General features: G+C 43.8%; 1 protein-coding gene across 5 annotated transcripts; it reads left to right on the top strand.

Annotated features, from left to right (window-relative positions):
* Nucleotides 1-65,903: 65,903 nt before the first annotated feature.
* On the top strand, nt 65,904-136,480 carry TMCC3 (transmembrane and coiled-coil domain family 3). 5 transcript variants are annotated; one of them, XM_052640054.1, is made up of 4 exons: nt 65,904-66,092; nt 126,172-127,088; nt 129,602-129,737; nt 135,248-136,480. In XM_052640054.1, exons 1-4 carry the CDS (start codon nt 66,015-66,017, stop codon nt 135,548-135,550), a joined length of 1,434 nt encoding a protein of 477 aa, XP_052496014.1. In that variant the 5' UTR covers nt 65,904-66,014; the 3' UTR covers nt 135,551-136,480. The 5 variants fall into 5 exon arrangements, with proteins under 5 accessions (XP_052496014.1, XP_052496015.1, XP_052496017.1 ...); XM_052640055.1 differs by lacking the exon at nt 65,904-66,092 and adding an exon at nt 98,474-98,531; XM_052640057.1 differs by lacking the exon at nt 65,904-66,092 and adding an exon at nt 105,258-105,270.
* The last annotated feature ends 7,699 nt before the right edge of the window (nt 136,481-144,179 follow it).

Genomic DNA, 144,179 nt, shown 5'->3' with positions numbered 1-144,179 from the left:
GTTTCTTGGAAATAACAAAGTTATTTTCTCTCATGACCAAGTGCTCCTAGATTTTCTTTTCTCCTCATCTCTCAGAACCAATATCTCAGTGCAGGATTAACTTGAAAAGCATTAAAGATTTTCTTTGCTCTCCCTAATTCAGATCAGGATTGAATGGACCTTTCCCTTCCCCCGTACCACTTATTGAATCAGAAAAATGAGTTCCTTTGCAAAGCAATTTCATGCCTTGTTATCCCCCACATGTCTCTCAAATACAAAGTTAGATGGCATTGCCAGAAAGTCTCTATTCATTCCAGAGACTGAAAAGGGAATTTTTTAAAAGGGGCTCAGCAAACCTGTGACACTGCCCATTCGGTTTTCTCCTGCCTTGTGGAGCATCGTGATAGTATTTGCTTTCAAACCATGTCTCCTCCAAGGAAAACTGTGGCCTCAAACATTTGCATCATTATGTAAATAGAGGTTAATGAATCGACTGTACAGAATGTACTGTGACTGGTAATTTGGCTTTTTTATGAGAAAATAAAAAGCAGCTGAATTTTTCTTCTGTTTTTTTGGTTTTTTTTTTTTGGTACATCCTCATACTCTTCTGTTTTACAGATATGGCTTTTACGAGAAGGTTAGTCTAGAGAATTCTGCAGAATTCTCATCTTGCCCTTCATTTTCTTATTGCCAAACTGTTAAGTAAAGCCAGTCCCATCTGTAAGCTTGGAAAACAACTTTAAGATTTAATTATTAAATGGTAACGTTTCCTCTGTAAATGTTGTGGGTGCATGCTAAATTGTTTCAGTCATGTCCAACTCTTGGTGACCTTATGGACTGTAGCCCTCCAGGCTCCTCTGTCTGTGGGATTCTCCAGGCAAGAATACTGGAGGGGGTTGCCATGTCCTCTTCCAGGGGATCTTCCCCACCCAGGGGTTAGACCTGTGTCTTTTATGTCTCCTGCATTGGCAGGTGGGTTCTTTTCCACTAGCGCCACCTGGGAAGCCCTCTGTAAATACTGCCACTGCTGCTGCTAAGTCGCTTCAGTCGTGTCCGACTCTGTGCAACCCCATAGACGGCAGCCCACTAGGCTCCCCCATCCCTGGGATTCTCCAGGCAAGAACACTGGAGTGGGTTGCCATTTCCTTCTCCAATGCATGAAAGTGAAAAGTGAAAGTGAAGTTGCTTAGTCGTGTCCGACTCTTTGCGACCCCATGACTACAGCCCAGCAGGCTGCTCCGTCCATGGGATTTTCCAAGAGTACTGGAGTGGGGTGCCACTGCCTTCTCCCTGTAAATACTGATCCTCTATAAATATTGTGTTGTATACATTTGCTTTTGGAGATTAATATAATCTACCCACTGAGTTGGAATTAACTTAAAATGCTCAGGAAATGGGACATTGAGTCCCTCCCTTGGTTCTCTGTACCTACAACTGACTCACTAGTGACCAAACTGTACGTAGATGATACCCAAACAGATTGTACTTTGAAGGTGGCATAGAAGGGAGAGGATCATTTATTGCAGGAGTCTTCTGCATCCATGGGCAGTATGAATAGTTGGAGACACAAGCTGGAGTTTGGTCAACTGGCCAAATGACATGTTTCTTAACAACTCCTTATTGAATACTTGCTGTGTTCCAAGGCATGAGGGTAGGGTCTGGGAATATAGTGATAAATCCAATATATGGAGCCCTGACCTCATGGAGATAACTTAAATGAACTGTTTCACTTCTTCGGGCCTTACTTGAAAGAAGGTTAATTCTTAACCTCACAGGATTTCTACGCTGACACATTTGAAAGTGAAAGTCACTCAGTCCTGTCTGACTCTTTGCAACCCCATGGACTGTCCATGGAATTCTCCAGGCCGGAATACTGGAGTGGGTAGCCTTTCCCTTCTCCAGGAGATCTCCCCAGCCCAGGGATCAAACCCAGGTCTCCCACATTGCAGGTGGGTACTTTACCAGCTGAGCCACAAGGGAATCTCAAGAACACTGGAGTGGGTAGCCTATCCCTTTTCCAGGGGATCTTCCCGATCCAGGGAAAGAACCAGGGCCTCCTGCATTGCAGGCAGATTCTTAACTGAGCTATCAGGGAAGCTGACACGTTTAGAAAAGTATAAACTATTGAACAGTTGTACAGTTCTTTAGGTCAACATGTTTACACAGCCTCAGCAGTGCCCTTATCCTTGAACTTTCCTAGGTTGGCTGCTTTGCTTATTATTTACTTTCATCACGTTATCCTCAGATGACCTTCCCTTTGCCCATTGTCTTTTTGCAACAGTTGCTTCTTCCTCTCCAAAGATGATCCCATTTTCCTGATTCTTAATCAATGCCCACTTCTTATCTGTTTCATAAAAAAAGAAAAAAACTTCTTCAAAAGGAGGGGGCTCCTAACTCAGAAATTTCATAGGCATTTGATGGGAACCCAGAAAGAAGAAAAATGATTATTCATAAAAGGTGGAGAAAAAAAGTAATTTTCTGTATTTTATACACAATAAAACCAGATACTTAAAATAACACCCCAGAATACAGTTATCATGAGACATGTCTCTCATTTCCTAGAGTTAGAAATAGAGAACAGTGTTAGAGAGCTGGGCGAGTGGCCAGCCTTGTCGTTTGTGGATAGGAATGATGGGGGTCATGGTCTGAGCAAGGGAGAAGGCTGGGAGGGGCTTTCCCTGGAATATGCTGGAGCAGCTGCGACTTGGAAGCATGCAGGGAATGCTTCTAAGGATGCCTTTGCTGTACAAGTAGGAGGGGGATCTCAATGCTTGCATTGAAAGATCCCTGGCCTGTCACAAACTCTCCCAGGGTACAGATTTTTGACTCACTGCACTAATTTTATGTACCATCTGTTCATTGAGGGATCTGCCCCCAAATCCTAACATCCATTATAATGTGTGTTTCTCTATTTTTCTGCTCTGTGTCCCTGTCTCCGCATCTCTGCCTTACTCCCACCCAACTCCTTCACCCCACACATATGAGTTCATCACTAAGAATGGGAAAGCACAGCAACCCTTGAATCTGGGCTCCTGAAGAAATATTTCTGAGGGTCTTTTTCACACTTTGTAAATTGCACGGTTAGCAAATCTTCTTAGGGATGAAGGGATTCTTCTTTTCTCTACCCCCTGACAAAAATGAGGCTGTTTGGTGGGTAGTTAGCATCATAGAATAGCGCAGGGTGGGCAGATGGTTTCTGAAAAGGGCCATATAATAAATATTTAAAAATTTGGGGGATCATATGGTCTCTGTCACAACTATTCAGCTTAGCTGAGGTATCATAAAAGTGGCTACAGGCAAATATATAAACAAGTGAGCATTGCTATATTCTAGTGAACTTGATTTATGGACACTGAAATTTGAATTTCATGTAAGTTTTACATGTTAGGAAATATTCTTCTTTTGACTTTTAATTTTTTTAACATTTTATTTTATATTGGAGTATAGCCAATTAACAGTGTTGTGATAGTTTCAGGTGGACAGCAAAGGGACTCAGCCAAACATATACACGTATCCAGTCTCCCCCAGACTTCCCTCCCCTCCAGGCTGACACGTGACATTGAGCAGTTTCCTGTGCTATATAGTAGGTCCTTGTCGTTTATCCATTTTAAATATAGCAGTGTGCACATGTCCATCCCAAACTCCCTAACTATCTCCCCCCCCCCCATATTTTTATTTTTCTTAACCATTTGGAATATAAAAGCCATGCTTAGCTTGTAGGCTTTATAAAAACAGTCGGAGAGTAGAATCTGGCCCATGTTACCATCATAGTTTCCCAGCCCTTGGTATTATGGAAGAAACACAGAACTAGAGGGGAGAAGTACTATGTTCCAATTTCAGTTTTACTTTCTAACCTTGACATAGTCATTTGACTTCTAACCTGTTTCCTCATCTGCAAAATGAGTGTGGAAAGCGGGAGTGGGGAAGAGTAACTCTGGAGAGACCTGGTGAGTCCTGTCTGCCCGGTGATCAAGGTTCCTGTCCTTACACATAAGTCACGCTGATAGCATGTATCCTTGCTGTGGGATGGAAACAGCACTTCACCTCTGTGGTCATCCTCCAAGAAACTCATCACCCCAGTCAAGCATGAGAAAAACGCCAGACAAACCTAAACGGAGGGACATTCTACCAAATACCTGACCAGCATTCCTCAAAGCTGTCCAGGTCTTCAAGAACAAGTCTGAGCAACTGTCACAAACCACAGGAGAGTAAGGAGATGCGCTGGCTAAGAGTACTTTACACTGGGGATGGGGTCCCGACACAGAGAAAGGACACGGGGAAAATTAATGATGTCTGAATAAAGTGTGGAGTTTCCTATGTGACAGGTGCCCCGGGGTACCATAAGGTGCAAACATTGCAGGTATCTAGGTCAGGAGAATATGGGAACTCTGTATTTATTATCTTTGCAGCTTTGTTGTAAATCTAAAACTATTCTAAAATAAATGGTTCATTTATATTTTTTTAAAAACTAAGCAAGAACAGTCCCCAGGACATGGCAGTTGATTGGATTTGGAGGGTAAAGGAAGAAGAGAAGTAAAGATTATGTCATAGTGTTCAACCCGAGTACCTGGGAAGGTAGCCCTGCTATTGGACAGAAATAGTGAATACAATAGGCAGGTTAGGCTTAGAAGATTAAAAAGATGCTTGCTCCTTGGAAGAAAAGTTATGACCAACCTAGATAGCATATTAAAAAACAGAGACATTACTTTGCCAACAAAGGTCTGTTTAAGTCAAAGCTATGGTTTTTCCAGTGGTCATGTATGGATGTGAGAGTTGGACTATAAAGAAAGCTGAGCACTGAAGAATTGATGCTTTTGAACTGTGGTGTTGGAAGACTCTTGAGAGTCTCTTGGACTGCAAGGAGATCAAACCAGTCCATCCTAAAGGAAATCAGTCCTGAATATTCATTGGAAGGACTGATGCTGAAGCTGAAGCTCTAATCCTTTGGCCACCTGATGTGAAGAGCTGACTCATTGGAAAAGACCCTGATGCTGGGCAAGATTGAAGGTGGGTGGAGAAGGGGATTACAGGGGGTGAGATGGTTTGATGGCATCACTGACTCAATGGACATGAATTTGAGTAAACTCCAGGAGCTGGTGATAGACAGAGAGGCCGGGTGTGCTACAGTCCATGGGGTTGCAAAGAGTCGGACACGACTGAGCGACTGAACTGACTGACTGACTGAGGCTTGGAATAGGAAATAACAAACTTGGGGTACCAGGTTGCATCAGTAAATACAAGATACTATTTAATACTTAAACTGATAAAATACTTAGAGAGAGGGCTTTTGGATTTCAGATGTTTTGTTTGAATTTATCTCCAGCCAGTATTTGACAGTGAGGTCCTAACTTAAGAAAGATTAACTCTATTAAATAATAAAATAGGTATTGGACTTTATATAAATGCCTGGATTCCTGCTTGTAAGTATATCTATCTTTTGTGGGTGTGTGTTTCCTGTTGTCGTTAACGCAATGCTTGGAACTCGGAGTAGTTCTGAACATCTCTTTATTTGAAAAAGGAATGAAAGTTATGTTACCAAGTGGAACATGATCTAGATGACTCAGCAGCCAGAACCAGCCCTTTTTCTTTAGTGAGACGTGCTAATTGTGTTGACCCACATGTGGAGAGCGTGGAGAGCGTGTTCTGTTTACTTCAGACAAGAAGTAAGAGGTTTCGCTCTATGTATGTTTCACATCCAGAATCGCTTCAATAGTGCATTCAGTCCTCTGGAGGCCTGTGAGGTCTGCTCTGCATTAACAATGTATGTGGTAAAACCCACACCTGCATACATCCTGGTCAGACGGTTCACAACAACAGAAATTCAGATGATAATAAATGTATGAAAAACACTTCACAAAGAATCAAAGCTGTCATTAAACAGATGCCACTGAGATGGTAAGGACAGTAAAGAAATGGACAGTGCAGTGCTGGCCGAGCTGCGGGGAAGAGCTCTCTGGTTGGAGTGTAAATTGATAGGATTTGGGGGAGGAGAGTTTGAAAGCTATATTCCAAGCTTTAAAATGTGTATGTTCTTTGTCATAGTAGTTTCACTCCCAGGAGACTGTCCTAAGGAAATAAAGGGACAGGCATGTAAACTCTGATATAAAGAATGGTTGTGTTGTTGTTTAGTCTCTGTGACCTCATGGACTGTAGCCCACCAGGCTCCTCTGTCCATGGCATTTTCCAGGCAGTAGTACTGGAGTGGGGTGCCATGCCCTTCTCCAGGGGATCTTCCCAACCCAGGGCTGGAAGCCTGTGTTGGCAGGCGAATTCTCTACCACTGAGCTACCAGGGAAGCCCTAATGATTCTATTAGCACTGTTGAAAACAGTGAAATGTTGCACATGGTATCCAACGATAGGCCATGAGTTAACTGCAGCATTGCGATGTAGCTAAAGTAGAAATACTTGCATTATTGTTTTGAAAAAACATATTTCAAAAAGAATTCATAGCCCAGTTTATATAAAAGTGTATGTGTGCAAGTGTATTTCTAGAAAAACATATGCTAAATTTTTAATGCTTTTAAAATGTTGATGAAAATAAAAATGTTTTAAAATCTAAACCAAAATCTAGACTTTTAGTATTACATCTGAGTGGCATCCTTGTCTCATAAATTACTATTACTAGTAGAGCCTAAAACATGTTCCCATCACCACCTGTACTTCCTTTTCCAAAGTAATCTTGACTCTCTTAAAAGTTATAGCTCATCCTAAATTATTGAGTAAAGATTTTTATTCACAGTGTAAAGAATCTAGTGTTGTCTTAACCAATTTGTTTTACAGTAGTTTAAGATACCCTAGGGAATTCCCTGGTGTAAGATTCCACTCTTTCACTGCTGAGAGCCGGGGTTCAATCCCTGGTCAGGGAACTAACATCCCATAAGCCATGTGGTGCAGCCAAAAAAAAAAAAAAAAAAAAAACACCCCAAACAGAACTTATTAAAATGCACTGTAAATAAGGATATAGGGTGGAAAAAAAATGTTTTAAGTAAAATTTTGTCCTTCAACTTGATTTCATTAATTTACGTCATTTCTCCTTCCAGCTGTATTTAAAAGTATCTAGATTTCTTTGTAGAATGTGTGCTGAGCATAAAAATGTGTCTATACACATGAACAAACCAGCTGTATCATTGTACTACCTCCAAAGTAATGATGATTTATAGGTAACAGAATGTATATATCCAGAAACACTCACAGTCTCTGAACTAGAGGCCTTATCTTTAACAAGTGAATGAAATGATTCAAAGGCATCTTCCTAGTCAATAGAAAACTGGTGTGGTCATGTCGTTCAGATCAGGGCTTAGAGCTTGAGAGAAAGAGCTGACTATAACTAACAGAATTCTCAAGTAAATAAAGCTTCATGTAATCACACACAGCCTGATAGAAAGGCGAAAAGAGTAAAGGGGTGGGGAGAGGGAAAGGGTTTATAAGTCACCTGCTCTTTGCCCAGCATTGAGCTTAAGTGCTTACTGTGCACTATCTCATTTAGTAGGCTGCAGGCATGGATACAATGTTTAGGTGGTAGTTTGATCTGAATATTTCCAAGTAAGTCAGTCCTCTTCCTGATGTGGCTCTCACCAGCTGCATCCCGGGGGCAGCCATTCTGTAGATCTGTCAGTTATGCGATTAGTTGTTAGATCCCAGACTTTCCCTCCTCCCACCGCATCTCAGTACTCCATCTGCTGCCGCTGCTGCTGCTGCTAAGTCGCTTCAGTCGTGTCCGACTCTGTGCGACCCCATAGACGGCAGCCCACCAGGCTCCCCCGTCCCTGGGATTCTCCAGGCAAGAACACTGGAGTGGGTTACACTGATTAAACCATGCGCCACATCCAGGGTGTGGAGGGCTCAAAATTGTTTGAAAAGGTCCACCAGATGCCTCAGATTTCATAGCCAGAGTCATGGGTAGTATATTGTCTTCATTTCCCTGACATGTGTCTGTCTCTTTCCAAAAAGGATTTGATCTTCCAATAGGATGATGTGTGTCACAAGACATTTCACAAGAGGGAGAGCCTTAGGATCTCCACACAGAAGGGCAACATGTGAAAAAGCAAACAAGACAGTGAGAAAAGAGAGAACGTGAAAATCGCCCCCGTGTGGACAGAGGCAAAGGGAATGGGGGAGAAAGCCTGAGGACAGTTCATGAGAGTGGAGCTCCTGAAATGGCTTTTGTGATGAAAACAGGTGGTGTGTGTGATGGGCCAGCCTTGGCCGATTGTCTCCTAGTCTTTTCTAGGCATCAAGAAGCCTTCTTGTGTTCAGACTTCAAGACAAGTTTGCTTAGAAAACCTTGCATGCGTCAGTTGCTCGGTCATATCTGACTCTTTGTGACCCCGTGGACTGTAGCCCAGCAGGCTCCTCTGTCCATGGAATTCTCTAGGCAAGAATACTGGAGTGGGTAGCCATTCCCTCTCCAAGCAATCTTCCTGACTCAGGGATTGAACCCCAGTCTCTCGCATTGCAGGCAGATTCTTTACCTTCTGAGCCATGAGGGAAGCCCTACAGAACCTTGTGCCTGGTTAATTCCATACCTGTTACTGGCATGCTTGGCTACACCCTAAATGCCAGCCTCTCTTGTTGTTCAGCCCTCTTTGATTTTCTCATTCCCTTACCACTGTTCCCGAACCTCCCACAAAGTCCCAGACAGGGACCCTGGGCTAAGTCTGACCCTCTGCACACTCCACCTTTATGCCTGGCAAGAGCCAGGAGTCTCCCTGAGAAGGGAGATATGCTCTCCTGTTTGCCAAAGTCCCTACCACTCTCTGTTGCTCCCCAGGCCTGATGAATGTGTTCAGTTTGTGCAAATTCATAGAAATTTTAATTTTGTATGTTATTTGCATATGTTATATTTAAATTTTTTGATGTTTTCTGAAAAATTAAAAGCATTTTGGTTTCCCCCTGCAAACCTGATGCAATAGACATTATTTTGCAGATGAGGCTGTGAGGATGTGGAAGAATCAAGCAAATTGTTCATTATTGTATAGCTGGTATATGGGCTAGGAATCATCCCCAAATGGTCTGTGCTTCTGACTAATGTGATTTGTTTCCTCCCAAGAGAGGCATCTGGTACACCTTTTCAAACAATCCGGGACCCTCCACACAGATTTTCAGAGACACGTTTACACTGTTTCTTTGATGTGCTATGGTAGATTAAAGGTGCTGCAGTAGATAAATTCCTTGAAACTCCTGTTGAGATATGGGATTGAATTCTCCTCCTCCCCTTGAACTTGTGCTGGCTGTAATGATTTGCTTAATCAGTAGAGTGAAGCAGAAATGACACTGTGACATGCAAGGTGAACTATAAGAAGACGCGCAGCTTCTGCCTTGGCTTCTTTGAATACTGACTCTTAGGAGCCATGCTATAAGGAAGCCCAAGGCACCAAATCAAGAGGCCCCCGAGGAAAGGAAATAAGGATGCCGGTTAGTCAGTGCCAGCTTGCCAACCACGTGAGTGAGTCACGTGCAAGTGGATCCTCTAGCCTCCACTGAGTGACCCCAGTTAATGCCACGTGGAACAGAGATGAGATGTCCCCACTGAACACTGCCCGAACTGCAGAATTCATGAGCCGCATACATGACTGTTTCTGGTTTAAACCACTGCATTTTGGCATGGTATGACTGGAGCACCCACCGACTGTAACCAATGTAAACCAGAATCAAATGTAAAATCAATAAAGTATTGTTTTCTTTTTTAACTTTATTTGTTAATCAGAGGAAAATTACAATGTGTTGGTTTCTGCTGTACAACAACATGAATCGGTCATAATTGTATACACATATCCCCTCCCTCTGGAGTATCATTTTCTTTAGTACTAGTGCTATTACAGCAAGCCCTCTAGAAGAAGAAACTTACCTCTTAATTCAAACCATACCTGAAAATAATTCCAGACATTATTTTTGCACAGTTAAAATGTTCCCCCCCCCATCCTCACTCAAACAAATATCAAAGACCACCTACCTTAGTACAGATTTACTGACTCAACCAAAATCTGTAAGAATATATTTGTTGGTGGAATGTCAAGAAAGTGCCATCATAAAAATTACAGAAACTAAGTCAATGTAAAATCAGAGTTTAAGTGAATTTGTGGGTTGCTGGAAATTAGGCACAACTATTACACAGTCTAAAGTTGGTTACTCACGTTAGATAAAAGGGCAGGAGAATAAAATCTATTATTTTTGTTCAGGGCTGCCCACTCACTTAAGACATTTGTTTAGCAATTATTTTCCCAACCAGACAGCACAGTTACAATGGGTGTGTTCCACCAGACCTGGCCAGCGCAGTTGGGGAATGATTGATGATCAGGGTGTTGTGTTTACTTTAAAGGGAAATCAGAGGATTATCGCTGCCATTTCTCCTGAACCTTTTCCAATTTGCACTTCCTGTGCTTAGTATGGAAGATAAGCGAGGAGAGGAAGAAATGCCCTTGAATGCATGACGGATGATGAAATACCTATTAGAAAGTTGGTGGGTCTAGGAAAACTTACGATGGCCATGATATATAGTTGAATGAAAAAAAGCAGGCGGACAGAAGGTATTGTGTCAAGCAATCTGATATATAGATGGATGAATAAAAGATAGTGGGTTAGAAAGAGAGTTGTCTTTAGAAAGGCTGATAGGATCTATTCTGTTAGATGAGGGATGCTGCTCAACTCTACAACTCTGGTGAAAAAGCAGCCACAGACAACACATAAGCAAACGGATGTGGCTGTGTGCCAGTGAAAATTTATGTATGGAAATTGAAACCTGAGTGCATGTAATTTTCATATGCCACTAAATACTCTTCTTCTTTTGACTTTTTTCAACTTTGAAAAAAATGTGAAAACCACTTTTTGGCTCACAGGCTGTACATAAACAGGTGGCAGGCTGGTTTGACCCTTGGACCATAGTTTGCAGACCTCCCTGGTCCTTTGGGTGGGGGAGGAGTTGAAGGATGGGGGTGGGAGGTGGGGGTAGGTGGGAGAGGAAATGACTTGCTTTTCACTTTCTACTTTTAAACTTTTGTATCTGGGGAAGTTTTAAGGCCAAATCTGTATTATATGTCTTTTACAATTAAAAAATTAAAGCTATGTCCATGGTAGGGTCAAAGGAAAAACAAGTCTGTACAAGGCCTCTGTTAGGTTTCAGTAGAAAAAGGGCAAGCGACAGACCTTGGTGCTCAAGTTCATATCATTGAAAATCTCATTCATTCAGATTGATCCATACAGAATGTGGGTTGAAGGTCCCATTTGCTTACTCCAAAAGGAAGATTTATTTATTAACTTTCATTGTAAACAGTTTAAGACAAACGGTGTTAATAATGATAAATCATTTTTATCTGCTTCTTAAAGCAATTCCACTAGAATGTCTGTCTGAGAAGGCTGTGGGCCTAGATGAAGATACTGTATTTCTTTTTAAAGCGATGCTGTATTTCTTTTTAAATGCTGTGTTAGTCTAATTCAGACTGTCCTCTTTTCTCGTGTTACCCACCGTTTGTTGTGCTCTTCTGATACCTACCTTAGGCGTCAGGGTTGTTTGTGCTCTTTTTGTCCATCTTCAGTCTCTATATAAATTCCCAGGAGCCATGATACTGTCTCTTATAGATCACAACTTTTATTCATTCATTCATCGAACAGACATTTACTGAGCACTTCCTATGTCCCAGGACTTCCCTGGTGTCAGACAGTAAGGCATCTGCCTACAATGCAGGAGACCTGGGTTCCATCCCTGGGTTGGGAAGATCTCCTGGAGAAGGAAATGGCAACCCACTCCAGTATTCTTGCCTGGAAAATCCCATGGACGGAGGAACCTGGTAGGCTATAGTCTATGGGGTCACAAAGAGTCAGATACAACTGAGTGACTTCACTTTCTTTCTTTTTCTTTCCTATGACCCAAGCATTGTTCTAGGCCCTGGAGATAACTGGAGTGAACATAGCAAAGTTCCTATTCTATAGAGCTAATATTCGTTGTTGAATCTGATTTTGCCCTGTTCTTCTGAATTGATGTTTTCCTTCAGAAATAGCAGGTGAGGTTCATGTCACAAGTCAAATCTGATGACTGTTAATGGCTTCTTGGGATAGCATGTTAGGAGGATTTCTGGGGACCGGCTAGAAGGAGGACCCTCTTCCATTACTTATTTGGGGAGAAGAATGTGAGAGCAATGGGCCACCCCTGTGTTATCCTTTATGTAGTCTGTGAATTGTGGCAACGTGGGGTGGGAGTGGGGGGTGCAGAGGAGAGTGTGATGTGGTAATGGTGGAATAGATACAGATTCAGTGTCAACAGGATTCAAATCAATTTCTCTCCTTTCTTAAAAATTTTAATTAATTTTTGTTTAGAGGAGGATAACAGAAGATTCTTAAATGTTTTATTATTGGCCTTAAACAGATGTAGGATGTTTCCCTTGTGGCTCAGATGATAAAGAATCTGTCAGCAACGCAGGAGACCCAGGTTTGATCCTTCGATTAGGAAGGTCCCTTGGAGAAGGGAATGGCTGTCCACGCCAGTATTCTTGCCTGGAGAATTCCATGGACAGAGGAGCCTGGCAGGCTGTAGTCCATGGGTTCAGGCCGCCAGCCTCCTCTATCCATGGGTTCACAAAGAGTCAGACATGACTGAGTCACTAACACTTTCACTTCACTTTCAACAGATGTAGAAAGAAGGTATCTATAAAACGACAGAAAATTTTAAGATCCTAAGTAGATATTGTGTATGATTTTTGAAGCATGAAGGTAATAATACTTCTTTCTGCTGTGCTTATTTGCTCAGTCATATCTGACTCTTTGCAACCCCGTGGACTATAGCCCGCCAGGCTCCGCTGTCCATGGGGATTCTGCAGCAAGAATACTGGAGTGGGTTGCCATGCCCTCCTCCAGGGGATCTTCCCAACCCAGCGATCGAACCCTGCAGGCAGATTCTTTACCATCTGAGCCACCAGAGAAGCCCAAGAATACTGGAGTGGGTAGCCTATCCCTTCTCCAGGGGAACTTCCCAACCCAGGAATCGAACCGGGGTCTGTTGCGTTGCTGGCAGATTCTTTACCAGCTGAGCTACCTGGGAAGCCCTAATACTTCTTTAGGATTAATTAAATGTTGTATGAACAATGACATGACGCTGAGCAATTTTAAAGAATGTCATCACTTTTACAAAAGTGTTTTTTCCAACTTTATGCAGTTGTAAAATTGTAGCTTCACTATAGCTCCCTAAAGGAAACCTTTATCTTCAGATGAAGGTCTAACACTTCTGGTGCCATAGCTCTTCACAGAACACTTTGAGAAGGCATCAACCTATTCTTTTTGCACAAGTGAATTCAGTAGGTGTGAGATATTTGATTCATAATTAAAGACTCAAAAAAAATCAGGGTACTTGATTTAAAAAATAATAGTTTTTATTTTAGTTTTCAGTATGTGTGTCGTGTCTACATGTATGTACAGTTGACCCTTGATTTAAACTGCAGAAGTCCACTTATATGCATATTTTTTTCCAATAAATATACAGTTGGCCCCCCAGTATTCTCAAGTTTCACATCTGTGAATAAGGGGGCGCTGATGGCACTAAGCTGTTTTCTATAAGGGACGTGAGCATCCTTGGATTTTGGTATATACAGAGCTCCTGGAACCAATCCGAGGGATGAAAGTATTTCTATTTTAGTTGGCTAACAGGTTAGTTGTCTTTTGGACTCATTAAAGAATTCATTCTTACATAGAAAGCACAGTCAGCAGATCAGCGTGGTCTTTTCCATCCTCGAGAAGCAGCCCCAGATTAATCTCTCTTCTGCCTCTTCTTTGTGGTGTAGCTCACGAGGCCCAAGTTTACTGCTCTTTAAAATGAGGGAAATACCTACCTCGGAAGATTAAGAGTTGCTTGTTCGTCTTCATAACTATTGTCTCCCCAAAATCATTATTATTAATAGCTAACACTGACTCGATGGACGTGAGTCTGAGTGAACTCTGGGAGTTGGTGATGGACAGGGAGGCCTGGCATGCTGCGATTCATGGGGTCACAAAGAGTCGGACACGACTGAGAGACTGAACTGAACTGAATTGATTGAACATGTATTATGTCCTGTTGGGCACTTGACAGTATTATCTCGTGTAGTTCTCTCAATAACCCTACAAGGTGGGTCCTATTATTTTTCTCATTTTACAGATGAAAAACTGGGATGCCAAGAGGTTACAAGTCTGCTCAGAGCTACACAGCACATGATTTTAGTGTGTGTGAAAGTCCCTGCACCAGGCCTGCGCATCACAGGTGCTCACTGCATGTTGAGGGAGCCACCAGCTCTTTGTAGGCGGCTTGTTTATAGCTGGGTGGGTAAAGCCTAGTCACTCTTGTTCTTCCTCCAGGCCTCCTAAGGTTAGATATGTCCCTTAGGATATGTCTAATAGTGTCCTTCTTTTTCATTTACTGTGAAGGCTTTAGGTTGGGTCTTTGACAAGACTATAGTATTAGCTAGATTCCAAATAGGACATAGATGACACACATAAATCAGATAAGTTGAAGAGAATTAATAAAGAAACTCCTTATAAAGGCGGAGAGAAAATGCAGGGCATGTGCAGGGCTACTTCAGGCTGATAGCAGCCCTAGAGCTGAAGAGGAAGGGAGTGGTCACCAGAACCAAGGACGAGAGACCATGTGCAGGGGGCTGCCTGACCAGAGCTATGCCTTCTGGTCAAAAGATGAATCCAGCTTACAGGGAGCCGCAGAGAGAGACTGGTGTAATGACTCCCCCAGCCTCACTCTTCTTTTCCCCTTCCAGCCAATGTTCCCCCACGGCGAGCCTGCCTGCAGGTTCTTGCTGCAGCCTGTGTGGGCTGAGCTTCCAGGGAAGGTCCTTGAGGGGCAGCTGGAAGACCCTCAACGCCAGTCCCGCCCCTGGGCTGACTGGGACATGGGGAGCAGGATCGCAGGCTCAGTTTCTCACACTTCTTGGCATTTGTGTGGGTTCCAATGTTCTTGGCCCCAGCTGTGTAACAGATAGAGCCACCAGGTTGACAGTTACAAGTTACTTTTTATAAGTGTACACGTGGGAAAGTCTGTGGCCATGATTTAATTGGAGGACAAAGAATTGGACTGGTATATCCACAGAGCCTGTGAAGCCTGTTCACCATCTGAGCCAGAACTCTTCAAAGTCTCAGTTCATTTTTTCATAAGCTGGACATAGATACTTTTCTCAGAGATGTGTGAGGCTTCACCTAGTCAAAGTCAGTTCATTTTGTGAGATTTCTCATGGAGATAAGTTTTATTATGATGAGCATCAGATACATTAGTAATTGGACATAAATCTCTTTCATTTTGATTTGAGATAAAAGTGCCTTTGACTTTAGTTTGCTAATTATGTGGCTGATTATGGACTGTCGTGTCTTAGAGGTTCATTTGGGAGGATAACAGCTTGACTTGAAAGGTTATAGGGGTTTTTCTCTGACCTTTTTGTATGTTAGAAGGTCTCAGACATGTTGACCAGGATAATAATGATTGTAATAGTACAGACAGTTTCTACCACGAATCAACTACTTGAAACAACTGTCTAAACCCTCCTTTGTTATTGTACTCTATGTTCTAATGGTGAAAAATCCAGAATAAATTATTGTAATATAAATGGAATGTGTAAGACTCCGTCATGTCATATCTATCAAATATCTTCACGTTTAGACAGCATTCGGTAACGGTGTGGAATAACTGGAACTAATCTTATATTACTTGTGGGAATGTAAATTGGTTCAGTCAGTTTGTAGAATCAGCAGTTTTCACTAAAGTCATGCCTATACCTAGCCATTGAACAGCAGCCCCACTCCTAAATAAACTTATAAGAAAAATGACTGGATGTGTTCACTGGAAGGGAAGGGAAAAATAATTTTCTGGGTTCTGAGCTGAGACTCTCCATAATAAAAAGACAAATTAATGGGAGAAAAATGAATTTAATTACATACAGGAATCCCACAAGATATGAGAATCAAAGGCAGCCATGCAGTTAGGCTTGTTCCCTATCCTGAGATAAGGAAAGGGACAGGAATCTGGAGCTTCAGAGGAGAGGAACGCACACAGAACTGTAAGAAAGAAAGGCAAGCATTTGGTAAACAAATGTTTGTCCTGCATTGCAGATTAAGTCTAATGAAGTTGGTAATGACTCTGTTCTTAGGACAGCCTCCCTTTCTACTTTTAGGCAGTTAAGGGAGAAGTAAAAACCTTTTCCTGTTGCTGGATCTTGTTTGCCTTCAGCTCAAAATGACCCACGTGGCGAGGTGGCACATTTTCGGGTGGCCTGTTCTGCCCTCCTTTTACCACCAAAAAACATGAACAGTGGTGTTGATAGCAGCCTTATTTCTAATCGCTCCAAGCTAGTCACCCACATGGACATCAGCAGGGAAATGGATAGAATGAACTGTGGCACTTTCATGTAGTAAAATATTTCATAGCAATGAAAATTCTGAACTAATTTTCAAAAGAGTCCAATGACACATTGAAAAGCAGGACTGCATCTCAAAGGTGTTCTGCTGGGTGAAAGAGGCCAGGCATGAGAGGAGTACTTGTATGAAGTCGTGCTCGGTCGCTCAGTCACGTCCGACTCTGTGACCCCAGGGACTGTCGCTCAGTCACGTCCGACTCTGTGACCCCAGGGACTGTAGCCCGCCAGGCTCCTCTGTCCATGGGATTCTTCCCGGCAAGAACACTGGAGGGGGTTGCCAGTTCCTCCTCCAGGGGATCTTCCTGACCCAGGGATTGAACCTGAGGCCCCTGCACTGGTAGACAAATTCTTTACCACTGAGCCACTTGGGAAGCCCTGTATGAAGTTCAGAGACAGGTAAAGTTAACTGATGGTGATTGAAAAGAAGAAAATCTCTTGTGCCAGGTGGGGATGGGGAGGTATTCTTGGGAAGCTCATGCTCAAAAGAGCTAAACACGCCAATGGCTTTCTGGAAAGGGTTTTTAAAGACAGTGTGAGAGAGAGGCTCATGAGATGGATGATCAGATTGTGTTCAGTTCTCTAACCACAATAGTGGTTAATAGTGAGGTAACAGGGTGATGTTTGGGAAATATTGATCATCAACTTTTCTGATTTTAACCAATCTGGGGTCTGCATGCTGTTGGTCAGCATGCAGTTAATTTCTTCCACCTGGCCTGGGTTTTAGTATCTATAAAACAACTCAAAGATATGGCTCAAGATATTATCTATAGCCCTTGAGGAGGAACTAAAGATCCTTGATTTTGTTTTTTAGTTAAACTGTCATAATTTGGTCTTGTTTGACTTCCTTTGGTTTATTCTGATTCTGTAACTTTTCTGAGCCTAGGAGGCTAAAGGCTTTTTTTTTTTTTTTTTAAACAGGGAAAAGGCTAGGGACACGGGGAGGTACGATGAGAGGCCTTTCCCCAGGAAGATCCCACGGGGTCCTGCTTGGCTTTATGACCTAGTAAAATCCTATAGACATCATTAAGAACAGATGTACATGTTTATCCACAAGGATGTTTGTTTCAGTGCCCTTTGTAATATTGAGCATTTGGAAACAATCCAGTGTTTCCAGAGCATATTGATAAATATGCTTTGTAATAATGTGCAGCTATTTGAACAACAAGGTGAGGAAAAGGCCTATATTTATAGTCATGTGTGTTTCTACTAAGGAAACCAGACAGACACAGTAAAGACTACAGGAACTGTGTTAGTTGACTCAAAAAGTAGCTGTAGTGATGATGAAGACGTTTGCAATGTATACACTGAATCAGACTGATTGATAGATGAAAATATAATAGATATTGATCATATATTATTCACCTCCCTGGAAGAAACATACTATAAATTTTATGTTTATTCCTAAAATCTATTTATTCTCATATTCTTTGGTTTGGCCTTAAATTTACTTTCTATTCTTCTGACTTCGATTCAGCAAATGAAATCTTGTCTGTGGCCTGAAATAGCAGTTTTCCTTTTCAGCAATTGCTGGTTAAAAAAACCCTAAGCATGTAAGAGAGGGTGTTAATGTAAGTACAGAGACTGGGAGCTAAACGGTAAGGCCGTGTGGAAGAGAAAGCTGTTGAATAAAGTTGAAGGCTGAAAACATTCCCATAATAAAATCCTACTCTGTTTTTAGTAACCATGAAATGTCTTTTTAGAGTTGTCTCTAAGAAACCCACTGGGAAACACCCAGATTTTCTAAAATTTAGTATCTCCAATGGAAATAACATTACCTGTCAATTAATTGTCATGGTATAGCATTATACAAATTAGGAACTGTGGTGGCTTAGATGGTAAAGAATCTGCCTGCCATGTGGGAGAGGGGTTGGATTCCTGAGTCGGGAAGATCCCCTGGAAAAGGAAATGGCAACCCACTCCAGTATTCTTGCTGGGGAAATGCCATGGACAGAGGTGCCTGGTGGGCTACAGTCCATGGGGTCACAAAGAATTGGACATGACTGAGCGACTAACACAAGATTACATAAAGTTTTTTCTAGAAAGAGATACTCGGAAATTTATTTCTGTCTTTTCTTCTCCTGGCCAAAGGAAGAATTAAGTCAGTGACTTTGGTGGTTCCTTATTTTGAACAGTGCATATCAGAAATTGTGGACTATCATTTTTAAAAGCTTTCTTACTTCAGTTAGCCAAGGATCTTTGCAAGAGGGTAATTTTTTCATTGGGGAAAGGAAGAAGCACTTTATTGTCACGGTGGCTTTATATTTAGCCTTTTTAAAAACTTCTTGGCCTCAATTTCTGTATCTATCAAATGGAAATCACAGTGCTACAACATCTTACTGGTATTAGATGAATTAAATGGTGTCTGAAATGAGGCAAGTGCTAATAAATAGTAACTGTATATTTCTGTATACACATACATAACAGCACACAGATATAGCTCCGTGTCCAGGAGTCTTTATCTTAGTTTTTCATCTCCTGTCTACTACTATATTTGGCTCACAATAGGTCCCATAATTTTTGATTGAAGCCCCCCCCCCCCACTTTTTGGTTTGTCATATATAGCAGAAAAAAAAACTTTAATGACTCATTTTATTCTCCAGGCCACAGCAACCTGGGGTTTCAGTAGAATTATAAACATCTCCTAGGAAAACTTCACATGACAAGAGCTGATCTCACCCCTTCGAAAACTCCCCTTTTTATTCAAAAGGATTTTTGTGGTGCCCAGCCTTTCTGCCTCCTTCATTCATGCATCCCATAAATATTTACTGAACAGTAATTATAACTTGTGCACATAGTTAGATGCTGGAGACGTTGTGAACGAAACGAGAAGAGGCCTCTGCCCTCATTCATGAGATAGATTCTGCTGGGGCTGCCCCCAGGCTGTCACTTCTGCTGCTCCAGTGTTTACCAAGCAATTCCCACCTCCCTGACCCCCTCCTGGCGCCCCAGCTGTTGGGGAGAGCAGCCTCTTGCTTCAGTGGGCACAGCTGCTCTCTGAGCAGTGGGCTTTGAAGCCTTCCTCCTCCTCAACTTTGCTGGACTTCTGAACAGGTCAGTGGTTATGTAGTCCAGAGTACATCTGGAACCCTCTCTCCAGGAACTCTACTGAAAGGAACTTATTGTTGCAGTCTTGGCCCCAGGCTTGAAAAATACCCCACAAACAAATACCAGCTTATCTGAGGCTTGTCCACATGATTTACTAGCACCCTTTTGCCTTACAGAGATGGGAAAGGAATACCAGGGAAATGTGTCAGCTCCTACTGGCAGGCACACGAGGTATTTTCAGGGAAGGGTAAGGCATTCCCATCCAGAGTCTCTTCAGATTCTTGAAACTGCAAGGATTGTGCAAAGATGAAAAGCAAAAGTAAACACTAAAACTGTGAATGAAGAATGAACACAAAGAGGGGATATCCTTCTATGGAAATAAGCTTTCCTGCAGAGGAGAAAAACAAGAACCTGATGAAAACTCTGTCAGCCTGGACTAATAAGTGGAGCCCAGACACTGCACCGTGCCTCCCGCATCCCCATTTCTTTGCTAAAACACTTTGTTTTTATTTTTTAATTTTTATTTTTACTTTATTTTACTTTACAATACTGTATTGGTTTTGCCATACATCGACTTGAATCCACCACGGGTGTACATGCGTTCCCAAACATGAACCCCCCTCCCACCTCCCTCCCCATAACATCTCTCTGGGTCATCACCGTGCACCAGCCCCAAGCATGCTGTATCCTGCGTCAGACATAGACTGGCGATTCGATTCTTACATGATAGTATACATGTTACAATGCAATGTTTTTAAATGGAAATTAATGTTTGGTAGCTGAGGGACTGACGTCGTGGACGCCGGTTCCATTGTGGAGCGGAGACACAAACAACAAATGGGAAGATTATTCCGAGAGTGGGTTAAGCAGACGATGAGAGGGGGCAGTAAAGTGACGGAAAAAAACAAGCAAATTCTGTGAAGTCTGGCTCACCTGTAGAGGCAGCTTGAATTGAGAAGGTCGTCCCCTGAGTTCGGCATTTGTTCACGCCAAGCATTGCTTGTTCAGTATCCAGGCCTCTTACCCGGTGCTGGGCTCTGGGGACTCAGTAGGGGTTGGGGTGGGGGAGGAGCCAAAATCCATCAGCCCCTCCCACTCCCCCCAGCCCCCACCGGCTTGGAGCTCCCTCCCAGCGCTGGGAAGTGTGGGAGCCAGATTCACTGTGAGGTCTTTCCAGCTCCTGAGCTCGCTGTCCCCCTGTTGTGGTTTTATTTGTACTTGTGTGTGTGTTAAGTACTAATAGTCGCTTCAGTTGCTTGACTCTGCAACGCTATGGACTGTAGCCCGCCAGGCTCTTCTGTCCATGGGGTTCTCCCAGACAAGAATGCTGCTGCTAAGTCACTTCAGTCGTGTCCAACTCTGTGCGACCCCATAGACAGCAGCCCACCAGGCTCCCCCGTCCCTGTGATTCTCTAGGCAAGAACACCGGAGTGGGTTGCCATTTCCTTCTCCAATGCAAGAAAGTGAAAAGTGAAAGTGAAGTCATTCAGTCTTGTCCGACTCTTGGCAACCCCATGGACTGCAGCCCACCAGGCTCCTCCATCCATGGGATTTTCCAGGCAAGAGTGGGGTGCCACTGCCTTCTCCAGGCAAGAATATTGGAGTGGAAAGATCTTCCCCCACCCAGGGATCCAACTGGGGGGTCTCTTGCATTGCAGGCAGATTCTTTACCACTGGTACCACCTTCAAACCCTGTTGTGGTTTTGTTTTCATTTGTACTTTTAATCCTGGCTAAAATCTTTATTTCTGCTGTGGAATTCCACTTTTCCTTTGATCTTGGAAGCAGCTTTGGGCCACAGTGTTCTTCGGACCCAGAGAACCATATTCTCAGGTGATATGACTGATTCTACCGTTTCTTTCCAGGGTCAGTATTTTTCCCCCTTACCCTCTGAATGGGTTTCTTTCTAAGCTCTGATTGATGCTTTCTGCTCCCAGATATTCTTTCTCAAGTCCTCCCAAGATATTCTCTGCTCTCCAAGACAGACGCAAAAGCCATCTCCTTTCAAACCAAACTCAGTATAAACTGAAATGAAAGCAGGAAAAGAATTACTGAAGATGTTCCAGAATTTTGACTTTTCTCATTCTGAAATCAAATTCTGTTTGAAAGGCAGGGACATGTTTACAGGAGAACATGATAAAATGAAGGTCCTTACGTTTGATTCAGAGGCTATAGAAGTGGGGGAGCCAGATTCACTTTTAGGTGTTTCCAGCTCCTCTCCACTCTACTGCAGAGGGTATAGAAGAACCGTAAATAAACATGATTATGAAAACTTTAAAATGATAGATCTTATTCTTACATCTTTAATTTTAACCATTCATTCAACCAACTGATGGTTGTTGAACACCTGCTGTGAGCCAGGCCCTGTGATGCTGAGGAAACATTGGCAGTCAACAAAGTAAACCAAAAAAAAATTTCTTGCTCTTACAGAGTTTCTATTCCAGCTCTGTGAATATTGACTGGAGGAAACAGTCAATAAACCCAAGTAGGCACACTATATGTTAGATATCAATACATGCAAAGAAGGAAAATAAAGCAGTGAAGAGATAGGTCACGTTGGGGATATGGTTCCATTGCAGTTTTATGCAGGGAGGCCAACAGAGCCTCTCTGGTGAAGGCGTGAATGATTGTTCAGTCTGAGGGGGCCGCATGCACAAAGGCCTGAGAAAGCATGCCCAGTGAGTGTGCTTGGAGGAATGGAAATGCCGGCTGGGCTGAGGCACAGAGGGTGGAGTGGGTGGACCACCTGTGGAGGTCTTTGGTAGATGTTGGCCTTTCTCTAAGTAGGGTGGGAGCCTAAGGGGTTTTGAGCAGAATGGACAAGGTCTGACTTAGTTTTCACCGAGATGTGGTCAAGAGAGGGATTTTTAAGGATGAAAAAATTACAGCATGTTTGTGTGCTTTTGTAAAGGATCCCCGAGGGAGAAAATATGATGATGCGAGAAAGAGAGGGGAGAATCGGCGGCGATATGCCCTGAGTAGGGAAGGAGTTCTGCGGTGTAGAGCGGGAAGAGGAGCTTGGCCTCAGGATCACAGACAGCTCACCTGTGACAGGAGGGAAAGCAGGTGTCTGAACGGGTGCAGTTGCGCCTGGTGGGTTGATGCAGTGGGGAGATTGTGGAAGTTCTCTTCTGATTGCTACCTTTTTTTTTTTTTCCCAAGAGACATGGAAAGCAAAATCATGAGCCAAGAGTGAGGATGGAGGAGGTGCAGGCGTTGGAAGTTTGAGGAAAGAGGGGTATGAATTAACCGTCTAGGAGAGAGGGAGGGCAGAGGGACCAGATGGCAGGATTATCAGACGGCAATCCTGGTTTCTGGTCATGGATTTAAGATGAGAGCAGCCACATGGGTATGTTTTTCTCCAGCCGTGTTGAGCTGCACTGATGCAGGCACAGAGTAAGTGAGACAAGGCAGAGGTTTTGCTGCATGAGTATTAGGATGGGAAGGAGAGGCAAGGAGTTGGAGGTATACGTAGGTGAACGATAAGCTGTCCGAAGAAGCTGAGTGGAGATAATGCAGGATATTATTAATGTGAAAAGATGGTAAGATCAGTGCCTCATAGGTCTCCTTGGATTGCGAGGGAACTAAAGGGAGTAAGCCGGAAGTCAAGCAAGTGGTGGTGGGATGCTTGAGATGGAGGAGGACAGCCGTGGGGTTCGGCAGTGCCATGGCCTGGAGCATGACTATGGGGGAAGCCGCAGCAGCGTGGAGGACAAGACATTAGATGGGAAAGTGGTCAAGGAACCTAGAGGCCAGCAGTATTGGGAGGCTCCCCTGTGGATTTTGAAATCAGGAAGTATTTTATAATGTAAGTAATGTTGGCAAAGGTAACAGTGAGTCAGGGACTAAAATCATTAAGGAATGAGAGTGGATGGGGAATTCCCTGGCAGTCCAGTGGTTGGACTCCACGCTTCACTGCCAAGGGCCCTGGTTCAATCCCTGGTTGAGGAACTAAGATCCCCCAAGCCGTTCAGTACAGCCAAAGGAAAACCAAAAGGAATGGGGGTAGGCGGTGGTAAGGGGTGGCCTTCTCTTTATAACTGCGGCAAGGAGCCGCCTGTCGTTGAGTCTAATGACAACTTTTAGAAGGTGGGAGTGTAGAGAGAAAGGAAGATCACTGACACGGAGGAGGCCAGCTGTGGAGGTGGTGTCAGGCCTTAGCACACTGAAAATGCAAGAGAAAACAGTAGGGCAAGCAGTGACCGCAGGTTTCAATTAGAACAGGGAAGTGAAGAAAATGTTCGAAGTTGGAGGACAGAGAGGAATTTGCTGCTGGAAGACTACGGACAGAGGACAGAGTGGAGAGCTTTGGGGTACTGGGCTGTCAGAAGTGTATGAGGGTAGCAGCCTGGTGGGGATGCTTACTTGCCTGCATCCCTGGAGAGCCTGGGCTTGTATTAACCACCGTAGCAAGGGTGATGGGATAGGGCTTGTTGGTTTTGAAGGAAGAGAATATATGTGCTGGGAAAGAGGATAGTTCGGTAAAGGCAGGACTTGGCAGGACATCTTAGATAGAGCTTTTTCTCCTCTCAGTTGCAAGTGTATATAATGACTGCTTAGGAGAAAAGTAAATAGACATGGAGTAACACCCCTGTGGTAGGTGTAGCAGGGCGATGGAATTATGGACTGTGTTCCTCTCTTTCTCACTATTTACCCCTTGAAGCCCATACAAAGGTCTCACCACTCAGATTAAATATTTTACCACCTCTTGCTTGTAGCTTAAATAAAACATCCAGTACTCTTTTTACAGGGTTCAACTAATTTTGTCTAGATTCACAGAGGAGAAAAACATGCACTAAAAACAATGATGATCACAAATAGTATCCCTGCTGGTGATACTTCCCTGGGTGTTCTAATTGTGTTTTCACAGGATAGCTCAGATAAAGCAAATGCCTTTCTGACCTTGAATATGGCTAAGTACCGTGCATCCTGTCCCAGTCTGGATTACCTTTTGTTGGCCAGATCTAGACTCTCAGGTTCTTCCAGGAAGTGTGTTTCTAAAAATTTCAAACGCCTGTATATAGACTTCTTTTGTGCCCAGATAGGCAGATTTAAGATTAATAACAGCCAGAGTTCTTTATGCCTTTGGTAATTCATCTAAAGCCTCACGAGATGTTAGAAGTGAAACTATTCTAAATTTTCAGTTTGGTTATCAAATCTTTTTATTTTTGTTGTTAATAGATGAAGAATGCAGATATTCCCTTAACCATCAGTCTTATCCCCAACAGGACTTTGTAATGAAACCTCCTGATCCTGCAAACCTTGTGTAGAAACTTGCCAGCCTGTTATCTACCTAACATATTAAATACTATCAAATATTTTTGCAATTAACTATCATGTTTTGCTTTAAAGAAAGTATATTAATTTTCTTCTATAGGTAGAATGATATCTGAAGAGAAATACACTGAGATTGAACATAAGTTTGGGGAATATCCTTAATCACAATGTATTTCTAAAATGAATGGATGACTATTTGATTAGTATTTCAAAGACTTTCTTAACCTCCAAGCATTTCAAGAGATTGAACTGGATCTTGAGTATGAAATCCTGCAGAAAAAGTAAGAACTACTAGAAACTAGCAACAGAAAACTGAACTGTATCCATGAAGGTATCTAACAGTAAATACCTCTGTCGACTTTGAGCAGTTGGCTTACCCTCTTTGGTTTTCATTTTTGTCAAGAACCTGACAGGATTTAACTAAAAGCATAGAATTGTGTAGAGTATGAAGGGATCATAGGGATTTTATAATTTCCCTCAAAAGAAACTAGGAGTTCTAGAGAATTTCCTGGTGGTCCAGTGGTTGGGACTTTGCCTACGAATGCAGCGGGTATGGATTTAATTCCTGGTTGAGAAGCTAAGATCCCACATCCCTTGAGGCCAAAAACCCCCAAATATAAAACAAGCAATACTGTGCTGTGCTTAGTGGTTCTGTCATGTCTGATTCTTTATGATCCCATGGATGGTAGCCTGCCAGGCTCCTCTGTCCATGGGTTTCTCCAGGCAAGAATACTGGAGTGGGTTGCCATGCTCTCCTCCAGGGGATCTTCCCAACCCAGGGATCGAACCCAGATCCCCCACATTGCTGGTGGATTCTTTACTCTCTTAGCCACCAGGGAAGCCCAAGCAATACTGTAACAAATTCAATATAGACCTTAACAAATAATAATAATAATAAAGAAACTAAGGGTTCTAATTCCAGTTCACTTCCTTTTCCATTATGCTGTGCTGAGCTGGAAGCCACTTTCAAATCAAAAAGTTGAAAAAAAAAAAAGTTGATGATTCCAACTTTAAAAGTAGTTTCAAAATTGTGATGCTTTGGCAAGCAGATTTGCACAAGTCTGTCCCCACCACCCTCCATACCTCATGCCTCCTGAGCCATTTCTAAGGAGTTTTGGATCAAAACTCCTACATCATAGTGATGGTTGCACAACTCTGGAAATGTACTAAAAACCACTGAAGGAGTTGTATGCTTTAATTGAGTGAATTGTATTCTGAATTATGTCTCAATAAAACCAGGTCAAAATTCTTTTTTTGCAGGTAATAGGAAGTGAAGTGAAGTGAAAGTTGCTCAGTCATGTCCCACTCTTTGTGACCCCATGGACTATACAGTCCATGGAATTCTCAAGGCCAGAATACTGGAGTGGGTAGCCTTTCCCTTCTCCAGGGGAACTTCCCAACCCAGGGATCAAACCCAGGTCTCCTGCATTGCAGGTGGACTCTTTACCAGCTGAACCACCAGGGAAGCCCAGAATACTGGAATGGTTAGCCTATCCCTTCTCTAGCAGCTCTTCCCGACCCAGGAATCGAACCGAGGTCTCCTGCGTTGCAGGTGGTTCTTTACCAACTGAGCTATCAGGGAAGCACCAACTCCCAACTCAATCAGAGAAAACAGGGAATTCATAGACCAGGTCATTGAAAAGCCCTCCCCTGGATGTCCAGGCATGACTAGGCTCTAGTCCCAAGCAATAACAAACCCCAGCAATGACTGCTCTGCCTCTCAGCTCTCTCTCTCCTGTGGGAAACTCAGTCTCAGGAAGACTTTCTCCACAGGTGGCCCCCGGCAGCTCTCATATGTTTACCAATTTAGTGACTCTAGGAGAAGGATACCCAGCAAAAGTTCTGGGACTGAGTGTCTTTGGCTTGGTTTGGGTCACATAACCATCCAATAATAGCATCCAATAATAATAATACTTACTATGAACCAACTCTATTCTTCCAACCTCCCATTTCATAGATGAAGTAATTCAGGCACAGAGCCATTAGATAACTTGCCTAGAATCACATAGTAAAGTGAGTGTAGAAGCTGGATTTGACACTCACGCTGTCTGCCCCTAGAGTGTATGGTCTTACTGCTTTTAAGTATTGGTACTGTGCTGTCCCCAGTCACCGGAGTCACGGGAAAGAAATGAATACTCTCATTGGTCAGTTCTGAGGCAGGTCTGGTATTTGCAACTGCATTCTCTCCTGATGGCCTCTGTTCCAGACCTCTGATGATTGATTATATATATATATATATCACTTGTATAACTATATAAGTTATATAATTTTACAAATTATTTATTATATATATTATAATCAATGTCAATAAACTGTGGACAATTCTGAAAGAGATGGGAATACCAGACCACCTGACCTGCCTCTTGAGAAACCTGTATGCAGGTCAGGAAGCAACAGTTAGAACTGGACGTGGAACAACAAACTGGTTCCAAATAGGAAAAGGAGTACATCAAGGCTGTATATTGTCAGCCTGCTTATTTAACTTACATGCAGAGTACATCATGAGAAACGCTGGGCTGGAGGAAGCACAAGCTGGAATCAAGATTGCTGGGAGAAATGTCAATAACCTCAGATATGCAGATGACACCACCCATATGGCAGAAAGTGAAGAGGAACTAAAAAGCCTCTTGATGAAAGTGAAAGAAGAGAGTGAAAAAGTTGGCTTAAAGCTCAACATTCAGAAAACAAAAATCATGGCATCTGGTCCCATCACTTCATGGGAAATAGATGGGGAAACAGTGGAAACAGTGTCAGACTTTTTTGGGGGGGCTCCAAAATCACTGCAGATGGTGATTGCAGCCATGAAATTAAAAGACGCTTACTCCTTGGAAGAAAAGTTATGACCAACCTAGATAGTATATTCAAAAGCAGAGACATTACTTTGCCAACAAAGGTCCGTCTAGTCAAGGCTATGGTTTTTCCTGTGGTCGTGTATTGATGTGAGAGTTGGACTGTGAAGAAAGCTGAGCGCCAAAGAATTGATGCTTTGGAACTGTGGTGTTGGAGAAGACTGTTGAGAGTCCCTTGGACTGCAAGGAGATCCAACCAGTCCATTCTAAAGGAGGTCAGCCCTGGGTGTTCTTTGGAAGGAATGATGCTAAAACTGAAACTCCAGTACTGTGGCCACCTTATGCTAAGAGTTGACTCATTGAAAAGGACTCTGATGCTGGGAGGGATTGGGGCAGGAGGAGAAGAGGACAACAGAGGATGAGATGGCTGGATGGCATCACTGACTTGATGGACATGAGTTTGAGTGAACTCCGGGAGTTGGTGATGGACAGTGAGGCCTGGTGTGCTACAGTTAATGGGGTCACAAAGAGTTAGACACAACTAGGCGACTGAACTGACACTGATAATCAATGTCATGATTTTGGCCTGTCTTAAAATAATACACTAATCTACAACTTTGAGAAAGAACAATGGAAGAACTTTTCAGTGTGTTTCATCAACAACACTAAGTTAAAGGAGACTTTAAAACTACTCAGCATACCTAATAGACAATAATAGACAATAACTAATAAGTTATAACTAGAAGACACACCCCTTATTGTAGAATCCAAGGATTAGGTTGAAAATGAGCACTGTTTTTTAAAATGCAGATAGAGGGTTAGAAAATTAAAAGAAGATTTTCAGTCTTTTTCTGATACAGGAAATAAACTTACACATGTTAAGTATTTCTAAGGTGTCAGTCACTGCCCAGGCATTTCAGAGTATGGCACCCAGAACCCCTGATATTGAAATCACCTGGGATGCTCTTTATTAAATCATAATCCCTTGTAGTGGGCCTGGGAATCTGCATTTGTTAAACACCTTCAATGATTCTTATGGCCTCTAAAGTTTAGGAATCATCATTGTAAGTCACTAGGAAAAGTGGCTAGGCTCCTAGAAGTAGGATCTTAGGGAAGTGAGGTTGGACAAAGGGCAACATCCATAGGGGAGACATCTTCTGTTGGGTAGGAAAGAGGGAGTGCTCACAGTCTCAGATTTCAAGCAGCTTTAACTGTTAGATGGTCCCTCTACAGTTTATCTCCCCTCCTTCTTTATGTTGAGAGGTGTGGGTATCTGTATTCACTGTTGGCTCTGCAGACCAGGAAAAAATAGCACTAACCAATAAACTTCAGTGAGGAATTTTTCAGATGAAAAAAGTTTTCCTGTGAGCTATAAACCATGATTCCCAACAGTGGCCATTTGATATTAGTAATTGTTGTTGTTCAGTCACTAAGTCAAGTCTGACTCTTTGTGACCCCGTGAACTGTAGCCTGCCAAACTCTATGGGGTTCTCCAGACAAGAATACTGGAGCGGGTTTCCATTTCCTTCTCCAGGGGATCTTCCCAGACCAGAGATCGAATCCCCTGGTTGGCAGGTGGATTCTTTCCCATTGAGCCACCAAGGAAGACCTCTGATATTAGTAATAGTAATCACTAAATAATTAGAGCTAGCACTTTCTAAGTACAGTGTACTGTGGACTTTATATGCATTATTGCATTCTGTCCTCCAGTCATTTTATGGATGAAGGGGTGCTGATTATCAGACAAGCAGACCCAGGCTCAACTGTGAAGTCTTACATGACAAAAATGGGGCAGATTTGGGAGTGAAGGGGTTGAGGACATACTACCCCAATGGGGCCCTTGGTGTATGAATATTTTAAGCTGAATGAACAATACAGGCAGGAAGGTCACTCTGACCTTTCCTCTCCCTTCTCCCAACACAGATCATAAAACCCTTCTGTGAGAGGTGTCCTTCCTACACCCTGAGCAAAGGAGCATCCGTATCTCCAAAGACAAAGGTACTTGGAGGGAATCTGAACAAACAAGCTTTGCTGGTTTCCCCCAGTTTATTGCAGTTACTTCATATTCCTTAACCTGTCATATTCCTTCACCACTGTGCATTCTCCATCAAACCTTGCGTAAGAGTACACAGGCGTAACTGCTTCCTGGGGTCTTCATTTCCACACGAAGTATCTTGTGTTAAATCAAGCTGTATGCTTTTCTCCTGTCAGTTACTTTTCAGGCCCAGTCAGGGACCCTGCCTGCACTGATTCTTGATGATGTATGACAGAAAACCACAAAATTCTGTAAAGCAATTATCCTTTAATAAAAAAAAAAAAAAAGAATCTGACTGCAATGAAGAAAACACAGGTTCTATCCCTGGGTTGGGAAGATCCCCTGGAGAAGGAAATGGCTACCCCTCCAGTATTCTTGCCTGGGAAATCCCATGGACAGAGGAACGTGGCAGGCTGTAGTCCATGGGGTCACAAAAGAGTTGGTCACGCCTGAGGGACTAAATAACAGCAACGAGAGGGACTCTAAGAGAGTTGTGGGAAACTTTTTCCTCCTCCACAGGACATTGAGACCAAGTCCACTTAGCAGGAAAGCCCACCTGATGTGTGAGCCGCCTTGCCTTATGCTCTCAACGAGAGTTTATCATTCTCCATGAGACTGAAAACAGAGAACCGAAAGGAATGCTGACTGCAGCAGACATACATTTATAATAAACTCACCTGAAAAGAAAGACCCTCCCAGAACTCACCATTCGAAGTGATCTATCTGATGCGCACAAAGGCAGTTCTTACATGTCTCAGATATCTGGTCACCAAAATTAGGAAACAGTGGTGCCCGTGTCCTGTGGGCCCTTTTGATGCTTCTTGAATGTTTTAAGGATCAGATTTCTCCTACTTCCTGGGTCTTGGATTCCTGACCTTGGATGGCCAATTATAATTGCCATTCTTTACTTGTCCTAAAGCCTTTTTGCTGGATGAAATAGAGAGAGAGAGATCATATGCCTAGAAAAATCAGGCATAGTGATCTATCTAGAAATGCATAAAACAACACCAAGTTACTTTTGCTCAAAGTCAAACACCCCTTTGAACCAGGCCCCGGGTTAATATAATGGGATAGCTCTAGAAATGCATAAAACAGCACCAAGTTACTTTTGCTCAAATTCAAGCACCGACTTTGAGCCAGGCCTTGAGTTAGTATAATGGGATAGCCGAAGATATACGACCTCAAAATTCACAGAGCAGATGGGACACGTGTATATTACAGTACAAGGCAGCGTGCGGGAGAGCATGTGAGCTCTGGAGTCAAGCTACTCCAGCCCACTGCCCTCACTGCCCTTCTAAAATACCTAACATTTCTCAGCCTCGGTTTTCTCATCTACGGAAGGGAACAGTAATGATGTGTCCACACGGAGGTCACTGTGAGGATTAGAGGGAAAAAAACTATCAACTGTGTCACGTGATTCTTGTCCCATAGCATGTGCTAATCTTATTACCAACTTTACCTACTGTTGTAGACAGAAGATTATTTGGGGTGAGATGAAGAAGTTATTGCTTCTGGTAATTGAGGAAGACTTCTTTGGGAAGGAGCATTTGATCTGGGCCTGGAAGGGTGGGGTTCCTGTGAGAGAGGAGGGGTTGTTGTTGTCGTTTAGTGCCTAAGTCTTATCCCAATCTTTACAACCCCATGGACTGCAGCACGCCAGGCTTCCCTGTCCTTCACCATCTCCCAGACTTTGCTCAAACTCGTGTCCATTGATTCAGTGATGCTATCTGACTACCTCGTCCTCTGCCGCCCCCTTCTCTTTTTGCCTTCAGTCTTGTTACCCACCATCAGGGTTTTTCCCAATGAGTCGGCTCTTTGTATTAGGTGGCCAAAGTACTGGAACTTCCTTCCAATGAATATTCAAAGTTGGTTTCCTTTATAATTGACTGGTTTGATCTCCTTGCTATCCAGGGACTCTGAAGTCTTCTCCAGCACCAGTTCTTTGGTGTTCAGCCTTCTTTATGGTCCAGCTCTCACGTCCATACATGACTACTGGAAAACACCTAGCTTTGACTATACAGACCTTTGTTGGCAAAGTAATGTCTCTGCTTTTTAATATGCTGTCTAGGTTGGTCATAGCTTTCCTTCCAAGGAGCAAGCATCTTTTAATTTCATGGCTTCAGTCACCATCCTCAGTGATTCTGGAGTCCAAGAAAATCTGTCACTATTTCCACTTTTTCCCCTTCTGTTTGCCATGAGGAGAGGTTACGCCATCAGCAAAAAAAAAAAAACAGCATGGAGATGGGACAGGCAGCATGTGTAGGGAATGGTGAGCAATGCAGGCTGACCAAGGCGTGGAGCGTGGGCCAGCTGCAGAAAGGGAGGAGGGAAAACCTGGTATTTGTGGAAGGTTTCCCATGCTGACATCATCATGTGACCAAGCAAAGGGCTTGCGTGCCTGTGGTGCAGAAAACCAAAATCTGGCAGTGGGAGCCTGCAGCGAAGTGAGGATTTCTTGCAGGGCGCCAAGTACGGGAGGAGGAGATCCGCTCCAATGTGGTCTTTGAGTTTAGGAGTCTCTTTAAAGGAGAACAGAGAAACTGGGCATCAGCATCTTGTGACATTTCTGTGATGTTTCTTAACTGTGGTTTCTAGAGTCAGGATGTCTTTGGTTTATGATTCTCTGGCCTTGGCTCATGCGGGATCTGTGAGCTCATCATGCCCTGGAGAAACAACCTGAGTTTGTGCGTTGAAGGTGACATCTATAAGAGCAATTCTCATCTATACAAACAATTTTAGTACATTAACACTGTTGTCAACAACAGCTATCTTGGTCATCTGATTCTGGTTGATTAGTGTTCAGTTAGCACAGAATCGAGGTCAGAGGGGACAAGAATGGGAATGAAGTTTTGGAGAGAGATTAATCATCAACTTGGTATGTTAGTCTTAGGGGGACTTGGTTTCAATCATATTTACTTCCTAGTCCAATTTCGGGGATTCCCTGATAGCTCAGTTGGTAAAGAATCTGCCTATAATGCAGGAGACCCTGGTTCGATTCCTGTGTTGGGAAGTCCAGTTTCAGTTTTGGGTGCCAAACACCCAGTAAAGAAGGATTGCACTGCCTTTTTCTTCCTCTCCCTCTCCTGGCCCTCTTCTCCCCCTTCCCATCCTCCCACTCCTCCTCTCCTACCTCCTCCTCGCTTTTTTTTGTCGTTGATAATACTCATGGTCCTGGTGCTTCCCAGGTGACTCAGTGGTAAAGAAGCCTGCTTGCGATGCGGGAGCTGCAGGAGACCTGGGTTTGATTCCCGGGTCGGGAGGGTCCCCTGGAGGAAGCAATGGCAACCCACTCCACTATTCTTGCCTGGAAAATTCCATGGACAGAGGAGCCTGGTGGGCTACAGTTCAGAGGGTTGCAAAGAGTTGGATACAACTGAGCACGCACGCATAAGCATACTCGTGATCTTAGCCAGGGCTGACTTGGCGGCAGGGAGAATTCCCAGGAGCCTTAGGAGGCAACTCTTTTTTAATATTAAAAAAATTGTTTACTTTTGGTTGCACTGGGTCTTTGTTGCGGCTAGCGGGAGCCACTCTTCATTGCGGGGAGTGGGCTTCTGATTGCGGCGGCTTCTTTCGTTGTGGAGCGCAGGCTCTAGGTGCACAGGCTCAGTATTTGCAGCTCACGGGCCCTGGAGTACAACCTCAATAGTTGCGGCAAATGAGCTCAGTTGCTCCGTGGCATGTGAGATCTTCCCAGACCAGGGATCAAACACGCATCTCCTGCATTGGCAGGCAGATTCTTTACCGCTGAGCCACTGCGGAAGCCCGGAGGCAACTCTTGTCGAAGTCACAAGTGCATCATCAAAGTTATGCTCTCTCCAGCCCCTCCTTGGCTGTTGCTAACTACAGCCGCAGCAGCCCAGAAGATGGTGTGATTCAAGTGTTACTGTCATTGGGCAGCCGAGGACGTAGGCCCTGGGGTCAGGGAGAGGAAGGAGAACCAATCTTGTTTTGCAGAGATAGAGGAGGATGCCGGGAAGAACTGTGTGGAGAGGGTGATTTAGCTGTTATCTGCTTGGGTGTGGGATTGATTCACTCCTACTCGGAGGTTCTGGGAGCCCAGAATGTTACATAAGTGAAACACCTGATGCTTTTGGTCTCTGTAACAGTTAATCCACCACCTCTGCCCCCATTCAACATTTTCAATATTTGTAATGTACAGTGATAGCTAAAGGGAAGGACTTGATGTTTTAAATTTTAGAAGAAAAGCCCTTGTGGTTCTGTTCTCTGTCCCTTTAACTGGAGATGGCTATGTCTCCATGTCTCCATAAGAAATGGCCCCAGTTGGGGAGTAGGTACCAGGCTGCAGTCATGTATGATCTTGCCCTAAGTAAGCCTCAATTAGGAACTACTGAAGAGAGGCTTAAAGCCTGTCTGGTCTATAATTAGACTGGCTGTACTGCTTTTTCTTTGGTTAGTAATGCACTTACTGTGTGCCAGGATTTGGGTACAGAATTGTTACACTGTCAGATTCAGAGCAAACTGAAAGTAAGTATGTCACACTCTGCATTTTCTGAGAGCAGACAGCGCTTCAAGCTTAGGCCTGGCTTAACCTCATTGTCAGTCGGCTTCCACAGCACCAGTGGTAGGAATTAACAGTAAGTATGCAGGTGTTTCTAAATAAACGACATGTGTAATTGTTAAGCAATCACTGAAGTTTTTTTGTTCCCTCGAATCAGCTGGTGAATGTTTGTACACATATCCAACTGGTTGCTGTCAGCTTGCATACATTATTAGAAGTATCTTTTAATGCTTGCTGCTGCTTAGGCGCCTCAGTCGACTCTATGCGACTCTGTGGACTACAGGTGCCAGGCTCCTCTGTCCATGGGATTCTCTAGGTAGGCAAGAGTGCTAGAGTGCCATGCCCTCCTCCAGGGGATCTTCCCTACCGAGGGATTGAACTGGGTCTTCTGCACTGCAGGCAGATTTTTTACCGCTGAGCCACCAGGGAAGCCCCCTTTTAATGCTTACTCACCTTCAATCACAAGAAATTGGGTTGCGTTTGCATAAAGCACTTTTTCTGGCTCCTCCTCCTCTGATTCTGCCCGGAACCAGGGGAGCCATAATAAACATCACTCTGACACTGACATTGGACAGATTGGACAAGGTGACAGAGCGCAGCAGGGGCTCGCCCAGAAGAACTAGCCAGCTAGGCTTTCTTCCCCCATGTACAGTGTGGGGCCTGTGTTCCAGGTTGTCACAAAATAGTATTTTTCTAAAGCTCTGAATTTTCAGCCTTCCGAGAGAACCGGAGTAGGTCTTCTTTTTGTTTCTTTGTTATGTTGACCCAATTACCCATCTTTTCTGTAGATTTTTCCATCTTGTAGGATGTGGGATGCAAGTTTTATGCCTAGCCAAGGACTTTTAAAAACCAAATTTGTAAGCAAAAAATCTGAATTTCTTTGGAGCAGGAAACATGGAAAACAAATACCTTATCTGTGCTTATTGCTCCCATAGAGTGGCTAAGCAAAACTCTGAAAGGGGTTGGGTTTTAGAAATTCACATTATTTTGTTGTCAGCTAAAATAAAACCTACCTTGATTGTAAATTAGTGCAGCCACTGTGGAAAACAGTATGGAGGTTTCACAAAAAACTAAAAATAGAAGTCCCATATACCCACTCCTGGGTATATATCTGAAAACACTAAAAACACTAACTCAAAAGATACATACACCCCAGTGTTCATAACAGCATTATTTATAATAGTCAAGATATGGAAACAATCTAAATGTCCATCAACAGATGAATGGATAAAGGAGAGTGTGTGTATGTATATACACACACATATATATTTGTAACATACAGTGATAACTAAAGAGCAGGACTTGATGTTTTAAATTGTAAAAGTAAAGCCTTTGTGGTTCTGTTCTCTGTCCCTTTAATTGGAGATGACCATGTCTCCATGTCTTTGTAAGAAATGGCCCCAGTTGGGGAGTTGGTACTAGGCTGTAGTCATGTATGATCTTGCCCTAAGTAAGCCTCATTTAGGAGGTATTGAAGAGAGAGGGAGAGAGAATACACACACACACACACGTATACAAACACACTGGAACACTGCTGCTGCTGCTAAGTCACACAACACACCGGAATACTACTCAGTCATAAAAAGGATGAAATTTGTAGCAATGTGGAAGGACTTGGAGGGTATTATGCTGTGTGAAATCAGTTGGAGAAGGACAAATACTGTATGATTTCACTTATGTGTGGAAACTAACAAATACAGTAAACTAGAAGCAGATTCACAGATGTAGAAAACAAACTAGTGATTTCCAGTGGGGAGAGGGAAGTGAGGAGGGGCGAGATAGGGGTAAGGGAGTGAGAGGTATGAACTACTGTGCATAAAGTAAGCTACAAGGATATATTGTACAGCACAAGGAATATAGCCAACATTTTATGATTATAAGTGGAGTATACTCTTTAAAAATTGTGGCTGCTTCCCTGTCCTCATTTCCTCCCCTTCCTCTCACCTCTCACTCTTCTCCAGTCCGGAAGCTGCCAGATTTTTGTGAAAGTCACCAGTGGTCTCCACGTGAATCAGTTCAGTGGGCAGTTTTTAGGACTCGATTTAATTCCTCTCTTAGCAGGATGTAGTGCACATGGTAACCTTGGGAAATGACTTAACTTCCTCTTAGGATTGTAGCCAGGTCTAAATGAGATGGTTCATGCAATGGTGAGCACAGTGTTTGCTGCAGCAATGTGTGTGGGTGTTAAGCCACTTCAGTCGTGTCCAGCTCTCTGCTCTCAGACTGTAGCTCACCAGGCTCCTCTGTCCATGGGATTCTCCAGGCAAGAATATTGGAGTGGGTTGTCCTGCCCTCCTCCAGGGGATCTTCTGAACCCAAGATAGCGATAAGCAACAATAAGTGTTAACTCTTGCTTTTATCAGCGCACTCGTCTTTGGTTTTAGTGACACTCTTTTCTTGTTTTCCTCTTACATCCTCAATCCCTTCTGCTCTTCTATGGTGTCATGAAATGTTGGGATTTGTTCATTCCACAAATAATTTAGCAAGGGCGTATTTCATGCCAGGAAATTTTCTTGGTTCTAGGGATGAGCGGTGAACAGAATTAAGTTGCTGGTTTCATGGGGTTATGCTTGGGCTGGGAAATTCTAGAAATTAACACATACTGTATCAGATGACGACTGACACATGGTAAATGTATATAATATATACTACTGTATTGTATAACACTATATTATATATAATGAACCATATGTCTAATGGACATATATCAGATATTACTGAGTTTCAGTAGGGAAAGGGGAATGGATGAATGCTGCAGTTTAGGATAGCATACTCAGGGAAGTCCTGACCGATTGGCTGATTTTTGACTAGAGACCTCAGGAAGTAGGAAGTAATACATGTAGAATATTTAGAAGACCATTCAGGCAAAAGCAATAGCCAGTGCAAAGGCCCTGGGGCAGGGGAGTACTTGGTACATTTGAGAAGCCACAAGAAATCAGTGAGGCTGGAGCAGAGTGAGCCCAGCAGGAGAGGGATGGATGTGCAGATGAAGTCAGAGAAGTGGTCTGTGGTGAGGAGAGGGGCAGGGTAGATCTTGAGACATTTTCCAGGCACTGTAAGGACTTGGCTTTATTTCAAGTGAACTTAGAGGTCATTGGAGGGCTTTGAGTAAAATAATGACTTTAATTTTAAAATAATCACCCTAGATTCTCTGTGGAGAATAGATACTGGGGACAAGGGTGGAGCCAAGGGGCTGCAGGGGAGGCTGTTGGGATGGTCCAGGCTTACTCTGGGTCTGTAGGTGACCCTTCCCCTCCCATCCTGCTCTCTCTCCTAGACCATGCTTGGCTTCAGAGAGCACTGATGTGCCTGCAACTCCCACCCTCGGTTCTTTCACTCCTCCCTGTCTTCTGACCCCCAGTCCTACTTATTTGTTTACCTATACTGGCACTTGGTCGCCACTGAGTGCATCTGAATATACTCATGCTCCTCCACACCCCCTCTGGCTCCTCTTGGGTCACACTGGTCAGTGAATGGCACCCCCACACAACCAGCCGTCAAGAGCCCTCCTTGGAGCGTCCCTCCCTAGCACATTACATCACGAGTCAGCACGTCTTCTTGTTTGTATTCCACAGCACCTCTCCCCTGGTCTCTTTACTACAAGCCTAGCAGAGCAGTGAGAAGACTCTTGAGAGTCCCTTGGCCTGCAAGGACATCAAACCAGTCAATCCTAAAGGAAATCAGTCCTGAATATTCATTGGAAGGACTGATGCTGAAGCTCCAATACTTTGGCCACCTGATACAAAGAGCCGACTCATTGGAAAAGACCCTGATGCTGGGAAAGATTGAAGGTAGGAGGAGAAGGGGGTCCATAGAGGATGAGGTGGTTGGATAGTATCACCGGCTCAATGCGCATGAGTTTGAACAAGCTCTGGGAGTTGGTGATGGGCAGGGAGGCCTGGCGTGCTGCAGTCCATTGGGTCGCAAAGAGTTGGACATGACTGAGTGACTGAACTGAGCAGAGCAGTAGCCTCCTAGCTGGTAACTGTTTCGTTTGTTTTAATTTATCTGGTCATGCCACGTGGCATGTGGGATCTTAGTTCCCTGACTAGGGAGGACAACCCCGTGCTCCCTGGGGTGGAAGTGCAGATTCTTAACCACCGGACCACCAGGAAAGTCCCGGGGTTGTTACATGATATTCTCCACAAAAATGCAGAACTCTATGAGGAGCAGAGTTTTTCTGTAAAGATATGTCTTTCTCACAGTGGAACAGCCTTTTCATTTATTAAAGGACACTTAATAACATCAGAGCATTTGCCTTTGGATTACATTGCTGGCTTGGAGAGCTACGGAAGGACAGTGGGTATTCCACTGACATTTGCGTGATCAGAAAGCTACTTCCCAGAATAAAGAATGCTTTTCTTTAATATCATATCTGGGCAAACCCCAGATAGGAATTGTAACCGTTTCCCTTGACCACAGGAAGCTTATTAACACTGAATAATGGTTCTGTGCCTGCATCCTGCTGCTCAGAGGACCCTCCTACTTAATTGGAGGGTTTTTTAAATTAGAAGGAGTGGGTGTGGTATCTATGCATGTTCAGTTTTACCAGAAGAAAGAAACTAGATTCTCTACTTCCACCCTAACTGCAGCCAGAGTGACCTAAAATGACCACAAACAATAATAACAATCGGATCATATGACTTCTCTGCTTGGAACGGGTCAGTGGTTTCTAATTGCCTTGGCAATCAATTCTAGATTCCCTCTTCTGGCCCACCAGACTCTGTATGGTGTGGCTCTTACCTTCTCTTCAGCTTCATCGCTTACTTTTTCCAGCTGCATTATATTTATCTCCATTTCCCAAGTGTACACCACTCTTCCCCTCAGCTGTCTTTCTCTATCCTTTCTGCACCAGCTTAACAGCTGTTCTTTCTTTAGGCTTCAACTTAAGAGTCTTTTTAGTAGAGAATCCTTCTCAGCTCCAGACTTGATTAGGTCTGTTGCAGGAAGGGGGACCCCTTCCAGGGCCCAAAACTGGGCTCTTGTCTAACACTCAGAAATGAATTGTCCGAGGAGACACATGTGCTGACAAAGCAAGAGATTTTATTGAGAAAGGGCACCTGGGTGGAGAAGTGTAGGGTAAGGGAACCCAGGAGAACTGCTCTGCTGCATGGCTTGAGTTTTATGGTGATGGGATTAGTTTCCAAGTTGTCCTTAGCCAATCATTCTGACTCAGAGTTCTTCCTGCTGGTGCACACCTTGTTCAGCCAAGATGGATGCCAGAGAGAAGGATTCTGGGTGGTAGTCGGACACGTGGTGTCTCCTTTTGACCTTTCCCGAACTCTTCCGGTTGGTGGTGGCTTATTAGTTTCGTGTTCCTTATCAGGACAACTTGTCCTAAAACAACTTATGCAACTATGCTGCCTGGCCAGGGTGGGCGGTTTCGATCAGTGTGCTTCCCCTAACAGGTCTACGGGCCATAAGGCACCAACACACCTGTTTCTTCCCTGGAGCCCACAGTGTGCTGTGTTGGTCTTCACCATCAGTGCTTTGCTGCGTTCAGCCAGGGGCAGTTGGGGGTCTCATTCTGCAGCTGTCACCCTACAACCTGGTCAAAACTTGACACACAGTGGGCCCCCTCGAAATACCAACTGGCCGGTTTGCCTCGGTTTTGCTATGAATGTCAGGATGTTTCATAAAACAAAGTGTTTTCCAAGTGAAGGTTGCAATGACCACTCGTTAATTTGGTTGTCTGAATCTCTTAAAACAATGGAAATAGATTTTCCAAGGGAGGTAGTGAACCCAGAGAGCAAGAAACCTGGGATAATCCAGAGACTATTTATCAGCCTGATTTGAGGTTTCATGTTGCTTGTTCCTGTTTCATCGACTGTACTGACTTTATATGCCTAACCCAGTAAAATGTTCCTCACACTCTAGACTTGAATGAATCGGCATCACATGTTCTCCCTGAGTGAAAGGTCTAGGGAAGTCTGGGATAGTGAAAATAGAAAGTATCCTCACAAACCCTGAAGTTCAAAATTAAGTGACTTTTGGAAAGGGGAGGAGGAGGGGCAGTTTAGGGGTAGGTAATTAAGAAGTACAAACTATTATGTATAAAATAAATTATAAGAATATGTTGTAAAAGAAAAACAAAGCAAAAAAGAATATGTTTTATAACAAGGGAAATATAGTCATTATTTTATAGTAACATAAGTGGAGTATAATCTTTAAAAATTGGGAATCACTATACACCTGTAATTTATATACTATCTTACATCAGCTATACTTCAATTTGTAAACAAAGGGTTTTTTTTGCCTTCCCCCCTGCTCAGGTTACCATCAAAAGCTACGTATATACTCTGTGGAGTTGGTTGTTGTGGTACCAGTATGTTTTATAATTTGTATAGTAATCTTCATGAAATAAGGGACAAGTTTCCAATTTCCATTGAAGTAGGAAGAACTCAGATCCTGCCAAAAGTTGTTTCCATCTTAAAAAGACTTAATCCAAGCTTAAAGATGTCAGCTTCCTTCTTTTCTTCAGGAAATGTGTGTTTCTACTGGGATACAAATGGGAATTTAAATACTGACAGAAGTAGATGTAATTTACTGAATGCACTTTTGGCAACTGAGAGAAGGCTATCTGAGATTTAGAAAGCATAATTACCAGGCTTGTCAGTATTATCACTTTGGGTTACAAAAGAGCACAAAGTTACAAGGGTATTGTGCCTTGAACTTTCTGATTGTTTTCTTTTTAAAAACGTTGCCTCATTATGGACATGGTGACATAAAAACAAAAGCAATTCATTGCCTTCCCAATTTCCATTCTACTGAGGATGACCCAAGGCAAACTTAGATTTTTCAAAGTGATCTGAAAGAAGATTGGGTATTAAAATAGCTTTAACGTTAGGCTCTAACCTCATGCATTAAATGTGAGCAGAAGGACACAAAAAGTCTGCTAATGAATGTTACTTGCTGTCTGTTAAAAACTAACATTATGCCATTGGCTCCTAAAGTAGTCATAGTATTGGGTTGGCCAAAAAGTTCGTCTGGGTTTTTCCAGAAGCTATTATGAACAAACTTTTTGGCCAACCCAATGCGTGCCCTGTGGGTTGTTTTATTACAGTAATAGGCCACACTCTTACCTAATCACTCATGCAGTTCAGATTTACCAAATGAAGATTTAAGGATGACCTTTGTGGTGACGGCACTTTGAGTCAACAGGAGTGAAGCATCAGGTCTCATTAGCCCTGTGGTCCAACAGTGTTGAGTTGTAGCTATGTAGCTACCAAACTGCTTTAAATAAATACAAATTATTTCTTCTCTCTGCCAAATAAAACCAATCTAATTAACAGGGCCAGAGAAATTGAGCATCAGTCCTTAGTTTGATGAAACGATTCCCAAGAAGACTGTAAGTTCTGTGAAATAAATACAAAATTCTAACAAGCTTTCACATTTAAATATGCTGGATGTGTTTTAAATGTACATTCTACCCCACTTCTTGGCTTGGTTTCTGGTGCCAGGTAGCCAGGTGGCTCCGTGATAAATAATCCAGCCGCCAGGGCAGGAGACATGGGAGACCTGGGCTCGATTCCTGGGTCAGGAAGATCCCCTGGAGGAGGAAATGGAGACCCACTCCCATATTCTGGCCTGGAGAATTCATGGACATAGGAGCCTGGTGGGCTACAGTTCATAGGGTCACAAAGAGTCGGACGTGACTAAGCACACACCCATCACGGCCTTGAGTTTGCATCAGTTGTTAGCTGATTTCTTGTACCTTTTTGTGCCTCTCACCATGAACATTAGGTGATGGGTATGAAAGATATGGAGAAGGACATGGTAGCCCACTCCAGTATTTTTGTCAGGAAAATCCCATAGACAGAGGAGCCTGTCAGGCTACAGTCCATGGGGTGGCAAAGAGTCCAATGCAACTGAGTACACACACACACGCACATGCACATGTGCACGTGCGTGCGCGCACACACACACACACACACACACACACACACACGTAAGACATACTCGGTAAATTTCCAATTTAGGTAAGACATGCTAAAGGGTCTGCATTGTATTTCCTTCAAATAATTCAAATAACCCTTCAAAAGATTATGAATTTTTTATCACTGATTCTTTAAGGCCAGACAGCTGGGATTTCACTTGATTTATACCTAAATATGTATTAATTCCAGAGAAGACAATGGCAGTCCACTCCAGTGTTCTTGCCTGGAGAATCCCAGGGATGGAGGAGCCTGGTGGGCTGCCGTCTATGGGGTCACACAGAGTCGGACACGACTGAAGCAACTTAGCAGCAGCAGCAGCAGCAGCAGCAGCAGCATGTATTAATTCATACCTTCTTAGAAAGTGAAAGTTGCTCAGTCATGTCCGACTCTTTGCGACCCCATGGAATTCTCCAGCCCAGAATACTGGAGTGGGTAGCTTTTCCCTTCTCCAGGGGATCTTCCCAACCCAGGGATAAAACCCGGGTCTCCTTCATTACAGGCAGATTCTTTACCAGCTGAGCCACCAGGGAAGATTAAATCTGTAGTAATCCATACTTTCTTAAGTAAATGTCAATTATGCTGCCAGAGTTTAAACGGGTAAAAATCAGAGATTGAACAGTAAGGAATAAACCCAAGGTTTTGAGAAGTTTTATATAATGCCATTGTAAATATCAGCTTTGAACCTAATATAACTTGGTCTGTTTATTTTCTTTGAAAGTGTAGGGAAATAGGGAAGGGTTGGTATGTGGTGTCAGACAGACTTGGGTTTAAATCAGTCCAGTGGGCAGGTTTCCTAACATCTCTGAGCCTCAGTCTCTCAGTCCCCCTGTCCTGGGACTGTGACAAGGATGCTGTGAGGTGTGTGTGTGCGAAAGTGCATGGACATGGACCTGGCTGTGGACCTGCCCACAGTCTCTCTTCTCTCTTTTCTCCCACCCTTTCCTCCAACCATCTTACTGATTTAGTGCGTCATTTTACATATCTGTGGCTCAGTTTCCTCATCTAAAAAACAAGGCTAGACCACACACTCTGGAAGATTCTGAAAAGTTCTGCAATTCTAGGTTTTAAAAGTAAAATATTAAAAAAAAAAAAAAAGAGTTCCTACTTGGAAAAGAATATTGGCACCATGCTGAGAATTATGACTGATCTGTAAATGAAAGTGTCTACAGACCATGAACTGGATCTGTTCTTTGAGCCAAAAGTAAATTTTTCTGAGAGCAAGTTAATTGGAAAATTTGGAAAGCACCAATAAGTTCTTGCATTCACCTTAAAAGAGCAATGAAATTCCATATCCTGCAGTCTTGAAGTGAGTAATGGAAGGATGTAAATATTTATTGAAATGAGAGTGGAGCAGAGAGAAGATCTGCTTTGTCTCCTGGTGGGTGGTAACACATCTATGGATCATTGTTTGCACTAAGCATTTAATAATCCCATCTGTTGGAAATGTATATTCAGAGATACTTGGAAATTGCTATAAGCTACCTAGAAATTGGCAGGGAAGTACTCCTGGAGAGATTCCAAACTCTGCAGTAGACCAAGAAATCCAATATAAATCAATATGTAATTATAAAACCCCATCTTTAGCCAAAGCTCTTTAAAAGATATTTTTTACTTAGGCATGGTATAGATTTTTAACACCAGAGTCTGGGACTGTAGAGTACTTTGCTAACCTCAGATTCAGTTCTGTTTATTTGACCTGAAAAACCCACTCTTCATTTGACCCAGCAACAGCAGAACTTCCTTTTATCCCCACTCCCAGCAGTTGCTATGGCATCATCTCCTCATACCTCCATGCTTTCCTTGTCTCCCAGGTCCTTTTAAGTAGATCACATCTCATTTCAAAAATGAATCACTGAAACACTCTCCGACATAAATCACAGCAGGATCCTCTATGATCCACCTCCCAGAATTCTGGAAATAAAAGCAAAAATAAACAAATGGGATCTAATTAAAATTAAAAGCTTCTGCACAACAAAGGAAACTATAAGCAAGGTGGAAAGACAGCCTTCTGAATGGGAGAAAATAATAGCAAATGAAGCAACTGACAAACAACTAATCTCAAAAATATACAAGCAACTTATGCAGCTCAATTCCAGAAAAATAAAGGACCCAATCAAAAAATGGGCCAAAGAACTAAATAGACATTTCTCCAAAGAAGACATACAGATGGCTAACAGACACATGAAAAGATGCTCAACATCACTCATTATTAGAGAAATGCAAATCAAAACCACAATGAGGTACCACTTCACACCAGTCAGAATGGCTGCGATCCAAAAATCTGCAAGCAATAAATGCTGGAGAGGGTGTGGAGAAAAGGGAACCCTCCTACACTGTTGGTGGGAATGCAAACTAGGATAGCCACTTTGGAGAACAGTGTGGAGATTCCTTAAAAAATTGCAAATAGAACTACCTTATGACCCAGCAATCCCACTGCTGGGCATACACACTGAGGAAACCAGAATTGAAAGAGACACATGTACCCCAATGTTCATCGCAGCACTGTTTATAATAGCCAGGACATGGAAACAACCTAGATGTTCATCAGCAGAGGAATGGATAAGAAAGCTGTGGTACATATACACAATGGAGTATTACTCAGCCGTTAGAAAGAATTCATTTGAATCAGTTCTGATGAGATGGATAAAACTGGAGCCGATTATACAGAGTGAAGTAAGCCAGAAAGAAAAACACCAATACAGTATACTAACACATATATATGGAATTTAGAAAGATGGCAATGACAACCCTGTATGCAAGACAGCAAAAAAGACACAGAGGTGTATAACGGACTTTTGGACTCAGAGGGAGAGGGCGAGGGTGGGATGATATGGGAGAATGGCATTGAAACATGTATACTATCATGTAAGAATCGAATCGCCAGTCTATGTCTGACGCAGGATACAGCATGCTTGGGGCTGGTGCACGGGGATGACCCAGAGAGATGTTTTGGGGAGGGAGGTGGGAGGGGGGTTCATGTTTGGGAACGCATGTACACCTGTGGTGGACTCATGTCAATGTATGGCAAAACCAATACAGTATTGCAAAGTAAAATAAAGTAAAAAAAAAAAAAAAATGAATCGCTGAGCTTTATAGCAGCTTCATACTTCTTTTTCCATCCTATTACTTCTTTTTCACATCCAAACCTCTCTTGGCCCATCCTGCCCTAGCGTTTCTTTCACTCAGAGAAGTGCCAGTTACAGCATGGTCTTACCTCTCAAGTGTATTTTATTTTTCTTACTGAACTTCTTTCCTTAAAAATATCAGTTCACTGGTTTTCCTTTTCCCCCATCTCTTCTGTTTCTCTCCCCACACTCTCCTTTTCTGCCCGTTTATCACTAGGCCCTACACATATGTTTTACGCAGAGAGATGACACATTGAGAATTGGAGAAAAGGCTAGGTATTTTGCAGGAGCTGTTAGAGGCCATTAATGGACCATTACTTCTATAGTGGGCTTTCATGGTGGCTCAGACAGTAAAGAATCTACCTGCTGCTGCTAAGTTGCTTCAGTCGTGTCCAACTCTGTGCAACCCCATAGACAGCAGCCCACCAGGCTCCCCCGTCCCTGGGATTCTCCAGGCAAGAACAGTGGAGTGGGTTGCCATTTCCTTCTCCAATGCATGAAAGTGAAAAGTGAAAGTGAAGTCGCTCAGTCGTGTCTGACTCTTAGCGACCCCATGGACTGCAGCCTACCAGGCTCCTCCATCCATGGGATTTTTCCAGGCAAGAGTACTGCAGTGGGGTGCCATTGCCTTCTCCGAAGAATCTACCTGCAAGGCAGCAAATCCGGGTTTTACCCCTGGTTTGGGAAGATCTCCTTCAGAAAGGAATGGCTATCCACTCTAGTATTTTTGCCTGGAGAATTCCATGGACAGAGCAGCCTGGTGGGCTACAGTCCATGGGGTCACAAAGAGGTGGACGTGACTGAGCGACTCACACACACACACACACACACCTCTTTAGTTATCTCTTTGCATGAAATCTTTTACATAAGTCTATGTGAAATTTAAGTAGGAGTTTAAGAGAGTACCTATTCAAAATGAGCAGTTTTCTACAAAAGAAATCCGGCATTCCCTACCCCCCACCCCCTACAGGTCATGGAGTTTCTCTGTGGGCTTAGAGACCCCTTCTCTTCCACTTCCTGCTCTTCCTCCCAGCCTCACAGCATGGCTGTTTACATGTATTTGGCAAATTAATCATCACATAAGTGGTGTTTGGGGCTGCATTGTGTCCCCCTAAAATTCACATGTCGAAGCCCTACTCTTTTATACTTGAGAACATCACTGTGTTGGAAAAGGGGGTCTTTAAGTTAAGATGATTAAGTTAAAATGAGGCTGTTGAGTTGGGCCCTATTTCAGTCTGACTGGTGTCCTTGTAAGAAGAGGATCTTTGATCACACTGAGACACCAAGGACACAAGGGCACGGGGTGATGACCAAGGAAAAAGGCAAAGTGTCAAGGGGGCTGCCATGTGCAAGCCAAGGAGATTGGCCCCAGAGAAAACAATCCCTGTTGGTCCTTTGATCTTAGACTTCCAGAACTGGGAGAAGATATGTTTCTACTATTGAAGCCACTCTATCATTGAAGGTATTTTGTCATGACAGCCCCACAAACTAATACCAATGGTGATAGCAATATCACATCTGTGTTACAAGGTCGCTACAAGACCGCTCAGGAGAATCGAAGCTATGAGATCTAGAAAACAGGCTTTCAAGCAGGAAATAAACTCATGTGGGAGATGATCTGAGCACATGCGGTATTGATAGGCAATGTTTGAAACACTCTTTTCTTTCCAAGCCTGGTTTTGGGGTTTTGGTCTCCCTGGAAGTCGGGGAAGAAATTCCAACACTTGCTCAGAACTGCAGAAAGTGTAAGCAAACCCTGCAACATGCAGGATCGCACTGCCTCTGCTCTGAGTGTCTAATGTGTGGGGTTACACTGAGAGTAACTGGCTTAGATCTGGGTGAGTGAGGGTCACACTGAGCTTTGCCTCAGTGAAACAGCCCAGATGGGGCTGAGTCAAGAGGCGCTGTTTCACAGAGTGGAGCGCTGTCACTGTGCAGCTGGATTTGGTTCCAGCTTTATGGAGTTAACTTCAAAGAAGCCCTTAGAAGTACTTTGCACAGTAACTGAGTCCCTCCGTGGATTCACTGGCCTCTACCTCAGTTCTGAAATTTTGACCTTCAGCCGCAGTGACTTCTGGCTTGGTTCAGTACATTAAAGAAGAAAAAATGTGTTTTATGTACCCTGTTGTGTGGGCATCTTTAAAATAAGTCCTTAAAAGCACTCATTTCTGTTCCTTTCTATTACCATTGGGTAGGGACGGTGTGTTCACAGTGTGTAATTTATGTTACATAGTCCACTTGGAAATCTCAATGAATCATCAATAGTAGAAAATATGACATAATTTTCAGGGGTGAGTTGCACCTGAATTTTTTTATTTTGGTGTGAGAATCTAGTGCAGTTTTCCTTTTCTCCATGTGAACTGCCAGTATTTTCCTTTCCCCACTGATTTACAATGCTGTCTCTGTCACAGATTATGCTACTAAATATGCTTGACTCTATTTCTGAGCTCTCTCTATTGGTCTTATTCCTGGTCATGGTAACTAATCAGTTTCTGTTTCATTTATCAACTGATTTAGGGGAACTTGTCATTTAGTTGATATTGCATCTTTCCTTCCATGAGCATAGAATTCCTCATTATTAGTTTTAGGCTTTCTTTTATAGAACAATGAACTTAAAAAAAAAAAACAAACTTGTATACACTGTATTCAAGTTCTCAAACATTTATGAAAGGATTTCCATTGTAAGAACCACAGTGGGGAGTGGCAGATTTTTAGAATGAACAAGTTAGTCCTCCTATTTCAAAACAATTACAGTCTAGTTGGCACCCTACTTCAGTACTCTTGCCTGGAAAATCCCATGGATGGAGGAGCCTGGTAGGCTGTAGTCCATGGGGTCACTGAAGGTCGGACACAACTGAGTGGCTTCACTTTCACTTTTCACTTTCATGCATTGGAGAAGGAAATGGCAACCCACTCCAGTGTTCTTGCCTGGAGAATTGCAGGGACAGCAGAGCCTGGTGGGCTGCTGTCTATGGGGTCACACAGAGTCAGACATGACTGAAGTGACTTAGCAGCAGCAGCAGGGAGGGTGTGGTAGACATGCACAGTTTATTTAATATAAATTAGACTGTCAGGAATTCCCTGGCAGTCCAGTGGTTTAAGGCTTCATACTTTCACCGCCTTGGGCCTGAGTTCAATCCCTGATAGGGGAATTTAAATCCTGCAAGCCGCCTGATGTGGTCAATAAAAATATTAGACTGTCATAAATATGGTACTAAAATTATACATAACAAGCTAGCAGGGAAGGAAGATTAATTTTGACCTGAGAGATCATTTGAGGAGAAAGAGGTATGCATAAATAATAGTATGTTTATATCTGTCTCATATTTTCTATAATGAGATTTAGAGAATACTGGTCAACCTCTGTGTTTTCACATTTTGGCAACTAAATAAAAATGGCCTTTGTTGTTTATGTTAACATGTAGTCAGTACCAAAAATATTAATGAATATTTTGCATTTGGGGGTACTAAATCTTCAAAATGCAATTTAATTAAAATTAAATAAAAAATTCGGCTCCTCAGTCCCAGTAGGCACATTTCAAGTGCTCACAGGCCACATGTGGCTAGTGTCTGTTGTGTTGGACACTGCAGCATTAGACAGTCATTTATTATGCAGTTAATCTTTATCTCAATGAGGAAAAATATTTTAAATAATTTAAGTAGGTGCTTGTGCACTGGAATTTTATGAATAATATACATTCTAATTGATAACCTGTATTCTAATGGCTTATATCTAAGACATTATGCCATTTTTGAATTGACAAAATGTAATTCCACTTGTAAAAGGATCAGATGGAACTAACCAAGCTTGGGAAAAACTTCATCTCAGTAGAGCTGTGTCTGCTGCTGCTGCTAAGTCGCTTCAGTCGTGTCCAGCTCTGTGCGACCCCATAGACAGCAGCCCACCAGGCTCCGCCGTCCCTGGGATTCTCCAGGCAAGAACACTGGAGTGGGTTGCCATTTCCTTCTCCAATGCATAAAAGTGAAAAGTCAAAGTGAAGTCGCTCTGTCATGTCCGACTCTTTGAGACCCCATGGACTGCAGCCTACCAGGCTCCTCCGTCTATGGGATTTTCCAGGCAAGAGTACTGGAGTGGGGTGCCATCACCTTCTCTGGAGCTGTGTCTAGAGAACAGTTTTACAATTATGAGCGTCAGGAGGCCACAGTGATATTTATGGATTTTCTTCTTCTTTGGGAACAGAAATTCCAAATCAAGCTTTATAAACTATTTTGTCTTTTATCATGTTTGTTTGTTTTTCCTCTTATTACCTCCAAGAGTCCCTTTTCACAGTTGAAAGGGTTATTATTGTTTTTAACTCCTAATGACCAAACCCTGTTGCATTTTTGGTAACTTCTCATAATTCATGTGTGTGTGTGCGCATGTTAAGCGCATGTTCATGCTCATAAGCAGGGGTGGCTACCAGCTGGGTACCCTCCATGATGCTTTGTTAGCTATTTTAAATCTTGTGCCTAGGGTAGCAGTTTTTTTTTTTTTTTTCTTTTGTGAAAGACATTCCCTCAATGGAATGTCAGAAATACTGGCTGGGAGTGCATCAGCCACAGCTGATCTGGCAAGAAGCAATAAGAAATAATAGAACTGTAGAATACCTTTCAACAATGTCAGCTAGGATGGTGAGTACTTCTAAATACTGGTAGGAAATTTAGCCTTCTCTTCCACAGTGATGTGAGAATTGAGTTCTCATTTTGCATTTTGAAATGAAAACCTGGAAAGCTAAAAGCGCTTGGAAATGATTAAAAAAAAAAAAAGATTTACAAGGAGCCTTCAGATAAAGTCCTAATGACGTCATTTTGAATTTTAAAAGCTCAGCTCATTTTCTTTCAAGGAGAGAACAGGAAACAAGAAGCTTAGAAAATAGAAATCATCTCCATGGGCCTATTAACAGTGCTGCTGTTCATTAAACTCTTCAAGAGGTGCAGGAAAAAATCAAGCGGGAGGTGGGGAGCAGCTTCATATGAACTGCATGTCAAGTGAGGCGCCAGGCATCCGTGGAGTTTCCAGATGCCTTGAGGTTCTTCCTTGTTCCTTGTCTTAGCGATGCCAGTATAGGTCTTTGGTTAAGAGACAGTAACTGGGTGTGATGTTAATGGTTGCAGTTATCCCCACTCTACAGGTGAGGAAACTGGGGCCTAGAAAGTTTAAATAAATTGTCCAAGGATATATACCTAAGTGGGCTTTGATTTCAAATAGGCCTGGAATTTGGACTCCACTTTTGCCATTTATTAGCTGAATACCCTTGGTCAGATAACTTATTTAGAGACCCAGTTGCCACTCAGCAAAATGAAAAAATAATAGCATGTACTATCACAGAGATGGGGGCAGGGAAGGGGTTTGGCATAACTCAGAGCTGATGTATTTAAAATTCCAGTGCAGATGGAGTAGGCTGCTCCTACTCCATATTATCCAGAAGACAATAATAATGATCATCTGTTACTGACTCTGTACAGAGTCCTGGACAGATGCCATAGGAAGACACAGAAGCAGCAGAGGAAGATTTTCTTCCTTACTCTTCAGTAGCAACATGTTTCAGGGCTTTTGCTAATCATTTTGCTCTGAACATTTGGGGTAGGGCAGGGAGAATTAGCGTTTATGATACTTTATACTGGGCATTTTGTTTGACTCTGGGTCCATCAGTTTGGCTACCTACAACCAAACAGCCAATTTTTACAACTTTGTAAAAATTAGTTAAGATAATGAGAAATAGGCTGTAGTTAGCGTTGTCATGCATTTGATTTTCAGCAACAGATGACAGACGTTAATTGGAAAATATAATTCCCAAATACAACTTCTACAATTTACCCATTTGTTGTTGATGACAATTGGGTTATTTCCTTCTGGGGACTCTTACCATGTTGAACATTCTTGTCTTTCTGTTCTGGTTGACTAGTCTCCTTTAGGAAAGGGGTCCCCAACTTCCAGGCTGACACTTCCTGTCAGATCAGCAATGGCACTGGATTAGAAATAAAGTGCACAACAAATGGAATGTACTTGAAGCATTCCAAAACCATCCCCCTAACCTCTGGTCCATGGAAAAATTGTCTCCCAGGAAATCACGAAATCAGTGCCCAAAAGTTTGGGGACTGCTGCTCTAGGATACATACTGATGAGTGGAGATGTTGACTCATAGGATAGGCATGGCCTCAGCTTTATGAAACAATGCCAGATGGTGCTTCAGAGGGGTTGTACCTGTTTATGTTCCCACCTCCAATATGTAAGAGTTCCTGCTGCTCCAGGTCATTGCCAGTGCTAAACTAGAATACATTTTAAATTTTTGTCAATCTGACAAATTAGGGTTATCCTGATTTTTTGTATAATATTATTATATAAGCATTTCCCCATATGCTTACACATTCTTCCTAAGTATAATTTGAAATAGACATACTCTCTTTCTGTAGCACTATCATAATTTGTATCAACCTTTTATCTTTATAAAAAATAAACAACTGTTTCACAAACAGTCCTTTAGATTGCTCTGAACTTTGCAGAATGATAAACCACTGTGATGGGCAGTCTTCATCTACGAAACTTTTCCTGTGTAGTATGTTTTAAGATAGAGTCCTAGAAGTGGAATTACTTGATCAAAGTGTACAAGCCAAAAAAAAAAAAAAACCAACTCTGTGTTATATGTGGGAGCAGGTACCTTGAAGATGAAGGGAATCAAAGGTTAATGTGAAGAGAAGTTTACCTTTCTTGGTCCAGAGCTTGGCCACAGGCTCCTACTCCTTCTTAATTTGTGAAGATAAGGTATGACATTGGAGTGCACCTCTTCCTTAATAGGATACTTTCCAGGATAAGGCCAGTCATTGAAGTCTTACTGATCAGGGGAAAAATGTGTCATGTGAAGACAGATTTTAGGTTTTATTTTGCTGTCTGTAGACATTTATTGAGCCATCATTTTGAAATGTTTTTCATATGTCTTTTAATCCTTAGCAATAATGAGGTAGATTCTTTTATTATTCTTGGCTTACAAATGAGAGAACCAAGGCTTTATAGCTAAATGGGTAGTAACATCAAGATTAGAATCCAGGCAGTGTGCCTATCTCCAGTGTGTATGGTACTGCCTCCCTGCAACAGCAGAAGAACGTTTCTACTTAAAGGTTTATCGACTGATTGATAGAAGCAACAGATGCTGTCAGAATTCAGAGAAGGGATACGTTGAGTGTGAATTGGAGTGGACAAGGAAGGCATCAGCAAGCAGCATCCTCCCTTTTGGTTGCACTGGGACTTGTTTAGACATCACATCAGATTTCTCTGGCAGTTTCATCTCCCACCATCCTTATCTTGCAAAGTGAATTGATAAAGTGCAAAGTGAATTCACAGACACTGTGTTCCTGAAGTGAAGCTAGCTCAGCCTTCAGGCTCAGTATGTGTTTGATGAGAAATAACTCTCCTTGGCTGGTCATGCATAGCATGAAGTCAGCTAGAAATCAGAACACTGCTGCCTGTGTGGTGAAGGGAAGTAGGAACGTTGAGCGTCACGACTCTAGTTAAAGACTTAACCAAAAGGAACACTTTGTGCTGAATACAAAGTAAGGCATTTGCATCTAGGTTTGTTTTCTGTCATTGTGGCTTCTAGGAAACTGCAGGAGCAGACAGCCAAGAGTCATAAACGGTGGTCAGACAATGCAACACTTTCCTAGTAAACGGGAGGTCAAGAGGTTAGAAATAACATAGCACTCATGTTATCATCTGTGTGTTACAGAATGTAATTCAGAGACTCAAACCAATATGGGAACTCCTCAGCAGAACAGTAAAATTCTCTATTCAATGTAGAGAATATGAATTTTTGCATTTTACTGAAAATGTTGTTGTTTGGTCTGTTTGGTCTGTTGTTCTTAATTGTCAGTCATTTATTCAAACAAAAACAGAATGACGGCTTCTGTTAAAATGCGGAGCACTGGCTGGCTCAGGATAAAGGACTAGCCCCTGGCCTCAAAGTCTTCAGAGGTGACTAGAGCTTCAGACACAGTGTCACTGCAACTGGGGGCTGCTGTTGGCGAGCTCATTCATGGACACCACCTATGGTCTGGCCCTTACTTGCCGATCTCTACAGCTGGTCCCCTCCTGTGGTGTGGTAAGGGGCCAAAACCTGGAGGAGCTCTGCTCTTACCACTCCTCCAGAGAAGAAATTCTCTCTACCACCCACTCCGCCAGGAGAAATATCAATAACCTCAGATATGCAGATGACACCACCCTTATGGCAGAGAGTGAAGAGGAACTAAAAAGCCTCTTGATGAAAGTGAAAGAGGAGAATGAAAAACTTGGCTTGCTGCTGCTGCTACTACTAAGTTGCTTCAGTCATATCCAATTCTATGCGACCCCATAGACGGCAGCCCACCAGGCTCCGCCGTCCCTGGGATTCTCCAGGCAAGAACACTGGAGTGGGTTGCCATTTCCTTCTCCAATGCATGAAAGTAAAAACTGAAAGTGAAGTCGCTCAGTCGTGTCCAACTCTTCGCGACCCCATGGACTGCAGCCCACCAGGCTTCTCCGTCCATGGGATTTTCCAGGCAAGAGTACTGGAGTGGGGTGCCATTGCCTTCTCTGAAAGTTGGCTTAAAGCTCAACATACAGAAAACTAAGATCATGGCAACTGGTCCCATCACTTCATGGGAAATAGATGGGGAAACAGTGGAAACAGTGTCAGACTTTTTTGGGGGGGCTCCAAAATCACTGCAGATGGTGACTGCAGCCATGAAATTAAAAGACGCTTACTCCTTGGAAGGAAAGTTATGACCAACCTAGATAGCATATTCAAAAGCAGAGACATTACTTTGCCAACAAAGGTCCGTCTAGTCAAGGCTGTGGTTTTTCCTGGGGTCATATATGGATGTGAGAGTTGGACTGTGAAGAAAGCTGAGCACCAAAGAATTGATGCTTTTGAACTGTGGTGTTGGAGAAGACTCTTGAGAGTCCCTTGGACTGCAAGGAGATCCAACCAGTCCATTCTAAAGGAGATCAGTCCTGGGATTTCTTTGGAAGGAATGATGCTAAAGCTGAAACTCCAGTACTTTGGCCACCTCATGCAAAGAGTTGACTCATTGGAAAAGACTCTGATGCTGGGAGGTATTGGGGGCAGGAGGATGAGATGGCTGGATGGCATCACCAACTCGATAGACATGGGTTTGGGTGAACTCTGGGAGTTGGTGATGGATAGGGAGGCCTGGTGTGCTGCGATTCATGGGGTCGCAAAGAGTCGGACACGACTGAGCGACTGGACTGAACTGAACTGAACCACCCACTCCCACTTGCTGTGTTGTTCCCCTTTCCCCAAACCCAAAGATTTTCCTGTGAATATTATCCCAATTGCACCTACATTTAAAATACATTTTATATTATTTATTTTTAAAACAATGTGTTTTTGGTTGTGCTGGGCCCTTGCTGCCGCTCATGGACTTTCCGGTTGTGGTGAGTGGAGGCCACTCTTTGTTGCAGTGCACCGTGGTGGCGTCTCCTGCTGCGTGGGCATGGGTGCTAGGTGTGCACAGGCTTAGCGGTCATGGCACATGGGCTCAGTTGCTCTGGGGCATGTGGAATCTTCCTGGACCAGGAATCGAACCCTGCACTAGCAGGCGGATTCTTACCCACTGGGGAAGTCCTAAAATACATTTTACAGTAACGTTTTCATTTTGAGATCACTATACAGTCACATGTAGTTATAGGAAAAATACGGAGAGATCCCGGGTACCTTTTACCTAATTTCCTCAAAAGTAACATCTTTTGTAGAAGTAGTACTACAAATAACATGGTAGCATTGAAACAATTCACAACCTTAATCAGATTTTTTTCCCATTTTGCTTGTGTAATTGATCATTGAACAACACAGATTTGAGCTGCGTGGGTCGACTAATACACAGATATTTTTTCAGTGAACACATTCCATACTGTACCTGCAGTTGGTTAAATCTGAGGATGTGGAACTATGGATATTGAGGGTTGACTATGGGAGCATCTGTGCGTTTTGGTATCTGCAGTGGGTCCGGGAACCAATGCCCCGATACTGAGGGACAATTCTCTGTGTGTGTGTGTGTGTGTGTGTGTGTGTGTTTAGTTCTCTGCAGTTCTATCACATGAATGAGTACTGTGCCACTACAGTCAAGATACAGAAGACTTCCATCATCACAGGATCCCTGGTGTTGCCCTTTTATCAATCTATTCACCTCCTCCTGCATCCCCCTTCCTCCCCACCCAGTTCCTAATCCTTGGCAATCACCAATCTTGTTTCCATTTCTATGATTTTGTCATTTCAAGAATGCTACGTGAATGAAATCATCATGTGGCATATAACCTTTGGAAGATTAGCTTTTCTCATTCAGCATAATTCCCCGAGCACTTACCCAAGTTGTTGTATATCATTTGTGTATACCATTTTCTTGCTAAGTAGCATTTCATAGTATGGATGTCCCACAGTGTGTTGAGCCATTTATCTGCTGAAGGCCATCCCGGGCCATTTCTAGTTTGGGGCTTTTATGAATAAAGCTACTATGAACATTTTTGTGTAGGTTTTAATGTGAACATATGTTTTCTTCTCCCTGGGATAAATGACTTAAGAGTGTAATTGCTGAGTCATATGGTATTTGCATATTTAGTTTTATAGAAAAACGCCAAATTATTTTCCAGAGAGATTGTACCATTTTACATTCCTGCCAGAAATGTATGAATTATTTAGTTTCTCCATATCCTTGCCAGAATTTTGTGCTATCACTATTTTTTATTATTACCAATCTGATAGGTTCTCATAGGTATGTTGTGATGTCTCAATTGAGGTTTTAATTTGCATTTCCTGATGCTTTTGAACTGTGGTGTTGGAGAAGACTCTTAAGAGTTCCTTGGACTGCAAGGAGATCCAACCAGTCCATTCTGAGGGAGATCAGCCCTGGGTGTTCTTTTGGAAGGAATGATGCTGAAGCTGAAACTCCAGTACTTTGGCCACCTCATGCGAAGAGCTGACTCATTGGAAAAGACTCTGATGCTGGGAGGGATTGGGGGCAGGAGGAGAAGGGGATGACAGAAGATGAGATGGCTGGATGACATCACTGACTCGATGGATGTGAGTCTGAGTGAACTCCGGGAGTTGGTGATGGACAGGCAGGCCTGGCGTGCTGAGATTCAGGGGGTCGCAAAGAGTCGGACACGACTGAGCGGCTGAACTGAACTGAACTGAATGGCTAATAACACTGAACATCTCTTCATATGTGACCTGCTATCTGTATGTCTTCCTTGATGAAATATCTATTAATGTCTTTTGCCCATTTTTCAGTTCAGTTTAGTCACTCAGTCATGTCTGACTCTTTGTGACCCCATGGACTGCAGCACGCCAGGCTTCTCTGTCCATCACCAACTCCCAGAGCTTGCTCAAACTCATGTCCATTGAGTTGGTGATGTCATCCAACTATCTCATCCTCTGTCGTCCCCTTCTCCTCCTGCCCTCAATCTTTCCCAGCATCAGGATCTTTTCAGTGAGTCAGTTCTTCACATCAGGTGGCCAAAGTATTGGAGCCTCAGCTTCAGCATCAGTCCTTCCAATGAATATTCAGGACTGATTTCCTTTAGGAATGACTGGTTTGATCTCCTTGCAGTCTAAGGAACTCTCAAGAGTCTTCAACACCACAGTTCAAAAGCATCAGTTCTTCGGTGCTCATCTTTCTTTATGGTCCAACTCTTACATCCATACATGACTACTGGAGAAACCATAGCTTTGACTAGATGGACCTTTGCTGGCAAAGTAATGTCTCTGCTTTTTAATATTCTGTGTAGGTTGGTCATAGCTTTTCTTCCAAGGAGCAAGCGTCTTTTAATTTCGTGGCTGCAGTTACCTTCTGCAGTGATTTTGGAGCCCAGGAAAATAAAGTTTCTCACTGTTTCCATTGCTTCCCCATCTATTTGCCATGAAGTGATGGGACCAGATGCCATGATCTTAGTTTTCTGAATGTTGAGTTTTAAGCCAACTATTTCACTCTCCTCTTTCACTTTCATCAAGAGGCTCTTTATAGTTTCTCTTTACTTTCTGCCATAAGGGTGGTGTCATCTGCATATCTGAGGTTACTGATATTTCTCCCTGCAATCTTAATTCCAGCTTGTGTTTCGTCCAGCCCAACATTTTGCATGATGTACTCTGCATAGAAGTTAAATAAGCAGGGTGACAATATACAGCCTTGACAGACTCCTGTCCCAATTTAGAACCAATCTGTTGTTCCATGTCCGGTTCTCACTGTTGCTTCTTGACCCACATATAGATTTCTCAGGAGGCAGGTAAGGTGGTCTGGTATTCCCATCTCTTGAAGAATTTTCCACGGTTTGTTGTGATCCACAGAATCAAAGGCTTTAGTGTAGTCAATGAAGCAGAAATAGGTGCTTTCCTGGAATTCTCTTGCTTTTTCTATGATCCAACAGATGTTGGCAATTTGACTTCTGGTTCCTCTGCCTTTTTTTAATCCAGTTGAATTGTTTTTTTTTTTTTACTGCTGAGTTTTGAGAGTTCTTAATATATTCTGGATACTAATCCAGCTAATTTGTTGCATTTGTGGTTTTGCAAATATTTCTCCCCATCTGTATTCTGTCCTTTCATCCTGTTAACAAGGTTTTTAAAAAGCAAAAGTTTTTAATTTTGATGAGGTAAAATACATTTTTGTACTTCTTAACGTAGCTTCATGTCTTCAGGGAAGATAAATGTTAGGGATCAGTTTCTTGAACACTTGAAATCTCCATGTAAAATCTTCTTTAAGATTCATCGCTGTTAGTAATGAAGACAAGGACATAGAAAACAGACTTATGGATAAGGGTGAGGGAGAAGAGGGAGAGGGCAAGATGCATGGAAAGAGTAGCATGCATACATACACACTAACGTATGTAAGTAGATAGCCAATGGGAATTTGCTGTATGACTCAGGGAGCTCAAACGGGGGCTCTGTAATACCACAGAGAGGTGAGAATGGGCAGGAGGTGGGAGCGAGATTCAAGAGGGAGAGGACATATGTACACCTATGGCTAATTCATGTTGATGTATGACAGAAATCAAACTAACATTGTAAAGGAATCATCAGTCAATTAAAAAATTGAAAAAAGATTTCATTGGTCTTGAGAAATCAGTAGCATGACATTGTTAAATTTAAAAAAAAAAAAAAGGAAACTTAGAAGGCAAGTTCACAAGCCTGCAAAGTTTGAATGTTTCTACTTTCCTGTTTTTATCAAAATCTTGCCAAGTGGAAGTTATGGGTTTCTGTGCCAGATGATTGCTAATGCTAAATAAATAGCAGCAATTGTTTTCTTACAGTTATATAGAACATGCTATCTTGAAAATTAAGTATAAACATTAAAAGTGGTCATTTCCAGTTGGCTGTAAATCAGGTAGTTAAAATTAGAGATTTATATTTGTATCAACCCTGGAAGCTTCTGGTCTGGGATATAAGCAAGTTATATATATATATTTTAATATATATCAGCGTGCATTCACATTAAGCTATTTGAATAAATTTTAAAAATCTGATTTATTCTCTTTCCACTCTCTGTCCTTAAATCCTTAGGAGAAAAGCTTGCTGTACTTTTTGTCTTACATATTTTCCCTGGAGAAGGAAATTTCCTTCTACTATTAAATAAAAATATTATATGAAAGGAAATACATTGTCCTTTACTTTATAAGAGGCTTACATTTTCATCTTTAAAGTCACACTTTCCTTTATATTTATTTCCTTCTCCCTGCTAGTGACATGAAGCCTAACATAACTAAGGAACTGAGTTTCACCAGGAGACGACTTTTTCCCTTTGCCCCACCACGGTACCAAGGATATAACTATCTTTGCATTCATAGTAACCTTTTTTTTTTTTTGAAGTCTGTCTCCTTGTCTAAATGGGATAGCCTTTCAGGATTGGACCATGTCATCCTCTTTTTTTTTAATTAAAAAAAATTATTTCTTTATTTTTGGCTACACTGGGTCTTTCTTGCTGCACACAGGCTTTCTCTAGTTGCGGCGAGTGGGGGTTTCTCTCTAGTTATGGTATGCGGGCCTCTCACTGCAGAGGCTTCTCATCGTGGCGCACAGGTTCTAGGTGCATGGGCTCAGTAGCTGTGGTGCACGACCTTAGTTGCCACTCGGCATATGTATTAGTTCCCAGACCAAGGATCAAACCTGTGTCCCCTCTATTGAAAGGCAGATACTTAACCACCGGACCACCAGGGACATCCCTCTTATTCATTTTTATATCCTTAGCACCAGGAACAGAGCCCATCACATCAAAGATGCTCAATAAGCAATCGCAGAGTTCACAATTTCAGTAACTACTTAGTATATGAAAATTAGTAACACTCATTGTTCAGCATATTTTCATCCTTATAATATTGTTCATTCCAACCCCTGGAGGGCAAAAGCTACCTTTTGCTTACCTCTTATTCATTTTTAAAACCCTAGTGCTGAGAAAATAACTAGGCATTTGATAAATGTTGAATCTATCCATTCACTCAGCAAGTATGCATTGAATATGTGATACTATGTTAGGAACCAGAACTGTACACACTTACCTAGAAGGCATCATTTTTTCCTTCAGGTAACCTATAATCTAGTTGGGGGAGGGCACATACAAAACACCACACAAAATATTAAATAATGTGATAAGATAACTTTTGTGTTCAAACAAGAGGTATGGACTGTAATTAGTTCAAGAGTCTAGGAGGTCATCTGGAATGGACTGACCAAGGAAGGCTCAACTAGTGGCCTGATAAAAACTGTGTCCTCACCAGAATTCTCTGCTCACTCTTCTTCTATGTGTGTTGTCCTTAGGTCCTGCTTTCTCTTGCAGTGCCACCCTTCTCACTGTCCTGTCTATCTAGACCCAGCATGAAATGTTGTATTAGGGTTCTAAAAACTGGTTTAAGTAAAAAAGAGAAATGCCTTGCCTCTTATAACCAGAAAGGAGGGGAGGACCTAGCCACATCTGATGTGGTGGATCACCTGCCATGATGGCATCCAACAATTCTCCCATCCCTGTGTGTGTGTGTACTACTCCAGTCAAGAGTGGATGCTACTTCTCCTCCCCTTGAGCCTGGTCTAGGCTTTTGACTCATTCTAACCAATAGAATGTGACAGAAGTGGTACCCCGCCAACTCCAGGCTATGCCTTAAGAGGTTTGGCATCATTTGGTTTTGATCTCTTGAAAACCACTCACCATGTAAATAAGTCCAGCTATTCCAATAGAGAGAGGGGAGCCCGTGAAGAAAGGAGACTATGAAATATAAAAATATTTTGTTTAAATATATAAACATATACAAATTGAGATAGAGGCCTGGCCAGCCCCAGGTATTCCAGCCATCCCCATTCCTCTTGGTGCTGATAGGTGAGTGAAGCCATCTTGGATACTCCAGCTCCAGCCAGTATCACAAGGAGCAGAGAAAAGACAAACTGCGCAGAGTTGCTCAAAATGCAGATTCATAAGCAAATGAATGGTAGTTGTTGTAAGCCAGTATATCTTAGGGTGAGCTGTCGCGTGGCAGTAGATAGTGGAAAAAGCTGGATTCGGTGCTCCAACAATTCAGCGATGAGTCTTTCCCCTTTCATGGCTGTTTCCCTCGGAAAGGAAGTTGTGTTTGTATGTCTACAACATATAGCAGGAATGCCCACCACAGCAGCAGGCTTATATTCTACCGGCTGAACCTAGTGCCAACTTGATGGGCTCAGTTCTTTCCCAGTAGTTACAGCAGAAGTCTCAGGGGAGACTCTGATTGGCTCTGACTGGGTCATGAGCCTCTTTCTGCGCAAGTTGAAGCAACTCTGATTGGCCAAGTCTGGATCACGTGCCTCTTCCTGGAGGCAGAGGTCTGGTGTGGTCAGTCTCACCTAAATTACTTGAATTGAGGGTGGGGATGGGGTGGATCCCAAAAGAAAAATCCAGGTACTGTTAATATTTTGAGAATAAGAGGCTGGATGCTGTGGCAGGCAGAAACAACAAATACGTACTATGAGAATCCAGTACAATCCTATCTCTTTTGCGAAGCCTTTTCTCACTATTTTACACTGTTATGGCTGGAATGACCCAGTTCACTTCTTTCCTGCTGAGAACATGCTGCGTTATTGTGCCTTACAGTTTGGAAGTAAATTCTTACTTTACACCCTAGATTTTGTACCTTTATCCTCCGTATTGTTCTGATTGCATTTTCTACTTTAAAGGTGCGGTTTTTAAAAAAAAATTTTAATTACCTTTTGCAGAGAGAGGCTTTTGGAGGCTGTTATCAGAGGCACAGATAATTCTTATGTTGAAGAAAAAATGTGTGTCCTCTCTCTCTCTCTCTCTCTCTCTCTCTCTCTCCCCCTCTCCCTCTCTCCCTCCCTGAGTCTGACAAAACCTTAGGCATTGCCTGCAAAAGAAGGCACATGGTCTATTTTCCCCATGGGTCCTAATTCCAAAAAAGAGAGCCAATGGTGATCCACACGGCTTGTTTTCCTTCTTTTCTGGGGAGCTTGCTCTTGTGCTATTTAATTTGGGTTTTTTAAAACATTATTTTGTATGAGTGCCCAGTAGAGCAGCTTTTGGGCAACTGGCTTATGAAATAAAATGATCTAAAAAAGAACATCCTCTGTTAATTGAAATTGAAGTGAGCCTAATATAGTTTTAATTCATTCTTTTTGTGGAGGATCAGCGTTTCTTACCAGAATGGAGTTCTTCTAAGCAACACCAAGACAGTAATAGAAATGGAAAAAAGCTGCCTGCTGTCACACTAACCAAAGCCCAATCTTGGCTTGTCAGAGAACTTACTTAGGTCTGGCCTCTCTAAAGTTACACAGAGATACAGTTACACACACATGTACATGCATACACCTGATCAATATAATTTCTACAGTCCTAGGTACCTGAAAAAATGAGGCATCAGGCAAATGAGGAGGAAAAACCCAGAGACAGACTCTTACCGATTTCAGAATGGATCTTTATAAGATTACATTGGCATAAAGACAATAACAACAGACTGTCTTGCCTTTATATCAAGATTTATACTTGTAAATTGTTATTCAGTTCAGTTCAGTTGCTCAGTCGTGTCCAACTCTTTGCGACTCCATGAACCGCAGCACGCCAGGCCTCCCTGTCCATCACCAACTCCTGGAGTTTACCCAAACCCATGTGCATTGAGTCGGTGATGCCATCCAACCATCTCATCCTCTGTCGTCCCCTTCTCCTCCTGCCCTCAATCTTTCCCAGTATCAGGGTCTTTTCAAATGAGTCAGCTCTTCACATCAGGTGGCCAAAGTATTGAGTTTCAGCTTCAACATTAGTCCTTCCAGTGAATACCCAGGACTGATTTCCTTTAGAATGGACTGGTTGGATCTTGCAGTGCAAGGGACTCTCAAGAGTCTTCTACAACACCACAGTTCAAAAGCATCAATTCTTCGGTGCTCATTACATTTGTGTATATAAGTAGGTACTCCACTGGTGACTTAAATCCAGGATTAAGGATGCCATCATCACATCTGTCTTTTGAGTCTTTGTTATCTTTAGAATTTTAAATTATGAAATATTGTGTATATGTGTAGGCATGAAAACATATCTAGTATAACAATAGCCATTCAGTAAATATGGCATTATTTATAATCTTGTTTCCCTTTCCTCTTGAATCCTTCTTTATCTCCACACTAGAGGTAAATACTCTCCTGAAATTTGTGTATATCATGCTCTTAACTTTTCTTAATAGCTTAGCTATATATCTTTGTTCTCCTAAAAATGCCATTTATTCTTCCTATTTCAACTTTACTTGAATAGAATCTCACAGCAGGCAGTTTTATGTGGTTTGCTTTCTTTTGTTTCTCAGTATTGTTGATGAAATTCATCTATATTGATTATTTTTAGCTCATTTTGTTTGTGGCTTATCTTTTCACTTTATTTTTTTTTCATGAGCAGAAAAATTAAAACAGTGTAGTTGAATCTTTATGGTTTATGTTTTTTGTGAACTACTTTTTATGACGAGATCAGAATGATATTCTTCCACTTTCTTTCAGCAGTTTTAAAAATTGCATTTTCTCCTTTAGGTCTTTAATCTGTCTGATACTGATTTTTTGTATGCCTTGAGGTAGGGATCAGTTTTTTTTTTTTCCCTCCCAAGTGAAAATACAGAGCATTTGCTTAGAAAATTTCAGATATTCCCGTCTTTCTCAGAATTAAACTCAAAGTTCTTAAAATGGTCTAAATTACCCTATACGACCTGGTCCTTTGAAATGTTTCTGATTTCATCAACTGTTGTTCCAGGCAACACTGGCCTCCTTGCTCTTCCTGAACACTCCCAAATGTTCCTGCTTTGGGGACTTTATCAATACTTGCTATTTCTTCCATCAACAGTCTTCAGACATCTACGTGGCTAGCTCCCCTTCTTCCAAGATCTCTTCTCAGATGTTACCTTATCATGGAGGCCTTCTGTGGCCACCCTAGCTAAGATCATACACACATTCACATTTGAAATCTCTCTTCTCTGCTTTGGAATAACTCACCTGAAAAACTCTCTGGGACTGGTGGAGTTGTTTCATATATGGGGAGTATTTTAAAATGTTGATTTAATTTTTGAATGATTTTAGGACTCTATGGAGTTTTCCATTTCTTAAGTTAGTTTTGATAAATTTGTCCTCTTCGTTAAAATATATATATATATGTATGTATTTAGAAATCTTTGCCTTTTTTAGAACTTTTTATTTTATATTGGGGTAAGGCCAATTAACAATGTTATGATGGTTTCAGGTAAACAGTGAAGGGACTCAGCCATACATGTGTATGTATCCATTCTCCCCCAAACCCCGCTCCAATAAAAGATATGTTTTATTTCAGTTTTTAAATAGTCAATATATGCACACAATTCAAGCTTTCAAGTTCAAAAAGCATATACGGTGAGAAATAAACCTTCATCCGTTCCTTCTAGCTACCTAGTTCCTGTCTCCTGCCATCAGTTTCTTGTCTATTTCTCTAGTTTCATGTTAATTCTCCCCAAAATATGCTATGCATATTTAACCATATATATATATAGTTTTTATATAAATGGTGGAATACTATATATATATTATTCTGCACATTGCTTTTTACTAACCAGATATGTTAGAGATATTTCTGTAGCTATACATTGAGAGCTGCCATTCTATTACAAGTACCTAACACTGGAGAAGGCAATGGCAACCCACTCCAGTACTCTTGCCTGGGAAATCCCATGGATGGAGGAGCCTGGTGGGCTGCAGTCCATGGGGTCACTGAGGGTCGGACACGACTGAGTGACTTCACTTTCACTTTTCACTTTCATGCATTGGAGAAGGAAATGGCAACCCACTCCAGTGTTCTTGCCTGGAGAATCCCAGGGACGGGGGAGCCTGGTGGGCTGCCGTCTATGGGGTCTCACAGAGTTGGACACGACTGATGTAACTTAGCAGCAGCAGCAGCACTTAGCTGGATGTCTATATTGTAATTTACTCAATCTCCTTCTGAAGGACACTGAAGCTGTTCTCAATTTTTGCAGTAGCCTTCTAGCCAGTGTCCCTTACCCATCTTTAATCAGTGCAGCTCACAGCTATTAGATATTTCTTCTTCTTTACCTTCCATCCTGATGTTGTCTTGTCCCCTTTTACAACCCTCCAGCAGCTCTCCCAGTATCCAACAATACGGCTGAACTAATTAGCCTTGAAGTAGAGCCCTCCACCACATGGTCGCCACCTACTTTTTCCATCCAGTCTTTCTGTTCCTGAAGAGACTCCCTAAACTGATGGCTTGAGGTTTTCCAAACGTACCTTTGTTTTTGGGCTTCCCAGGTGGCGTTAGTGGTAAAGAACCCATCTGCCAATGTACGTAGAGGTAAGAGATGCGAGTTCGATCTATGGGTGGGGAAGATCCCCTGGAGGAAGGCATGGCAACCCACTCCAGTATTCTTGCCTGGAGAATCCCATGGACAGTGGAGCCTGGTGGTCTACAGTCCATAGGGGTTGCCCAGAGTTGGACGTGACTTAGCATGCACCTTTATTTTTATGCTCAGGATTTTTCTTCTGCCTGCACTTGCCTTCCCCCTCAGCCCTTTGAAGGAGAGGATCACAATCCTCCTCCTTCTGGGCTGGTAAGGTCTAACTCTAACTCTTCTCTGGAGCAGCTGCACTTTCAGTATTTCAACTCATTCTCCCACTGGTACACTGTCTATAACCAGACGAAGTGTTTTCACTGTCTCCTCTAGACTCCATATTTCTTGTGGGGAGGAACTCTTCACTCGAAAAAGGGAATACTAAAATGAAAAGATGTATCTTGATTTTCAAGTAGTTTCCAACATAAAGGTGAGCCAGACTTGCAAAATAAAAATACGTAACATTATAGATGGTTGTTTAAGGGGAAGTGTAGTCTTTGTTCAGTGGAATCAGAAGAAAAACATGAGCACTTAAAAAAAAAAAAGACCTCAGACACAAAAAAAGAATTCTGATCCCCACCCCAGGGCCTAGCACGATGTCCCATAAGTGCATGTTGAATACGAGTGACGTGAAAGGAAGCATTAAAGGCATACCTCAACATCTTGACCAAAATCCATCTTTCATCAGGTAAGTCAACAAATAGTGGAGATGCCACTCATCTCTTGAGTGAAAAGAGGGCAGTGTGGAAGGAGGTGTCATCCAGTGTAAGCAAGCGAGGGAGGCAGAGCCGAGGCACCTGGAGAGGGTCTCTGGAGGGCGGGGCGCGCAGGGGGCGCGGCAGAGACGGGAGGGGGCGGAGACTCGCCTCCCGGCCCCGCCTCCCCGGCCCTCCCCACTCCGCGGCAGCGGCAGTGGCGGCGGCGCGGGGCGGCCGCGCGGGTGTTGGCAGCAGCTGCGGGAGCCCGCACCGCCCCCTGGCCGAGGCTCCCCCGGGCGAGCCCGAGCCAGAGCACGCCGGCAGCTCGCGGCGCGGCGGCACTGGACCCCGGGAAAGTTCCCGGCGCCAGCGCCGAGATGCCGGGCAGCGACACGGCGCTCACCGTGGACCGGACCTATTCCGACCCGGGCCGGCACCACCACTACAAGAGAAGGGTGAGGGTCGCGGTCGTTGTGGCGGTGGGGGCGCCCTCCCAGGGGCGAGGTTGGGTGGGCGTGGGCTCCCGCGGGGACGACCTCGCCCTGCGCGTTTCGCCGGCTCCCTCCCTCCCTTCCCTGCGGCTCGGAGCCGGGACTTCCCTGCACCTTTCGGGCTGACGGGGATGGGAAGGGGGGCGTGGGAGCTCGGCCCGCGCGGTGCCGAGACCTCCAGTTCCCCTCCGGGGTGGGAGCAGCGCCAAGCCGAGGCCCACCGCAGCTCGTCTGTCCCGCCGCGCCAGGGTCTCCTCGACGACCGGCGCTCCGCCGCCCTCTCCGCCAGGGAGCGCTCGCCGCGCGGGGCCAGACGCGAGGGGATCCCGCCGCCCGCGTGGTCGTGTCCCGGGCGTTCGGCCTCCCAGCTTCCTAAACTCAAGTGCAGCCGCCGCGCCTCCCCAGCCGTCGGGGCTTTCGGGCTCGGGGCTGTGCGCGGCCGGAGCGTGGACAGGCGGCAGACCCCGCTTCCCGGTTTCTCGCGGCCGCTCCTCCGGGCTTTGCCCCAGTGAAAAGTCGGTCTTGCGCGCTGCCTGTACAGAGTTTCTAGTCGTGAGGAGCAGGCGCCCTCTCCATTGTTTGCTGTGTAATTTGCTGTTGCTGATTTTGGCTGTGGGCGAAAATAGCTTTTCAGAGTGAGCAGCGGAGACGAACCATGTAATGCTCGAACAGGGAGGGAGGCCTCAGCCTGCGGGCCGGTCCCTCCGGAGAGAGGAAGCCTCACCTGCCTCGGGGATCGCTTTGCTCTTTTAGGGATGTTTGATCGTCCAGGTTGAACACTTGGCTCTCCCCTTGACTGATTGAACTGCCGTTTAGAACTGCACCTCCTCCGCCTGGCATTTGTTCGGGCGAGGATTGCCTGAAGGTGTTCTTTGCGCTAACTGCTCTCTTGCACGATGTTAGTCGTTGAGTGCCAGGCTCTGCTTAAAGTTCAGGCGGTAGGATCGTGCTCGCATCTGTTAATCAGTTCAACAAAATGATTTAATTTTTTCGGATTAAGTACATTTAGTGGAGTAATACTTATCTCCAGCATCCAGCCCGCTCTCCCCTCCCCACAAAAGAATTCTCCCTCTCTTTTTCTGCACTTTATTAAAAGTTCCATAACAGTTTGTAGTGAAAATAACTAGAAACTGCATTTGTAAGAAAATATTGACAATAAAAAATCTTTGGTTACCCAAAGTTAGACGTTTGTTGAGAGATGGCTGCTGACTAATACACTGTTAACTGCAAAGGAAGATGAAGATCTTTTTCTGATGACTTTGTAGTCAGGAGGATGTGTGGTCCATAGTGTTGTAGTCGACGGAAGACATTTCAGGTTTGAAAAAAGTGTGGAAGCTGGGTTTCTCTTGTCACAACTGTGATAATCTTCGTGTAAACAGCAGGATTAGTAATCTTTGAGGGAGGGATGGCTCATTGTGAACCATTTAAGCAATTTGGCAAAAGCACACGGAACTTTCCAAAACTCAGCTCTTTTTAGCTTAACTACTGAGATGGAAAGTGGCAAAGCAGATGTGTAAGTCAGCGACAGACTTTATCTCTGCTGTATCTGCTGCTGTTCCATTTCCACACCCATCTCTCCTGTTAAAGTAGGGGAACTGTTTGTGAAGGGGGTTTCTTATTTTATTTAAAATTCTGTTGACCGTGTTAAAGTACTACATGGAGACACCTGGTTTTTATATAGACCATATATTAAAACTGTGTTAGACATATATATACTGATTATTCTAAATTAGCTTATATGGGGCAAGTGAAATCTTGTAAGCACTGGACAAAATCAAATTGAGGAAGGCTAGAACTTCAGTGCGCTGTGATCACAAGTTCTACGGCAGAGACCTTTACTCAGATGGGGCTGATACAATTTTGATCTGTCCTGAAGGCTGCCATAAGACTGCTATAATGCAGGCCAGGCGGAAGCAATTTTCCCATGCAGAAAGCATCCCATTAGATGATTTTAACTCCTGTTTTGTGGTACTCATTTGAATGTAGCTATAAAAACACATTTTCTTTATACTCAGCAAGTATGTGATGCTGAGGGTAACCTCAAGGAACACTGATACTTAATTTCTTGATGTCACCTTTGCCTTGACAATAAATCGTCTAGTATAGGGTTCATTTATTTATTTTTCGATGGGAGTACAGTTGCTTTACAGTGTTGTGTTAGTTTCTGCTGTGCAGCAAAGTGAATTGACTATACGTTTACCTATATCCCCTCTCTTTTGGATTTCCTTCCCATTTAGGTCACCAGAGGGCATAGAGTAGAGTTCCCTGTGCCATACAGTAAGGTTCTAACATAGGATTTAAAAAGAACCTTTTCGTGGACTTATTTGGTAAATTAGCTCCCCTAAAAACATTATGAGAAATGGAGGTGTGTGTGAGGAGTTGATTAACCTTTCAGAGATAAGAAGTTTCCCCCGGGTGGGGGCCAAGACTCAGTGAGATCAAGGTCTTGTTTACCGAATGGTCACTTTCTGTGTTCAAAATTGATACCCTGTTGAGAGAGCAGGGAAAATAGACATCTTGCTTGCTGAGCTTGTTTAAGCCTTTGAGACTAGAATAATAATGAGGCAGTGTACTATTTTAACAGTGCACAAGTCTATTTTTACAGCCAGGTGGATTAACCTAAATTCCTCCCCCCCACCCCCCTTGGTGAAAATGTAATGTAACTGATGAATTCTGTGATTGTCTCTAAGCTGACAAGTCAGGGTCATTCACATTTTTAAATTTCATCTGGGTAAAACTCAGAAATGGTACATGTTAAAACTCGCTGCACATTATATCCCTTTATTTTAAAAGAAAGAACGTACATAATTAGAATCTTACTTTTTTTTCATGTCCTAGATAGTTAAAGCCTATTATCTATTTAAGAATATAGGGAGTCCGCTTTCTATATAGTAACTGGTTTTTATTAATTATGTCTGAATCAAATTTTTGTCAGTTCTAATTTTAAGTGTCCTAAAAAGCCATCTTCAGCCACTAGGGTCTAGTGTCGACAGCTGGGGCTCTGGAAGCAGAAGACTTGGATCTTAGCTGGCTCTTCACACTTCCCAACGGGGTGACTGCTGGGCAGGCTCTAACCTTTCCAAGCCTCCAGTTGCCCATGCATAAGAGGTGATAATAATCCCCAGTTTGGGGAGTGATTGTGAGTCTTCATAAGAGAATTTGTAAAAACAGTGGTTGCATATACTCAGTAGTAGCTGTTTTTCTCCATGTGTGAGGTAAATAATTTTTTTTCCTTATGCTGTTGGTCCACTGATCAGAACCGCTAGTTGTCTGGAGTGCCTGCCTTCCCCCCATCTCTAGTCTGTCAGCCATGCCCCTGGATCTCTGACATTCCTCTGGATTCCTTTCCTTCTTCTTGTGTTCCCCAGACATCCCACCTTGGTTTAGCCATTTACAACCTCAGGAGGAGATAGCTGGTGCTTTAGCTTCCTCATTACTCTCGGATGTCATCAACTTCTATTCCATCCTGCCTGCACAGACCAGACTGTTCCGTCTACAGAACCGCTTTCATGCGGCTAGCCCGCAGAAGACAGATCCTCTGCTAGTTAGGGCTGCTTACTAAGCACTCGACCTTGGACCTTACAGTTATCCTAGGCCTTAGCTTCCTCTTCCACACCGTTGAGGTGTTGTTAGTAATAAATGAGTCATGTCTATAAAATGTCAGGTACACAGTAAGACTCAATAGATGGTATCCAGTTTTTGTTATTGCTATGTAAGACATGAGTTTGAGCAAGCAGGAGTTGGTGATGGGCAGGGAAGCCTGGCGTGCTGGAGTCCACGGGGTTGCAAAGAGTCGGACATGACCGAGCGACTGATCTGAAACACATATTCATAAGCTTGAGAATGGAAAGACTGCTGATTTCGTGAATAATATAGAGACTTTTTTCGGATTTTTAGCATGTGGTACCTTCCTCCATTGCACATTCCTCATCAGTTGATTGCTTACATGTTTATGAACGATAGACACGGTGCTGGGAGAGCACGAGGCTTCATTCAGCAAATATTTCTGAGCCCCTTCTCTGTGCTTGCTGCTGTTCTAGGCATCAGCAAGATATGGGTGATGAAACAGTCTGGCCACTCTGGAAATTTAGTATCTAGTGAATGTATCTTTTTTATCCTTGTAGCCCCAGGAAATACCCTTCTCTTTTATAGGAGGAAGTGATGATAGTACGTACAAGTCTCTAGTGTCTGAAGTAAAACCTGTGTCCGGCATAGTTGCCACCTGTAGTACATCTTTAAACCTTCTGAGGTTTGGAAATAGATCCAGAACTGCATGATGAGTAATGGCCAGAGGCAGTCAGGGAGAGGAAGATGTCAGAGCCCTTCTCACTGTGAAAATGGTTGGGCAATGATGTGATAAGTTGATGATTGCATGCTTACTTCCTGAACAGAAACCAGAGCGAGTGGAAACAAGACTTCTGTAGGTGACACTGACCTGGTGAAGGGGTAACTTGAGTGAGTGGTCTGTGAGTACAATTTTTAATCAGTGATTTGTTTTCTTCTAAAGAGTTAATTAAAGGGATGGTCGGTAGATGAATGTGTGAGTTGTAACTGTCTTCAGTATAGCATGAATGGATTGATGTGTTGTGTTTTTTGAGCAATGCTTTGCTGTGGGCTCACTGGTTCTCCCTTTAGAGGAAAACGAATTGCCAGCCTCCAGCAACACGCCCGCTTGTCACATCCGCTGTGGAACACCAAGACAGCTGCTACCAAGTTGGATCACAGGATGTGTTTGCTTCAGACCCACTGCCTTAATTTCCAGGTCTGCCGTTAAGGTCAGAAATGAGCCTCGTGCTTCTGGGTGGAAATTGCCCAGGTCTTGACTTAGGAGAGGCTGCTAAGTCAAGCCCAGCTTGACTTTGTTTCAGCCCTGCCATTTCTTTGTTTAACTGTGTTTTCATGTTTTCAGTGGAGCGTGGTGAGGGGGGAGTGGTGAGAGAGAAGAGAACCATGAATCACTGTACTGTGAATCAGAGTGAGGACTTCACATTCCTCAGAAAAGGAACATGGGGATATATGATCTATGCATAATCCAGCTGCTTCCACTGACTTGGGAGAGGGCGATGCTGCTTGAAGGAGAATGTAGTGTCTGTGTCGATTGTTCCTCTATAAGAAGGCAAAAATTGAATGTAAGTAAAGAGAAGAATGCAGCAACAGTGATAATAGCCAATAGGTACCAGTTCCCATCTGGTTCCATCACTTCATGGGAAATAGATGGGGAAACAGTGTCAGACTTTATTTTTTGGGGCTCCAAAATCACTGCAGATGGTTACTGCAGCCATGAAATTAAAAGATGCTTACTTCTTGGAAGAAAAGTTGTGACCAACCTAGATAGCATATTGAAAAGCAGAGACATTACTTTGCCAACAAAGGTCCGTCTAGTCAAGGCTGTGGTTTTTCCAGTAGTCATGTATGGATGTGAGAGTTGGACTGTGAAGAAGGCTGGGCGCTGAAGAATTGATGCTTTTGAACTGTGGTGTTGGAGAAGACTCTTGAGAGTCCCTTGCACTGCAAGGAGATCCAACCAGTCCATTCTGAAGGAGATCAACCCTGGGATTTCTTTGGAAGGAATGATGCTGAAGCTGAAACTCCAGTACTTTGGCCACCTCATGCAAAGAGTTGACTCATTGGAAAAGACTCTGATGCTGGGAGGGATTGGGGGCAGGAGGAGAAGGGGATGACAGAGGATGAGATGGCTGGATGGCATCACCAACTCAGTGGACGTGAGTCTGAGTGAACTCCTGGAGTTGATGATGGACAGGGAGGCCTGGCGTGCTGTGATTCATGGGGTTGCAGAGTCTGACACGACTGAGCGACTGAACTGAACTGAACCAGTTCCTTACTATATACCAGGTACCAATAGTAAACAATTCAAATACACTCCGTAATCCTCACGATATCCTATTTATACTTATGTTTTACAGATGGGGGAGTTAAAGCCCAGGTGGGTTAAGTGATTTGTCCAAGGCCTGTGGCTGTTGGGAAATAGTGGTGCTTGGGTTTGACGAATCCAGATCTAATCCCAGAGCTGGCATTTTAGCCACTTCCCAGTCTTCTGCCTCTGAGCTGAGTGCAGAAGAGCAGTTCTGTCTTAAGAAACCTGCTCAGGGCTTGGGGATGAATGTGCTCCACCTCTGCTGGGGGCCCGCCAGACTGCACACTCGAGATTGTTAGGAAATTGCACACTGCTGGTACTCTGCAGGTGGGTGGTTGTTCCCAGTAAGCATTCGGTGGATGAACAATTTAGAGTGATCGTTTATAAACTTCTTATAATGCCTAGGGCGTAAGAATTTTGACAGTAGTTGGGGACATCTTCAAGGCTGTTGAATAAGCTTACAACTTAAAGACATTGTTAAAGAGTCATATTCTTCCTGGTGTGTTTTCTCTGAAGGATGAGCAGTGGAAGGACAAAACAAGGGTGGTTTCTTGTGATAGTTGAGTCACTTTCTGGCCTCACAGGATCTCTTTGTGAGACTCAAGCTTCACTGGGCGGGCATATCCTTCTAACCCTTAAGGCAGAGGTTGGAAAGTTAGACTTAAAGATTTCACCGTGTTAGCACTGGAAGAGAATCCAGACATTTAACTCCACATCATTCTATTTATACTTTGCAAGAATAAATCCAACCAGACTGTAACCAGAGAGAAAGAATACAAACTGATTGAAGGACTAAGTACTATACCAGCTCCTGTCTTAGAAGAGGCTTTCTTAAAAGAAAGCTACTTAAAACACTTCAAAGTAAAGTGAAGTTGCTCAGTCGTGTCCGACTGTGACCCCATGGACTGTAGCCTACCAGGCTCCTCCGTCCATCCAGGGGATTTTCCAGGCCAGAGTACTGGAGTAGGTTGCCATTTCCTTCTCCAGAGGGATCTTCTCGACCCAGGGATCGAACCCAGGACTCCTACATTGTAGGCAGACGCTTTTACCGTCTGAGCCACCAGGGAAGTCCTTAAAGCGCTTTAAATACCATACTAATTGCTAAGTTATGTGATAAACATCTCAAAGTTGATGAAAAAAATTATTTTCAGTAGAGAATTAACTAATGAACAGATTTAAAATTTTGTGATTTTTGGGTAAAAAAAGTGAATTTGAATAATTTAGTGGTAGGCCATTATGCTTCTGAATTTATTTCCAGATTTCTGGTGGGGTTGGAGTGAATAGGAGGGGTAACAATTCATATATTAAACTACTTAGCTGTATTGGATCTGCTGTGACTGTTTTAAAATTCTCTTTTCTGGGGCTTCCAGTGTGGTTCAGTGGTTAAGACTCTGCCTTCCATTGCAGGGGCACAGGTTCAATCTCTGGGGAGGAAACTAATGTCCCACATGCTGTGGGGTGTGATGAAAATTTTTTTAAAAAATCTTTTCTGAGGTCCCTGTTATGGTCCTTTCCTCCCCCCACCCCCAAAATCAAGTTTTGTGATGTGAGTTCATCTTTGTCTTGACCTCCTACCTGTTGGGAAAGGGTATTGGGAAAAAACATGTACCAGATGCAAAAGTCATAGAATACATCACGTGCGGATTTAACTTAGAATTTCAGCCTCAGTCTTCTGTCACCTCTGAAGCGCTCCGTTCCTGTGAGTCTCTTTTGAGAGCATCTTCCAGCACCCTTTGTCTTTGGCATATATAATTTCCATACAACACAGCCCCTGAACACAAGCCAGCAACATCATCAGCTTCTTAGCCTAAGAAACAGTCGTGCGATGGCACCCTGGGGGAAGCCAGGGGTGGGGTCTATCACCTTCCGGGAGCTGGCACGTCTGTCCTGAGGGGCACGCCTCCTTGCGTGAAAGTGTGTGTACTTCCTGCCTCATGAGCTGACCTGAGAGCTCAACCTAGGTGTGGCTTTATTACATAGTATGTTTCTACCCTTTCCCTGGTGGCTCAGGTGGTAAAGAGTCTGCCTGCAATGCAGGAGACCCAGTTTCAGTCCCTGGTTGGGAAGATCCCTTGGGAAAGAAAATGGCAACCCACTCCAGTATTCTTGCCTGGAAAATCCCATGGACAGAGGAGCCCGGTGGGCTCCAGTTCATGGGGTCACAGAGTCGGACACGCCCGTGCAGCTTTCTCTCTCATATTTGTGCGCTCATGTTTCTGTGCAGATGTCCACGGGCACCTCAAAGTCTGTGTGCCAAACTTAATTTGTTTTCTCACACCCCCGCCCCCAATTCCTGATGAATTCTTTTCCCACAGTCCCCAAACTGGATGCCGGGGAAGCCCACTCAGTCAGCCCCCTTACCCACCACATCCAATGGTTTGCTTCCTAAATTTTCTCAACCGCCTTTTCCTCTTCATCCCCAACACCACTCCCTCAATTTGCTTCCAGATTTGAGGGTTGGAGCGAAGGGTTCAGAGTCTGGAGTCAACCTGGGACGCCGCTCCTCCCCCTGCCTGCTTGTGTGAATGACCGTGAGAAGTGGGGTTGGCAGACCCATCACAGTGTGGGTTGTTCTGACACTGAGTCATCCTCTGTCTAGTGCAGAGTTCCCCAGACCTCACTCATTCCCACACCTCCTACGCAGACCACCAGCAACTTAATTTATTTAATATTTCTAAATCAGTTTGGGCTTCCCTGGTACCTCAGTGGTAAAGAATCCACCTGCCAGTGCTGGAGATGCGGGTTCGATCCCTGGGTTGGGAAGATCCCCTGGAGAAGGAAATGGCAGCCCACTCCAATATTCTTGCCTGGAGAATCCCAAGGACAGAGGAGCCTGGGGGGCTACAGTCTATGGGGTCGCAAAGAGTCAGACACAACTGAGCAACTAAAAAAACAACAGCAGTGTTAACTACTCTAGGTGAATATCGTCTGGGCCTCTGAGGCCTCTGCACCAGATAAAAAAGGGGATGAGCAAACGTGGGAGCTTGGTAAAGGGGCTGTTAGCGCAGAACCCAGACTCTCTCCCAGCCTCAAACAGCTGTGTTGGGTTGAGGATTGTTTTCAAGGAACTAACTCACTCTCTCTGATTCTGTGTGTATTTAATGCTTTCAATTTTGTCCACCTAAAATGATTCAGAATCATTCAGGAAAACACTAGCCTTGATGTGTCATCATCTCTCTTCCTTTATGAAACAGTTAAGACCTTTGGTCTTGAAAATGCTAAGAGATTTTTCTTCTTCTCATGGATGGCAAAAATTTAAATAATTGAATGTTTGGGATGAACAAAAGCACACTCTGGTGAGTTGAAGGCAGGCTTGTTGGGATAGGAATGCTTGGGAGAGGTTGGGAAATTGAGAGTTGTGTTCCAGGCTGTCTTTCTAGTCTTCTGATGACCTGAGAAAAACTGAGACAATGGAGGGCGTGGGGCTAAACAGTGGAACATCCAGAAGATGCAGGTTCTTTGGGAATTTCAGGCAGGGACAGAAAGATGGGTGGAGAAGAAATTTAAGCTCTGTGTTTTTCTGAAGTAAAGTTGAATCTAATTAAGCTGTATCTGTAAGCTTGTTGTAAGGAAATTAAATGATGCCTTGAGCTGCAGCCTTTTTCAGAAATTTTGATGTAAGCACTTGTCCAGAAATAAAGTCTGTCCTTAGAGAAAGCTATACTTCATCACCTGGATATATTTACTCCTGTGTGTGCAACTGTGTGTTAGGACCAAAATTCTCTCCTTTTTTTTTTTTTTTTTTCTGTGTTTTTGTAAAGATTTTGTGATAATCCAGAAGACTTGGGACTCGACTTCAGATAGTCAGTGGTATACTATTTTAATCTCACTAATTGGAGCAGGTGGCCTCGATTTGAGACTGAACACTAGTTGGCATAGATTTTAACTTATCTGAAAATATAAGATCCATTCAGTAAGAGCTGTTCAGGCTGTGTGTTGGCATCCAGGATGGTGCTTGAAAGCTTCAGCCATTAAGAGCTCAGAAGACAGGAAGGTTGTAGAAATGCAGTGGAATAGCTTGCTCCTTTGACTCCATCCTTAAATGTTGGATGAAGAACTAATAAAGGAACATGGTTAAGGGAAGCATGTCCAGGTGCTTGAGACATCTGCTTGTAAATATTTCTCCAAGCGAGGGCAATGTGTCAAGTATATCCTGTGACTCCAGTACGCAAGATGGCATGTTTCAAGAGGACTTCATGCTGTCCTCAGGGTTCTGGAGGTCTTCGCACGTATGCGGTGCAGGGGTGTGCCTGGGTGACGCAGCTTACTGGAAGTGCTCAAGTTGAGATGCCCTAAGACATCTCTCATGAAATCACACATGGTCTCCAGATCCTGAGCTTCTCCAGCTGGACCCCTGCTTGGTTTTTACAGTAACTGTGTGCTTCACTGAGTGTCTTGTCAAGATTTTGCTTTAAATCCTTCAGCAGGACAGAATCCCAGCCTGTCACCCGAGCCTCTTCATCTGACCTATGTCTTCTATGCCCTCTTGTCCCTTGAGCCCTGGTCTCTGTTCTTTGTGGGCTCCGTTGCCTCCCCTCTCTGCCTGTGGGCGCTTGCTCCATCTTCTCACATGGGGATAGTTACGTCCTTTTTATCCAGACATGGAGCATGATACATACTTGGGACATGTAAATACTGACCAAATAAGTGAATGTGGGTATGCTGTGAAATTGCTCAGTGGGACTTGAGAAGCTGGAAAACATATTCTACTCTTGATCTTTATCAATGCAGATTAATCGAACTTGTTATAATTGCTATACAGGATTCCAGTCTATGGGTGGTCCATAATTTATGTAACCATTTCCTTATTACAGGAAACATGTATTGCTTTCAGTCTTTAATTACTATAGGCACCTCACTCACCACACTGGGGCATGCTTCTTTTTGCACATGTGAACAATATATGAAAGTCACTCAGTTGTGACCGACTCTTTGCAACCCCATGGACTGTATAGTCCATGGAATTCTCTAGGCCAGAATACTGGAGTGGGTAGCCTTTCCCTTCTTCAGGGGATCTTCCCAACCCAGGGATCAAACCCAGGTCTCCCGCATTGCGGGCAGATTCTTTACCAGCTGAGCCACAAGGGAAGCCCAAGAATACTGGAGTGGGTAGCCTATCCCTTCTCCAGCAGATCTTCCATTTGAAAGCTAAATTCTTAAACGTGGGTTTGCTCATCAAAGGGTATGTGCCTTTTAAGTTATGGTATTGTGAAATTGAACGCTGTTACCTGTGTCAGACAGTAGGAGCTGAAGGTACAGTAGAGAGTGAAACTGTTAGAGTTTATGTAACCATCAATGTATCAACATGCCTCAGCTCACATTTTTCTGACACATAGTGTATTGCAAGGTTTTTTGATGCTTGCTAATCTGGTAGGTGAAAACTGGTACCTCATTTTAATTTATATTTTTCCTGATACGAATGAGATTACCTGTATTTTTAAATATTTTGAAATAATTTTAGAGGCAGAGGAAGTTGCAGAAAGTAGTACAGAGGTGTCCATTTACCCTCTCCCACCACCTAGATTTTCCCAACGGTTACATCTTATGTAATTATAGTACAATGTGTTAATCATATTTTTATACACTTATAAACATTTCTCTTTATTGTGAATTACCTGTTTATATATTCTGGTCATTTATTTATTGGGTTGTTAATCTCACATTGATTGGTAGGAGTTTTTACTTATTAAATAGGTTGTTTTGCATATTTTTTTTTCTGTTTGTCATTTTGTCTGTTAATTTTCCCCTGTCATGTAACAAATTCCTGCAAATCTAGCAACTTAAAGCGACACCTATTTATCATCACACAGTTTCCATGAGCCAAGAGTTCAGGCCCAGCTTACCTGCGTCTCTTCTCGTTAAGTTTCATCAGCCTAAAAATCAAGGTGTCAGCCAGGATTACAGTCTTGTCTGAGGCGTGGGATCCTTTTCTAAGCTCATCTGTTCTTTACCGAGTTAAGTTCTTTGCAGTTGTAGGACTGAGGCCCTCGGCCCTCACAAGCTGCCCAGCTGCCTGCTGTTCCTGCCACGTGGCCCTCTCTACAACGTGGCAGTTTATTTCTTCAAGGCCAGCAGACAAGTATCTCTGTCGCACCACCTCTAGAGACCTGATAGGCCAGGCCCACTCAGTTATTCCACCTTTTGATGAACTGAAGTCAGCTGATTAGGGACCTTAATTATATCTGCAACATTCTTTTACCCTTGACAAATAATGTAACCTAATCATGGAGGTAAAATCCCATCTTACTCACAGGTCTTGTTTACACACAAGGAGACGTTATCATACAAGGTGTATACACCAGTGCGTAGGAGTCTTGGGGTCTCAGAATTCTGCCTTCCACACTGACTTAATGATACCTCGCATGTATATAGAGGTAGCATGTAGCAAACACGGAATATATGCTAACCAGACTTTGCCAGGAAGAAATTTAAAAAATTTTAGCACTTACTAAAGGTTTGTGCCATTCTTAGAATAGCCTTTTAAATGACTCTTTAAAAAACCATAAACACCATGGTGTTTTACAATACATTGTATGATTTTTCTTTTTATATATTTTAATCTTTGATCCAGTTAGAATTTGATCCTCTTTAAGATGTCTGCACATAAATGCCATAGTTATTCCTGCACCATTTTTTGCAGTTACTTCTCTTTAAAAATACACTGCTGTCCATATGTATAGTTTCATTTTCATAAACTTCTTTCTCTGGTTGTAAATGTATTGAATCAAAGGTTATGCTTTTGGTTCATTTTTTCTGGAGTGATATTCTTCCTCCCCATCTCCTCCTCCTCCCCACAAAGGGAGCATTTTGAGAACTCTAGCTCGTGTGTTTAGAAACTTTCAACAGGCATAGTTCCAGTATCACTTACGGTAAGGAAAGACCAAAGGGTAAAACAGAAGAGATGGTAGAGTTTGTCATTTAAAAATAAAAATTTGCTTTCAACCCTTTTGAACTAGATGTTACCTCTCAACAAATTCTATTTAATGTAAAGTCTTGGAGAAGGAAATGGCAACCCACTCCAAATATTCTTGCCTGGAGAATTCCATGGACAAGAGGAGCCTGGTGGGCTACGGTTCATGGGGTCACAAAGAGTCAGACACGACTGATCAACTAACACTTTCACTTTCATTTATCCTTTCATATGTTTGCAAAAGCTGTTACAGTATAAAGAATATGTATTCTTACTGCCTTAATCATTGTGGTCCACCGTCTTAGCTCCAGAGATGAAAGAACAGGAATAACTCTCAGCAGACCACTTTCAAGCTTAGGAAAAGCTTGGTCCTCTCCTTAGGAAACATCTATAGCTCCCTTGTGCTATCCTTGGTACTAGGAATTTAAGTTGGTTTATGACTCATGTTAACATAATAAAACAAGATTTCGTGTTTGTAGATAATAAGGCGTTGCTATATGTGGCTTAATTACTCATATTTGCAAGTTACTCCTGTGGCTTGCTAAATATCACTAGATATTTAGTAGTTGTTATATGCACCAAAGTTAATTACCGAGAGGTTCACATGGGTTACAGTGCATGTGTCTGACAGAGAGGGAAGTTGAAACTGTTTGTTGTACCCAGAAATTCACACTTAACGTTTCGTAAGCTGACCCATGAGTGTATTATGATGGTGAAACGAGTATGCTTTTATTACATGTGTTTTCATTTGGGAAAGGCCACTGTGCTTGTCAAAACCTCCTGACTTAAGCAAATTATCAAGTAATACTTCTTTTATAGAGCCAGCCAAAGTTTACCTCATGTGCTGAGCAATTTAGAGGTACTCACTGCCTTGGCATCATCTGTTGGATATGTGGGCGCCAAAATTAAAGTGAGAGTCTCCTTTCATTCAGGCGGCTCATTCATGTACTGTACCACCGTGGGAGCCGTGAGGGCTCTTATTTATACCACATCTTTGTCCGTTTTAGTACCCAGACACGCTCCTACTGTTTGGGTAGGTGGGAGCGCATTGAATTCTGTTGAGAAACTTAACTAGCACTTTGGCAATTTATTTTATTTATTTATTTTTTTTAATTTTTATTTTTACTTTACAATACTGTATTGGTTTTGCCATACATTGACATGAATCCACCACGGGTGTAAATGCGTTCCCAAACATGAACCCCCCCTCCCACCTCCCTCCCCATAACATCTCTCTGGGTCATCCCCGTGCACCAGCCCCAAGCATGCTGTATCCTGCGTCGGACATAGACTGGCGATTTGATTCTTACATGATAGTATACATGTTACAATGCCATTCTCCCAAATCATCCCACCCTCTCCCTCTCCCTCTGAGTCCAAAAGTCCGTTATACACCTCTGTGTCTTTTTTGCTGTCTTGCATACAGGGTCGTCATTGCCATCTTTCTAAATTCCATATATATGTGTTAGTATACTGTATTGGTGTTTTTCTTTCTGGCTTACTTCACTCTGTATAATCGCACTTTGGCAATTTAAAATGATTTTAAGTACTCAGGGCTCAAATTAGGCTCTATTTATAAAGAAAGAATTAAAAGGAGAGCTCTTCAGCTTTATGCTGTTTAAAGATGGTTTTGCTGTTTCAACAAACATTTTTTGAAACTTTTCTTTGGGCAAATAAGAGATGAATGAAATAATCACATATTTATGTGGTTTCCTTTAAATTAATGTTGATGCCTTCTCAGCCTTCAGTTTTAAAAATTATTTGTTGCACATTTGGGGTGATGTTAATGATAGCTGATTTGTTTAATAAGAATAATACATATACAGTTGAGAGAGATATTAAATCTATACACAAAGATTATGTTTTCTGATACTTTGAACGTTTCAGAAATCACAGTTACTTTGTTGGTAAATAATATCCCCCCTCTTTGGCTGCTCTGGGTCTCAGCGGCAGCATGCAGGATCTTTAGTTGTGACGTGCAAACTCTTAGTGGCGGCATGTGGGATCTAGTTCCCTGTGCTGGTCTGTGCTAAATTGTTTCAGTTGTGTCCGACTCTTTGTGATCCTGTGGACTGTATGTAGCCCGCCAGGCGCCTCTGTCCATGGGGTTCTCCAGGCAAGAATACTGGAGTGGGTTGCTGCACCCTCCTCCAGGGGGTCTTCCTGACCCAGGGATTGAACCCACATCTCTTGCATCTCCAGCGTTGGCAAGTGGGTTCTTTACCATTGGATAATTGATCCTTAGTTTATTTAAACAATAAGTTAAAATGAGGCTGGATGTTTTTCTAGGGCAACTAGCTTATTAAACCCTCAGTAGATTTTAATTTTCTTAAATTAATTTTCCTAAGCCTACTGTGGTTGTTGATTTTAAGGTTGCAGTTAATGTCCTATGGAAGTAAATGCAGTGACATCAGATTCCAAAATGATAAGGTAATGAAATGGCCATCAGAAACAGCAGCTTACATCATTTTTTTTTTTAAGTTGTGGCACTCATAGACCTACCACGTAGATTTAACAGATGTTAATATTTTGCCATGCTTGTACCAGATTTTTTTTTTTAATTGGTTTTGCCATACATCAACATGAATTCACCACAGGTATACACGTGTTCAGATTTTTTTTTTTTTTTTTAAGAAATAAGTGGTTCCAGACACAGTACCTTGACATCTTCTCCCTTTCTAGTTTCTCAGAGGTCTCCGTAACCTGAATTTGTTGTGTTTCATCCTTTTAATGGTTTTACACATGAGGAGAATCCATAAAGACTGTCAGAGGCTCAGTTCTCCTTCTGGAAAATAAAAACCAACCAACCAAGTAAAGAATCCGTCAGCAATTTATAGTACTGTTTTTTGTATTAAATGTTTATATAAATGGCACCTCTTTTGTAACTGGCTATTTTTTCCGAACATGATGTTTATGAATTTATCCAGCTTCATTCCCATTTATACTGATGTACATTATTTAGTATATGAGTAAACCAGAGTGTGTTTGTAGCCACTCCTAATGCTGGACAGGCAGGCTGATTCTGAGAAGGTCTGTATATTTGTGGGAGAGTTTCTCTAGGAAAGATACTTTGAAGTGACATTCCTGGGACAGAGGAAAAAGAATATCTTTAAGTGTACCATCTATTTTTAAGTAACTTTGTCTATTTTTAAGTTACTTTGTCAAATAACTGTACTTACAGGAGTGATTTGTTAAAGCCATATTTTAATATTTGTCATAGAAAATGTTCATAGTGATGTTAGATTCTATGTGTATGTTGAATAGTATTTGTTCCAGGGTTCTTGCCTAGAGAATCTCAGGGACGGGGGAGCCTGGTGGGCTGCCGTCTATGGGGTCGCACAGAGTCAGACACGACTGAAGTGACTTAGCAGCTTAGCAGCAGAGTTTGTATGCATTTTAATTTTGCCTGAAAGCAAATAAGTGCAGTTATCCTCATTTTATGCATGAAGAACTGAGGCTCCAACAGGGACAAATGACTCTAGCATGATTATACCAGTAAAAAGTGGAAAGGCTCTAACTTGAATCCATATTGGTCTGCTTTCCCGAGCCTTTACCTCTAACCATTAGGCAGAACGGCCACAATCCCTGGAAGGGTAGTGACACAGAAATTCAAGTACAGACACTGGCAGCCTGGTGGCTCAGATGGTAAAGAATCTGCCTGCAGTGCAGGAGACCCCGATTCCATCCCTGGGTCAGAAGATCCCCTGGAGAAGGGGATGGCTACTCACTCTAGTATTCTTGGGCTACCTTGGTGGCTCAGATGGTGAAGAATCCCCCACAGTGCGGGAGACCTGGGTTCGACCCCTAGGTTGGGAAGATCCCCTGGAGGAGGGCATGGCAACCCATAGCAGTATTCTTGCCTGGAGAAGCCCCGTGGACAGAGGAACCTGAGTTGGACATGGCTGAGCAGCTAAGCATGCACACACACAACCTTTGGACAAGTAGAACGATGGGAGCTCTATTTCTCTTCCACCGGCTTTTTGGTATTTTCGTAGCTTTTCTAAAACAGACATGTTTTGCAATTAAATCTAGCTAAGTGACGAGCAGCCTTAGTCCTGGAAAGGAGACGATAAACCACATTAGTGCTGTAACTTCTCATTTACTCTTTGTTTTGCCCCAGGTCTGGGGAAGCGTCAGTGGTCAAGACTCAGGACCACAGTGATGGAAACCAGTAGCAGAGCTGCACTGCAGGCCCCTGCAGGTCCCAAGCTGTACACCCAAGAGCGTGGATCTAGAGTTCCCTGGCTTTCTTCTCAGGCAGGCACAAGTTGAAGCAGGACGGGTTCTAACTTGAGATGTTCGTAGAAAATGTAAGGAGTGGCTGCCTTATTCCAGAGCCCGCTTCATTGTCCTAAGTGCTTCTTTGTGAACCTGCCTGGCGCTGTGCTGGGCCCTATGACCAGTCAGATGTGGGCACTGCCTTGGAGGAGCTCAGGTCAACAGTTTTGCAGACAGAAAATGGCAGTGCTCCAGGGAGCCCTGGCCTCATGTGAGCCTTTCTGAAAAGAATTGACCGAGAGTCTACCTTGAGATGCTCTAGGCGGGAAGAAGTGTCCACTGCTAAGGCTTCCTAGCTTGCCTCCCTTCATATTCACGCTCTCCTGCCTGGGTATTTCCTGATAGATGTTTGTAAGGAGAGGACAAGTGGTACCCATTTTTGAGCTTTTGGTTCACCTCTGATTCGCACCCCCTTTCTTTTTTTTTTTTAAGATTTATTTATATATGTATGGCTGTGCCAGCCCTTCGTTGCTGCACACAGGCTTTCTCTATTTGCGGTGAGCAGGGGCTGCTCTGCAGTTGCGGTGCTCAAGTTTCTCAGTGGAGTAGTTTCTCTTGTGGAGCACAGGCTGCAGGCATGCGGGCTTCAGTAGTTGTGGCGCTTGGGCTCCGTAGTTAAGGCTCGTGGGCTCTAGGACACAGGCTCGGTAGTTGTGGCACGTGGGCCTAGTTTTCCCCCGTCCTGGGGGATATTCCTGGACCAGGGATCAAACCTGTGTCCCCTGCACTGGCAGGAGGATTCCTTCCCACTGAGCCCCGAGGGAAGGCCCTGGTTAGCCCTTTGATGATGTATTTTGGGTATGAGCATATGTATGTATATGCATTTTTATATCCTCCTGCAGAGGAAGCACTAAACCCTGGCCATCACAGATAGTCCTTTGATTTGATTCAGATGTAAGAAGGATGCTACAGAAAAGGGAGGACCAGAGATGTTCGTTGCCATAGCAACCAGCAGGTTTTTATAGTGGAACACTGCCTTCGTAACCCAAACCCGGCACCTTTTTTCTAACTACAGAAAACAGACTGACGCAAACTCAAGAAATTATAGTACCATCTCTCAGTGAGGTTTTGTTTGCTTTTTGGAAATAGGCTTGCGATGATTTTGGTTCCTTTGTAGAATTTCCGAGATGAAAGACACCCTTAAAGTGCCTTAGAATTTTATGAAGTCAGTACTTAATGATTTTCCCATTATTACACTCTGTCCCCCCCATTTCCAACCCTACTCCCACCCCAGTCTAATCCACATGGCCAGGACTTTCACAAAGGGTTTGCTGAGGTTGAGTTTGGAGTTTGGGAGACGTTATGCATTCCTTCACAGGCTCCTCCCTGGTGAAGAGTATTCCCTCTCCCTTCTCTTGAATGCATTTGCTGTTTGGCCTTGAGCGGTCTTGTGCTTGGGTCTTCACCATCCATCGCTCTCTAGATTCAGCAGACTCTGAGATGCTTATAATATCGCACTCCTGCCAGTCACTCTGTAGGCAAGTTCAGAGGCCACCTTTGCTCTGAGAATTCCTGGAGGATTGAACCCTGTGGCTTTCTTTTAGGAGCTCTGATGATCTTCCTGGACCTGGGGTTTCAGAGCCCTTGGGAGAAAAGATGGGGGTTAACTTGGGAGAATAAGGGCCTCCTTAAGTGGCCAGGCAGAGCTTTCCATTGATTAGCACTTTGGGAGAAGGCAGAAAAGTAGGCTACCCTTTACTTTCCAAGCTTCATGGTCTGAGGTGTCCCCTTCTCCCAGGACCACACCTTGAGATTGAGAGCTTTGATGGACAGCAGCCCTGATGTGCAGCACGCCCAGCTGGGTGGTACCTACATCTCAACACATGCTGGGGAAGAGGAGTCACTCAGGCATCTTGGCATGGCACTGATTGAAGAATGAGCTCCCTGTAGTCCCTGAGGGGGGCTTCTTCCAACCCCCTCCCACCCAGTGTCTCCTCCCTGTCCTTTTCACCAGCTCAGCAGCATCTTATATGGGAGATGTCAGGCCAACTTCCACGCAGAAGAGTCACGCTTGTAATGATTCTGCTTTCAGCCTAATTCATCACATGTGTATTGAGCACCTGCTGTGCGCCAGGCTTCCAGGAAGCTTCGGGAGTCTGGGCTCACTGAAATCATTCCTTTGATAAGCACCTTAATCATCTGGGGCCAGTATCCTGTTTTTCATCCCCTCAGGGTGCACAGTTGAAGGTGGCTGCAGTGACTGATGGCTCGATGGCCACTACGCAGGTGACATTCTTCATCCACACATGTTGAAGGGAAGTCATTAGGATGGGCCTTAATCCACCGTGACTGGTGTTCTTATAAAATGGGGGAGTGGGAGACAGACATGCACAGAGAAAAGATGATGTGAAGACAGGATTACTGGATGAAATTACAAGTCAACGACTGCCTGGGGCGACCAGAAGCTGGGAGAGAGGCCTGGAGAGGCCCTTCCCCAGCACCTTCAGAAGGAGCATGGCCTTGCCAGCACTCAGGTTTCAGGCCTCCAGTGCTGCGAGACAATACATTTCTGTTGTTTTAAGCTACTCATTTTGTGGTCCCTTGTTATGGCAGCCCCAGCACACCAAGACAGACAGCTGACACGTTTCCTGTCCACCCGTGGCAACTAGAGGAGTACAGATACCTGGCCTCACATGAGCAGAAGTGGAAAAAGCCTTGAAACCCCAGAGTTTCCAGTTAACTTGTTTAGCAGATGGTTGTCTCTGTGATCCTCCAAATTTTAATATTTTTCACTGTCTAAATACATTCTTTTAAATTGTTTATAGCAAAATCATGGAACCCCAGAATATGCCTGTGGACCCAGTTTGAAAAACTCAGGCGTAGAAATAAGAAAAGCAGCTCAGAGTTTGGTTTCAAGTTCCAGTCTCATCTCTGCCAGTCTGCGGCCATGCACCCCTCATCACCTTGCATAATCTTCCTGAGCCTGTCACGCACCTGTAGAGTAGAGCATACCTCTGTACTGGGGATTGAGAACAGCTGTGATGAAAACTGCCTGGCATCAAACTTTGTGCATGGCAGGTGTTCAGGAACCAGTTAAGGCTCATGGCTGGGGTGAAGGAAAGAACCGAAGGAGGGGACTTAAAGAGAGTCAGCGAGAATGGGATAGATCCTGGCCTGTCTGGCAGATGGGGTCTGACTCCCTTGTTTGAACACTGGCTGAGAGGTTCATCTACATGGTTTTTCCCCCTCAAATAAAAAGTCACAAGATTCCTTTGTTCATGGGGCAGCAGAAGAGAATTCCAGGTTCCGGCTTGAGCCATGTTTCCTTAAAAACACAGAGACCGCAGAGACAAAGTCACATGTCCCAGGTCGGGTGGTCTTGTCAGTTGGGTAATTTTCATTTAATAGGACAACAAAAAAACAAAAAAGAGTTGTGTTGGTTTTTCCTTAAAAAAAAAAAAAAAGCTTTATTGAAATATAATTAACATACTATTCACCCGTTTGTAAGTGTACAGTTTAATGATTTTTGTATACGCACAGTTGTGAAACCACCACCACAGCAATCGATTCCAGAATGGAAGGAAGCTCCGTATCCATTAGCAGTCATTCTCCATTTCCTCCCTTCCCCAACTCGAGGCCAAGGCAGCCACTAATTCACTTTTTTGTCTCTGGATTTGCCCTATTTTGGACATTTTCTGTAGATGGGTGGAGTTTCTGTCATGCAGTCTTTATCTCTGGCTTCTTTCAATCAGCATACTGTTGTCAGGGTTCTTCCATGGTGTAACGTGTCAGTACCTAACTTCTTTTGCCAAATAGTGGTTCATTGCATGGATGTACACCATTTATCATCCATTCGTCAGCTGATGGACATTTGGGACTTTCCATTTGGGGGCTGTTATAATTAAAGCTGCTATACACATTTGTGTATGAGTTTTTGTGTAGGCATAAGTTTTTGTTCCTCTTGGATATACACCTAAGAGTAGAATTGCTGGGTTATATGCTAATTCTTTTAAAAAATATTTATTTGGCTGCGCCAGGGCTTAGTTGTGGCATGTGGGATCTAATTCCCTGATCAGGGGTTGAAACTCAGCCCTCTGCTCTAAGAGCACCGAGTCCTAGCCACTGCACCACTGGAGAAGCCCCTGGTAATTCTATATTTAACCTTCTGAGGAACTGCTAGAGTGTTTTCTAACTGTTGCTTCCTGACCTGCATACAGATTTCTCAAGAGGCAAGTCAGGTGGTCTGGTATTCCCATCTCTCTCAGAATTTTCCACAGTTTATTGTGATCCACACAGTCAAAGGCTTTGTCATAGTCAATAAAGCAGAAATAGATGTTTTTCTGGAACTCTCTTGCTTTTTCCATGATCCAGCGGATGTTGGCAATTTGATCTCTGGTTCCTCTGCCTTTTCTAAAACCAGTTTGAACATCAGGAAGTTCACGGTTCATGTATTGCTGAAGCCTGGCTTGGAGAATTTTGAGCATTACTCTACTAGCGTGTGATATGAATGCAATTGTGCAGTAGTTTGAGCATTCTTTGGCATTGCCTTTCTTTGGGATTGGAATGAAAACTGACCTTTTCCAGTCCTGTGGCCACTGCTGAGTTTTCCAAATTTGCTGGCATATTGAGTGCAGCACTTTCACAGCAGCATCTGTCAGGATTTGAAATAGCTCAGCTGGAATTCCATCACCTCCACTAGCTTTGTTCACAGTGATGCTTTCTAAGGCCCACTTGACTTCACATTCCAAGATGTCTGGCTCTAGATAAGTGATCACACCATCGTGATTATCTGGGTTGTGAAGATCTTTTTTGTACAGTTCTTCTGTGTATTCTTGCCACCTCTTCTTAATATCTTCTGCTTCTGTTAGGTCCATATCATTTCTGTCCTTTATCGAGCCCATCTTTGCATGAAATGTTCCCTTGGTATCTCTGATTTTCTTGAGGAGATCTCTCTTCTTTTCCATTCTGTTCTTTCCCTCTATTTCTTTGCATTGATCACTGAAGAAGGCTTTCCTATCTCTTCTTGCTGTTCTTTGGAACTCTGCATTCAGGTGCTTATATCTTTCCTTTTCTCCTTTGCTTTTTGCTTCTCTTCTTTTCACAGCTATTTGTAAGGCCTCCCCAGACAGCCATTTTGCTTTTTTGCATTTCTTTTCCATGGGGATGGTCTTGATCCCTGTCTCCTGTACAATGTCATAAACCTTGTTCCATTGACTGCTTCCAAATAGGTAAAGGAGTACGTCAAGGCTGTATATTGTCACCCTGCTTATTTAACTTCTATGCAGAGTACATCATGAGGAACGCTGGACTGGAAGAAACACAAGCTGGAATCCAGATTGCCGGGAGAAATATCAATAACCTCAGATATGCAGATGACACCACCCTTGTGGCAGAAAGTGAGGAGGAACTAAAAAGCCTCTTGATGAAAGTGAAAGAGGAGAGTGAAAAAGTTGGCTTAAAGCTCAACATTCAGAAAACGAAGATCATGGCATCTGGTCCCATCACTTCATGGGAAATAGATGGGGAAACAGTGGAAACAGGGTCAGACTTTATTTTTCAGGGCTCCAAAATCTAGGGCTCCAAAATCACTGCAGATGGTGACTGCAGCCATGAATTAAAAGACGCTTACTCCTTGGAAGAAGTTATGACCAACCTAGATAGTATGTTGAAAAGCAGAGACATTACTTTGCCGACTAAGGTCCGTCTAGTCAAGGCTATGGTTTCTCCAGTAGTCACGTATGGATGTGAGAGTTGGACTGTGAAGAAGGTGAGTGCCGAAGAATTGATGCTTTTGAACTGTGGTGTTAGAGAAGACTCTTGAGAGTCCCTTGGACTGCAAGGAGATCCAACCAGTCCATTCTGAAGGAGATCAACCCTGGGATTTCTTTGGAAGGAATGATGCTAAAGCTGAAACTCCAGTACTTTGGCCACCTCATGTGAAGAGTTAACTCATTGGAAAAGACTCTGATGCTGGGAGGGATTGGGGGCAGGAGAAGAAGGGGATGACAGAGGCTGAGGTGGCTGGATGGCATCACTGACTCGATGGATGGGAATCTGAGTGAACTCCAGGAGTTGATGATGGACAGGGAGGCCTGGTGTGCTGCGATTCATGGGGTCGCAAAGAGTCGGACACGACTGAGCGACTGGACTGAACTGAACTGAACTGAGGGTTTTCTACAGCATCTACCATTTTTTTGCTCCCACCAGCAGGTTATGAAGGTTCTGATTCTCCGTGTTGCTGCTAACACTTGTTATTTTATGCCTTTTGATTGTGACCGTCCTAATGGGTGCGAAGTGCTATCTCATTGTGGTTTTGTTTGGGTTTTTGAAATTTCTTTTAATGAAAGCAGTTGTATTTCGTTATACAGGGAAACAGACAAAGTATCTAGCCGAAAGGCTGGTATGAGTAATAGTATAACTTTGAAATTAACTTCTATGCTTTACCACATTCCTCCTTCCTAGTCATTTCTTGAAGCTGGATATCCACAACCGGGATTGAATAGAATAATTGTCGTTGAGTTTTCCTGACTTGGCTTTTACTTCGCCACTGAAATTGCACCAAAATGGGTACCAAGAGCTTCCTGGTCCTCTCTATTCTGCAGGGTGCAGAGTTGGAAGGCCTTGTCAGCGGGCATCCTTTTGAGGGATGTAGTGAGTGTCTGGCCCCCTGTCACCTCAGGTAAGAGGCCAGGGCATCTACTCATGATTCTCCCAAGAGTTAGCTGCTGCTGTTCAGATGTGGTTGTGATAAGCAGGGACAGCCAGAACTGGCCCCTTGTGCCTCTAAAGATGGATGCCATGCCCTCTTTACAGACAGGCTTTAGAAGCTTCAGTCTCTACTGTCCTCTATTGTAAGGAATAAGAAACATTACAAAATGCAAAAGCACCTGTGAGGCCAGAAATTCATGTTGGCTGAACAAATGAATAGCTTTGGCTTTGGGCGCCAGACACCATTCTAGCATGGCAGCTTGGAGCAAACTGTTTTAAGCTCTCTGAGTCTTGGTCTCTTAGCTGCAAAACAGAGAGAGGGAAATGCTTCTGTTGCTGGGTTCTCACGATGACCTCGAAGTGCACAGCTCACGGTAGGCGCTCAACACATGTTCATTCTCTTTTCTTAAGTAGCTCCATAAGTAGCTCTGCTGTCTGTCTCAGGTATTTTTTCCTACAGCTTTGGTCCAGCTCCAGAGATGAGAGAACACAAGGTGGATTGTACTGTTTCACTTATCTTTTCTTTACAGAGAGATCTTGAGCTCTTGGCAAAAATTAAGTATTGGTGGAAATGAATATTGCAATTTGGTAGCTGCTGATTGACACATGTTTGCTAAACAGCTACTCAGATTTCAGAAAGACTGCCTGGAAGGGGGGAAAAAAAGGAAGAAATCCTAAGAACGTTTTTATCCTCTTTGCCAGGTACTTATTTATAAAACCATCTTTTGGGAATGTCTCAGCTGACAAATTTTTATAAAACATTGGCTAGCTTTGGCTCCAGCGTTCAAATTAGCCAGCACAAGAGCTTAAATTTCAGTGGATGTAGAAGGGTTGGGTCTTTTTTGGAGTCTTTTTGCCTTATAAATTATTATTATTATTTTTTAAAGAAAGGGCTGTTCTTTTTGGTCACTTGGTCTTTTTTTAGACCTGCAGGGAAGTCATAGTAACAGGCTCCAAGTCTGATTGGGTTCCATGGCAACAACGGGTTGTGACTTTATTAAAGGAGAGTGGAGCATGCCAAGAAAGATAAAAATCAGAGTATGGAAAATGTCTGACCAGATGAATGTGTTTTTTTGGATCGTGTGCCCTGGAACGGAAAGGTTTCCCGAATTGGCATCAGTCTCTGTTACAAATTTGAATCCCTTTGGGTTATCATTAAGTCGGAGGGTTCCGTGATGATTTCCAAAAGATCTGTCTGCATCTTTGCTTTTTATTCACTCATTCATCCTTTTCTGTATCTTAGTATTAAAAAAACCAAACTGTAATGTTGTAAGAACCTAACCGGAAATGATTCTGATTTCAAAGGTAGAAAAGAAATTTAACACATTCTTTGTGGAACTGATTACAGCTGTAAATTGTGAGACCGTGTGGGAGGGCCAATTAGAGGCAATTATAACTCCAGGGAACCCTCCCCGAATTAAAGCTTGCTGTGTGCTTTCCAAGCTGAGGGTTTTGTCTCCCATCAGTTTTTCTCATCGATGGGTTAAGAGATACTGGTTTCAGGGCAAGGTTGTGGAATCTCAGTGGGAGCGGTCCGCTTCTGTCTCCCAACAGCAAGGCGTGGGCTGTTGCTGTAATGAAAGTGTGTGGTTATTAGACTTCTTTGGGTAAAGGTTCTAACATCTGAGCAAGAAATAGTGAGATCAGAGGACTTTGATCTTCCCCACCTGGTTATAAATGTGCGGAACTGTATGTCTTTTCCCATCACATGTTCCACTTGGTGTGCCTCCTCATCCTGATGGAATTCCCAGGTGGTGCTAGTGGTAAAGACCCTGCCTGCCAGTGCAGGAGATGCAGGAGACTAGATTTGATCCCTGGGTGGGGAAGGTCCCCTGGAGAAGGAAATGGCAACCCACTCCAGGATTCTTGCCTGGAAAATCCCATGGACAGAGGAGCCTGGTGGGCTACAGTCCATGGAGTCGCAAAGAGTTGGACATGACTGGGCGCGCGCGCGCGCGCGCGCACACACACACACACACACACACACACTCTCTCTCTCATCCTGACACACACACACACACACACACACACACACACACACACACTCTCTCTCTCTCTCTCTCTCTCTCTCTCTCTCTCTCTCTCTCTCTCTCTCTCTCTCTCTCTCTCTCTCTCTCTCATCCTGATACTGAAAGTGAAAGAACTTTAGGTGCAGGTAGCTTAGATGTTGGACAGCGTTACAGTGATGTTATTCTTTAAACGAGTGGCATGTCGTGACATGCCCTCTGCCTTCAGACTTCATTAGTCACTTACGTGGGGCCTCATCATGGTGAATCAGAAACTTCATGGATACTCATGGTAAACAGAATAACAAGTAATCAAGGTGTAAGAGGTGAGAATTAGCTCACCAGGTTTCGGGTGTCCCAGCTGTCGGTGATCAGCTGGCGAGTCCTTGGAAAAGCTATTTAACAGCTTAGATCTTGACTTCCTTATCTTAAAACGAGTGTGACCTGAATTGGTGTTTTCCAGACTTCCCTGTTTGTTAGAGTAACCTGGGTCACTGGTTTAACACCCAGAAACTCTATTAGAGATTCTGATTCACTCAGTCTGGGGTGGGACAAGGATAGAAGGGGCCCCAGTTCCCATGGACAGAGGAGCCTGGTGGGATATAGTCCATAAGTTCCCAAAGAGTCGGACACGAGTGAGCGACTAAGCACAGCACACACAGGTGACCTTATAGTCAGATGTTCAGGGAATACCAGATGAGCTCAGTAGTTGTCAGACTATATTCAGACATGAGACTAGGGTGGGAGTGGGTAGGAGAAAGGAGGCCATGCGGTCAGGTGATTGCAGCCACAATCTGAGAAAATAAATGAGCCAGAAGCTTTGATGGCAGTGCCCAGTGGTTCTGCTTGCAGCCAGCGTCAGCTCCAAACTCTGTATCAGTGTTTCAAAAATATAATAATTTTAAAATCTTGGAGTGGTGCAGTAGTGAACACCTTTGTTTACAGAATTTTCTACTCTATGGTGTGTGCTTTTGTTCAGATAAGACATAGAGTTTGCTAAACACGGTTATTTCTGCAGTGCATGACATGGGACCAGCCATGTAGAAATTACCTGGAGAACTGGTTAAAAGATACAGGAATTGGACTACCAGGCCCAAAGATTCAGTAAGTCCTATATGGAGCTTGAGCATCAGTCTTTTTTTTAAGTTGAAGGGTTTTTCTCCTTTTTCGAGGTTTTGACAAAAGTTGCGGGCTCCTCCCAATCTCCCCTCAATTTCCAGAATAAACCTAAGTTTAAGTGTCAGAACACATTTATTAGCACAAGGGAGGTGATTAAATTGAGCCACCTAGATTGTGGAAGAGTTTGTAGCACATTCAGCAGCTACTTTAGAGAAAAGAAGCCTGATCTTCTCAGACTCTGAGACAAGGGTTTCTAATGTGTAATGATGAGATCATTACCTGCTGGAGCAAACACATTTTAACATGTAGAGTTTCTGTTTGTTCCTCGTTCTGTTTCCTGTTTACAAAGATTGAATGACATTGTTAAATGAAGTGTCTTGCAGATCATCCACATAAGTGAAAATTATGAAGGTGCACTTTGCTTTCCTATTTACAGTCCACACAAAAAAATGCAAGTTCATAGGGGGAAAAATCCGTGGCACTAAAAGGCAGATGCTAGAAAATGGAATCTCTTTCCAATGTCTCATCTTTATCCCTAGAGATAGGTGTTATTACGTCTCCTATGTATCTTTACAGAAAAGTTCTCTGCACACAACCTCCATATCTGTCATTTATTTAACTAGTCTCCTATTGATAATACAATTTAAGTTCCTTCTAGAGTGCTTTTTTCCATGTTTCTTTTGACTTGTTAATACTGTACTGAGTATTTTTGTACATCTTTTTTTTGGTAACCATATATGGATAAATTTTTTAAAGCAAAATTGTTGGGTCAAAGGACATATGTCTTTTAAATAAGGATCGATGGGAACAAAATGTCCTTCTAGAGGGTTGTGCCTGTTTATCAGGAAAATCTTTTCTTTTCAAAAGGCTTTCCTGCCCCAGTTGGTTCTGATGCAGCAAGTAAGCAGCTAACTCTCCTTGTTTACTCAAAACCTGAGTCTCCAGAGTCTCTGCTTGAAGGAATGAAATGAGATCTTTCATGAGGAAGAGAAGAATTAAAAAGGTATCTTAGGTTTTTAGAGGGAGATGAGTATATAGAATGGCTTAGCAAAGCAAGTAGGTAATCCTGAATTTGCAAGGAGAAAGCTTTGGGTCACACAAGGTCCCAGAACCGGGTGAAAGTCAGGGTTCAGAAAAGAGTCAGGCAGCCCTGGAGCAGAATGTGATGATGAGAAAAATCATGCTCGAGATTACGGTAAAGTGTTTCTTGGATCTGACCTGCTCCGTTAGTGGATGCCACAGGGCAGTTTGGGTGAAGTGTCGTGCTGATGCGATGCTCTTCAAACACCTCTAATGTGAATCACCGTGTAGTAGTTAGATGTGTGTGTGTTTCAAAGTATTTTTAAAATTATTTATTTATGTATTTTGGCTGTACTAGGTCTTCACTGCTGTGCGAGCTTTTCTTCAGCTGTGGTGAGCAGGGGCTACGCTAGTCGCGGTGCACAGGCTTTCCATTGCGGTGACCTCTGTTGTGGAGCACAGAGTTAGGGCCCACGAGCTTCAGCCTTTGGGCTCCGCAGTTGTGGCCCCTGGGCTGTAGGGCTCAACAGGTGGGGCACATGGGCTTAGTTGTTCTGCAGCAGGTGGGCCCCTCCCAGATGAGGGATCAAACCTGTGTCTCTTCCATTGGCAAGCAGATTCTTTGCCACTGAGCCACCGGGGAAGCCCCAGAGTAACGTTTAAATGGAAAGAAGTACATCCCATAGGCTTCTCCCCTGGAGAAGGAAATGGCAGCCCATTCCAGTATTCTTGCCTGGAGAATCCCATGGACAGAGGAGCCTAACAGGCTACAGTCCATGGGCTCATAGAGAGTCAGACACGACTGAGCACACAGTCTCTCAGTCAGATGTGTGCAGCATGGGGCCGTGCTGGTTTTAGCGGCAGATCCCATTCCGGCTGACGCTATCTGCCGTTGTCTCTCTGCCTTCATTGTGTCTCCTGGTGGCAGCAAGATAGGAGAGTATCTTCTTACACATAGAAAATTAGTTGAGTTTATTCAAGTCTGGGAAATTCAAGTCCATTCAAGGCAGGGAAGAACTAGGGGGCATCTTTGAGGGGATCTGTAAGTCACTGAGGAGTGAGAATCTCAGATATTGGCTAACGTGGGTGGGCCAGGTGTGTTGTGTGAGCGTAAAGGGAGACATCTGGACAGTCCGTGAGAACCTCGGGTTAGAGTTAGGCATCCTGGGGAGAGGATACGTGTTCTCCTTCAGCACAGAGGGACCAAAGTGCTCTCTGAAACTGATCATGCTTGAGCTGGACCACCTGTGGCCAAGTTGAAGGCAGCTGGGAAGGAATCAAGTCCCAAAGACCATAGCTCTGAACTAGATCGTTCTCTGTCTTTAATCAGACTAATTAAATACGCCAAACAACAAGAGAGCTTTGAGGCGGTTGTAAAACAAATTTATATTAGAAACTTTTGTGAATTTTTTGGTGCTATTTTGAGACAGAGAACATGAAATAGATATGTTAAGCTAGGCTGTGGATGAAAGAATGGGAATATATGAAGCTAGGGAGGGATCAGGAAACAGGGTCAAGTAAGACTGTAGCAAGTAAGTTGGAAATGCAATAAAATATCCAGGGACCAAGGCTAGGTTTTCAGGCTAGGAAGACAGCCAATAAAAACTGGGTAAAACAAATTAGCGCCCAGATTTGAAGGCAAAACCAGGAGGAATAATGAACAGGCTTGGCTATGTAAAATTGAATTCTGTGTGCCTTAGCGGTCAAATGTGAGTTTTCAATTTTACTGTAGTTTTTAAGTGTCCATTGTAAGAGTTATAAATAGAAAAAGCAAAATGAACCTTACGAAGAAACTATGTATTTCTTACATACACAGTATACTATTGACTTAACGTTAGGTTTAAGACAAGACCCATTGGCTAGAGTTCATTATTTAACATTTAAGACATTTATTTGAATTGAAGGAGAGGATAGAGGCTATGTAAATGCTAACTTCATATGGACTTCCCTGGTGGCTCAGAGGTTAAAGCATCTGTCTGGAATGCAGGAGACCCGGGTTCAATCCCTGGGTCGGGAAGATCCCCTGGAGAAGGAAATGGCAACCCACTCCAGTACTCTTGCCTGGAGAATCCCATGGAGGGAGGAGCCTGGTTGGCTACAGTCCATGGGGTCCCAAAGAGTCAGACACAACTGAGTGACTTCACTTTCACTTTCTTCAACTTCAGGGGACACTCTTCCTCTTTAATATTACAGTATAATTTTCCGAAAAAAATAAAAGTCCTGTTATTTTCACGAGGCTTTATTAGACTGACACAGTTTCCTGTCTTCTGCAAACACCCAGTGCCCTTTTCTGCCCCCATCCCATCACGCCCCCGAGACAGAATTAAATCAGTACCACATAAACCATATAACCATTTTGAGATCTTTGCATTAGTTATTTAATGTCAAGGGCAGGACACCCTTGGTCTCTTAGACTGATTCTGACCTGAGCTAGCAGTTCAGATATTTGAGAATCTCTTCATACAAGGAAGGTCAAAAGGATTCGAAGACAAGTGGCTGACAACAGGGCAATTTGTAATCTGTGGCAGAGATTAGTACTCAACTTGTTATTAGCAAAAGCCATTCATGATTAAAGAAGGGCAAGAGAGAAATATTTAATATTTGTGTCTGACCTGACATCAGATTCTTTGCTGCTCTTATTACATTCTAGGAGGAATTTCCTCAAATGAGACTACAGCCTCAGAAGAATTAATTTACTTGCTGGGGGTCAGCTACTCAGTGGCAGAGTGGGGTTTTGACCAGGTCTGCCTGACCCTAAATCCAGGCACATCCTCTGAGTGAGTGGGCTGCCCCAAGGCAGTGTCACCCACAGGCTCTCATTTTCTGTCTTCAGCCCCTATCTCTTTGAGCATCCCTCTGTATGCCTGTGCTGAAATGTTCGCAGGCACCTCGAGTTCGTCTTGTCTGATGCTGAATTCCCTGCAGAGCTCTGCCTCCTCCTGCCTGTCCTCAGTTGCCTATCTCATGAATGATGTGTTGCCCACCAGAAAGAAACAAGTGGGGTTTTCCTTGACTCCCCTGTTCACCCCCACATCTGATGGGTATCACGTCCTTTTGACGCTGCCTCTTCTGTATTCTCCCGGAGAAAGCAATGGCACCCACTCCAGTATTCTTGCCTGGAAAATCCCATGGACGGAGGAGCCTGGTGGGCTGCAGTCCATGGGGTCGCAAAGAGTCGGACACGACTGAGCGACTTCACTTTCACTTTTCACTCTCATGCCTTGCAGAAGGAAATGGCAACCCACTCCAGTGTTCTCGCCTGGAAAATCCCAGGGACAGAATGGTAGGCTGCCATCTCTGGGATCGCACAGAGTCGGACACGACTGAAGCGACTTAGCAGCAGCAGCAGCAGCCTGTGTATTCCCCAGACACTGTTCTGTTCTCCCCGGCACCACCCCTTCACCCCGCTGCTACCAGCTCTTGCCTTGGGTCACTACTGCAGGCTTCAATCCCTGCCACTGGGATGCATTTTCTCATCTGCTTTTTCAGAATGACTTGTCTGAAACAGAGAGCTCATTACCCTCATCCCTTTAACTCCGGCCACCTGTCCTCTCAGATGAAATCCAAACACCTTAGCATGATTTAGCTGGAATCCTCAATGTCTGATCCCAGTCTGTTGACCCAGTTCCTCTCCTGCCACCTTTGCCGCGCACTACCCTTCACATCTTCACGGGCTGTCTGGCTGGCTGATTCAGAACGCACCACCTGAAGCACCTTTTGACTGACAAATCTCTTTCTTCCTGCCTTATACCAGCCTTGTCGCCTCTCCTGCCCTCCCCCACCTGTCTCCCTCTGGGCTGCCCCTCCCATATGCTGCCTTATAGCACCATGTACAACCTCCCATGGCTCATCAGCAACTGCCGTTGTTGGCCTTGTCTCTAGCTCAGGGGTAGGGGAGCCCCTCTGCAACTGCAGCACGCCTCGCTGCGCCTGACACGCCAAGGCACCGGCGAGCGTCTGTCTCATGAATGAAGCAACAGAAGGAAGGCTCTCCCGGCTCCGCTCACTGCCCTTCCCTCTGCGCTCTGACCACTTGCTGCTCACCCTGCCTCCGTTCTTGTCGGGGTTTCCTGTGTTCAGATCGCCGGTGTGTGTTGGCTCTGCCCAACTGAAGTTGGTTGAATTGAGCCCGTTTCCTAGTCTGTAAACCGGGAGTGCCAGGCCGAACGTCCCCCTAAATCCCTCTCGCACCCCCAGAGTGGTGTGATAACAGGCCTCTGTTCTAGTCTGCCTCTCTCTGAAAATACAGAACTGTATCTTTTCTCCTGGCAGCACAAAGTGCCCATTTGTCAGCAGTGGGCTGAATACAGTGTATTACGGCTGGCAGTAGTATTGGTTACGGTGCAGGGCGTGGAGTTTCTCTGAGGCAAACATGGGAATACCCAGAGATATGTGAGCAGTATCTCCAAAGTCCAGGGTGAGTCATACGGTAGGAACTGTTGCAGTATCCAGCCTGCCTGCCTTCCAGGCTCAGATGCCTCCCGAGCAGGAGGGTGAGCTGGCCGCCGACCCAGGTCTCTGCTCCCTGGTGTGTCGTGTGGTGTTTGGTAAGTCTCTTCCCTGCGCTCCTGTTTCAGCCAGGCTGTGTCAGGATGTACGGTAGAGCTGTGTGGGTGCTTGAAAGAGAGATACAAGTTGTTTGGGGGCTTTTAATAGTTGTTTTTTTTTTTTGCTTGCCCTGCACCTTTCATAATTTCTCAGTGGATTTCTACATCCTTAAACTGCCGCAACTCCTTATGAACCACCGAACTCTTTACTGCTTGGTTCTTTAAAAATGTAAGTCCAATGTGTGTGATTTAGGAGGTGAACAAACATCTAGGCATGAGTGTGCCGGCCACTGGCTGGAAAAGAGCCAGTCCTGCTCCTTCCCTGTCATTCTGAAAGTGATCCTGGGTCTGAGCTTACTGAGTTGGCATCTGACTTTGTCTTTTAACATTCGGTCTGTTGACAAGTGGACATCGCCCCTTGAAACTTGAGACAGCAGGAAAGTGACTGCGTGAGGGTGTGTGGTGTGGTGCCTGTGGTTGGGGGAGGAAGCAGCGGAGGGGAGGCGCTGTGGCCTGAAGCACCAGGGCTGTTCTGGCCGCCCTCGGCCACCCCACGGCGGTGGGTGGGGAGCAGGGACGGTTCCGTTTCACCTGAGCTCTGCTTCTGAGAGCTGCTGAATCTCATGGGAAATCTATGTTCAGTTTGTGGCTGTGCTCTTGCATCTATGTCCTAGAAAACCGTGGGGCTATCGCTGCAAATAAATACAAACTTTCTTTCATTTCTTGGACATTAACATATGTTGAACACATTTATTAATTCAGATCATTTTCCCCCAGTTAGTTCTGAATTAGATATTTGCCTGGAATGTCACAAAAGTAGTCTTTTATTTATTTTACTTGGCTGTGCTGGGTCTTAGTTGCAGCATGCAGGATTTTTTAGTTGGGGTTTGTAAACTCTTGAGTCGCAGCCTGTGGAATCTAGTTCCGTGAACAGAGATCGAACCTGGGCCCTCTGCATTGGGAGCCCAGAATCTTAGCCACTGGACCACAGGGAAGTTCCCAACTGTGGTCTTATTGTTGGTAATGACGCCCAATCTTTAGAAGCTAAAACAGCTTTGGTTGGGGGGTGAGGGGTATGGAGAGTTGGAGAAGTTTGCAGTCATTGCTTAATCCTTTGAATCTTGAAAATTAAATTTCTGTTACTAAAAAAAAGAAACTGGAGGGCTAGCTATTCTAACAACAGAGCATTTTAATAGTCTCATAGCATTGTGAGCACAGTGGTTGACAGAGATTGACACGCAGGGTTTCCGTTGGAGTGAAAGGGGGAAATGGCCACCCGAACTGCTGGAGCACAGCTTGTGAAACAACTGTAGCTGCTGTCTGTGCGAGGCTGCTCCAAAGGGGCGTAGGAGTGGGTCTCTCCTTGCCTGCTGCTGCTGGTGGATGGGCTCTTCAGAAGCCCTCGCAAGCCTAGCTGGCCCACTCCCACCCAGGCTCTTCCTCCTCTCTGTTCCCCTCCTCCAGCCACTGAGGAGTCCAGTTGGATTACCCAAAGTACACAGTTAAGTTGTTTGCAGCCACCTGTAGCCTGGGGGAAATATGGGGCTTTATCCTTCAAATTCCTGGATGTGAGCCACCGAGGATAATGCCCCAGGGAGATTAACTCAGGCCCGGTTGAAGGGGGTCTCCTGAGGGCCTTTAAATCCAGGTCACAATTTAAGTGGGGCCTCAAATTTAGATTTTAAGATAATACCCAAATAGTTAAGTGTAGATTCAGAGATAAAATGATAGGATTAAAAGAGGTTGGTATTCATCACATAAACATATTCAAGGTACCTATTCAAGGGTGAGTGCGTGCTAAGTCGCTTCAGTGGTGTCTGACTCTGTGTGACCTCCTGGACTGTAGCCCACCAGGCTCCTCTGTCCATGGGATTCTCCAGGCAAGAGTGCTAGAGTGAATGGCCATGCCCTCCTCCAGGGGATCTTTCTGACCCAGGGATGGAACCTGTGTCTCTTATGTCTTCTGCATTGGCAGGCAGATTCTTTACCACTAGCCTCACCTGGGAAGCCTTAAACATTCACACCTGGGTTTTGTTTTTTTTTTTTTTTTTTTTTTTTACTGTGTAATTTGTTCTATGGAGAAGGAAATGGCAGGCCACTCCAGTATTCTTGTCTGGAGAATCCCATGGACAGAGGAGTCTGGTGGGCTACAATCCATGGGGTCACAAAGAGTCAGACACGACTGAGTGACTAACACTACTTGTCCTGCAGTGCTTATTTTTAAATGTTTGTAAATTGTAAAATATTGCACACAGAGATATGCCATTTTAAAAAGTAACATGAGACACCCCTGTACCTAAAACCCAGGGCAAAAATTCAGGCTTAACCCTCTGACCTTCTCCCTGATTTCATATCACTGTTTCACAAATCTCCTCTCCTAGGAGGTGACGCCATCCCAAGATTTGTGTTATCTGCTCCCTTGCTTTCTCTCTGCCGTTTCCCCAGAAGTAATTACCACCCACAATTCCTAAGACATCCTTCTGGAAATTTCTCTACCAATAAAATACACTTGCATCACATTTATATGAATCCCACCACTGCCCCTCTTTTAAAGCTCAAGTGAGTATGCACTATAGATCAGCTCTGTATCTTTCTCCCTTAACAGTTTAGCTTGGACAGCTTCCCGTAGTAGCCTATTCAGATCCACCTCTATTTTGGCAACTGCATTGTTCTTCATTGTACTGGTTTTTAAGTGGTTCTCCATTAGTGGATGTCTAAGCTGATTCCAGGATTAGAAACAGATAATGCTGGGGGTAGTGGTAATGGTGGTGGTACAAGGCAGACTGTCCTGTTAGGAGAAGCAAAGAATAAGACAAGGAGGCAGAGACTTGGAAATACTTTCATTTCCATTTCTGTTCTTTAAATCTCTCAAAAGTGTTTTTTAATGTTTTAGTGTGTTTGGAGAAGTGTATGGAAGCTCAAAAGGCCTGATGATTTTTTTTTTCCCCCCTGCTTGTCTTTCCTTCTTTGTGATGGTCATGATGGTGAAAGAGATTGTGATATTTAAGGATCCGAGGAAGAGGAGTGTATTTACAACCTATTGGCTAAAGATCTGGGAGATTCCAGTTCTCATCTCTCCTAGTGTGCAAACAACACCCTATTGTAACAGGATTGCTGGTTATAACCTGATTCATCTATTTGAACTGTGAAGGGCTTTCATTATACAGAGCTTATCATTGCATTGATATTTCTCTAACAGCGTCAGTTGTCTATCCAAATACTCATCTTCTTCCCTTTGTCCCTGGCTGGCGGAGCCAGCACAGTAGAGGCTGAAAATGTTAGGTACTGCTTCCACAGCCTCCCTTGCAGCTAGCTCAGGGGCATGGGACTCAGTCCTGTCCAAAGGGAAATCTGCTGAGGAGTTTCTAGAAAACAGTTTCCTTCCTAACAGAATATGAAAGAAGAGCAGTGTACTTGTCTTTAGCTGGAAATTATCTATATGTGGTTCTTAAAACCACAGTAGCTCATTTGCCTCCATGAGAGAACTTGCAGATGCTCTGAAGATGGTATAATGAAAAAATGGAAAGAGCTTGGATCTTTGATAACATTTTTAAGCCTTCAGATTAGCCCTCTCTGCTGATCTTCTTAGTTTGTGACATCATATTGAATCTTTTATTTGGTTACTGAAACTATCCTGCTGGTATCAAATTTTACCCACAGGACGTGCTGTCAAAGTAGAGAACAACTCAGTTATAGGACAGTTGAGCGCCTTCTGTGTTCAAGAGGCAACATGAGGCTGTGGGACTATGAACAAGGGGGAAAATAAGGCAGTTAATAATAAGAGGTAGTAAAGAATTTACTGCAACCAGAGAGACTCAGACAATAAGAGCAGCAGAGGTTCTGAGTAAGCACTGTTTACTAGACTGGAGGTGATGAGAAGCACCTTTGGGTAGAAGAGTTTAAATTGAAACAGACTCTGAAGGAACCCCAAGGTTTTAGTAAGGAGAGAGTTGGGGATGGTATTCCAGGAAGCCTGAGGCTTTAGAAAGAATATAGGCTATGGACTAAGCCCCGAGCTTGAGCTCGTCTGGCACCAATTTGTGAATTTATCAAAGTCTTTGATTTCTTTGATACTCATCATGATAGATGAACCATAACTTGTAGGACTGAGGTGAGGATTAGAAACGTCAAATGTCTGTCATGCCGTTGGGCATGTGGCAGGCACCAAGGAGATGGTGGAGGTGGAAGGGGTGGTTGGTCGGCACGTTGGAGGGTGCTCTTGAGCCTAGGTGAAGTGAGTTAATAGAAGTGGTCTGGGCATGTTGACCTAGTCAGAGATCACTAAGTCAAGTCATTTGGTCTAGGTTAGAGGGTGTGTGTACAAAGTCTGCTGCTGCTGCTAAGTCGCATCAGTCGTGTCCGACTCTGTGCGACCCCATAGACGGCAGCCCACCAGGCTCCGCCATCCCTGGGATTCTCCAGGCAAGAACACTGGAGTGGGTTGCCATGTCCTTCTCCAATGCAGGAAAGTGAAAAGTGAAAGTGAAGTCGCTTAGTCGTATCTGACCCTCAGCGACCCCATGGACTGCAGCCTACCAGGTTCCTCCATCCATGGGATTTTCCAGGCAAGAGTACTGGAGTGGGGTGCCATCGCCTTCTCTGGTGTACAAAGTCTAGAGAGAGACAGATTTGGGTCAAGACATGGAGGACCTTGACTTTTCTAACCGAATTTAGCATCAGTCCCCAGGGACCCATTGCACGGGAGACAGTTTTTCCATGGACTGGTTGTAGGGGATGGTTTGGGGTCATTTAAGCCCATGCCATTTACTGTGCCCTTCATTTCTATTATTATTACATCAGCTCCATCTCAGCTCATCAGGTGTTAGATCCTGGAAGATGGGGACCCCTGCTGTAGACAGCCTGTGGTGATCACTGATGGGGCAGCCTAGAAACAGATGAGTGAAGAGATGGTTGCGGGTTCAGTATAGAAGACTTGGACAAGCAAGTATCAGATGTCGGAGAGAAAGGAAGGGTTAGGTGTTAGAAGATAAAAAAAGAAACTTAGTGATATGTGAGGCAAGGGGGAGAAAAGACTTAGCAATGAGCCCCCTGAGCCTGAATGGCTACTGTTTGTTCAGTGTGAAATTCAGAGGTGATTTGGAACACTTTCAGATAATTATATCCTAGGTTGGGTCAAGAACATTTGGCAAGACTTATTGAAACTTTTGATGACAGATGCTATATTAGTGGTAAATAAATGATGATGCCCAAGTCTGCCGTTTAATCCTTGCCCAGTTATGTTTGTCACTTTCCCCCTTTTTATATATAAAGTGCAGCTTCTTTGAAGGATATGCCCCTTAATAAAATAAATACACCCATCCCTCTGATTAGGTAGGAGCACTTTGAGTCAGTCCTGTAGTATGAAGAATATGTTCAGTAATTGTTGACTATATGTTAATCTAGGACAAAAAGTGGTTGAGCAAAATTTTCTCTGACACAGGTATTGTGGTCCTTATGGGTATATTTAAAGTGGCCTCAGTAATAAAACATGAGTCAAATGAGCATCTGAAGTAATGAATGACATCACAGGTATCATCAACTATAGAAATCAAAGAAGTTTCAGTTCATCACATTCAGGATCACATCTTGGGCTGAATGAGTTTTCATAATTTTCTCAGTTGGTGAAATCTTGAACAGATGGTCCTCTAACATTTTGGAATGCTGAATAAGGTAGATGGACTGAGTCTGATTAATAAAGTGTACTACTTTGGAATATTCGTGTGTAGTTAGCCACCCTTTTAGAGTCTTAATAAGTTCATGGGCTTTCCCAGTATTAGGCAAGAGAATATCCCACCATTCGTATATCTTAGGGAAGTAGGCTTGAATAAAGCCTTTTAAGAAAGGCATTCTTCCATTTGGGTATAAAGTTAATGTGTTTTCCAATGGTAATTCTGCACAAAGCAGTTCTGTGATAAGCTCAGAGCAGGTGTCCTGTCTCAGAGTTTTTACAGTCTTGTTGGAAAGTTAGGGCTCTGAGCCAGGTACTGGCCTATGATTTGGTTTCAGTTCCCAGTAAAGAGAAATGAAAGCATCTGTCATCGAAATTTCCCAAACTACCTTCTATCCTTCACAGCCTTTTTCCCCCCTCTTTCACTAATCTAATTTGGATTTTTTATATATTTTTTTCTTACAGAATTTGAGTCATAATAGATGGATAGTGTAGAGCAGGGTTACTGTGATGCCTTCCTGCAGGCAGAAGAATCTGAAATGTTTTTGTAACCATGGCTTACAGTGAAGAGAATATAATTTGTACCACGCATACATTGAAGGATTTCTTTTTTCAGTCTGTAAATAAAAGACAAAAGGAATTGTACCCTTCAGGGAAGTCATTTTTAATTCTGGCCTTTTCTTTCATCCTAGGTAAAATTTTGTCCTTTGCAATCTGTCAAAAAACCCTCTGATAAAGCACCAGCCGCTGTGATAATTAGTTTAGCATTTCAGATCCCTTGCAAAGAGATGAGTAAAGATGGAATAAATCACCAATCATGTTTCTGAGGCAGAATGCCTGATTTCCCATCATGTGATGGGCACTGTTATTTTAGGGGAGAATTCAGCTGTCCTTAACTTCAAATAATTTTTTTTTTAATAGATCTGGTTGCCTGATCCCTGCTTCCCAGTAGTGTTGCTATGCAGTGCAGTGAGTATACAGGCACAGTATTGATGGAGTCTTACAAATTCATGAATAAATCTTATGTGAATGTGAACAGTACATGAACCAAGTCTGAAATCCTTATGTACAGTAAGTATAATCATAGTTCTATGTTTCAAAAAAATTACTGAGAGTCTGAGCAGCGTCTGTTTTTAGGGTGGGGCTATACGAATGGGCGACTTCACTTTCCCTTTTCACTTTCATGCATTGGAGAAGGAAATGGCAACCCACTCCAGTATTCTTGCCTGGAGAATCCCAGGGACCGGGGAGCCTCGTGGGCTCCCATCTCTGGGGTCGCACAGAGTCGGACACGACTGAAGAGACTTAGCAGCAGCGTGGTTGATTTTTTTTCCCCTACTCTTTTTGACATTTCAGCTTCTCTATTTCTCAGTATCTTATTTTTTATGATTAAAAAAATTTTCCCAATCACTTAAAAAATCCCAGCTTCACCTTGCCTGCATGATGAAGTATCAAGTCTAACATGGTTTACATAGAGCCTGGCATAGACTGTCTGTATTCTTCAGCATTTCATGTCTCCTTCCTTTAGAAATTCTTGCCTTGCACTTTTTTTTTTTTGCCCCTAGCTTGACTTAGAATGACCCATTTAGTTGTTATAAATTCTAGACATCTGAAGAAACTTTGTTTTCCAAATATTCTGCAGTCTGCCTCTGTGGACCCATTGTGGTCTCTTTTGGCTGATTTTTGAGCCTCCCCTTCCAAGCCCAGGTCAGATAGCATCTTGGAAGATGCCTCACTGAAGCCTTCTGTGTCCAGTATTTCCACTTTTTTATTTCTTAGAGTACCTACTACATTTTTCTACAGTTGTGTGGCTCTGTGTGTCTCCAGCCCAAACAGTGAACTCCTAGGGTAGAGTTTATCATTTCATCTTTCTGACGCCAGCGCTTTTAGCATACTGCGTGGCTCACAAAAATGCCCATGAAAACATTTTTTGAGTGTGAGTTCTGTATCTTAGGGGGCCTGGCTTGGAACCTAAATTAATCAATTCTGTTAACTGTCATAAAAATAATTTGGTCTTATAAATGAGTAAGCCCTAGTTGTACTTGGTGTGGTGTGCAAAGAGGTTTCTCAGCCTCTTTGAGAAAAACTGACTTTCTAAATAACTATCATGTACTGAACCAGGTCATTTTCAATCTGCATCAACATGGTATTTAGGATTTTACTGCATTTTGCAGAATGTAAGATAAAATATTTTTGCGTTTAAATCTGAGGTATTTAGTTACATTGTAAGTATTAGTGCCTTGCTAGTGTATTACGCGGATTTCTACTCTTTTTCTGTATTTGGTACATTTGCTCTTCTTTATCCAGGTATTAAAAACAAATATTTGTAAGAGAGTATCATGAAAATTTCAGAAACATTAAAAATGTGAAAGGGCTGACCAAAAGTATGAATGGACACACCGCTGAAAATTCCTTTCCTGCTAGAATCGAACAGTTTCATATGTTAGTCAATATGCATTTATTGAATACCTGCCATGTTTTAGGTCCTGTAAAGATAAAATAGTAATTTTGACAGTAATCTTCATTTTCTATGATTTTTTTTTGCATTTTTTTTTTTTTACTCTTTTGAAGAGTAACTTGTGGTAACGTGCTTACATCTGAATGTACAGTTGAACGGCTTCTGCCTGTGTTGCACCATGTAACTAACTATCCCTTGCATCGGCCTGGGTAGCATCTAGCACTCCACTGTGCCACCTTCTGGCAGGTCCTCTCTGCTTCCCCACACGTATAACCAGTTTGACATCCCAATTGCTGGAATCACAGAGCATGTCCTTCTTGGTTTATAGTTTCTTTCATTAAGAATGATGTTATTGGGATCCACTTATGTGGTATGTTAAAAACTGTTCTTTTTCTTTCTTTGTTTTTTTTTTCCTTGCTGCATATTATTTTTAACTGCTTTTTGCTTGATTTTCATTTTAGTGAGTAAAATTCATTATGCGGAAGTATAAATATTCAACGTGTGTTAATTGGTATGTGCTGAGAGCAGCCAGCTTTACAGACCTAGTAGTAATAGAATTGTGGAGAAGAAGAGCTGCAGAGGCATAGAGGTTGCAGAGTTCAGCCGCTTCATTTTCTCAAATGAGGGACCTAAGACTGGAGGGCTAACTAGACCCCAGGTCCCACATGGATCTAGACCAGGTTTCTTCCTGAGGTCAGGATGCTGTGTCACAGTTCAGGCTTGGTCATATGGGTGATCTCAGTCAACAGGAAAGCAGTCATGGGAAGTTCGTAATTTAGAAATCTGCAATCAACAGGACTTAATATATTGGCCCATAAATGGTAAGAATTCTAGTTACCTGGAAATTTCTGTCACTCATCTATAATGCTTCCCTCTTCCGGTCAGTTAAACTGAGGCGTTACTGACTGACTGTGAAACTTACTCTTTTACTAGACCCAGTGCTTAAAGGGAAAGGAAGGGGACTGTCTTAACCAATGTGCGTGTTTATTAGAACGTTTCAGTTCCAGTGCATCCTTTTGAACATTCCCAGATGTTACTCTTTTCAAGCCTTGATGAAAACCACCAAGATTATTCTTAGGATGAGAAGTCTTAAGGTAAATTCTGATTCTGTGATCTCTGCAAGTAAAAAATTAGTCCTTAATCTTATACCTTCCTGCTAAGATAGTTGTGTTTCACAGAAATTTCCATAGAAAGGATTTTAAAGGAGAGATTAGTGGCTCATAGCAGTGGAAGATTAAATCCCTTATTGACCTACTGGCCAGGAAGTAACTACAGAACATTCTTCAGTATGTTGTTGTTTAATCACTGAGTCATGTCTGACTTGAGACGCCATAGACTGGCAGGTGGATTGTTTGCCACTGAGCCAGCCACCAGGGGAAGCCCCCTTCAGTATGTTAGAGTCTCCTTACATGTAATTAGTAAACATAGAAACAAGTGGTTTATGTCTTTTTCTTAATTATAAAGCACATTTTTTTCAAACAAGATAGAAACCCATTAGTTGGTTATGAAATAGATTTAATGGCTAGCAACTATCATTTTATATTTTTAGATGGAAAACTAGAAGAAAGAGTATAGCAAACACCCATCCATGTTATCAGATTCAGCAATTAAAATTTTTCACATTTCCTTCGTGTCTCTGTGTGTGTGTGTGTAATCTTTTTCAAAGTAAGTTATATTGTTTCTGATATGCATTTAAAAACAAGGACTTTTTCTACATAATAAAATTAACATACCTAACAGAATTAATTATAATTTACTAATATGCAGTTGTCATGTTAAATGTTTTAAAAGTGTTAGCCATGTTTTTTAAAAATATAGTTGTATTGCATATATAAAGATAAGTACTTGTTTTATAAAATTTATGTTTTGGTTATGTATGTGTGTGTACATGCACACATATGTATGTATGTCGTGGTACATGTGTATTTCTTACTGTGGTCTCATTCAGAATTAGGAATATATTGCTTTATAGCATAGGGAAGTTGGTTATAATAAGTATTTGCTACCCAGTGATATTGCCAGTTCTGTGCTGAGTATCGTATGGCGTCTGAAAAGTGAATGCTCCTAGTAACCTAAAAATCCAGCAAGAAAGATAAAACAAGTAGGAACCAACTGGACCATATAAATAAGAGCCAAAATGAATCGGGAAGGATGGGACGTGGACCTCATGGAAGAGATCTTGAAAGAGTGGTAGAATTGGGGTAAGACAGAGACTTTTGAAATGCTGTATCCACTGGGAATGATATAAGTATTATAAGGTTAAAATAAAAAAGTACAAAAATGTGTTCAGTGTACAGTGGCATCGGGATCTGTCTGGTGGGTGGTTGGTAGAAAGGAGGAAGACAATGAAGAGTTGAAATGGGAAAAAACACTCAGATTAAGTACCAAGAGGAGGAGGAACCTGATTTCTGTATTAAAGGAAGAACCATTGTACATCTTGAGTATCTTGCTTTAATGTGATGAAAGTGGAAGCTTAGAAAATTAGCGTGATGACCCTCTATGGACAGGACTGAAAAAGTAAAATGTTGAAAGCAGTAAAACCAATTAGACCATTGCCCTTTGTGTAGGGTAAGGTAGGGATGGGATTGAATTCAGCAAGACAGACCCAGAAATAGCAAGAAAGTGTCAATCTAGAGAGGAATTATTGCACAAAGAAATAACAGAATTTGGTGGCAATTTGAATAAGGGTTGAAGGAGAGAGAACCTAGGCAAAATTAGAGAATGTTGTCATTGATAAGATAAGGTCGTAGAATTAACTGTAACCTGGCTGAAAAAAAATTCCACACTCTATCTATAAAGACAAGCTTCCATGATATTATACTCTCAAGAAGTAATTTGGGAGGCTCTTTAGAAAAAGTAGCAAATTATCATCATTAGATAAGCTCATCTAATACAATTTCCTCTTGTTTGGCTTAAAGACTTAGAGATGGGAAATGTTAGATATCTGTCTTTAGGTCTTAATTTAGAGTTCTGGTTTTACCGAAAATAGCAACATAGAAAAGTAATGAATTTATTTAAAAATTAAGGACCAGATATTGAGCTTTAAAATTTTAATCATTTAAGATACCGTATGGCATCTGGTCCCATCAATTCATGGGAAATAGATGGGGAAACAGTGGAAACAGTGTCAGACTTTATTATTTTGGGCTCCAAAATCACTGCAGATGGTGACTGCAGCCATGAAATTAAAAGACGCTTACTCCTTGGAAGGAAAGTTATGACCAACCTAGATAGCATATTCAAAAGCAGAGACATTACTTTGCCGACTAAGGTCCGTCTAGTCAAGGCTATGGTTTTTCCTGGGGTCATGTATGGATGTGAGAGTTGGACTGTGAAGAAGGCTGAGCACCGAAGAATTGATGCTTTTGAACTGTGGTGTTGGAGAAGACTCTTGAGAGTGCCTTGGACTGCAAGGAGATCCAACCAGTCCATTCTGAAGATCAGCCCTGGGATTTCTTTGGAAGGAATGATGCTAAAGCTGAAACTCCAGAACTTTGGCCACCTCATGCGAAGAGTTGACTCATTGGAAAAGACTCTGATGCAGGGAGGGATTGGGGGCAGGAGGAGAAGGGGACGACTGAGGATGAGATGGCTGGATGGCATCACCGACTCAATGGACATGAGTCTGAGTGAACTCCGGGAGTTGGTGATGGACAGGGAGGCCTGGTGTGCTGCGATTCATGGGGTCGCAAAGAGTCAGACACGACTAAGCAACTGAACTGAACTGAACCTTTTTAAAAGTTAGATTAAATCACTCATATACTATGTCATCTGCTTTTGATTGGCACTTTTTTAAATGTTTTTTTTTTTATTTTTAATATTTATTTGGCTGCATCAGGTCTTTTTTTTTAATTTTTATTTTTATTTTACTTTACAATACTCTGTTGGTTTTGCCATACACCGCTAACTGGAGGATAATTGCTTTACATATTGTGTTGGTTTCTGCTGTATATCAACATGGATTAGCCATAGGTATACATACTCCCCTCCCTCTTGAACCTCCCTCTGGCCTCCCACTGCATCCCGCCCCTCTGGGTTATCACAGAGCAGCGGATTTGGGTCCCCTGCGTGATTAAACTTCCACTGGCTGTCTGATTTTACATATGGCAATGTGTGTGTTCCAGTCTCCTCTCTCAACGTGGCCCACTTCCCCCACCGTCCCCACAAGTCCGTTCTGTATGTCTGCGTCTCCACCACGGCCCTGCACAAGGGTTCATCAGTACCATCTTCCTAGATTCCTATATATGAGTTAATACACGATTTTCATCTTTCTCTTTCTGACTGACTTCACTGTAAAATAGGTCTAGGTTCATCCCTCTTATTAGAACTGAGTCAGATGCTTTCCTTTTTACGGCTGAGTAATATTCTGTTGTGTATAGGCAGCACTTCTTCGTCCATTCATTTGTTGATGGACATCTAGGTTGCTTCCATGTCCCAATGATTGTAAATAGTGCTGCAATGAGTATTGGGGTGCATGTGTCTTTTTCAGTTATGGTTTCTCCAGGGTGTATGTCTAATAGTGGGATTGTTGGGTCATATGGTACTTTTATTGCTAGTTTTTAAAGGAATCTTCAAACTGTTCTCCATAGTGGCTGTATCAGTTTATATTCCCACCAGTAGTGCAAGAGGGATCCCTTTTCTCCACCCCCTCTCCAGCATTTACTATTCGTAGATTTTTTTTTAATGATGGCCATTCTGACTGGTATAAGGTGATACCTCATTGTAGTTTTGATTTATATTTCTCTACTAATGAGCGATGCTGGCATTTTTAAAGAAGTCTTAGCTTTGCTATTCAGGCTCATTGACACTCGATCCTTAAGGCACCTCCTGGTGTGAGTTTGACACCCTGCTTGTCGTTTCTCTTCTCTGTGTGCAGCTAGATGCAGACACAAGCAGATTCCATGGGGTGGGGGCAGTGATCAGCTTCTGCTGGAAGAGCCTAGTCATGGCAACAGCAGCACCTTTGTTCTTGTTCTGGACTTTTCTGAAGTTCCCGTGGGTTGGGTGTGCGTGTGTGCTCCATCGTGTCCAGCTCTTTGCAACCCCACAGACTGTAGCCTGCCAGGCTCCTCTGTGCTTGGGACTTCCCTGCAGGTATTCTGGATTGGGTTGCCATTTCCTCTTCCAGGGGATCTTCCTGACCTAGGGGAGTACCCGTTGTGGTATGCTGTGTTTAATAAATGATAGCTTACACTTAGACAGCAGTTATTCTGTACGAGGCCCTTTTCCAAGCAGTTTATAAACATTAATTCATTTAATCCTCACAGTCAGCCTGTGAAGTCAATACCTGTTCCCCCTCTACAGATGAGGAGCCTGAGGCATAGAGAGAGTAAGTAACTACTTGCCCGAGGGGACACAATTAGTATGGCAGAGCTGGGATATGAACCTACATAGTCCTGTTCTGAATCTCTGCTTCTAAACCACTAATTTATGCCACCACTCTGACACAGTTAAATCTCTGTTTAGGATACGCAGCTTTGGAATCAGGGCTTTCCCCTGAATCTGAGTTGGCTAGTTGCTGCAAGTGTTATAAGTGGCCCTGAAAGCCTGTTGCCTCTGTTTGGAAATACAAACCAAATATAGACTTGGATTCTAAGAAGGGTCATGGTATAGTGTTTATCTTAAAAATCACAATCTACAATTCATTTCTTTGCAGTTTCCTTCCTCCGAGATTACAAACCAGTAAGTTCCTAGAGGACAGTTGTCTATGAAATGTGACTCTGGTGCTTGTGAACTGCTGTGTTTGTGGGAGAAGGAAGCCCCCTCTGAACTGCTTCTTGGTAGCGCAGCCCTTAATGACTGCAGTATCCACTGGAGCTTTACCCAGGAGAGGGAGTTGATGCACAAGCTGGCGTGTTTCCCTGGCATTGAGAATCATCTTTAATGGTTGAAACAGGAGCAACCTACATTTTTTATTACCCATGGTGTCTTGGGATTTAAGCATACTGTTTTGTCTTACTTATTAAATGTTGGATTCAGAACATCTCCAGTAATTGCCTTGTGGCACCAAGAACTGTCTAAATCCGTCTGTTAGTATTCACCCTTCTGGTTTCTCTACCATACATACTTTTTACCTTGTAACATTTAACAGTAACATAGTGACTTAAGTAAACAAAATCTTAGGGGTTGTAGGAATTATGGGAAGCACATTCATGTCTAGGAAAGTCTGGTATATGCAGTAGGTCTCAGTAGCAGGTGGGAATATTACTAGAGCCCAGTCCTTGAAGCCAACTGGAATGAAAGCTCTTCTACATGCTAGCTTTATGACTTCAGAAAAGTCCGTTCCTTTTCCCATCTGTAAAATGGAAAATAGTTGTTCTGATCTCAGATTCTTGAAAGGAAAAATACAATAATCTATGTGAGGCATTTAGAAAAGTATATGATGCTTCATAAGTTCTTAAGCTGGAATCAAGATTGCCGGGAGAAATAGCAATAACTTCAGATATGCAGATGACACCACCCTTATGGCAGAAAGTGAAGAGGAACTAAAAAGCCTCTTGAAAGGGAAAGAGGAGAGTGAAAAAGTTGGCTTAAAGCTCAACATTCAGAAAATGAAGATCGTGACATCCAGTCCCATCACTTCATGGGAAATAGATGGGGAAACAGTGGAAACAGTGTCAGACTTTATTTTGGGGTGCTCCAAAATCACTGCAAATAGTGATTGCAGCCATGAAATTAAAAGATGCTTACTCCTTGGAAGGGAAGTTATGACCAACCTAGATAGCATATTCAAAAGCAGAGACATTACTTTGCCGACTAAGGTCCGTCTAGTCAAGGCTATGGTTTTTCCTGGGGTCATGTATGGATGTGAGTGAGAGTTGGACTGTGAAGAAGGCTGAGCACCGAAGAATTGATGCTTTGGAACTATGGTGTTGGAGAAGACTCTTAAGAGTCCCTTGGACTGCAAGGAGATCCAACCAGTCCATTCTGAAGGAGATCAGCCCTGGGTGTTCTTTGGAAGGAATGACGCTAAAGCTGAAACTCCAGTACTTTGGCCACCTCATGCGAAGAGTTGACTCATTGGAAAAGACTCTGATGTGGGGAGGGATTGGGGGCAGGAGGAGAAGGGGATGACCGAGGATGAGATGGCTGGATGGCATCACCGACTCGATGGACGAGAGTCTGAGTGAACTCTGGGAGTTAGTGATGGACAGGGAGGCCTGGCGTGCTGCGATTCATGGGGTCGCAAAGAGTCGGATACGACTGAGCAACTGAACTGAACTGAACTTTTAAAAATAAATTTGACCTATTTTGCCAAGGTTCTGTTCTTTCTTGGACCCTGCTTTTGGCCTTTAATCAAGTCATTTCCTTCTTAGGCTTTGGAGGAAAGAAGGGCTCTTTTATTTTTTTGTTCCAGTTATATTGAATTGTGATTTCCTAAGGGACAAGGAACTACAGTCGACATTGGTGTCCCTGGGACATTGGTTCCAGGACCGCCCCCCTCCACCTTAGATACTGAAACTTTTGGGTGCTCAAGCTCCGGACTCCCCTCTCATTTCTGCCCCTCTTTGCCCTGCATCTTCAGATTCGATCAGCCACAGATTGTGTGGTACTATACCATCAATTGAAAAACTGTGTGCGAGTGGACCTGCCCAGTTAAAATCCACATTGTTCAGGGATCAGCTATAGTCTTGATAATCTTGCTGGCACATTGAATAAATTATTTTTTGAAGATTTTCATTTAATGCAGTACAAGACTCTTTCCTTACATGCCACCACAAATGATGGATTGAGTTGAGACATGGATATGTTAGGAGCAGACATCTAATTCTCTGTGACAGTTAGGATGGTAACCTCAGGGGAAATGTCACTTAGGAAGAGAGTACACCTCTTCACATTGTGGGTCTTCAGTCAGTCAGTTCAGTCGCTCAGTCGTGTCTGACTCTTTGCGACCCCATGAATCGCAGCACGCCAGACCTCCCTGTCCATCACCAATTCCTGGAGTTCACTCAGACTCACGTCCATCGAGTCAGTGATGCCATCCAGCCATCTCATCCTCAGTCGTCCCCTTCTCCTCCTGCCCCCAATCCCTCCCCACATCAAAGTCTTTTCCAATGAGTCAGTTCTTCACATGAGGTGGCCAAAGTACTGGAGTTTCAGCTTTAGCATCATTCCTTCCAATGAACACCCAGGACTGATCTCCATTAGAATGGACTGGTTGGATCTCCTTGCAGTCCAAGGGACTCTCAAGAGTCTTCTCCAACACCTCAGTTCGAAAGCATCAATTCTTTGGCACTCAGCCTTATTCACAGTCCAACTCTCACATCCATACATGACCCCAGGAAAAACCATAGCCTTGACTAAACTGACCTTAGTCAGCAAAGTAATGTTTCTGCTTTTGAAAATGCTATCTAGGTTGGTCATAACTTTTCTTCCAAGGAGTAAGCGTCTTTTAATTTCATGGCTGCGGTCACCATCTGCAGTGATTTTGGAGCCCCCAAAAATAAAGTCTGACCCTGTTTCCACTGTTTCCCCATCTATTTCCCATGGAGTGATGGGACAGGGTCTTAGTATCTATCAGTTGATAATTGGTCGCCTGTATTCCGCTTGGAGCGTCAAAGAGCCATGAGACACAGTAGTCTCTTGAATATTTGACCTCTTACATGAATCAAAAGCCATTAACAGTCCACAGTCCCGTCTGTCTTGAAGACAGTCCAGCAGCACTTCAGCTGCAGGTTCTTCTTGATCTCGGATGCAAGCAGCTGAGAGGATGTGAGCACGCGGGATGACTGGCTGCCCCAGCTGGCTGTGTGTCAACCATTGATTCACCCAGCAGATAACAAGGTCCTGTTGAAGAAGGAATGTGGGCCAGGACGCAGGTGGCCTAGGAGACATTCCCTCCTCCTCCAGGCTTTAAGACAGCAGGAGAACAGATGTTTCTCCCAAAACATCTGAACAGAACACGTGCTTGCCCGACCTGGAGAGTATGCACCTGAAGGGCGTACTTGTGGGGAGAGTGTAAGGAGCATGGGGGAGGCTGTGTGAGAGAGACAGTGTTTGGATTAGACCTCAGAAGACACCTTGGGATGGAAGTATGAGAGGTCGTGCTAGGGTGAGGAACCAGTGCATGAAGCATTGAGGAGCTTATTGACCGAGTGCAGTGAACACTAAAGGCTTTAGACCTTGGTGCATGTGTTGGTTCTGTGTCTTATTAGCTGTAATCACAAATTATGTGATGGCTCCTCACTTCTGAATCTATGAAGCATGGGTAATGGCTCCTACGTCATGGAGCTGCGGGGATTCAAGTGAGTGTGTATCAGGCTTCATCCTCACTTTAGTGCCGGTGCGTGGATGTGCTCACAGTTGCGTTATGGGTGAGTCTGCTAGCAGTATAGGCTGAGAGGACTCTGATCAAGAATTTTAAAGTCTTTGCTAAGGATTTCACACTTTAGGGATCTTGAAGAGTTTTTTGAAAAGGACATGATCTGCTTTATCTTTTAAAAAGGTAATTGTATTAAGTCCAAGGAGGTCAGAGTTTTTATTTTGATTGTCTCATTTGAAGGTCCAACGTGACATCACAGTCAGATGGTTTTTCCATACTAGATAAATAGAAAAATGTTGGTTGAGTGCACTTTTCATGGACATTAAAGTTTTTTTTTTTAAGTAATGTTATTTATAATTTTTGTGAAACCAAAAGCAGCTTTTTATTCCCAATTGCTATTTGGTGATAATAATGCTGGTTTATGTTAGAAAAGATAAAATTGCTCAAAGGAAGTAATTCCTGTATTGCCAAAGGGAAAGAAATGAATATAGATTAGTTTTCCTTTGCTTCCTCAAAACTTAAGTATGTTATTTCTAAGCCATGTCTGATATCTAGCAATGTTCTGATTCATTTAAAACAGAATTATATACTACGCAGATCATCCAGAACCTGTGCCCCTCCTCCAGCATTTGTTATAAGACCAAAACCAAATTAAACCCCTGGCCTGCAGGGAATAATTCAGTTATAAGGCTTAGGTTTCCTTGGGGAAGGTGCTTTAGGGCCTGAGTGTGTTTTCTGGCTCAGTCTTAATATAGCATCTTTTCAAAGGACTTGGACCAGGTTGTGACACTCCTGTGGCTTTCTCTGGGTGCCCTAGGGAAGGGGGAGAGAGGCGACTGTGCCAGTGTGTGAGCTCAGTGTTCAACCGCATTCCCCCAGTCACATATGGGAGTGAGAGTCTAGTGTTCATCTCTTGGCAAGATGACATACCCAGATTCATTAAAGTTCACCTACCTCTCTCCACTAAGAGTCAGAATATGATAGGGAGAGTAGCAATAATATCCAAAAGTTAAAAAAAAAAAAAAGGAAAAGCAAATAGACTCATTGACAAATCTAACAGTTACTCTGAATTTGATTCTAAACTTCCTAGTATCCTAGCAAAAAGGGAAACTTGATGGTTGGTGTCTGATAGACACCCCTATCATATTCACTATTATATCCACCTTATGTATTGATCCAAGCAGCTGTACTTTTAAAAAATGTGTTTATGTTGGAATATAGTTGATTAGCAATGCTGTGTTAGTATCAGGTGTACAGCAGAGTGATTCAGTTATACACATACATGTATCTCTTCTTCTTCGGATTCTTTTCCCATTTAGGTTATTACAGAGTATTGAGCAAGTTCCCTGTGGTATACAGTAAGTCCTTGTTGGTTATCTATTTTATTTTTTTAAGTACTTTATTTGAAAGTTTTTTAAATTGAGTTCATAAGATTATAGAGTAAGATGGGTCCACTGAACCTGTGGTCCAGATATCGATATACAACTAAAGTACCTGAGTTGAAGCTTCCACGGGGGTCACACAGCAACTCAAGAGCAGAGCTGTTATTGTCACCCAGCCTTCTGATCCCCAGTCAAGTGGTTATCTGTTTTAAGTATAGCAGTGATACATATCAATCCTAGACAAATTACTTTCCCTTTTGTGTAGGCCCCTAGGATGAAGACAGCGCAGATTGCAATGAAAAGTAAGTTGGGTACATACTCAGGCTGCTGCTTTTAAAAACAGGCATTAGGCCAGATGAGATTTCCAAGGATTCTTCCCTCTTGAGAGTAACTTCTGCTGCAGGTCACTGCCCCTGGTGTTAAGTTATCCATCATTGTGTGTCTGAGAGGGAGATGCGTTTCCCTCTCTCACCTTGTTCAGATTGGAGGTGCTAAAAGACCCCAGGACACGGCTGGCTTTGTAGTTAGCGTTCAGAAGCTTTGCTGAAGTACGTGGCCCTCCCGAGAACACCCACCCTCTGTGTTTTGAGAAGAGGAGGCAGTGAATAAAGGCTCCAGGAAAAGGAGAAGGCTGGGCCCCGGCCTAGCGGGAGCCAGGCTGTCTGCCCCAGACTGCCACTGGCCACCGCTCTGCTCTGCCCGCTGGCTCAGGACCTTGGCACCTGTCTTCTTCTGAGCTGCCTCTGCTCCCTCGGTTCCTGGGGGTGGGGGGTTCTCCTGCAGCAGAACATGGTCCTCCGCCATCTCCCTCAAAACATAAGTGCTCAGGTCCCTTTCCTGGATCTGTTTTGCTGACAGATGCTGCCAGGAACGGACCGGGAGTAACCATGCTGGGGACGGATCCCTGAATCCCTCCGAAGTTGTTAGGTTGGCGCCTGGGGCTTCCCACTCACCCCCTCCCTCCGTTTGTTCTGAGTACAGGAACTAAAAGCCTCAGTGACATTTATTCTGTGTTTAGTATTAAAACTGGGGCTTCCTGTTTCCCCGTCTTCAAAGCTCCCCATCCCACGTCTCCCCACGAGAAGGAACTGTGGTGGTTTCTGCTGCACATTGTGGTGATCAGCCATGTGTACGTGTCTGTCCCCGCCCCCCAGTCTCACCCTCTAGGTCTGCACAGAGTGCTGAGCTGAGCGCCCTGTGCTACACAGCAGCTTCCCGCGAGCGGTCCGTTTTGCACACGGTAGCATATATATATGTCAGTGCTACTCTGAAAAAAAGATACTTTAGAACAAAAGAAACCTAATCAGGAGAAGTCTTAACCTCAGTGAAATAAAGTTTAAAAATCCTTTAAGAAAAAAAAAAAGGAACTGTGAACTCTTCCTAAGAGAAAGCTGAGTTCTTGGTGGAGGTGAGGGGCTCACTTCCCTTTCCTCAGCTTGCCTGTTTTTGAGGTGCGCGGGGTCCCCAGAGACTCCCTCCTCTTGTCAGCAGCACCCTTGCCTCATGTTGCCTCATACTCGCCTACGCTCCCTCGGGGACCGTCCTTGAGCCGCAGGTGGTTCTCTGGGTAGATTGGTTTTCATCACCATAGCCTTCCTCTTCTGCTTTTCAAGGCACAGTCTTTTTAAATCTGGCCTCCCCCTCTTTAATTCTCAGATAAATTATAAAGTATACAGTAAATCTTTACCAGATCAGACTAATTTGGTAAGGGGTTAGTTTGCATTAATTGAAAGCTCTTTTGAAGAAATAAGTATTTTTCTAGTATATGTAACTCAAAGTAGGTTACCTACCACTGTTGCCTGGTAGAGGCTTAACAAGAAGATAATTATTTCTAATTACAGTATTAAGTGTTTGTAAGTGCTTGAAGATATTTGAAGAATTTATTTTTGAGATCTCTGAACACTTTGCCTAATCTCCCTTACACTGTTAATTAGCAGGATCTGTGAATAAAAGATTGAGCTCTCAAAAGGACATGTATTTCAGCCCCAGTTCCAAATGATCCTTGATTCCAGATTTACTTTACCTGCCAATCAAGAAATAGAACTTTTGACGCTACAGGTTTTCTTTTGTCAGTGATACTGAGAGGAAGAGGTGGGGAGAAATTAAACTTTTATGATAAAACTGGTGACTCAATTCCCGTTCTGTACACCGTGAACAGAATGTGCCATTGTTAGATGTGAACTGCGAAAGGAAGTGTTCTTTGTCTGAACAAATTAGAACAAACATTGTCCTAAGACAGTTTACTAATAACATATCCTTTTGGATACCACGTGAGCATCTTTCAGATTTTTCATTTCTAGCATATAGTTATGGCAGGGGAAGTGGCCTCCTTCTCGAATATAGGTCTTAAATGTTCTGTATAGGTGTCCCCATGGATGTAGTAATTACATCTTGATAAGGATGCTTATTGACCTTCAAAATTATTTTTCCAGTACAGATTGGCTTAGTCGGCAAGAAAAGCAAGTGTTTGAGTCCGGGGTCCAGTGATTGGGTTGGTTGGTTGTTCATTTGCTCAGTTGTGTCCAACTCCATGTGCGCCTACAGACTGCAGCACACCAGGTTTCCCGGTCCTTTGCCATCTCCTGGAGCTTGCTCAAACTCACGTCTCCTGAGTCGGTGATGCCATCCAACGATCTCATCCTCTGTTGCCACCTCCTCCTGTCCTCAGTCTCTCGCAGCATCGGGGTCTTTTCCAATGAGTCTAATCTTCACATCAGGTGGCCAAAGTACTGGAGCTTCAGCATCAGTCCTTTCAATGAATATTCAGGGTTGATTTCCTTTAGAATTGACTGGTTTGATCTTGCAATCCACGGGACTCTCAAGAGTCTTCTCCAGCACCACAATTTATGTGTTTGTATATTATTCTGTTCATACATTTGTGAAGAATATATGAATATATAAACAAATTTAGCGTAATGCCTGACTCGTAATAAGAGCCCTCAATCATGATTGTCAGGGAAACAGGCTCTGGAGACAGACGGCCTGGATTTCAGTCCTAGTTCTGCTGTTTACTAGGCAATTTGCTTCTCAGCATCCAGGTTTCTCATTTGTAAAAGGGTAATAACAGTAGAACCGGTCTCAGCGTTTTTAGCCAATAAGATATGGTATGTATCACTAGCATGGTATTTTTCCTCCCGGGCATGTAGCAGGATTGAAGTTAGGTAGGGCCAGTGCATCGAGTTCAGGAAGCCCAGGAGACTTCTGGGGAAGGCTGCAGGAGCCAGGGGACGGGTTCACCGAGTACCCTGCCCCGCCATGGCCTCCAGCAGCATTCCTGAGGCAGGGCCTCCTCCACAGCCCGGGTCCCTCAGCGGACTCACAGCAGGCTTGTTAGCATGCATGAGAGAGAGACCTTTCCCTTTTTCTTAAGCCCCTAGAATTTTGATGTTGGTTGTTACGCCAGCAAAGCCTAGCACATTCTGACCAGCACACCAGAGAAACAGCCCCGATGCTACACCGAAAGTTAGATTCCGGCTGAAATGAGTAATAGTACAGAATGTCAGCTGTGTTGGCTTGGACACCTCGGCCACGGAGACCCTGAAAACCTTTGGATCCTGAACCTGCAGCTCCCTTATGGGTGTGTCTGTAAAACCACCCTTGTGTGTGCTCTGAAATACGCCAGGCCCCGGGCAGTGGCCGCCTGTTTGCAGGACCTGGCCCTTTCCTAATATGGCCGAGCTCAGGCAGCTTTTCTGCGAGTAGAGGTTCATCGTATTTGGCCTTGGGACTAAGGTGCTGGTTGTTATTTGTTGCCCTGGCTCTGACCTCTCTGCCCCTGCAGCTTTTGGCCCCCCTGTGACCCTAGAGCCTCAGGCTTTCTTGCCTCAAGTCCATGCTGGTCTGCGTCCACGGGAGCCCACACTCTGCCTTCCAGTCCTCTTGGTTTGGATCATGTGCCTCTGCTTGGCTATGCTGCTCCTTTTGTTCATGTCTCTCTGAGCTTTAGCGGGTACACATGAGATGTCCTGGGGACCAGCCCTCTTTTGAAGCCTGAACAATGTGTTTGAGCAACACTGGTAATGACTGAGATGTGCCTGGCATCCCAGTGAGGAAGGTGAGCTCCCAGGGGTAATTGTGCTGGAGGCTTGGGTTGGAGCAGAGATGATTCAGTGTCAGGTTTTGACGTGTGTCCAGGGCTTAAAGCTTTTCGTTAGCCTTTGTTCCAGAACACTGAGGAGACAGTGGAAATGTTACTGCTGCCTGAAGGAAAATATTATGAGGAATGGCTTTTCACTAGAATGCTGGCGGACTGCTTTCATGTAAGGTAATAATAGACAGATCACTCCAAGAGAACTGAAACTTAGCAGTCGTTTTTAAAACCAGCGTCTTTTCTACCAAAATGGTAATTCAGGTTCCTTGTTTTTTAAAGATTGGAAAATACAGAAGCATCATAAAAAGAATGACTCCTCATAACCCCACAGGACAAAGAAAACCACTGTTAGTTAGCACTTTGGAGCTTGTTTTTCTTTTAGTTTTACATAGGTACGTTTGTAAATAACATAGGGATGATAAACAATAGTGCATCTTATTGAAACCAAAATGGTTAATTTCTGTGCTGGGAAGTCTTTTAAGTGCTTCATGCGAATTAGCTCATTTATTCCTCACAACTCTTCAAAGAATCACTGTCTCCATTTTACAGAAGAGGCAGCTGAAGCACAGAGAGGCTAAGTCATTTTTCCAGGGCCACACAGCTCACAAGAACGGTGCCAAGGTGGGAACCAAAGCAGTCTGTCTTTCAAGTCCAGGGTTTTGACTATCCCATGTTGCCCTCTCACAGTCAAGATAGCTTGGAGGACGCGTCAGGGAGTTTTGCAGTGTTAGCTCTGAGTTGTCTGGTTCTGTCTCATTCTATAGATCAGGAAATCAAAGACCACACAGGTGATTAGATATAGCCGAGAACACACAGCTGGTGAATGCCAGTGCCAGCATCGGAGCGCATGTGCCCTGACCCACCTGGTCCCCAAGCTCATTGGCTCTGGGCCAGCTGTGGACCTTAATCCTCCTCCCTGGAACCCAGCCCCGAAACAGCTGCGTTTGTACCATGACCTCACTGCCAAGTCTGATATGGTAGCTGGAGGACTCACTCAGCTTTCTTCCAGCCGCTACCTGCAGCCCCAGCTTGAGGTCAGGGATTGTATGGGTTTGCTGACTCTTAATTATCTCGCAGAGCCTAGGCTATAAAAGGCTGAGGGCTGCAGCCCAGCACAAGTTTCAGCTCTCCACCCTCATCAGAAGTTTCTATGATTGGCGAGCCAGCAGAAAGAGTCATTCATTGAGCTTTAGACAGGGTTGCTATCCTCCACCTGAACTCTCAAGGATGTGCCAGGCATTGTTGTAACTTTAAAGTGAGCCAGAAGTCAGCCAGCCGTCTGAGTGCAAACATTCCTGTGTACGCGGCCAGCCGGGGCCAGCATTTGTGAGGGAACCAGGCCGGTCCTCTGAGACACCAGGGCTGGATAGGCAGCTGCTGTGGGGCTGAGAATTACAGGAAGAGGAGCAGGTGATGACTTCTTGCTGTGTTTGGTAAGGTAAGGATTAAGAGCCCCTGTATCCTCCAAGGTGTGGTGGACTTCTTAACAGGGACTGTCAAGGAGGGTTTTGTTTTCTTTAAAAAAAAAAAACAAAAAAAAACTTAATCTGCTTTTATCTGAGTGACAGGAGCCTTCCTTCTTATGACTCCCACGATGTGGAGCAAAAACAACAAGCGCACCACATGATATATTGGCCAGAATGAATGTGTGCTGTTAGGAGCGAGGCTCATGGTTACCTCTGGAGGGGGGATGATGTCGTTGTGACTAATGGGGGCGCAGGGGAGCTTGTGTTAGTGTGTGTGTGTGTGTGTTTTGTTTTTTCTTTTAAACTGAGTCCTGGTTACACTAAGTTTAGAGTTTGTGAAAATTCAAGTTTTATTCTTTTCAAATACACTCTTTTCTGTGTGTAAATTAAGCTTAAAGTTTAGAAGTCCTTGTTTTTATTTGTGCTTCATGTTGCACGTTGATACTTAGAAAAATCTGATCAGTTGAAGCAGGTTGAAATGATGTAGAAATTACTACCTAGGTATTAAGAAAACGTCTTTACCTGAAATTGTTGGTCTGTCTAGACAGAACTTCTAAGGCCATTTTTCTTTTCTCTTCAAATGTATCTTATAGCTTTATTTACTTATTTATTGGCTGAACTGGGTGTTTGTTGGGGTACACAAGCTCAGTGGTTGTAGCCCAGGGGCTTGGTTACCCCATGGTATGTGGGGTCTTATTTCCCTGACCAGGGATTGAACCTGTGTCCCTTGCATTGCAAAGTGGGTTCTTAGCCACCAGGGAAGTCCCTTCAAATATATCTTAAATCAGGGGTCCCCATCCTTTTTGGCACTAGGGACCGGTTTTATGGAAGAGGATAGAGGACATTTTCCAGGCCTGGGGTGGGGGTAGGGGATGGCTTCAGGATGATTCAAACCCATCACATTTATTACATTTATTGTGCACTTTAATTGTATTGTTATTATTATTATATCAGCTCTACCTCAGGTCATCCGGCATTAGATCCTGGAGGTTGGGTACCCCTGTCTTAAATGACTTCAGTGTAGATTCTTCCGGAATAAAGAATGAGGTCACTTTAGTTCAGCAAACACGTAAGTGACAGCCTCTTGTGAAGTACGGACAGAGCTTGCTCTAGAGCTGGGGGCAGTTGCGACACCACCTTTTCCCTGGAGGAGTGGGTGAGTGCTCAGAGGCGGAGTAAAGTGAAGCAAGAGCACTGTGGAGGGTCGCAGGGAGGACAGGCAGCTTTCTGACAGGACTAGGAAAAGCTTCAGAGGAAAAAAGTGGCATTTGAAATGGATTATAAAGAATATACTGAATTTTGATAAGCAGAAGTGGGCATGTAGCTGCCATTGAAAATACCGTGCATATGAGGAAATCCATAGAAAATGCATGCACATTCTGGATACACATTCTGGGAACTTTGGTTTATATGGCTCACTTAAGATGATTGGCATTCATCAGGTGCATGGTGGAGGCCTGACGGATCAGCTGGGCCCTTAACAGTGGCCAGGTTGTATTAAATAAATTGAGAGGCATGAGAGAGGCATAGAGATTTTCTCAGAAGTAGAGCAGCATGATCGGATGGGCTATCTTAAGTGAAACTGAATTTCTAACCTCGCAGTTATACTGTTATTAACTCTGTCTGCCCAAAGTAAATATTTCCTCAGCTTAGTGCATCCTTTGTGTGTAATTTGAGCCTATTCCTGTGTGGATCCATGGGGTGAGCCATAGGTGCTTGGCTTCCTTGAACTTCCTGTGGTCATCTCTTCAGGGCTTGAAGGTGATCATTATGTACCTTCTTTAGTTCCTACACCCATCCTTCCGCCTTGACCAGGTGCAGTCACCATTCCTTGATCCTTTTCTATAGTCTTATAGTGATCTGGCATTTAATTCCTTCCAGCCTTTCCCATGTGATGCTCATCTGCCAAAGAAAGCAACCAGGATCTCTTACAGCCAAGTCATGTGTGGAGAGAGGGGGCCAAGAAGTAAGTTAAGAAACTTTTTTTAAGTTGTGAAGGAGGCCCACTGACCCACTGACCTGGGATTGTGTCCCCCTGGGCTACTGGGCTCCCTCCATGGAGAAAGCACTGGGTAGGGTTTTGCACATGGCAAAGTGTTGATGCTAAGTATTGGAAACGGTCCACGTTTGAGCCTGGGTCACTTGTCAGTATGAGGTCTGTTATTGTCAAAGCAGTTTTCAGCTGTGTCAGCCTCTTCTCCCGTTTTTAAAAAAAGCTAACGTGAGCTGAACATTGTCTTGATTCCCATGCCATCTCCCAAGACTCCTAAGTCATTCTTCTAATCAAAAGATTGTCAGCTATACAAGTCAGGTACTTCAGTTTAGAGCCTGAGGATTTTTGTTCAGAGATTGTGTTCAGATGCTATCAAGACCTCTGTTTAGTCTCTGGGGACAAGAGTGTCCTGACGTGTGAAGAGGACCAGAGGTAGGGTGTGTTGGATTCGAATCCTGGCTCTTTAAGTCTGTTTCTACGTGTTATATGGATGTAACAAGTTCTTTGCCTGGTGTGATGGTGAGGCCCAGACAAGACCAGCCCTGTGATCATCCAGTGCCTGCCATGTGCATCCCACTTGCCTGTCCCTTTTAGAGCAGGATCTAGTGATGCAGTTCTTTTCCCCTGGTGGCCCTGGAGTGAGAAAGCTGTTTCACATAGTATTGTCACTGTTGTTGTTTATAATCACTTTGGTTGTGGTTTGGGTTATTTGTTTCCACATCTAAACATTGCTGTTGTATTACTCAGTTACTCTTGTACCATATTATTCTATCACATCTGTTTCACGGTTCCATTAAGAAAATGATTCTTGTGTTGACGAATGTACCTACTGGAACTTTGCTTTCTTTTTTATTTTTATTTTTCTGTCCTTCTGTTAAATGTTTGAGTTCTGAATTGAGTGCATTTCCCACAATGGTGAAGTGAAATTCACTGTGAATGGGACACGGCAGGCATTCCACTTACCTGGGCACTTTGGGAAACCATGAGGACTGATAACATCACCGCATGATGGATTTTCTACCCTGGCAACAAATCTATCTAATCAGACAGAGACTAAAACTATCTAATCAGACAGAACATTGGATATCCTGGTGGAGCTGAATCTCATCATCCCTGTACATGAGTGCAGGAAGGAGTTGGGTTGTCCTTCATTCAACTTGAGAGGATAGAAAGGAGTTTTTACCTGGCGAATACTTGCAGTTTGAAAATCTGGGGCATAAAGTATGTCTGTTGTTGTGTGTACAGGGTCGGTCACAGTGACCCTCTCTTGGACTTCCAGTCTAATAGTGCTTCCCGCCCCCCTACCCGCTGTCTCCTCCAGGTAGAACGTCATGACATGAATACCCTAAGCCTGCCCCTGAACATCCGCAGAGGCGGGTCGGACACCAACCTCAACTTCGATGTACCGGATGGCATCCTGGACTTCCACAAGGTCAAACTGAATGCGGACAGCTTGAGACAGAAGATCCTCAAGGTCACAGAGCAGATAAAAATCGAGCAAACGTCCCGTGATGGGAATGTGGCAGAGTATTTGAAGCTGGTCAGCAGCGCAGACAAGCAGCAGGCTGGCCGCATCAAGCAGGTGTTCGAGAAGAAGAACCAGAAGTCGGCTCACTCCATCGCCCAGCTGCAGAAGAAGTTAGATCAGTACCACCGGAAGCTCCGGGAGCTCGAGCAGAACGGGGCCCTCCGGAGCGCCAAGGACACTGCCAAGGACCAGCTGAAGGATATCCCGCCCTCTCTGAAGGATGCCCAGGCCAAGTCCCGCACTGCCCCCCACAGCCTGGAGAGCAGCAAGTCGGGCATGCCCGGGGTGTCCCTCACCCCGCCCGTGTTTGTCTTCAACAAGTCCAGAGAGTTCGCCAACTTGATCCGGAATAAGTTCGGCAGCGCTGACAACATTGCCCACCTGAAGAACTCCTTGGAGGAGTTCCGGCCCGAGGCCAGCGCCAGGGCCTACGGGGGCAGCGCCACCATCGTGAACAAGCCCAAATACGGCAGCGACGACGAGTGCTCGAGCGGCACGTCCGGCTCCGCCGACAGCAATGGGAACCAGTCGTTCGCGGCTGGGGGCTCGGGCGCGCTGGACGGCCCGAGCAAACTCACGGCCATCCTGGAGGAGCTCCGGGAGATCAAGGACACCCAGGCGCAGCTGGCTGAGGACATCGAGGCCCTCAAGGTGCAGTTCAAGAGGGAGTACGGCTTCATCTCTCAGACGCTGCAAGAGGAGAGATACAGGTATTTCAGGCTCTGCTCTTAGGAGCGTGAGTTTTTAAGGTTGGAGAGATTGTTTGAAAGTGATATGCTAATGGTTGTATTTTTGTTTTTAATGTGAATGTGGGTCAAAAGGCATTTAGGAACCGAGAGTTCCTTCCGTACTTTGCAATTCTAAATATTGTAATTTGTGACTTGAAGCCCGACAGCTTAGAGAAAGATGTTATGCATGTGGGTCTGTTAAAATGCCACCATATAGGCAATGACTCACATGCATATTGAGCTCCTGATTCAGTAGACAGTTGTTACAAGATCTCAGTATACTAATTTCAAGATCTGTATTTGGTTTCCCCCCGTAATAACTGTCAAGTAAAAAAACAAATTCATGGTCCAGCAAGGTAACTTTTATTTGGTACGTAAATCTCAAAGTCTTTACATAATGTATTTTTTTTTGTGAGATTACATTTTCCTTATTAATAAACCTTTCACCCTAAATGAAAACCTTTCAAACGGAATCTTAAAAATTCAAATCTTGTGGATTTATATTAGCTAATTTTTAAATTCAAGTGTTATATATGGCTGGCTTTTTGGTGCCTCTAGCTTAAAAAGTGTACATGCCCAAATATGAAGTGATTTTCCACCATTTTCCCAGTAAAAATATCCCCCCATCAGGTTTTTTTGTCAAGTGAGGTTAATTTCTAAAAATATAGATGAAACAGTGAATGCCTGTTACATATTATAAGATTTAAATTTTAAATTTAGTTTACATGTTGTTTTATATCTGATATATGAATTTATATGAGTGTTAATTTAGAGATGTGGCTTTTTCAGCTATTTTATGAAACTTTTTTTTTTTTTTTAACTGTGTACATCTTTGGCTTTGGATTCTTTGTCACATAAGAACTATTTTTGAGTCACAGGTTTTCTAAATAATATTGACTTTAATTACACTCAGGTAGTTTGGGATGCACCTCCATTTGGGTCCAAATTTTATTTCAAGTCACAAATATCCATTCAAACAGTTCTGGTTCTCATGTTGTTGCATAGTTATGTCTGTGGTCCTCCTGGTTTAGTCTCTCACTACATTGCTTACCTTAGGAGAGCTTTGTTTTTGATCTTTATTTTATATTGGAGAATAGCTGATTTATGATGTGTGAGTTTCAGGAGTACAGCAAAGTGATTGTTGTACATATACATGTGTCTGTTCTTTTTCAGCTTCTTTCCCCAGTTAGGCTTTTGCAGAATATTGCGTAGAGTTCCCTGTGCCATACAGTAGGTCCTTATTACCTATTTTATACATAGCAGTGTGTCCATGGTAGTATCAGACTTCTAATTTATCCCTTCCCTCCCCTTTCCCTTTGACAATCACCAATTTGTTTTCTAAGTCTCTGAGTCTGTTTCTGGTTTTTAAATAAGTTCATTTGTGTCTTTGTTTTAAAGATTCCGCAGATAAGCGATCTCACATGCTGTTTGTCTCTGTCTGACTTATTTCACTGAGTGTGATAACCTCTAGGTCCATCTGTGCTCCTGCGAATGTCAGCATGTCGTTCTTTCTTCATGGTTGAGTAGCATTCCATTGTCAGTGTGTACCACGTCTTCTTTATTCATTCATCTGTTAAGAGGTCTTTAAAAGGCTTGCTTACAAACACCCAACACTGAGCAGCTACAGGGTCCTACCTGAGAGTGATCATTAAATCTGTGTTAAAGTGTTAAATGATTTTTTCAAGTGACCTATATGAAGTGTCTAAAACTGGCATTACTCAAAAAGTCATCCAGGCTAATGCATTTTCCCCAAATAGTGCTTCCTGTTTCAAAATAAATATTATATAAGTTTTCAGATATAAGACAAAATTCCCCTTCTCTGAGGGGACTGGGCATTGGGAATAAGAATCTTTGTGCTTCTTTAGATTTGAACTTTTCGAACTGCCACCTGTTAAGCCATCTTGAATTTGTAACAAGCTGAATTTTTTTTTTATTGGCACTTAAGAACTAAGACCTGTATTCACCATCACCGTGTACACTGGGAAATCAGTGGAATTGGCTCCCACATAGAAACTGGTCCTTTCTTTATAGCCTCTCTGGTGCATGAGAGCTATGGTGGTGAGCCACCAGGCACTGAGGGGTCACAAGAGGGAGAGGCACCAGCATGCCAGTGGGTCCTCGCCTTGAGCAGGCTTCTTGCCAGCCCCGTCTCCTGACCAGCCCAAATGAGGAGCCGATGGGGTCTGCCCTGTTGTCCCCACAGCCAGCAAGGTGCTGGTGTGGTGTGCGTAGAAAAACCCAATTTGGTTTGCATGAACCCTCAGTAGTGAGGACAGAGTTAAGACTTCAGAGACCAGTCCTTTCTGGAGCTAGAGTTCAGCGTTATCCAAAAGCATGTCCCCTACAGCCAGATGTACTCTTGGAAGCTCAGTCTGCCTGGATGAGCCCAAGCCACAGGGCAGTGGCGACCGCAGGCACAAAGGATGTCATTCTCTAAGTGCTGTCTGTACACTTTTGAAACATCGTGCTCAGAATCGATTCATCTCTTTACAAAGGTATGAGCGACTGGAGGACCAGCTCCATGACCTCACGGACCTGCATCAGCACGAGACGGCCAACCTGAAGCAGGAGCTAGCCAGCATCGAGGAGAAGGTGGCCTACCAAGCCCACGAGCGCTCGCGGGACATCCAGGTACCTTCCCCCCAACCACCAGAGCTCATGCGGGCTCTTCCTTGCTGTTCATTCATTTAACAAACCAAGCTCTCGCGGGCTCTTACCGCCGTTCATTCATTTAACCAACCGATACATTACATGCAAGCCTGTAAGAATTTCTGGCATGAGGGGCAAACATTTAATCTTTACCCTGTTGACCCCAGTAGCTCCTGTTATAGACTTGATCACCTATACTCTACTTTCCCCACCATCACCACATTTTTACAAATTTTAAAACATGAGATGAACCTTGCCTCCAACATTCTTGCTTAGGTGAGAAATCAAGAGGAACACAGCTGGCAGTGGGCTCAAGACAACATGAGCGAGGGCCAAGTTACATGACTGTAGGCTCTGAAAGCCTCAGAAATTCAGGGGTGCGGTGCCCAGCAAGCTATGGACTTGTGGGGCAGGGGGCCACAGAGTGATCAGACCCTGGATTTCAGTCCCAGCTGTTTACCAGCTACCTGGTCCTGAGCAAGCTTTAAGTCTCTTTGCTCATCTGTAAAATAATAGCTTTCGTATTTGTGGGAATTTCAAGCACTTGAGTACATGCTCTATGGCAGGCACTGGCGAAGCATTTGAGATGTCTGTCTGCCCATTTGTTTCTGTTTGTGATAGCTCCGATTACTCTCCCCATTTCTCAGATGTAGAGACCAAGGCCCAGAGACCTTGTTCAAGGTCTTACAAGTAGTCCTTGAGTAATGAATCTGAACTGAAGTCCTGGAGAAGGTGGGTTTTGAAGGCGTGGATAGGATCCCAGTGGATGGAGGAAAATGGATCAGTATAAACAAAGGTGTGTGTTCTAGTGACAATGTGAGACTGATGCTGTCATGGTGCTTCCCTGGTGGCTCAGGTGGTGAAGAACCCGCCTGCAACACAGGAGACCTGGGTTCGATCCCTGGCTCAGGAAGGCCCCTAGAGGAAGAAATGGCAACCCACTCCAGTATTCTTGCCTGGGAAATCCCGTGGACAGAGGAGCCTGATGGGCTACAGTCCATAGGATCGCAAAAGAGTCAGACACAGCTGAGCAAGTGAACAACACCGCTGTAGTGAAGCGGCCCTAGGCTTCTTGAGCTCCTTTTTGGGGGTTCCAGAAGGCCTCCTTCCCCTCCACCCCCGGTTTTTATTCAGATATAATTTTCATACAACTGTATTAAAGTATACAACATAATGATTTCATATGTGTACATATTGCAAAAATATCACTACAGTAAATTAACATTCATCACCTCACATAGTTACAAATATGTTCTCTTGTGATGAGAGCTTTTAAGGTCTACTCTGAGCAACTTTCAAATATACAATACAACGTTGTTAACTATAGTGACCAAGCTGTACATTGCATTCCCCGGGGTTTATTCATCTTATAACTGAAAGTTTGTGCTTTTGACCCTCTTCACCCATTTTGCCTCCCTTCCCCTGTTAGATTCTACAGTGTTTGCTGTCTGACTCATTTCACTTAGCGTTAATACCCTTTAGGTCCTTCCGTGCTGTAAAGGGCATTGCTCTCTTCTTCCTCGTGGCTGCACAGTATGCCTGTGTGTGTATGGGTACCACATTTTCTTTACTGATCCATCAGTGGACACTTGAGTTGTTGCCATGGATTGGCTATTGTCAGTAATGCTATAATAAATGTGAGGGTGTGAATTTCTCTTCTAGATGGTAATGTCATGCCCTTCCAGTATATACTCAGAAGTGGGATTTGTGGATCATACGGTAATTCTCATTGTAATTTTTTGAGGAACCTCTATGCTGTTTTCCACAGTGGCTGCAGTGATTTACATTCCCATAGATTGCCTTTTTTAAGAAAAGAAAGAGTACTATCCAAGTCATGCTCAGCTTCAGTTTTACAAATGTTCTTTGTAGGCGTGGTTATTTTCTCCAACCCCACTTCACAAGGGGCTGAAACACAGATTTCTCCCACAGTGTGTGAGTTTCAGCTGTCCCGAGTTTCAGCTGTCCATGTTTTGTTCCTTCCTGTCAAGGGCTGAGCCTGTGCTAATGCCAGTTGTCTGCTTGGACGATGCTGGGAGCCAAAGAAAGCATCAGCCTTGTTTGCCTCTGAGGACCTTGGTGCAGAAGACACCAAGCGGATTTCTGCTCTGGGCTAGGAGACTGAACTTTACTGCTGACTGGTGTAAAAGATGTGAACCCGTTTAAATGTGACATGTTGCCAGGCAAACAGCACAGTCTGTTTTATTAGAGCATGCTGTTTAGCATACATCTGGGATTCCACTGACTTATATCTAAATACTATATATGGTTTGCTTCTTTAGGGGATTGTTTGGGTTTATATTGTTACTCTTTTTTTAAAGAAATATACTTTAGAGATGAAAGGGGTAAGATAAGGGCAGGGGTGAACTTCAGAGAGAGCTTAAAAATTCAGAAGATTTCATTTTACCGTTTTCTAGTTTTACCTGTAGCCCAGAAGTGCAAAGGGGATGTCCGTGTGAGTGACTGGAGGACCTTTCTTGTTAGAATCTTGCCCCTGTCGCTTCCTGTGTGACCCTGCACAAGTCAGTGCTGTGCCTCAGCTTCCTCATCTGTAAAATGGAAATATTAACGAGCTCTACCTCGGAAGTCTGTCAGAAGGATTAAATGGGATAAGATAGATAAAATACTGAAATCTTTACCTGACACATTATCAGACAAAAAACAGATGCTGGTCAGTTTTCTATTTAGTATGTATGAGTAGCTATATTTCTTGGGGCTTTGGTGACTGGGCCTGCTCAGCTTCCTCTTGTTTCTTCTGTGCTTATAGGCAGGGTTATACAAGGTGATGGAGTAGTATAGATGAGGGTAATTGTTGCCTGTTACGATACAAAGCTTTTCTTGCTGTTTTAAAGAGCAAGAAAGAGTTTTTTAAACCCTGAATTTGAAATGAAAAGTTTAAAGACAACCGTGTCCTTTGTCCTTATCCCCAGTAAGTGTAGTACTTACTTTGGCCCACTATTTAATTTCTTAGTGGGTGCTGTGACCAAAATTCCTTACAGCTGACTGCTTAATTTTCTTGACCTTTTCTTTTGGTTAAAAATTTGACAGAAGTTCTAAGGCAGTTTCTAGAGTCAATCTATTCTGTATATGTAAATCATCTCCCCAATCACAGGTGAATGCATTTACCTAAAATGGTGATCTTTTGTCCCGTTCCATCACTAGTTCCATGCCATGCCTAAAACAAAGGTTGCTGTCTGTGGACCTAAGCATTTGAAAAGAATACATGATTTGGGGGGCCCTTTGCCTGTTGCTGTAGAAAGTCAGCATTGTTTAGACTGTGAGGATCCGAAGAGGTTTTACCTTCTTTGTTTGTAGCCTGTATGATGAGAGTTACTATAGTAACAGAGAACCCTTGGCCCATAGCGTATGTTCACAAAAAGGAAAGTAAATCAATGTTGGCGCCATTATGCTTGTTTAAAATCTGAGAACATGACTGGATTTTAATTGAGCAAACATATATTGGGAAATGAGTTAGAAAATAGGCTGGTGAACCAGACTGGGTCATGGTACTGCCTCCACCTAGGTCTTTTTCTCCTGGGAGGTGTATGTTTCTTCCCCTTTTCAAGCCTCGTGTCCCCTTACTGGCATTCGGTCTCTGGAGTGTGCAGCCAGCTTGTGCCTGCTGCCGGAGGTATGCACAGCACAGAGCAGGTCTGGTCCCCTGGTTAGCGGGGAGGCCCGGAGAAGGGCTTGACAGTCTGGTGGGTCCAGGAAGGCTTCCCTCAGGATGTGACCATCGACATGGGGCCCGAAAGATGGAGCCGGGTGGTGTGTGGGGAGGCAGACCTTTTGGGCAGAGCATGGCGCATGTGCAAAGGCCCTGAACGTGGTCCTTTCCAGCACTTTATAAAGCCAGGATGGTCAGAACACAGTGAAGGTGGGGAGGAAGTGGGCTTCTCTGGTAAGCTTGGCAGGAGAGAGTGGCTGGGCCTGGGCCACGTTAAAGATTTAAAAGGTTCTACGAGAAAGAGCCATACCAGAGACACATCTTTCAGAGATCACCTGGGCTGCTGTGTGGAAAGTGGATTCATGAGGGTGAGGATGGAGAGGATGTGCAGAGAAACGAGTGTAAAGTTATTGCAGGCAGAGACCCTGGTGGTTTAGGTGGGGGGTTACTGTGGGAGGGGAGAGGAATGGACCAGTTAAGGTAAATACCAGACGTTGTGTGGGTGGGGCTGGATCAGGGAATGCCCCTCATGCTTCTCATATGAGAATGTGGCTCACCAAGTGCTGTTTTCTGAGAAAAGGAACTGGAGGGGAAACAGGGTTGATGGCAAGAGTGAGGGTGGTGAGGACATGTATACAGAACTGGCCACATTGCATCTGAGGTGCTCCTGAGAAGCTCTGACGGAGATGTCAGGGCCTCCCTGGTGGCTCAGTGGTGAGGAACCTGCCTGCCAGTGCAGGAGATGCAAGAGACGTGGGTTCAGTCCCTGGGTCGGGAAGATCCCCTGGAGAAGGAAATTGCACCCCACTCCAGTATTCTTGCCCAGGAAATCCCATGCACAGAGGAGCATGTGGGGTCACAAAAGAGTCAGACACGACTTAGTGAGTGAACAGCAGCAGTGATGGAAATGTCAGGGGCTCATGTAGACACACAGCTCGGTCTCAGCAGAGACAGCTGGGCTGGAGGTGAACCTGGAGTACAAGTAATGAAAGCTTGGCGGGGCCGAGACCTAGGCAGAAGGCGTGGCCTCGGGCAGCGCCCTGGGGACGCGGCACTCAGAGAGCATCCACGGGAGCCCCGCGTCCACGGCCCTGTCTCTCCCTCTGTCCTCCACTGCTCTGCAGCGGATGCGCAGACTCTGAGCAGTGGCGTGAGGACCAGCCATTGGAGATGCCACGTCCTCCATTGCTGGAGGTAGTCCTGTGTCGCAAAACGGGACCCCACCCCCTCCTCTGGTTTGTCCCTGAGGGTTTCACCAGATGCCAGTATTTTATGCACTTTATTCTAAATACAGGCAGAGTCAAAATACCTAACCGTGGCACTTCACTGGGGATCCAGTGATTAAGACCCTGTGCCTCCAGTGTAGGGCATGGGTTCAATCCCTGGTCGGGGAACTAAGATCCCACATACTGTGCAGTGTAGCCAAAAACCAAAATACCTGCCCATAAATTCCTTATTCATGGTATTTCATGGTTGTAGATACATGCTCATTCTATCCATGAATAGCAGGATAAGGCGAGCCCTGGGATTCTTGTCTGACAGCTCTGTCTGTCATCACCACCATTGTCATCATCAGCGTCGGTGTGAAGCTGCCCCAGCAGCAGCGTCCTGAGCAGGGTGGCCCTCTGTAGGTCCTGGTCAGCGTCGGTGTGAAGCTGCCCCAGCAGCAGCGTCCTGAGCGGGGCGGCCCTGTGCACGTCCTGGTCAGCGTCGGTGTGAAGCTGCCCCAGCAGCAGCGTCCTGAGCGGGGAGGCCCTGTGCACGTCCTGGCTCACGCTCCCATGTTGCCCTGACAGCGTTTGATCCTCGCTCTCCCTCTCGCCCACAGGAAGCCCTGGAGTCCTGCCAGACTCGCATCTCAAAGCTGGAGCTCCACCAGCAGGAGCAGCAAGCCCTGCAGACGGACACGGTGAACGCCAAAGTCCTGCTGGGCAAGTGCATCAATGTCGTCCTCGCCTTCATGACCGTCATCTTGGTGTGCGTGTCCACCATTGCCAAGTTCATCTCGCCCATGATGAAGAGCCGCTTCCACATCCTCGGCACCTTCTTCGCTGTGACTCTCTTTGCGATATTTTGTAAAAACTGGGACCACATTCTCTGTGCCATAGAAAGGATAATAATACCAAGATGAAGTCTCCGGTTCCTGTCCTCACATCCTTTCAAGTTTTTATTTTAAAGAAAACTTTGTGCATACTACCAAACTTTAAAATGCACATTTGTGCCGACGGACAAATACAAGGACTGGGGCTGTGTGTTGTAAATAACTACAGTTCTCGTCATTCGGTGGCACTCGCCAGCGTGGTTCTGTGAATCTGTTTCCAGGCTCTCCCCACCTTGCTCACTGCCTTAATCAGTCCTGGTCTCCTGCCCACCTGCCCAGCTCAGCACGGTCAGCCTCTGGTTGCCAAGCATGCGGTGTAATCAGTGACCCAGAAGAAGAGAGATTTTCAGTCTCTCTTAAGTCTCTGTCGATATTGAGCTTCACCGTTGCTAGGGTTACATTTCCCCTTGAGTCTTGTAAGCAGTGAAGATGTGGCAGGACTTGGGGAGGGGAAGACGCTCAGACGGTGACCCTGTGAGCCTGTGGGGCCTGTGAAAGCACAGTAGATCCCATGTAATCTGTCCCACTGTCCGCTGCTGACCGTCGGTCCCCCATGTGCCCAGTGTCCACCATGGCCAACTGTGTGTGACTGTCACATGGGAATCTTGCAGTTCACCTGTTAGTCCATCAAAAGTCAACCTAGGCATTCCATTGCTCTTAAATGGTGAGACGTGAGGATTTATGAACGGGTCTTGCCTTCTTACACCCAGGGAGCCATAGTCCTGATTCCACCTTCACTGACTGTTGAACACACCACCTTCCAGGCTTATAGAGATGCTCCCTAGTCCCTCTTCAAACTGTGTCTTTAATTGAGGTCCGAAAAGCACTGTATCTGTGTTCCAGCAAATTTTCACTGTGATCAGCCCCTCTCAGGATGTGTTTCATTTTCTGTGATTCATTTTATTCAGTCTGTGACGGCTGGCAAAGTGTACTCAGTAAATAAAAAAGGCTGCTCACGTTTCAAGTTGTTTTTTTTTCTCTCTCTTCAAGAAAGGATAGCAGGATCATAGTTTCTAAAGCTAAAGTGCCCTGAAGTGGGAACATGGGAAAAAGGGAAGAAAATAGAATATGTGGTTTAAGGCGGTGGCATTTAGACCAGTGGGTGCAGGTGACCTGCGTGAAGTTTGAGAGGGTCCTTGGCAGACCCTGAAAGACCTGCAAGAATAAAATAAATTAGGTTCGGTGTCTGAGCCAAGGTTGCCCTCTGTCTCTTAGGATAAGTTCTAAGGTAGTAGATGGAGCGGTCACCCTTCTGCTGAGGTGAGAGCATGCAGAAGTAAACATCTTTGGCCAATTTGGGGGATGTCATTTACTCTCTTGAGCCCAGATGATACTGTCTTTTAAATCTGTTTCTCTGTCACAAAAAAGAAGCTCTAGAAGACGTTAATGGAAACTGGTTCATCCCCTCCTCCCACCAGCTGTTTTGTTATCTGAAGACAAAAAGGAGAGTGTTAGTGTATGTTATCTTCCAGAAAACATCAGATGACCCGGATTTAAATTTTAAGTGCAATATTTTTGCAAATAGGGCTTCCCTGGTGGCTCAGCAGAAAAGAATCTGCCTGCAGTACAGGAGTTGCAGGAGATGCAGGTTTGATCCCTGGGTCGGGAAGAACCCCTGGAGAAGGGCATGGCAACCCACCCCAGTATTCTCTCCTGGAGAATCCCATGGACAGAGAAGCCTGGCGGACTACAGTCCATAAGATTGCAAAGAATCGGACACAACTGAAGTGACTTTGCATGCACGCACACTCTTAGGAAAATCTTCAAAAATGTGGCATAGGCCACGGTTTGAGAGATCGGAACCGTCGAGCATCTGGTACAAGTCCAGTGTGGGTGAGACGTATACAACTCAAGTTTGCTTGCTTTTATTTTTTTTTTAAGTTTACAATTCAGTGGTTTTAGTCCATTCACATGTAAGCAACTGTGGCTACCATCTAATTCCAGACTTGAGTTATTTACAACAATAAACATTGTTTCGTGAAGTCTTTGGCTTCAAGTACCTTGCATTCAGGGAAGAGGGAGTTACAGTCCTACCTCTTCTCATGGCTCTGTCCCCTTTCACTGCGAGACTCTCCCCTGGTCTCTATCCATCCAGTCCAGGAGATGGAGACAGCTTCTGGATCCAGAGGAGTCTGGTTCTGTTTTCATGGGCAGCATTCCATGTTGTCCTCGGGCCTCAGTCTCCATGTGGGTAAGGGCTGGATGTAACTTACGCCCTTGAATCAAGCTGCCTCCTGGATGGGTCCTCTTGATTTCTGTGAACCGTTCTGAGGCCACTTTGGACAAACCAGGGGGTGGGGTGGGTGTGGATGCTACTGGTAGTTTAGAAAGAAGATCAATCCCTGGCCCTTGAGATAAGAGCTCTGGGAGGACCCAAGGAGGCTTGAGCCTGCTCCTCACGCCCCCATACTCCGCTCCGTTGCTCAGCCTGGCACCTTCGCTTTGATGCTTCCCAGACGTGTGATCAGTGTCTCTCCTCCCCGGTGAGAGAGATGGAGAAGTAAACGGAAAGCAACAGGATTCGCCCCCCTGCAACCTGGAGCTGTTAACAGAAGCTGCTCGAAACTGACTGTCTTCTGAAATATTGTAGGGTCTAAGTCACTCCACCTGATGGTGAATTTTTATTTTTAAGAATTCTTATTTCCAGTGATTCTCATTAGACTTCAGAAACCTTGTTTTCACTTGGATGTGCTCAACCTACAGAGTGTATTTATTTTCAAGTCTCGTTGAAAGTTCATGAAGCTTTTTAATAAGATGGTATCCTCCAAGGAGACTTTTACTCTCTGCAGTTTATTATTCTCTTCTCAAAGAATAAACTCTCCCGCCGCTGCTGCTTTTCACTGCCTAAGGAGATTAAATAAAATGTTATAAATATACAATAAAAATAGTGATCTTGCTATGACATATTGTGGAATTTGGTATTCAATTTACATTTAAGGTAACGAATCCTTTTCCCCACCTTTCCCTGGCAGTCAGCATCATCTGCATACCTAGAGATGAAAGCCATCTGTGGGATGGGTAAGTGCCTGCTCCCTCCATGAACTTAAGCGATTGAAGATACTGGGCATTGGGTTCTAGCACTGGATTTTTTGGTGACATATTATTTTCATGATCACCAGGATAATGATGTCTGCTGAGGACAAAAGAAAAACCTAAGAATACTCTCTTGTGGGTTTTGAGTTGGTTATTGCAGCTTTTATTTTGAGTATGGTTGAGTCAAAACAAAACATCCTCCCATTCAGTTCCCCGCTCCCCACCAAGATGAAACCAACAATGAAGCAGGAAATAAAAATGTTCCGTTGCTGACTTGGAGCGGTGAAGGTAGAGTCCCAAGTGTCTAGCGTGTACAGTTGTTTAGCTGTTACGGTTGCTGTGATCTGTTGATAGTCTGAATTCCTCCCCTCTCCATCAAAACCCGGAATGCTGTTACTGCCCCTCCCTCCCTATCAGTGAGCGTCTGTGTGATTTTAGCTTTCCTCCTGCTCTGTCACTCTGCTTTTCATTTGTGTATTTCCCCACTGTGTATGTTTCTCACCTTGCCATTCTTCTAGTGGATCAGGTTTAATTGTAATAGCGAGAGGAACTAGTTCTCTTAGGCACCTACTTACTTAGGTCCTTTTCCTTTGTTTTTAAAATACCAAGTTATTTTGCATCAGATGGAACATTTTTGCATTGAATCCAAATACAGTTGTATTGGTTTGGGAAAACACTTAAATATACTTGCTAATAACATGAACATGTATGATTAAATGGTTGATTTTGCATATTTTTTTTTCATAATTTTAAGGAACTGGGGAGGTAGGATGAAATGGCATTATTTAAAATTCAGGACTTTCTCTGGAGAGAGGTGTTATAAGAAGTTTAGCATATATGCTAAGGAAAGAGTTGATCTAAAGAGATAAATCACTGAGAAGAATGAAATTGGCCTATTTATATTAAAAGTAGTTAAGAAATTTTTCTGAAAAGAAAGGTACATTTAATCACGGTGGTAACCCAGAAGGTATAAAGCAGGTCTATAATTTTCTAAAGTCAATGCGATTCTCTGTTTATAAGAAGCTGAACGTAACATATCTTGATTGTTTTAGGAATGATTTATGTGTTGCAACTTTGTTTTATTTAAAGCATGTCTCTTGCATTTGTCCTTAGAGAAATGTTTCAGCAAAGCTCTCTGTTTAATGTGTTTAGGCCGTAGTTAGTGGCTCTGAGCGCAGAAACTGGAAATGCTTATTGTGAGGCCTGCGGCAGAATTTCTGTTCAATGGGATATCATATAGTTTCCTGTTAGCCTAGAGTTCTAAATTCTATGTAGATCTTCACCCCATTCAAAGCAGGGGCCGTTATTTTTTGTTTAAATAAACACTTGATGTTGGCTTTGATGTTAAATAAAGAGTTAGATCCCATCTCAATAGCAGATCTCTGTGTGTATAGAATCATTTTTTAAAATAGACTATTTTAGAGCAGTTTTAGGTTCACAAAGAGCTTGACTGGAAGGTATAACAATTGCCATACACCCCTCTGTTCCCACACATGCACACTCTCCCCTCCTGTCAACACTGCCCACTGGGGGCTGCTTTTGTGACACTTGGCAAACCTACATTGATGTGTCATTATCACCCAGAGTCCCTAGTTTACATTAGGGTTCAGTCTTGTATACATGTACCCACCATTAATTACATTAATAGTACCATACAGAATTGTTTCACTGCCCTAAAAATCCTCTCTTTATCCCTCCAGTCTCCTCTACCTCCCCGCCCCACTATCCGCCCCGACCATCAATCTTTCAACTACTTTCAACTCTGGGAAAAGTTGTCTGTGTGCCCATTCCTTGAGCCTGGGGGCAGGGAGAAGGGTGGTTTGTCACAGCACCTGGAAATCTAGGGGCTGTCCCCGGTGTTGTGGGCGGAGGTGTGGTGGGATGCTGAGGACAGGGCAGAGCCGTCCAGGGCTGGAGTGAGCAAGACAAGGAGGGCGTCGCCGGGGCGGGCGTGGGCGCAGGATGAGCGGACCCTCTGCCGGAAGCTGTGCATTTAGTGGTGTCCCTCTGTTGTGCGGTGCTTCGGTGCTGACGAAGCGCTTTGTTTTCCTAGTACTGGAACTCACCCGAGCCAGTCCTATCATGGGCATTGCTACCCCGGGTACGTGGGCGGAACTGAAGCTCAGATACATACAAGTTTACCAAGGTCACAGCGAGTGAAGGAGGGAGCTGGGACTCTCTTTGCCTTTGCCTTCTCCTGCCTTTTTATCTACTTCCACTCAGCTCGATGTGATGAGCAACTTCTGCTCTGGTCATTCCAGCACCCACCCTGCACTAACATGATAACTAGAACATTTAGAGGATGGAGACTTTGGTAAATGCATCAGCTTCTCCCCTGCCCTGGTTTATTTGCATATCTGAATTCTTGGAAATCTTAGGGCTGTTATTTTGCACACCCATTGTTATTTGATGTCTGAAGATGTACATACAGAAAATTAAAATAATTATATTAAGTGTGGGACTGATCTGGCATATTCCCAAGTGTTGCTTTAGGGAAAACACCAAGTCTATATTTCCTTAAAACGAGAGATGGAAAAAAATTTGTTTAGTTGGATTATAGCTAATAATGAAAGATATTGCTACCTAGGAAAGCAGTGCTTTCTGCTTTTGAATCATACCTGGACTGCTAATAGAAGAAATTATCATGGACACTTGAGAATATCTATAGTCACAACTTGACCAAGTAGCTTAAGACCGTAATAGCAGTTGGTAATAATAGCTTTTGTTAATTTCCAACCGTAAGATCTCCTCTGCTGCTGTACATACAGAGTTACTTTCTGATAGGTATGACCATGAGCTGGAGGAATTTATGGGACACAGCAGGTCTGTGACGATATGGAACAGCCGTCTGGACTTTCATAGCTGTGAAGTGACAGCTAAGGTTCTTTGAGCATTTACTGTGTACCATGCTATGTGCTGGGGCTTCCCTGGTGGGGCTCAGCAGTTAAGAATCCTCCTGCAGTACCGGAGATGCAGGAGACCCAGGTTCGATCCCTGGATCGGGAAGATCCCTTAGAGAAGGGAGTGGCTACCCACTGCAGTATTCTTGCCTGGAGAATTTTATGGGCAGAGGAGCCTGGTGGGCCTCAGTCCATGGGGTCGCAAGAGTCAGATAGGACTTAGTAACTAAACCATGACTACCACATACTATGTGCCAGATGGTTTGTATTCGCTATCCTTGCTTAACAGCTGAGGAAACTGGTTCCAAGTGGCTGAAGTTTATCCTGGGTATGGTGGGTCTGTTAGTCAGCTGCATGCGTGTGTGACTCTGAGCCTACACTCCTAACCACCCCCTGGGCTGTAATAGAAGGACTGAATGATTGGCATCCAGTTACTTGGAAGCTCCCAGCTTCTGCGAGGCAAATGACTCTCCTGGAGCCCAGTTGCAAACTGTGCATTTTCACCTTTGCTCTTTGGCCATACTATGGTGAGGATGGTTATCTGAAGCTGATATACTTGCTCCTTGAAAAGACATAGGCTGACAAATTTGTGGTTGAAAAGAATGGAAAGCTATCAACTAAAGAAACTTCCACACCCTCCCCGGCTTCCTGAGCTTCCTGGGCTGTTGGCTGGGCCAAGTATCCATCAGCTTGTTGCTCAGCTCTGAGACGGTGCGGTCCCTCTTAGCTTCTGCCCTGTGCTTTCTTAACATCTGCCACCCACCATCCGTGGTGCTACTCTCGGATTCCTCTCCTTGCTGAGCCGGCCAGAATTTCTCCCTGCCAGGCCTTTAACTGGACTAAAGCAGCTGACCGCAACGAGCGTCAGCCGTGTTAACAGCTGTGTTGGTGGTGGTTACATTGCCCTGGCCCAGGTACTGGGAATTGTTTTTTTTTTTTTTTAATGTTCTGCTTGAAAATAACTGCTAAGTAGTAGAAAAGGAGCAAAGTCATGCCTTGGTTTCCACTAACAGTTAAGGGACTCCATTTGCCAAAGAATCTCCTTCTGGAAAGGCCTAGATTCTTCTCTGATTCTCAACTGCCCACATTATAAGTTTGCTTTCCAAACTGCTTTTTATCTATTTACTTCTTTAGCTGAGCTGGGTCTTAGTTGTGGCACACAGGCTCTTCGATCTTTGCTGTGTTCTGCGGGATCTTTCCTTGCAGCATGTGGGATCTCGTTCCCCAACCAGGGATCGAACCCGGGCCCCCTGCATTGGGAGTGTGGAGTCTCAGCCACTGGGCCACCAGGGAAGTCCCTCTGAAGCCGTTTTGGTTGCTCTTCCGTCTCATACTCACCTGTGGTTTGAAGCCCATGCCCTGTTAGCTGCAGGGAACAGAGAATTATAAGAGAGATCCCCAAAATTCAAACCATAGGCAGGACATAAACACCCTCAGTGACTCAAACTGGCAGGAACCCAAGTGGAGGCCTGGATTCACAGACATGGGCTTCCCTAGACAGTGGGGTCAGAGTTGTTAAACAGTATGACTTCCTGGTACATGTAGGGTTTCCCCCTATGAATGAGAAGCAGTCACTGAAGAGTTGATGAAAACCATATATGGAGTTGGAAGGGGGAAGTTCCACTCATTATTCAACAAGCATTTCTCCCCACATGAGAACCTGGGAGGACCCAAGGAGGCTGGAGGCTGGCTTTCCCTGCAAGTGGAGAGCTCAGGCAGCAGTGTATCGCTGGTCCTCCTGGAGGCAGGATCCTGACCGGTCAGCCCAGTGGGGCTCCTGGTATCCAGTTCCCAGAGCTGGCTCCTGGCCAAGCTGGAGGACATTCCTCTGCCTTCCTTAGCCACAACACGTGTCCCACTGGGGCTGGACTGAGCCACCCAACTGCTCAGAGCATTTCAGCTCCTTGGTAGTTTATTTTTGTTTGAATGTAAATTAGCACATTTGCTTTTTCTTGTCAGGGATGTTCTTGTCAGAGTTGGGTTAGCATGAATCAGCTTCATAGGAGTGGTTGGCCAATAAACTCATCAAGCAGCTTCTGAATGATTGCATGACGTGTGGGCAGGCCAACCTGAAACGCGGGGCCAGCCTGAAACGCGGGGCTTTCTTTGTACTTGCAATCTGAATAACCTGGGGAAAACGTTCAGCCTCTCTGAATCTCCGTGTCCTCAACTGGAACATGCCCAGGGTGGAAAGGTGTAGTTAAAGTGCTTGGAACAGGGCCTTCAGTCATCGAATGTGTTTTCTGAGCACCTATGGTGTATCAGGCACTGTTCTTGGAACAGGGATACGAAACAACGCCCCTCTCCTCATGGAGGTGACGTTGTAGTGGGAGGAGACAATGATACAACCGGAATATTTGGCAGTAGTAAGGGCCATGCTCTGAGCATTTAACTCAGAATGAAAACTTACCTTGGTGTTCTTGGAGAGGAAATGAACTTTGCAAATTTCACAGACAGCGGTGTCGGCATGATTGAGGGGAGCCCTCCAAGGGAGAAAGAGTTCTAGGTCAGTGAGACAGCACAGGCACAGGAGCACTGGGGAGATCTGGGCTGGCTCTTTTGGAAGGGGGAGAATGAGATGCTCTTAGTATTCTTGCTCTTTTTTTTTTTTGGCTTGAAATGAATAACATGCAAATGAGCACCTGGGTCTGAGTCAGCAGTGAGTAACCCCTCTGCGGGATGCTGGGCTCAGAGCGTACACAGAGCTCCCCACTGGCTCCTTCACG

The sequence above is a fragment of the Budorcas taxicolor genome, chromosome 5, assembly GCF_023091745.1.
Source record: "Budorcas taxicolor isolate Tak-1 chromosome 5, Takin1.1, whole genome shotgun sequence".
NCBI classification, from domain to species: Eukaryota; Metazoa; Chordata; class Mammalia; order Artiodactyla; family Bovidae; genus Budorcas; species Budorcas taxicolor.
The sequence above is the reverse complement of the archived record's forward strand: the minus strand, read 5'-3'. Positions and strand labels throughout refer to the sequence as shown.

Excerpts from the sequence above, each read along its gene's own strand:
- TMCC3 (XM_052640054.1), top strand. The coding sequence starts at position 66,015 with ATGCCGGGCAGCGACACGGCGCTCACCGTGGACCGGACCTATTCCGAC. Across the intron at positions 127,089-129,601 it reads CTGCAAGAGGAGAGATACAG|GTATGAGCGACTGGAGGACC; the intron begins GTATTTCAGGCT and ends CTCTTTACAAAG. Across the intron at positions 129,738-135,247 it reads AGCGCTCGCGGGACATCCAG|GAAGCCCTGGAGTCCTGCCA; the intron begins GTACCTTCCCCC and ends TCTCGCCCACAG.